Here is a 143876-nt window from a genome sequence, read left to right on the forward strand (position 1 = left end):
CCTCGAGTTCCAACTCTTCTGGCAGAACCCATCATGCAACCGATTATAGAACAATCATCTTCGAAAATTAAAATATAAATATTTTGTAACCAAGAGAAAAATACTTTAACAAGAGGAATCGGAATATCATTCAGAAGATTTTTTTTTTTTTTGGTAGAAGATTCAGAAGATATTTCAAACACTATTTTCTTGGAAAAGGGATTTCAGACACTGCTTAGTTGAAGAAGAAGAAGAAATGCAGGATTGCTCACCATCTCTGGCTTTGGAGGAAGAAAAAACTTCCATCTGTCTTATGCTTGTGGTTATGCGAAGGCTTACCCTTAGAAGGCTGAATCCAATCTGAAAATGGAATGACTTGTTGAGAGAGAGAGAGAGAGAGAGAGAGAGCAATGGTCGGTTGCGGTTATTGGAAGCTAACCGACGCCTCTCTTTCGAATGGTGGGGCGTGCTGGAAATATGGCTGGTTAAGTAGCCGAATTCCAGGCCCATGAGCCCTTTCTGGCCCTAATAAAGGATCTAGTTTTACAACAACGAGTAGGCTCAGCGACCACGTACCACTGTTCTGAAATTTAGCCCAAAATTGTTTACTGAAAAACAAATCGAGCCCAAAATGTGAAACATTTGAAGCCCCACAGGTTAGTCACCGGAAGGCTAGAGGTTTAATTGATGATTATAGAATGATGTGAGGACTTTCACCGTCAAGATGCTATTGCTAAAAAGTGGAATGACGGTAGATAGAGATTTTGCCAAAATTTAAAGAAATGAAGGTGCAAGCTTCATAAGGATTAAGCTATTATTTAGATAAAAGGAAAATTCGAGATTCTCATTTTCTTTTGTGCCAAGAAGTCCTTTTCTTCAATTGCCTTCCGATACTGATACTTATTACGTGGTCCCCCTTAACTATCGGGACCAGTCTCATCCTTCAGCTCCGGCTATTGTCCTCTCAGCAGTAGCTTATGCCGCATAGGCCACCGTCGCTGTGCATGACGATTATAATTCCTTTCAGTACTCCTATACTCCAGGTAGTGCTCATACACTCTTCCCACATTCTTAGTGGCGGTAGCTTCTAATTTCTTGCCCCTAGGCTAATAACTTCCGCCATCTCAATTTGTGCCTTGAAAGGCTCCTTTGAGGTCGACCTGCATATGAGATCTGCACAGTAACGCTCGGCCTGCACGTGTGATGCTGCGTTCTGTACCTAAGTCTCAACCTGCACTCTTGAGATTCTTTTCTGCACTTCTGCACTCAGCCTATACTTTAAAACATGATCTACATCTCTGGCATTTCGATCCACGCCTCAAGACTTTGGTCTGCACTCTGCTGTTCGGTCTGTACCTTGACCTTTAAACTGCATCATAATCTTCAGCTTGAGGTCTCTTTTTAGACTCCTCGGTCCATGCAAGAGAATCCGCTTGCATCCTTCCAGAGCTTGCCGCCGATTATTGACTTTGTAATGCTACAAATGGGAAAGAAGAAGAAGAAGAAGAAGAAAGAATTATGAAAACAGACTCGGCTCAGTTGGCAAGAAGAGGAAGAACGAAGACAAAACCACCAAACACGGCCTTCGCGGCAGCAATGCTTTTGCTCATCAATGTTTTTGCAAGAAAGAATTGTGAATACAGACTCCATTGAGTTGTCAAGTCATATCTGTCACAAAATGTGAAAGAAAATGTTATTTTCTGCATACATGTTCAACACTGCAATTTTGGACCTAGAGATTACCAAGTGTTGAGCGTATTAGCAAATACAACAAAGCCATAGTTGATACAACATGCATTCCTCATCACCTCCCCCACTGAAAGCAAATTATTGACCCTCCCTCTCTCTCTCTCTCTCTCTCTCTCTCTAGTTGTACAAGTGGGGAAGGACCGGCATCACGGGAATGCTGCAGTATGGGAATCAATCATTTAGGGGTCGTGCCGCACTCTGCAATGTCTGCAAAATCACATGGGGCACATTCCTTGCTGATGACAATGATGGAAAGAGGGAGGGGGGAAGATAACAGAAGTTGAATATTTGTCGACGGTTTCATTCTGCTGAAGGGCCAGACTCCAGCACTGGCACTACTGCAGATGACAGCTCGACATGTGACACGCGAACAGCACCAATAAGCCGTTCTGGAAGCTCGTCAAAAGTGTTTCCCTGCAAGCATAGTATTGTTACGGAAAAACAATTGATGTTAAAGCAAAATACAAGAACAGTATAGATATATGTGAAAATAGGTGCTAGCCATCAAACATTGAGAACATGACTGGCTCTCAACCTTTAAATTGGTTTCCGGGTGATGGCTTCGCAATTGTGGGAAACAATGAGGGTTTTGGCATGAGACCTAGAAGGCCAGCAGTCAAGCCGGAATCCTATTTTGTTGCTCATGCAGTTTATACTCATGTGAACAGGGAACAGCCTCCATGGCGGCTGTAGACGAAAAGAGTAAAAGGAAGATGGACAATTGGCAAGGACTGATATAGGAGATTGCATCTATCTCAAAGCAAAAATTACAAGATAAGAAGTGAAATTTAAATATGATTCCCCGAATCTATAGATTAAAATGCACGCCAGGCCATCATATGCAGGGTGGTTCTAGGATGGGCCATACTTCAAAAGCATCATCCTTTTGAAAACACTCCAGTACTCAAATTATTCTATGAATGTCTTGCCAAGTGCAAAGAAACTAGAAAATATTTCATACAATCACCACATAGTATGATCAATGAATTATTTCCCCTTAAATTTATATGCAAGTGCTTAACCTAAGCCTTTTGCGCAAAAATGTACCAAAAGGAATTAAACTTTGCTTCTCTCCTAATGCCAACAGGGTAAAGGCATTTATGTCATAATTTGAAGTAGACTGATAATGGCAGAAACAAGTACCTGTACAAGAAATGCCATATCAACTACCAGTGTTGTAATCACACCACACACAAGCCCTAAAACTCCATTAGCCACTGTAGAAGAACCAATATCAACATCTATCTGCACATATTAATAAACATAAGACGCCTTATATCTCCAGCAGCTTCAAATCGAAATTCATTTGCTAAACAGTTGGACACAAAATTCCACATAAGAGTAAGAATCTTATCGTAACAGAATTTTCTTACTTCCAAGTATTTGGGTCCACGAATGTAGGTGCAATCAACTGCTTTGCCTAATATACAAGGGGTGCTTCCAACACTCTGGCGTACAATCCAAGAGCCCTGCATTGCTGCACTAGTCAGTAAAGGAATGCAATGCTATGCCAACAACCATTACCGATGGGGTTAACATATATTATCACATGAAATTAAAAACATTTCTTTCCAAAAAAGAGAAGAAAAGACACTGCAGATGGGAAAAGGCAGAGTTTATATTGCATGCTTGGCTTTTATGACTTTATTTATAAAATATAACAAGGGAATTACAGGAACAAGGAGGAGATGATGACCTTAGGAACAGAAGGAATAAGCTTGAACCTACTATTACGGAACTCATCGTCACCATCAACAAAACGCTGCAATAGTGATCCAGGTACCAGCTGTTTTGTTACAAAATAAAAGACCATACTGTAATGAGTTGAGCCTGGAACCTGCAAGATTAGCAAGTTACCTCACTGGTTTTAGATACATGATAATAAATAAGATGTTTAAATGCATTGAGATTTGTGTGCAACTCAGTTTGGTGCCTATGCAGTTTGCATCAGTGAAGTATTGGGGAAAAAGTTTTAGTTCAACTATGCAGAGACTGAAATGCAGTAAGGCAAATTCTAAGAGTTGGGTACACTTTTCCAAAATAAGAATAACCTCAAAAGGCTAACTAGCATTGCCGCATAGGGATATAATCCATAGAGAAATTGTGTGGTTGGCCTTTGACTTATTGTCATGGGATAGAGATGCGGCTAAACTTCTTTGTTCAATGCACTCCTTGTCAAGGTTATATTAAATCTTTCCCAGAGGATTGGAACCTAACATGACTCTTATTAATAAAATAATAATAATTAAAAAAACTTGCATGACATGGTTACGCATAAATATAGAAATACATGTTCTGCTGAAATTTGTTCTGGTAAGGAACTTTCAAATTACCTGCATTCTTTAGTAAATCACAGATATTTTGACAGCATGAATTTAAGAAAGATTATTGTCTAATGTGCATTCGAACATAGTGGCAACTTGGTAGTACTACAGGATACCAGAAGGTACTGTTACTGTAAGTCTAAACTCAAGTAATAAATAAGATAATTCATATGCACAGAGGAACAAACACTGAGCAGTTAAAGAGGAGAAAACCACGCAAAATCTTACTTGCACATTTATTGCCAATGAGAATAGTCCTTTCTCTGATGCAACCTACATCATCAGAACAAATTCCAGTTAAACCCAATTTCTGGGGTGTACGAAGTAGTAATTACCTTGGGCCAGCAACAGATTTTCATGCTGGAAAGTGAAAGACATACAAATAAAACCAGATATAATAACTGTCATGCACATAAGAATGTAATCTGACAAGTGCGAGTCCAATCAGCCTTCAAAATCTTCCAGCATCTCGTTAGATGGTCTAGGATAATCTCCTTTTCACATAAATATTATTGCCTCATGCAATAGATATAGGGAAAAGAATTGATGCATCTCTTGATGTTCACCAGACATTAGAAAAAAAGGATCATTGATGTTCTAGTTCTTCAAATAACACCAAAACAACAAAATCAGAATCATTTGCCACTGCTATGAGACTAGCATTACATTCCCCATAGTAACTATAGATAGCTGCCTCCACTTCCATCATCCATTCAGGTCTGCATCGCTTTATGTTTATGTACTTGTCGTGCAAACGATGACCATATATCATCATTCAGATATTCGAAATACCTTCTAAGCAGTCATCTACTTAATATTCACCTTATATTTTCTAGAACATATATCACCTTCAGAAGATCATATGACTTCAAAAGATCATGCTAAATGAACAGGTCGAAAAATAATGGTAGTGTTTCAAGAATAATGGTTTCCCTTTTTAATACAAACATCATCGTTTAGAACAAAACCTGATTGAACTTTTTTTTTAATAAAATAACTCATGGAAAACAAAATGAAAACCTTAATGTGCCACTAATTAGTTTCATTAAACAACTTAAACACTTAGCTAAAAAATATCACAAGAATTCTTGTCCATTGTCCCAAAAAAACAAACAAACAAATCAGGCAATTGAACCATACAAAGCTCATGGAGTCACTGATAGTGATACAACTTACTTGGACTGCACAGCCTTTTCGCGTTGCCACATGGTCCATTCGTTTCACATCCTTAAACCAATCAACTGCTACAAGCTCCATAAGATGCTTTCCAGCAGGAATCTGCATGAGAATATTGAATCCATAAACAGCCTGAACTACAATACTATTAACCATTGCAACTCTACAATCTTCAAAAATGAAATATTTAGTACATAAAGAATCAGAAGACCTTGGTTTTGTCATATATAAAATGGTTACTACGAACTCTGAAGTTATTCCCATCAGATATTCTCCAGCAATCACGACTTTTCTCCTGGTCATCCCGGCGCAAATTGCCAGAAAAGCCAGACAAATCAATTTGATCAGAAGGCTCCTCATCTAGAAAAACAGTTTGTTAGGAATATAACAGTTAGCCATAACTCAATGTCAACAATAATGATCACACTATAGAGAGAAGAAAGCAAATTTCATCACAGACCTGCATGTCTGATAGCGTTTTCAAGTTTGACTGCATATGCCTGCAAATGTTGCAATGTTCATACTCAAAAGAAGGTTGCCAAGAAATAAATGACATTGGAAGCAGTCGACCAACCTCCTGTTCAGGCTCTGGAATTTGATAATCCTCATCCTCATCAGAGTCTTCATCCAACATAACAGAGTGTCTGCTATTAGAATGCATCTGATCCAGTGACAGATTAGGCTGAATGGAATTCTCCTGTGTTTTCTGTTCCTTTCTAGAAGAAGCAGAATTCGAAGTCATATTGACCATTACTGACATCCTTGGAACCGTGTGGCTTTCATCTGTCTGAGAAAACCATTCACGCAGCCCTGCCATTTATGCACAATAGATACGTTTAATCAATGAAAAGGCCAACAGCAGCAAGTTATTTTAGCATAAACTGCAAGGAGATCCTCTAAAACTGCTCACACAATCAGTAACAGAGCAAATGAAATGATTGTACTTGGACACAAATAAAATAAGAATGTCATAAACAATTGTTTCGGGCAGTAGGGATGCCGTGGTTTTTTGGTGATCTAGCATTAATAGCATGAGATCCTGCCAATTTCATTGGGTAATTTATTGTATGGCAGCATGTTTATAAGAATTCTAGAGGAAAAAAGACAGGGAGGCTCAAGGAAAGATATTTACTGCTGAAGCATTCTATTCTTTTTTTCAGAAGTTATAATCATCATGGAAACAATCATTTGACAGCTGCCATACTCAAAGAGAGAAAAATTGGAAGAAAAGGTGAAACACATCTTTACTTTTTCGGTAATGCACTGTGTCCTTTTGTTACGGTGTAAGCAGGATTCGACAGCTTCTAGCGACTTTACCAACTTTGACATTGATGCCTACACAACTTTGTGAATTTCATAACCCTCAAATCGACCATTCCCACTTAATCCTTTTGGCCATCTCAGCAACAATTTCTATAGCTTAAGTAAACAAAGAATATAAGTAAAGATTGCTTTGCCTTAGTTCCCTGCTATTGCCAAAACAAAAAACTTTAGGTAGTCATTCGCAATGGATACAACAATCCCAAGGTCGGCCACACACTATCCTAAACCATCCGGTTGAGGGCATACCAACCCAAACCAGCCGGTTACCGAGACGATTCAGTGGTTGGCTCGGTAAGAGGTCCGAACTGAGCCAAACCGAGAACTGCCCGGTTTTGCTCGGTCTAGAGCGGTTCATGCCTCTTACCCTTTTTTCTTTCAATTTTCCTTCTTTCCTTCCTCCCTTCCTTTCTTTTTCTTCTCCCTTTGTTTCCTTGTTTCCTTTTCCTTCTTCTTCCCCTTCCTTTCTTTCTTTCCTGTTTCTTCTTGGCAACCTGAATTTGGTGTTTAGCAGTCCAAAACAATCAGTATAGGAAAATAATAAGTTTGAGCTGTGCAAATGGACCTAGGCACCCTAGTTTTATCCTTTTGGCATAACTAGAAAATGTGGAAATGGTTACTAATCACACTCCTTGCTGCGAGGGAATAGAGCTAGATGTTCTGGACATCATAATGAAAGATGGAACATCAGGAGCATATTTGCGTTGGACCTTTCTTGGCACTATCAATTGTTCAAGGAAAGAAAATCTTACTTGTCTGGGAAAGAAGACAGTTTTGATGATATGGTGCTAAAGTCAAACTCAAAAGGATTATCACTAATGAATAAAGAAGAGACAAGAGATGAAAGCATTCTAAAAAACATTAGCTCCCAACCTGAAAAAAAATTAGTACAAAATATCTTCCTATTGTATCACTAGTTACATCAATTAAAACATCCAAAATTTCAAAAAGCTACTGCCAATACAAAAGAAAGGAACAAAAGGTAATTGTTCAAAATACTCTATAAGAATGATAGTACTAGTAAAAATCCAAGAGCAAAGGGAAATTATACATTGACTAACATTCTAGAGTTGCGTAGATGAGTGAACTGATAGCTCTAATCCATGAAATCATGATATCAATGATCGATAATAATAGCAAAAATCATTAATAGCAACTTGAACTGCCATGAAACATATATAAGAAAAGATGCTCTATTTATGGTGACAATTAGCTTCCACAGTTCAGGAAAAAGCTACCATTATTAATGGAAGAAGCAAAAAACTGAAAAGAGCATAGAGAGGAGCTACATGCCATGAATTAACTAAAATCTAAAATATATAAAAAAATATACCAAGCTCAATTTTCTCAATTTTCTGAAAATCATCAATAGATGCATGAAATATTTTTTAAAGAGGAAACTGGATATTAAATCAGTATAATCACCAAACCAATCTCAAACTAAAATACTAAGTATGCAAACTATAACACTAAGAACACCTTTCAAGTTTACATAAATTAAATTCAAAAAAAAAAATGATAATATACCAAAAGGCATCAGAACTTTTATTGCTAAAATCTTGTAATTCATGATCCGGATCTCGTGATCTGGATGAAAATAACCTTATGCATTCAGGTTCACATCTTAGGATCAGGATCTTTTAGGATCATAAGATCTTCCTTCCTTTATTTTTCCTTTTTCTTCTTCTTCTGTTTCTTTCTTTCCTTTTCTTCTCCCTTCCTTTTTTTCCTTTTCTTCTGTTTTTTCTTCTTCTTTCCTTTGAAACATCCATAAACCTTCAAATAATCCTCAAAACAAAAAAAAAAAAGAAAAAACAAAAAGTGCTACTTGTACCGAAGCCATATGCTATTGCTTGCCAAGTGTTGGTATGGTATGGCTCGGTCCCGTACCGTACCAGTCAAGTATTGATAAAATAACTAGTATTGAAACTGCAGACCTTGAACAATACTTTATCTATTATAGAGCCAACCCACTTACTAACAATCAACCCTCTCTCAAAAATTTGAACATCATAAATCTTCTATAAACCCATAACAGAAACGAAGTGGACCAAGCGGTGAACTATGTTACCCGGACTCTTCAATTTAGCCTAAGTATCGCACATCACATTTAATCATGGACATTGGTATGATAACTAGACATGGCTCCATTAGAAAAAGAACTTGGATATTCAAAGGATCTGATGCTTAGACACACATAAGCACTTTTATATGAACACAAGTACATGTAATATAGGCAATAAGCCAACCATAAGTAGTAAAATTTGTTAATTATAAATCATCCTCTAATAAAAGCATTGTAACTTGCTTTTGCAAATTGTCAAAATACTTTTTTAAAAATTTTAAGAATGATTACGAAAATTTAATATAATATGCCATAGTCTCAAACATAGAAGTTGTCTGATTTTGAAAATGCGATACATGAATGTGGCGTTTGAGCTTCCTAAGAAGTTCTTAACCACGACCTTGACTAGAAAGCCTTATTCTCTCATTGACCCAAGTGTAAAACATTACAATTTGAATATGCATCATGACTTGGTTTTCAACCTCTTGTCAATTCTCTTTTAGGCAGTAACCCAAATTTTCAAGGTTATTATGCAAGGGAAAGGCATTTCACAAAATCAAGTCAACTCAGTGTTTGGAAATATATATTTTCTTTTTTTTTTCTCGCTCTCATCTTTGTTTTGTTTTCGGGGGTAGTTTAGTCCATAGAATGATGCGACCAAACTAAGCAATTGGCCCACCTTCCACTCTATCCATAGGCAATCAAATGTAAACAATTTCACATCAAGCATGGCAGAATCGGTATCGACAAGCATGCTAGCCGGCGACTAGTATGTTTAAGGTACGCGGTACCGACTGTACCGACGTACCGGTGGGCATCGGTACCGGTACGGTACCGAACTAAACTGAGCCGAACCGGTACTGTACCGATGGGGCTAAAAGCCAAAAAAATTTGGAGCCGGTACGTACTGGCCGGTTCGGGCCGGTACGACTCGGTACGGGCTGGTACGACTCGGTACGGGCCGGTATGGGCCGGTACGACTCGGTACGGGCCGGTATGGGCCGGTACGGTTCGTTACCGAAATATATAGCTGTACCATACCGGTAGGGTCCGGTACCGGTATGTACAGGCCGGTACCAGCCCGTACCGACCGGTACGGCAGACCATGGGTATGTTACAATACTAGTCCGTACCGTACCGAACTGCAATGTATCGGAACCACAGTAAGGAGAGGAAGAGGGCCGGAGAGGAAGAAGGCAAAGGAGGGAGAGGGGGAGAGGAGAAGGAGGAGGGGAATGGAGAGAGAGGGGGGAGAGGGACTCACTTGGAGGCACAGATCAATCTGTAGTCGGAGAAGGATGGTCTCCTAGGTCTGATGCTGGGGAAGGACAAATCGCGGGAGAAAGGCTTGAAGGAGGAGGAGGGCATTGGCGACGTTGAGTGGAGGCGGGAGAGAGGCGAGGGTTTCGAAGGGTCTGCATGAGAGAAAGGGGAGAGAGGCCGGAGGAGGCGAAGGGGTTGGAGGGGGGGTCTTGAAGGGTTTCAAACCGAACGTGCACGAAGGGGGGGGGGGCTTCTCTCCAACTGGGTTGTTCTCGGATTGGGAGGGATACGGTTAGGCTTTTGGTGAGGGTTTAGCCTGTTTACCGAGCTGATAGAGTGAATCATTCCCTATCAGTTCGGTTTGATACACTCCGAACCAAAGGTTTGGGATGGTATGGGCAACGTTGCTTTGCACCATGTGTCAACTAGGATGCTCAAATTTCACAACCTCTCAACCTAATCAGAAAGGCTCAAAACCATCTAGGGAAGCATACCTTGGTTACATAATGTAAGCTAATGCAACAAGATGCGAAAAACCAATATTTCTCTAAACATTAGAAAAATTTGACAAGTAGGAAAAAAGAAAGATTTGATCCAAGGAATTATATAAAAAAATATTTTTCTTGAATATCCTAATTTCCATTGTAAGAATGTGCTAAAACCATAAAATACATAAAAATGGAATTCTAGAATACCAAAACATTCATTTCCAACAATGTAGCAATATCCAAATTAAAACTACGACAAATAGAGAAGATTGGTACCAGCAACGTTGTTCAACATCTGAAGCAAACAATGTTGCTGAAATGGTGGGAAATAACCAACACCCCATCCCTTCAGATCAATCTGCATAAGATGCTGTACCTGAGTTCGAGGTCTCCCATTTCGAGACTTTAGGGGAGAAATGTTGAATCCACCACCTGAGAACAAAGAAATGATGAACTTTTGTTGGGTATTAAAATATGATAATTGTATTTCGAAAATAATAGCATAATGTGAGATAATTCCTCAGCAAGCCAAAAAGCAAATGATGAACTGTACTCTCAATGTGGGCTCTCACGAATCCTGGTTGTGGACCACAGTTAGGATGCTCCCTGGACCGAAATAAAACAACTGCAAAATGGTAATGCACATCACGTGCCTTAAGATAATGATGGGAAAAATGATAGCAAAGGGGAAAAAACTAATATGCTCACCATAACTTCCATCATCATTACGCCGCCAATAACGCACATAACAAAGATCCCGGGGCCACACAAACCTGCACGGCCAAGAATATTTCTTTAAACACAAGATACAGATATGTCACATTTTAGCAACCACCAAGGTGACATGATGCATAATTTCCATGGCATAGCATAGCATACGAATAAATTATAAAGAACACGTCAAAACAATGTAATAAAAGATGTCTGCAATAGATCAACAACAAGAAATGTGTAGCATACGGTCAAACAAAATATAAAGTTAAATGTTGTATAAAATTTAATTTTTGTTAGATAATAGATGGTAGCGATATCATGATTTTTCTACTACACTACTTTTATTTATCATAATATATGTGGTCAATATCAAGTAATAAATCGAAGAGGTTAGATCATTGCTAATCACAGATCAAATCACAAATCTTAAGATTCTTTTCCAATTTCTTCGAGAAAATATAAACGAAAGGTGAAACAGAGATAAATGAGCCAAATATAAATTAGATGAAGAATAAAAAAATCATATATGTAGTAACAAAGTTCAGTCTTCACCATCGTAAACCCATATGTAGCATGTCTAATGACACAAATATCATGTAATCCATACGCAAACTAACAATAACCATCCTTTTGGGTAGGATATTTTAGGGGAGAAAATTGAAGTTTAACAAATGGTTATAAAATATGAAATTACCTTTTGCTTCCTGATCTAAATTCCATAAACCCCAAATTTTCTGTTTCTTTAGTTTCTAGAAGTCAAAAACCCTCCCAAGCTCGCCAAATCTATATGCTCAATCTTATTAGAGATGAGTAATTCTAAAAGCCATATAGACCAATAAATTATATAATTTGGAACATAATTCAATATGCAGCAATATGATAAACTTAGACCAAGGTTCGCCGTCTTAGTACCGGACCCCAAATCGGTACCATCGTATTACATTGTTGGTACACGGTTCGATATGGTACAACTCAGCATACTGACTGTCCGTACGGTATTGAACAACTTATCAATTTGGTACCAGTAAGGTACGGTATTGACCGGTATGACAAATCTTGACTTAGACCTTATGGCCTAAGGGATTGTATGAAGCATAAGCATATCTAATTCTTATCCTACGTAATCCTAATTCAAGGATGGATCTAGATCATTTAAGATCATTTTGATCTGAACCATAAGATCCAAATCGTGGATTGTCAGATTTCAACAACAAATATTTTCAAAGTTTAATATAAAATGGTTTGTTCAAGAGATACAACCCTAACTGACACAATATATCTCATTAGCCAACTTCAAGAACCTTATATCATTTTTTGATATAGGTAATCCATTGGATTCATGTCAACATCTCCATCAGTTAAACTAAGCTTTCAAACTTTTTCTTTGAATTTTCTATCCAGATGGGCTTAAATGTAAATAATCAATGCTCTACTTAATGGAGACCTCTTTTCTCTTTATATAGAACCTTACCACTTCATTGGCTTGTTCGTCCACATATTAATGCAACTTGGGCAGAGTAGGGTGGGGACCCTACACTTCTATAGAAGAAGGGATTCTAACATTGCTGGACTTTCATAATGATAAAAATAACAACAACAACAACAACTATTATATAAAAGTGGCTTCATTTTCTAATTTTTCATTTTCAAGATAACCCTAATTAGATCTCTCTCTTAAAAAGAGTTAAAACATGCTAGACTTCTATAAAAAAGAATTCCAATGCTGCTGGAATTTGAGAATAAGAAAAGGAGTCAAAGAGAATAGAGATTGTGTGTGGGAATAGAAGCACTCATGCTAATTGTCAAACAAACAAGAGAAAATCCAATTTTGCAAGAAAGAAAGAATTCTAAAAATTCTAAAAATGTTCTTAGTATATCTGGATTCTGGATTCTAACTTCTAGGAAAATTCAAGGGATCTAGGAGGAAAAGAGACACTTTTGTGCCAAGAGGCCTTCGTGAGTTTGATGCATTAGAAAAAATGTTTTCATGTCATTTTAGAATTTAGACTCTAAATAAATTATGTCAAATCCAAAATCTTTAGCAGCCATCTGCATCTGCACATGCATTATAACTACACACATGTATACATGCACACACACATTGCAAGCATGGACGTATCTATAAAGAGAGAGAGAGAGGGTACTACACTTGGCCACCTATGTCAATTGCCTCTGACATCTTGTAATTTATTGCAATTTTAAATTTTAAACAAGGAATTCAGGACAAAATAAACAGCTAAATATTATGTGGGGGGATTGCAATTTTCTATGAATTTCCCATTTTTCACTCAATGATGGACTTTGCCTTCTTTTTTTCTGAACAACTAATCAAATGAAAGTTTCCAATTTCTGCCGCTTTTTCTCCCTCTTAATCAAATCTTTTCTTGCCAATAAATAAATCCTCCCCCTCAATCAAAAAGGCAAATCCTCCCTCACCATTGAAATAATGAGATTGCTGCCAATACAGTACATTTATACACACACACACATATACATCAAAATTTCCTGCTTAGATGCAATCAATAAGGCTGAAAAAGCAAATATAAAACCTATAAAACAGTGTGCTAGTCCAATCAATCTTGTTGCACAATGGAAAGAGAAACTGGCTTATCTCTCTATTATATAAAATTAATCAAAGGTATGCATTCATGAGCCCATGCTTAACTTTCAAACGATTCCTGCCAATATCCCATGGCAGGAAATTAAGAACATAAATTTAAAACCCCCATCAAGATGTCCAAATAAGAAAATACTCACCAATATTAATAAACTATTCATACCAAAAGGGTTATATATATTGATAGGATGTGAAGAGTTTAACCATAGATAATTCCTTAACCATCCCATCAAATAAGAGGAAGGTTCATTACATTGTGAAATATTACCCCGCCAAAATGTGATATTTCTACTTGGAACATTCTATTTGGCAGTTTCTGTATGTTAAATACCATTTGATGGTTTATTTTCTATTGGCATTGGATCATCTGTGGGAAAACTATGTTTACAATAACAGTTGCTAAATTAATGCTTTCTGTTCACATTTTTCTTCTTTCTTCTCTATTCTAGCCACTAGTTACAAAAAGCAATCCCCTTTTATAGAATTACTTTATTATAAAATCAAGATCCTTTAGTAGTTAAACAAAATCTGAATCATTTTGTAACATAATAAATGGATGATTGGAGGGAGGGACGGAAAAAGACAGACTAGCAGGAGAAAGAGAAGGGAGTCAAAGTTAGCAGTTTCCCTACTTTCCATTTTGTATATACTTTCTTTTAGAGATCATTGTATTGTATAAAACACGAAATGAGAAAATTCTTCTTTCCTTACCATGACATAAAAGATAAATACTTCTATGTTTCAAGGAAATAATTAGGATGTAATCAACTACAAAAAAATTCCATTTAATAAGGGGGGGAATAAATGTATTTTTTGTCCACAAAGATTCCATATTTTTTTATTTTTTAAAAATATTTTATATGTATCAATACACTTATTCCCCCCCTTAATATGTTTTTTAGGTTTTTCCCTGGCATAACACCCTAAACCGCCTAGTTCGAAGCGTACCATACCGTACTGGGTCGAAACCAGTATGAAACTCATTCAATTTGGTACTACCACGTATCGAGGCGTACCGAGATGTGTATCGACTTGTATCGAGCATACCGAGATAAAATGTAATAAAAATAATTCGAGAACAGTTTCGTTATAGGGTACGTATTGTACCATACCAACCCATAATGTACCAAATCAGTAGCATACCAGTACGGTACCTAGTATCGAAATTATGAATCTTCGTTTCTAGTTTGTTGGGGTTGGCTGGGCTTGGAGTGCAACCCCTACATAATTTTTTGGCTAGCCACTAGGCTAAATAAAAATGATATTAACCTAGACCAAAACTAAAAAAAATCATTATATTACATAAAAATAAAACGTATACCCAATCGATGGAAACGATTTCTACTAAAAAATCATTAATAAATTTATTATTTATTTTATTATTTAGTTTAAATATTAAAATAAATAATTTATAAAGTAAGAATAATTTATAATAATAGTTTTGATAGAACAAATAATTACATAATCAACAACACTATTAATATATTTTTTATTATTTTATGATACTAAAAGTACTTTCTCAAATGATTACCAAACAGATGTTAAAGTTCCACAGCACTTCAAAAATATAGTTACCAAAACGGCTTTTTATTAAAGCTCTACTAGCGAAAGCTTTACCAACCAAAGCACTACAAACAAAAGCTCTACCACCTATAGTAATGCCAAATGGGCCTTCTTCATTCAAATTTCAGAATGAAGAGCTCAATACTAATTATCTACACACGATTATGTAGCTGTTAAGTACATCAGGTTTTGCGCCTTCCCCTAGATTCTTCTCAAAATAATTGTCATACTAAAAAATAAAAAGTGTCTTAAATGAAAAAGACTTCCAAATAAACTGCATAAACTTTAGAAATAAGCAACTTTGATAGACAATGGCCACCTTTAGTCCTCTCTATATTTCTCAAGCTCCTTTCAAGGAGTTAAAGATTCAACATCAACGATAGACCATCCAAATTCAAGATCCAAAATCTTGAATAATATAGACTACAAAAAGAATTCCTAGAAACCAAAATTCATGTGTTTTTTTGGCCTCTAACCAAATCATTAAGTGGTGTCAAAATGGACAATTTTAATAGCATGATACTACCTTTTATTACAATCTAATGCAAGGTCTGCAATCTCGGTACCGAGTACCATATCGGTACCTTATCGGTATCGTATAGTATACCTCTGTGTCGAAGTAGCTCTCTTATCAATTTTCTCAATTTTTATCTCAGTACGCCTCGGTACGGGCGGTACAAGGCTTGTACCGACTTGAATGTGTATTTTGTACCAGTTTTCACTTGGTACGATACGGTACGCCCCATACCGGATGATATAGGGCTGTATGGCAGACCTTGGTCTAATGATCAAAAAGTGGCGGATTTAAATCATGTATTTTACCACACTAATGCAATTAATACTATTCATTTTTGCACCAACTTGATGCATAAGTTAGAGGCCGCCAAATATATGACATTTGGTTTTGAGGCATTTGTTGAAGTGCAGATTATGTTCAACAATTCAAATCTTCAATCTGGATGGTGCATCATTCATTTTAAAATCATTAACTACTTTTACAAGAAGTTAAAGTGTGTAGTTTCAGCTCATATATATAGATGTATATATAAAGTCATTACTTACCTCTCCTTAGCTGTTTTACGACTGCCTTGCTGAACTTTATGACATTTGGTTTTGAGGCATTTGTTGAAGTGCAGATTATGTTCAACAATTCAAATCTTCAATCTGGATGGTGTATCATTCATTTTAAAGTCATTACTTACCTCTCCTTAGCTGTTTTACGACTGCCTTGCTGAACTTTATGACTGCTTTGGCACAATGTGACACACCAACGCCTAAATGTGCAACTTTACACATTTTTTTGGCTGCACCCTTTCGCTTTTTATATAAGTCCTTTTGTTATTTTCTTATAGTTAATTGGAATTTTCAAGCTCATTTCTTGTAGTTTTGCATTTCCGCCTTAACATGTTGCAACCCCCCCCCCCCCCCAAAAAAAAAAAAACAGTCCCTTGTAAATTCTATTAGAAAGTAATCTATTATGTCTCCCTTTTTGCATTGCAAATATGTGAGAACATGTTTACTTTGGGCCCTCCTTCAGTCAATACCTCTAAAGTAGAGTTTGCTCCTAGATACATTCTGCAGCACAGGAATTATCCATTAACACAAAATTGATTCCTTTGCAATTATATTTCTTTGTTCTTCTAAACGATCCTCCTTAATTCAAATCAGCATTCAATCAAATTCCAGTCTCATCAACTAACACTATGCATTTGCAACATAATATACACCACAAGACCTAAATCTTAACAATGAGTTCATGTATAAAATGAATAATGACGAACGAATCCCAAGATTACTATCAGCCCAAAGCATCTAGAAGCATTGACCATACACCGAGTTTGTGTAAACATACTTCATAATCACTTCCTCAAACATATTTCACTACTTCCAATATAGCACTATCAGTGCTTTTCATCTGGCTAATGAACAATGGCAGATACAATATAATTTCATATATTCATAAGTACTCCCTCCTAAGTGCCTCTTTTTTTCTCTCTCTCACCCACTTTCACTCTCTCTCATGTGTACCTCCTGAATGCCCACCAAATTAACACCCTCACAACACTACTTAATTTGCATTTAGTAAGTAGATAAAACCTCCACATATGCATTATTTTCCCCATAATCTTCAAATCAACTGCATTAGGAAAAGAAAAACAGTTTTGATGGTTGACCTTTGAAGTACTTCTTAGAATTTTTTCCACTAGTACGAATCAATCTTTTTTATACTTCAAAGGATCTAATACATATAATGTCTACTTAAAACCTTTTGGAAGTAGAACTCCCATGGGCCAGGCCAGGATGGTCTCGAGCTAGGCTTTGTCCAATGGTCAACACAATTTAATTAGGCCCAGGCCTAGCCCAGCGTCGCTTTCAGGCCCTACCCTTCCAGGCCCAACCTGCCTGTACTCAAGCTTTGGGCTTCAGGCCGGGCCTTGGGCTTCCTGATCTTTTTCTAATTATTTAGAAAATGCCTAAAAATGCTTTAAAATGTTAAATATAAATAATTAAATATTGCCAACAACCTACAATATGCCTATTATCCTATTAAGTTCACATGTCAATAATAATTGTCAATTAAGTCTACAAATACATCAAATATAAACAAACAACACAAGAAAAAAACAAAAAACCAGACATGATCGGGCCTAAGCTAGGCTTTAAGCGCCAACCACAAGCCTGGTCTATTTATTAAATGAGCCAATCCTGGCCCGTTGAGCCTAAAACCTTAGCCCAAGCCCACCAAAGGCTGCACGCTTGAGCGGGCTAGGCAGGCTGCCCGGTCCATGAACAAGTCTTTTTGGAGGTTGTCATGTCAAATTTTATTAGAGACCATGATAGGTGAGTAGTGGTACCCAGGCACTCCCAAACGTAGGTTTTTTTGACATGTTAGACACTGGGGGACACTTCATACCACCCCATGACACTTCATTAAATCAAAATGTCATCATCATTACTTATCTAATAGTAACCAAGTCCAACATATCAATTAGCAAATTATTTTATCAATTTGCGAACAAAAAGAGCAATAGTTCCAACTAATTAACTAATGCACACAACTCAATACATATTTACACAATCACATATAACATATAGACATGTCTCCATGTCTAATCTGTAAAAGAATCCTGTGTCAGAATTTTCTGGACACTCGGACACTTGAAACCCGGTTCACATGTCTAAGTAACATTGCAATTGAGATAGTTCCTAGTTATCATTGCATGAATACTATTACGAATAAATTGGCATGCACAAATTGAAAGTCTACTGCAAATTTACAATGTGATTTTTAATATTTCCTTCACGTGGCCAAGAATTTCAGATGCTTAATTCATTTTAACACATTTGAACTATGAGAGTTTATAGGAATTAGGTTTTGCAACCAGAAGCAAAAGTTACTTATGATAGATGGAAATGCAAGAGTAATAGAAAGGTTATCTTCTGTCAAGAATGTGGAAGATAGCTTCTATGAACCTGTATCATAGATTACTAGAGACTTAGCTCTCCAACCACTACTCTTACTAATGAAGCATCCAATGAAATAGTCACCAAACTCAATGCCAATGAAGAAAGATATACTGGCATGATCTCGGCATAGCATAATAAATATAAACACACATACGAAACTATTAAGGTTTGGCATATTTAGAGAAATAAATTAAAGCAACGTTCTTTGTTGGAAGTATATTTCATGTATACTGTAGCATTATGATCATATAACAAAGCTAGCCATTAATCCTAATCTAATGCTAAATGTTCTAATGAGCATATGATGTCTATTAAGTTGTATTTCTAATTATCAAGCAAGATAATTTTGTCCAACATGCAACAGAAATGAGATGATCAGCCACAAGTACTTCAACGCAATTCATGTTATATTCTTTTTCGGTGTAGAGGGCATTACATTGGGAACCAGCTCGGCTGTAGTCTATGATACAGTATTGCAGTGTGTCCATCCACCTCCTCAACTAAGCTGCCATATTGAAAGCTGCAATCCCACCTACAAAACAAGAGAACAGGGATAACTAGGGAGATCTACCAATCCAAAACAAAGGTTCTATAGACATAATAACTTACTCAAAACGTGTTCCATCCATGCTCATTACAAGCTCAAAGATTGCTTCGCATGTGGCCTCCACCACACCAACAGCCTTCATTGCTCTACTGCAGCTCCTTGGCTGCACATAATACAATTTACATGAATGAGAAAAGCTCACTTCCAGATTAAAGTTTCTACCATAATATTGCAAAATACAAACAGAAAAAGACATTCATTACATACGAGGTAATCTACTTCTAGAAGCTCTTCAAAAATGCGAAGCCCTGGAATTCAAGAGCATAAATTATTAGTAACATAAATCTAGGCGATGGGGTTGTGCCTCTTATGGCTATAACTCACTTGACTAGCAGAATGTTGCAATAAAGAATTGAAATATTGGATACAAAACTAAGTTGCTGAAAGGAAGATAAATAAAAAAAGAGAGAAATGAAACTTTCCATTCTGGCATCGGACGAGACGCCAATGTTTTCTGGAGAAAACTTGATCAGAGTTATTCTGATTTGACAACCCTGAATCAAGCTCTTGAGTCCAGTCAGGTACTGATTCAGGAGGACCTGCCAAAGGAAAGCTACAGTCATGGCCAGCTAAATATGTCACTGAACAACATAATAGAATATTTAACCCAGAAGTGACATTAGTGTCAGTTTTTGGACCATTTCCAATTGTCGTTCTTCGTAATAATGCGGGATGGTTCTCCTCTTCTTCTTCGGGGCTACACCTACAAGAAAATATTAAGACTTAAAATGATAAAGTTTTAACAGAGAATGCGGGTTAAGGTGACATAAGCAAACTTTGCTCAATATTCTTTTATAGATCATATTAAAAAAATTAAAAATAGAAGATAAAGTAAAGACTTCGAAGATATCCTAAGCAAAGGAGGTATAAAGAAGACCAAATATCTGCCCCTAAATATTAAAAATTGTGATAGATAAAGAAAGGCATTAAGAAACGGTTGAAATAAGTTATTGCCCCAAAGACAAGTAGGAAACTGCACATCACATTCCAAACAAATGGTAAAGAAGATAATCACTACTCAAGGGTCTGATGAATTAAAGAAAAATAGGAAACTGAGGTAATTCAGAGAGAGAGAGAATAGGGGGGACAAAGTTAAAGATGGTTCATGTTATAGAGAATATTATCTTAAACTTTGATTATAAGTGCATTCTTAGAAAATTCATTTATTTTCTTAAAGATCATAAATTCTTTTGAGAAAGGATGTGAATCATTCATTCTTTATAGAGTTTCAGATTTAGCTCATGCAAGGATTGTAAATAAAAGTATGAGCAAACATGTCCTATTACTGAGACATTATAATTTATCAAATGCAAGAGGCAAGGTTTGACACAAAATGTTGGAACTTGGAAGCATAGTCAGAAGTGCCCACAACTTACTCCATCAATTTTTTTTTCAGCTCAAAGTGATGATCAACATGGAGATTCTGGAAAAGTCGAAGAATATGACATCAACAACATGAGGTTGTAGCACCCAACATACTACATCTTACTTGTCAGCCTAGAATCTGGATAACTACAAAAACTATGTTGACTAGAAATTTCAACAGAGTTCAACTGGATAACTACAGAAGCTATATTGACTAGAAATTTCAACAGACTTCATAACTGCGGGTTGGCAGTTCAGATCAATCAGGTGCATGAAGACCAATGTAGGAATTACATTTTAATAGAAAAAGGTAAAATACAGAGTAAGAAGCTTGTGGGACTTATACTCCAATTGTATGAAGGATCAAAAAAAAAGAATTCAGGTTCATGAAGGACTTCAGCAGGACTTACAGGTACTAACAGTCACTTGATCAAAAGCCATCAAACCCTAGAGCATTACTTTAATCTTATGAATCTAGGCAATATCCAATATTCCAATTGATTAGATATTTAAGCAAGGGTCAGCCAACAGCTAGAAATCTTTATTTGAGTTCTAGATGAAGTGAAATGCTCCATAGATTTCTTTCTTCACGTAGTTGTCATTGGAGGGTGACAGTTGTTAATAATCTACTGTTATCAGTTATCTTAGAGGATACTAGGTCTTTTTTTCAATGCTCAGAGAGGATAGGTCAAGTTGTAGCAATAACTAACAATCTGAAAGAGGTTACTGTTGATAAAAGCAGCATATCTATAGTTATGGCTAAAACATACTTTAATTCATTATTAGCAAACATGGACTCTGAATTGTTTTTACTTTCTTGTGTAAAAATAGCTGCATCAATCTTATGTTTGCTGTGGTGGTGAAGCATTGAAAGAAACAAACAGATAGATGGCTGAGACTTAACTGGAGTTACTCCAGATCAGGCCTCAAATTATTATTAAGATATTTGTCAGATCTGTAAGTGCGCGTTTCACATACTAACCGGGTTTCTTGTTACTCAGTCCTAGGAGAAGTGAAACAGTGACTCCAATTCACAAGAGGAGCCCTTATTGAGTACTACAGCTAGAATATCTATTTCAGAAGATTAAAAGTGAAGTTGTTAAGCCTGATGTACATTGTTGACCCTTTCCTTATTAGCTTAAGCTTTTGGGTTTGGTGACTTCACTCAGAAAAGAACTATGTCAATCTCAAAAATCTGATTTTCAATATCAAAACATACAGAAAAATTGTCACCATTACTATCCCTAACTAAAAAAGTGTCATTAGAGATCAAACTCCAAATATTCCTGATATCAAATAAATTATCAACATTTCTAAAACTATAGCTGCCACTATCACTCTGATTAGGAATGTTTTTCTCTGTACCATTTAGAATGGGTTCTTTACTTCCATTGGTATGTCCAATAGCATCAAGACTATCCATTGATTTATTTAGTCCGCACCTATGTTCTAACTTATCATTAGACAACATCGAATTGAACCACCATTTTTCCATAGTCTTCTTGCCCCCTATTTGATGAAAATACAATAGATGAATAGTCATTCCATGAATAATCATTTTACTATTTTATTTCCTATCAGGAATTAAGCATATGAATCCAATAATTAGGATTGTTAACTGATAAGATAACAATAACGTAATAGGTGAGTATTAAGAGAAATGATTTTTTTTTTTTGGGGGGGGGGGGGGTTCCAAAGTATCACTTCAATATATTGATAGAATTTTTTTCTCAACTAAAAAATATAAAGACAAGTTTCTCTCATGTCATGTACTACAAATTCTCACTGAGAAGAAAAATAGTTGCTTCTTCCCACAAATAAAGAATTTGCTCTCGTATAATCTTGTATCATATAATCAAATAATAAGTTTCTATTCCGACATGGAAAGAAAAGACAATATACAGGATGGGTAGAAAGAGCCCTTCCTTTGGCTTGATCTATAGCCTGAAACTACGGTATATAAAATGATCCAACAATCCCAAGATCCATAGGATTAATTATGGATTCAACAATAAACAATATAAGTATTGAGTTATAGAAGTATTGAGTTGTTTAGTCTTCGATCTTATCTTGTATTTAGATCTTATGTATAGAAAAATAGGTAAGTAAATATGTAGGGTTTGTACATATGAGAGATAGATGCATATACATAGTATACGATACCTATTCTTTATTTTATTCGGTTCGGCTCAATCCTTTTTTTTAGGAAAAGATTGGGCCGAGTTTAATTGCAATCAATTAGAAGAACAAACAGGAATTACTGAATTATGCACGCTTATTTTATCTATTTATCCAGCTTATCCACTGGTTCGAATTCGAATTTGATCGCCTTCCATACTTCACAAGCGGCAGCTAGTTCAGGGCTCCATTTGCTAGCTTCACGGATAATTTCATTACCTTCACGGGCAAGATCACATCCCTCATTATGAGCTTGTACACATGCTTCTAAACCCACCCAATTAGCTACTACACCGGGTGCATTTTTCAAGGGTGTCCTAAAAGTTCATCCGCCAAACTGTAGTACGCAATCATCCTTAAAGATTTCGGTCAAGTAGGCATATGCCAAACATGAATACCCCCTGAAGCCACGGGCAAAACACCTGGCATAGAGACCCAATCTTGAGTAAAAAAGATACCGCGACTTCGGTCTTTTTCAATAAAATCATCACGTAATAAATCAACAAAGTTGAGGTTGTTGGAGATCATGAGTTGGAAGCACTCCAAGTTCAGTTATTTATTTGATTATCCCTAATTATCTCATAGTCCAGTTCTGGTCTTTCTTGACCCTATTATCCCTCTGCATGCATGGTTTGGGTTGCACATGAAGGTGGGTGTTAAGTACGATATGATTTGTTGACTCTTTCCCCATTCGCTTAAGCTTTTGATGTCTAGTGGTAAGTTAACTATTAAGTGTGCATTGAATTTCTTGATCCACCCTGCTCCATGATTCCATTTGAGATATTTGAAGAAGCATCGATTATGAGCATGCAAGGCATGGCACCAGCCATAGCCTTTGCTGGTTATGCATGTTGGCTGCACAGGACGTGAGACTAGAGTGCACGGGTTGCGGGACCGCGTGGGGCGCACATACCAACCGCACAGGTCGCAAGTCATGTGCGCATGGGTTTCGAGACCGAGATAGCTTTTGATGTGCCTATTTCTTGTCTCGTTAGAAAAGTTTGAGATTGGGGTATATTGGGATTAGGGTTTTATTGAGAGAACTTTATTCTTGTAGTCCATCTTTTTGATGATAGTGAAATCTCTTATCCATCCTTGCTCGTGGACATAGGCTTGTGGCCAATCCATGTAAATCTGTGCATGTTATATTTTTTTTCTATCTTCTCAAATCACTTTGTTCTTCGGTTTCATCGAGATCTGTCACAACAAACTAGTATCAGAGCCACAAGTTGTTCGATTGGATCCTAAGATGTCGATGGAATTCGAGATTGAGAAGTCCGATCCCTCCAACAACTTTGGTCTGTGGCAAATTAAGAAGAATGTTGTCTTGATGCAACAAGGGTTGTAGAAAGCACTACTAGGGAAGATGCCCAATACTTTGACAGATGAGCAAAAGGAGGATATGGATGAAAAAGCTCTTATTGTAATTCAGTTGTACTTGTGTGATGAGATTTTGTAGGAAATCTCCAATAAAAAAACGTATGCTAGGTTGTGGCTCAAGTTGAAGTCCTTGTATATGACATAATCCTTTACCAACAAGTTGTATTTGAAGTCACATTTGTTTATGCTATGTATAGCAGGAGATACACCTATTAAATCTCATCTTGCTGAGTTTAACTATATTATTATGGATCTGAAGAATATTGATGTCCAAATCAATGATGAAGACCAAGCTCTCCTATTATGATGTTCTTTACCTCCATATAAGCACTTTGGAGATACAAGTTGTTCGATTGGATCCTGAGATGTCGATGGAATTCGAGATTGAGAAGTTCAATCCCTCCAACAATTTTGGTTTGTGGCAAATTAAGAAGAATGCTGTCTTGATGCAACAAGGGTTGTAGAAGGCACTACTGGGGAAGAAGATGCCCAATACTTTGACAGATGAGCAAAAGGAGGATACGGATGAAAAAGATCTTATTGTAATTCAGTTGTACTTGTGTGATGAGGTTTTGTAGGAAGTCTCCAATAAAAAAACGGCTGCTAGGTTGTGGCTCAAGTTGGAGTCCTTGTATATGACATAATCCCTTACCAACAAGTTGTATTTGAAGTCACATTTGTTTATGCTATGTATAGCAGGAGGTACACCTATTAAATCTTATCTAGCTGAGTTTAACTGTATTATTATGGATCTGAAAAATATTGATGTCCAAATCGATGAGGAAGATCAAGCCCTCCTATTATTGTGTTCTTTACCTCCATATAAGCACTTTAGAGATACCTTCCTCTATGGTAGAGATACGATTTTTATAAAAGACATCAAAGTATTCTAACTTTCTAAAGAAATGATTGAAAAGCATATAACTGCAAATGTGAGTGAAGGTCAACCAGAAGGCTTGGTTGCCAAAGGGAGGTCTATTGAAAGGAATCAGATAATAGTAGATGAAATTCTAGATCCAAGTCTAAAAACAGAAGTTTGACTTGTCATTACTATCATAAGCAAGGGCATAATAAGACTAAGTGCTATAAGTTGCTAAACAAGCAATAGAAGGATCAGAAAAAGAAGGAAAAATCTGCAAAGGATGGTCTGAAGGTGCTGAAGATGTTCTCTCAGTGACCGATGGAATTAGATCCAAGGATTAATGGATTTTGGATTTGGGTTGTTCCTACCATATGTGTCCCAATAGAGATTGGTTCTCCACAAATGAACTAGTTGACGGTGGAGTAGTGTTGATGGGCAACAATGCCTCTTGTAAAATAGTTGGAAAAGGGATGGTCCAAATTAAAATGCATGATAGTGTGGTGAGAACCTTAACTAATGGTCGGCATGTTCCAGATTTGAAGAAAGATATCATCTTTTTAGGCACTCTTGATGTTAATGGGTGCAAGTATACAGCTGAAGGTGGAGTTATAAATGTTAGTGAAGGTGCTCTTATTGTAATGAAAGTTAAGGGGTCTAGAACCCTGTATGTACTTCAAGGTACTGCTATCATAGGTGGAACAGTTGTTTCTTCATCTTCCATGACTGATTCTGATATCACCAGAATATGGCATATGAGGTTAGGACATATGAGCGAAAGAGGGTTGGCTGCCTTGAGTAAAAGATGTCTTCTTTATGGCCAAAGTACAGAAAAGATGGAGTTCTATGAGCATTGTGCATTTGGCAAGCAGAAAAGAGTTAGTTTCAGTACTGCAGTTCACAAAACCAAGGGTTCCTTGGATTATATTCATTCAAATCTTCAGGGATCTCCTTGGATTATATTCATTCAAATCTTTAGGGATCTTCACGTGTTCTTTTTAAGAGTGGTATTTGGTATATGCTTAGCTTTATTAATGATTATTCTAGAAAGATTTGGATATTTATGTTAAAACACAAAGATGAAGTGTTTAAGCACTTTAAGGAGTGGAAGGCTATGATTGAGAAGCAATCTGGAAAGAAGATCACGAGGCTCGAAACAAATAATGGATTGGAGTTTTGTTCTTCCGAGTTTGATGAGTTCTGCAAAAATGAGGATATCGTCAAACACAGGACAATTAGACATACACCACATCAAAATGGAGTGGTTGAGCGCATGGACAGAATCCACTTAGAGAGAGCTTGTTGTATGCTCTCAAATGCTAGCTTGTCAAAGGATTTTTGGCCATAGGCTGTCTCTATAGCATGTTACTTAGTGAATCATTCTCCATCCACAGCTATTAAATGTAAGACTCTATAAGAGGTATGGCTTGGTAACCCTGCTGACTACACTATTTTAAGAGTATTTGGATGCTCTACATATGTTGTTGATGGAAAATTAGAACCTAAAGTTAAAAGTGCATATTTCTTGGCTATGCACCTAGGGTGAAGGGATATATGTTGTGGTGTCCAAATCCCAAGTCATCTAAATTCATGATTAGTAGTATTGTTACCTTTGATGAGTTTGCTATGCTTCACTTGAGAAAGAAGTCTTTTATTTTGTGTGATTCAGATAAGATGAAGAGTAACATCAAGCAGGTGGAGTTAGAAGTGATGGTTCAGTTTCCCTGCAGTATAGTTCTTCTTCTCAGCTTGGTTTAGAACAGGTGCCTGGTATTACTGAGATGAAAGAATTACCACAGGATAAAAAGTATAGTATTGCAAAAGGCAGACAGAGGAGAGCGATTAGACCATCTCAAAGATATGGTCATGCAGATTTAGTTGCTTATGCATTGTCAATGGCAGAAGTGACAATTGATATTAGCGAGCCTTCCTCATATTCAGAAGCTGTTTCTTGTATTGATTTTGCTAAATGGTTAGTTGTCATCCAAAAGAATATTAAGCTCCTCGTGGTAGCCAAGTTCAAGCATTGCTTGGACTTGGTGTATGCAATGCTTGACATTTGTCCTTCGGAATTCATGTGGAGAAGGTGGAGAAACATTTTACTATTTTGTGGTGTGGCTTGATGAAATTCAAGTCAAGATCGAGATTTGCTAAGTATGCCTTGAATTCCTTGATCGACCCTGCTCCATAATTCCATTCGAAAAATTTGAAGCATCGATAACGAGCGCGAGAGGTATGGTACCGGCCCTAGCCCTTGCTGATCACGCATGCTAGCTGCACAGGATGTGAGATTGGAGCGCACGGGTCATGGGTCTCGAGCCAGTTTTTGATGTGTACCTATCTCTTGTCTCGGTAGGAAAGTTTGAGACTGGTGCATAATGGGATTAGAGTTTTATTAAGAGGCGGCTTTATTCTTGCACTCTTATCTTTTTGATGATGGTAGAATCCCTTCTCCATCCTCATCCATGGACATAGGCTTGTGGCCAATCCACGTAATCTGTGCATGTTGTGTTTTCTTTCCTCTTCTCTCTATCTTCTTGAATCTATTTGTTCTTCTTCTGTTACATCGAGATCTGTCACAACATTAACATATATTTTCTATAAAAGTTTCTTGGAAGAATCAAGGTCACAAGCAGAATAAAGGAATAGACAGATATGTTTGACAACTACTAGAATATATAGAGATGAACCACTCATCTCGGGTGCAAATACAATAACATGATAATCATGGTTAAATTTTTAGTACTAAACTTTCCTTTTAGTTCATTGATATGAAGATATGATTATAGGAATGGTAATTTGTATAATGTTTTATATGGGAACCTCAAATATTTATAGGAACATACTAAATGGTGAAGGTGATTAATAGACATCGCTAAACTTGATGGAATTTGAGATATTAAGCTTGAAGTCTAAAACAACCACGGTTATTCTGGTGAGAGGCTTTGATGAGCATAAGTTGAAAGATCATAAATGCTCAGATTACATTTCTGAAATGTCTAAAACTTTTGTTCATTGACAAATAACAAAAACCAAAGCAAGCAATAACTGTAGTGAAAACAGAATAGGATATGCTTAGTATACTCCTAACAAAAGGTCATTGGAGAAATTAAAAATGGAATTTCATGAAAAATCACAGGAAGCAGAAACTAGCATGAAGACTTGAAACGACAAGTTTCCATCATTCTATGCCATCTCAACCAATACTACTACAGAGACTATAGAAATCTGTCACTTACTGACTTTCCTGATCAGAGGAGGAGGCATTCCTTCCATTATCCATGCTGGATTTATATTGAAATGGAGCACAGACTTTATTGCTGTTAGCGGTCTTTAGATCTTGTTGCTGCAATTAAAAAATATGCACAATCACCTGTTTCAGTATGACACTTTCCTTTTCAAAAGGTAACCACCAAACTTAGATGTATCATATATTGTGTAATGGCAAATTAACACTCATGAATAGGCACCAAATCATCGAATTGGCACTCAACAAAGTGGTTACCTGAACAAGCATCTGTTTAGTCAAAAAATAAAAATGTGAAAAAGCAACAAGAAATTTCATCATCTGTTAGTTAACTTGTTCCCACTCTTTGGAGATATATAAAGTTTCTGAAAAATAATAACATACTATGATATTTTATATCTGTTTTTTATCAGAATTATCAAATGGAGAAAAGTAATGTTACATGTTGTAATTAGTAACTGGTTTCTTAGCATGCCAAGAAGATGAGTTGAAATATGAATAAATTATTGAATTTACTTTACTTGATCAATGACTAGCTCAATCTTTTCCCTCCAAATCAGAGCCTCCTGGATGTTGAATGCTGCCATCTGTTCAATAACAAACCGAAACTATGAACTACTGTTTGCAAAAATAAATGTAATAGCAAATATCAATACTTACAACCTAAAGAAAAAAGCAGAAGGGCTTCATATGGGTATAACATAATAACGAAAAATACAGAGTAGCGTAGATATACTACTAATAATGCCGCAATCAACACATTTAACTATTCCTAAATAAACAAATGTACACAAGAGAATGCACTAAATTCAAAGAATTCTCCAATTCATCATTCAAATTCGAATATCTCTAACACTTGCAAATATAAATACTATAAAGCATGGTCTGCCGAATTATCCTAAATCGAGGGGTTCAGGGTGTACCAAACAGAACTGGCCTAGTATTAGGAAGGTTTGGCCAAAACAAGGCAAGATACGAACCTAGTCAAAACCAGACCAAACCAGTTCGCCCAGACCAAACTGCCTCTCCCATTTATTAAATAGTCCTAGTGCTCTCTTTCTCTCCCTCGATCATGAGATGACCCTTCGCCTCTCTATATCTCTTTTTCTGACCTCCGTCAATCCATCCCCTCGTCTGTTGATCCCAATCCCCTCGCTCGGACTCGGCTTGACCCCATCAAGCTCGTCCACCATGGCACTTGACTACCTCGGCCTCAATGCCGCCACCACGAACTCATCGAACTCATAATCACACTCGATGTCCTCTACTTCCATGGCTCATCCACCACATCCACCACCACCATCTTCTCTGCTAACATCAGCAATGCACTAGAACAACACAGGACCCACCATCACCCTCTTCCTCCTGCTCCCTCTCTCTTGATTATAGGGTAAGGCCTAGGGTTTTGGGTGAACTGACACCTGACTAACACCTAGTACATACCTTGTGTCCATACTCCATACAGTACCATATTGTACCGTACCAACCTGGTACCTAACAGATACAGTCACTAGTAGCAGTTTTGCGAACCTTGCTACAAAGAATTAGTTCTTAATGCTAATTTAGCACTAAAATACCACCAAGAGGGATTAAGTGGAACAAATAGAATTAGCCAGGTGGTAGAGCCGTGAGAACACTTGTTTATTCCATACTTTGGACCTTAGCTCCATATAACAATATGCTACTGCAACCGCTAACTCTAGTTCAACACTCTCCGACTAAAAAAGCAAAATTTAGCCTAACCTTCCACTTGATTTAGAAGACAAGCATAGGAATGTGTGGCGTAAACAAAATTTTCTAATATTAGATGATCAAAATGATGCAATAATATTAGATCAAAGATGAAGAAAAAATTTTCTAATATCCCAGCAGATCCTTATATCTAGAGCATTTCCAAACCACAAATGATCAAAATGGATAAGCATATGTCACCAGTGGCTGTTATAAAGGAGACATAAATGGTTGCCCCACATATCAATTCTTCTTGTAAGGTAAGCCTGATAAGGCAAAATAAGGTTAAGAAGAAAACTTGATATCAAATGAATGCATTCAAGGGCAAGGATTGGCAATGCATCATGTCAGAGAGCAAGAAACTAAAATGAGAAGGATTGGAACAAGTAGCGGACCTGGAAAAGGCAATATGAGAGTTGAACACCCACAAACATTAGTACCATGGAAAATGCAAGTACTAGTAAAGTTTACATATTTACAAACCAGAAGCAGTCATAATTCCAAGAAAGGAGCCTCTAACATGCTAATTTAGAGCAATCTTAATAGAAACCTCGACTAAAAAAGATTTAGAAGAAATTAAGGGCAATCGGAAAAAAGGAAAAGGAAACCTTAATAAAGAAGAACAAAAATGATTTAGAGGCAAATATGTGATGTAACAATGGAATAAGATCCACACCAAGCCAAAGGACAAGAACTTTGTAGCTTAGGAGGCTATGATGAATCAAAAACCAAGTAAAATCATTCAAATGTAAGGGTGAAGCCCAAGCAAATAGAACGCAACCATAACAATTACTAGCTGAAGAATAGATATGCAGCAACCACTACCAATGTAATAAGTTCATCATACGTAAAAATATAGGAATACAAAACCATATTTATAATCCTTACAATGCTTAGAGGTAGGATTGCAAACAAGGTAGGTCAAAACTGGGTCTAGAATGGCCTTGACTCAACTCATTTTCCTCAGCAATCATGATCCATGCAAGGTTGGGTCAAGCATGACCCAAATCCAACCAATGCATTTGTGCCCAGATCGGGTCTAGGCATGGTTCAAATGCAAGATAAAAGAGAATTGCACTATCAGTTCTATATCTAGATGAAAAATTAGTTATAATATAGTTCACAAGTTAAGAGAACTAAAGCGAGCGATAGAGGGGTTAGGGATTCCATAGTCATCGGAATGTGGGTTGGATTGGGTAGGACCAGGCTAGGTCAAGTCAAAGTCACATCAAATGTGGACCTATTTCAAAAATGGCTACACTGCAAGGAGGATCAGGCCTAGTCTAATAAGAAAAAAACATGACCCGGATACAACCTAGCTTTTTACAAAGGACATATTTCTGGCTCTGACCCAACTCATGAGTCCAAAAAATTGGGTTGAGGCTAGCCTAGCTTGGTTGAATGGAAAAATTTGCAGCCATATTTGGAGGATCTCAGGAGGACATCAAGACCAATTGACAAATGTTGAAGAGATTTCTGTGACCTTTTTTGATGTTTTAAGTTAAAAAGGATTATGAAGCTCGAGGGGGGTAAAAGAACACCATTGACACTACAACCAATGTTCAGAATAGGAGTTTGAAGTGCAGGATTCTAGAAAACTAATAGAATTCCAAAAATCGGGTTAGTACCTCTTCAAGGAAATGAGTCAAATCCCTTGATTCCAAGTCAAAACAATAAAACCTAAGGTCACCAATAGATGGACAATCACCCAGTTCTGAAGATGATTAGACAAAAAGAGCTGAAAGTGTGGCCAAGACCATGACGGTGAAACCAAACAATAGAGAATGGAACCAAAGTAATCGACATATACATTATAATTCTTAGAGTCTAATGTGATTGAGCTTAAGGAGATCAGCTTAAGGAGATCAATCTTCATACTGCATCACAATGTAAGCTTAAGAATTATATGCTGGAAGGCTCCAGTAAAATAATTTGCAGAAGAATAAGTAATCTAAAGTATGCAACTACAAATGCCATTGACTCATGGCCCTCACACATTATGCATTCACAACCCATGAATATGACTGTGAAACTGTGCAATTGAACAATGTACATTTGGCTTAGCAATATCTATATAAAGCCAATTGATTTCATAGCATTAACAACACAATAATGAAAGCTTTGTAGCATACCAGTAGTCCCTACACATTAAGGTACTAGATCAAGGAAAAGAAAAAGAAAGAAAAAAGAGCAAAACAAAAAAGAAGAGAAGCATTGACCACGTACCGTTATTCGATGATGCTTCTCCTTTTTGTTGTAAACACACAATACATAAACCATCTGTCAAGAAAATGGAAGGAAAGCACATCAAGATAGGAAATATATCAATCTATATGTCCGATCACCAAAAGCAAGATCTTAAAATGAGCAAACGTAACTTACTTATCATGACTCAAGTATAATTGGAAACTGAATCCATAATAACAATTCTGTAGTCAAAAGGAATGAAATAAAAAAAATGGTCCTATATCCCATGACATGCAAGTAAAATGTTTAAAACTTTGAGAAAAGCTAACACACCCGTGTAGGATTCAACAAAATGAACAAAAATGGTCCTGAGATGTGCTAAACTGTAGCCAAGAAATGGTCCCAAGACACATTAAAAATATGCTTTTGAAAGAAAGAACTCGATTCATGTTTAATGTATAAAAGTAGAGGCATGCTATGCAGCCATGCCCTAACATTCCACACCAATCTGCAATGCCCTCCATTTGGAAGTTAGCTGTACCCCATTTTGAAAGAGAAATAACATATAATTGTATGTATTTCAAAAACTATCCACCCCTCTCGAATCTCCACACCCCAACCTTCTCTTTGTGTTCACTCCTTTGATTACATCCAGTCATCATGCTATGTACGAGGAAAACCAAACAAATAATTCTGTGGGTAGGTTTTTGAGGCAAAATATCTATCTTAGAGAGTGAGGGAGAGCAGGTTAGATAGAGAGAAGGACCAGGAATGGAGTTCAAATCCTAAGCAAGCATCATCATGTAGGCTTCTTGGTCTAGCATGGTCAAGGGCAAGGTTAGCGGCTGGACCCGTATCGGTCGGTTGCCAGTTCGGTACGGTACTGATTCGGTATAGGATGAACCGGACGATTCACCCTAATTCGGCAGACCATGTTTTAAGCCTTTTGGAAAGATGGGGAAGGCGAACGGGTTCAAACGGTGCAAACCAAGTGGTTTGCACCGGTTCCGCTCCAAAGCGCCTGGTTCGGAGCAGTTCATGGCATTTTCCGAAAATTCCAGCCGAACCATGCCAATTCTGCACCGATTTGGTTCGGTACAGGGTGAATCGAACAGTTCAACCTAGTTCGATAGACCATGGTCAGGGGTGTTGCACCATGTGCCTCTCATGGGTTCCACCACAACAGCATCAAGTGCTAGTGGTAGTGGATGAGGTTGTGCAATCGGAGGGAGAACATGAAAGGACGTTGTAGTGGGGGAATATTCAAGGTTTTCAACATCTAAGATGGCTTATTTCTCAAACTCACTTGGTAGTCTTTTCGATGGATCATGTTGTCTAACAATTGAATGGACAAATACCAAAAGCTCATGTCTCTCTATGTTGACCTTAATCCGAGGTAAATATTGTGGTATTCTATTTGTCATAACATTGGAAGAGAGAGGTGGAACAAGGAGGTGGAGAGCTTCAAGAGCAGAATAGGCTGTTTGATTTAATAATTGTTGGTGCTTACTGCAGTGGATCATGTTTCTGTTTTTAGTTTTTGTAGTAATATGCCAAGCATTGGTTTTACTTTGTAGAAGTTCTGCTGCTGGCAACTTCTTGATTGTAGTCCAGCTCGAAACCTTTGTAATAACTTCTTGATTGGCGTGGTGACTTCCTTGGCCCCTTCTTCATTCAGGTCTTTAGCCTATATTTATTCTCATCAATGCTATGGGGGCAATTTCACCATTTTGCTTAGAAATAAAAAAGAAGAACAAATGGAAGAGAATAAACCAGGCATAGGTGTGAGGGAGGGAGAGATGGGTGACAGCAAGGTCCGCCAAAACGGTACTGAAACCTATAAAGGTCGGCGAATGGGTCGGTACGGTACCGGTTCGATACCATACTGACACACGGTACGCTTGGGCATACCGGTTCCATACTGACAAGCCCAGTTTTTTTGAGTTTTTCAAGTCCAATTAATTGATAATCAATCTTTTTCAACTTTTTCACTGATTTTAAGGCTAATTTGATATTTTTTTGATTTTTTTGATGTTTCTATGATCTCGGTTTAACCCAAATAATATATCTTGTAGTTTTAAAATGATACAAAACATAAAATGATTAGTGAGATCTTGCATTCTACAAGAAGCAACATAAAATTTTCTCAAATCAAGAAGTGGGTTAAAAAATATAAAATAATACAGTAAATTACATATATTTAAAGTACAACATATATACCGATATTTAAAATCTCGTCGAGTAGCGATGCCTCGCATAGATATCCGAATAATTAGCATAGTAAGGAGGCACATCAGCCCACCCCTCTAACCAAGCAATATTGTAATGTTGTATATAAGCACTCCGAGTTATAAGTACTCTCGGATCTCTCGCTAAAGCTCTATCTTCAAAAGATATCCTCTGGCTGATAAATTAGTTGATAAAACAATTTTGAAGGAGCCTATCCGAATAAGCTAGCAATAAAATCTGATCTGTAAGATGCTTCGGATTGTGTAGGCTAGTAGCCATCAGAAGATACCTCAGATGCACCATATCCATATCCGTATTCTTTGCCGCTTTAAAATCAGCAAAGTGCTTCTTCATCAGCTGTCGAACCTTTTGTGATCATTTCTGGCATATAGATACGTTGGGATAATCATCAGCTAAGTGTTGCTTCAACCTGGTTATTCCTCCTCTCTTAAACTTCATGTTGTACTAGTTGCATTTTCAATGGTGCCAACCCGAGAGTATTTGCCTATGATCCCGACTAATGTCACGCTCTGGCTCTTTTTTTTATGGTTCCATTTCTGCAGATTTATCAAGTATGTCATTTTATCAATTATTTAAAAATAGCAAAATTTCGTTACAATGAAGATAATTTTTTATCTTAGAAAATACATCTAATTTATCTAAAACATAATAGTAATTTTTTATATTTATTTGTTTATTTATTTTTAATAATTTTAAAATTTAAAAATATGTTTAGATATCATAAATTCAGAAAAATATATTTTCTACTTCAGAAAATACTTCTAAATTATGTAATATGTACTAGTAATCTTTCATAATTTTTGTATTAATTATATATTTTTAATAATTTTTAAATATAAATATTTTAAAAAATTAATTTCAGTTTAGATCTATGTAGAACCCAACAATGGATACTATATATATTTTTTAGACCTGTAGGCATTCATCAAAGGCAACTTATTTTTTATTTTTTTTAAATTTAGGCTTAAGCCACTGTACGTATGATCGCATCAAAACTTAAATAAATAGATATCAAATTTTGCTGCAAAGTAACTTGCATGTCCCTAAATATGCTTCTAATTTTATATTTTTAAATTTTATTTTTTATATTTTATATTTTTAAATTTAAATATATTTTTAATTTTTAAAAATTATATATAATCCAAAAATTAAAAATTTTATGTCATCGAGTAGATCATCTATTGATCTATAGCAGCATATCATAAAATCAAGCCCAAATCAAAAATTTTGGCATGATCTTTCTTTATTTTGCAAATTTCGAGCTATTTTTTCGAGCCAAAAAATAAAAAAAAAAAATGAGATAGAAAAAAGAAAGCACACCTTATTTAGGCTTGGATCTTCCTTCAATCATATTGAATCGGTGTGATTTTGCAAATTGAGGAAAAAGAAGAGCCGTTTAGGCCTCAAAACTCTAAATGAAACAGAGAAGAAGCCTTCCCAACACCTTTTAACAAAAGAAGGAAAGGAAAAGGGGGCCCGGTTCCGAACTGGGTCGACTCGGTACAAATCGAATGGTTCACACCGAGTTCGAACGGAACCGGCCTGTTCCAAACGGCTCTGGCCGGTTCGTGGCCAGTTCTGAATGGTTTAGGCCTTTTTCCGGCCGATTCTGGCAGGTTCGAAACTTGTTCTAACCGGTTCAGAGCCAGAACCGAATTTAGCGAACAAACCGAATTTAGTCGGCTCGGTATGAGCCGAACCAGGCCGTTCGGTCAGGTTTGGCCTACCTTGGGAGATAGGATGTCAGTCTTTGAATGGTGTTACCAATACTTGGTAGTATCAACAAGTATTGGCTTGTATTGCTCGATCAATGGGTAAAAACGATACCCTCCCAGTCACACCCCATTTATATGTCAAAACATATCGGTGTGTTTGAAGAGCCGATTTCTCACTGGTCTAAATCCAGTATGCGCAATATGAACCGGCTCTTAAACCCTTGGTGAAGATATTTCGTAGCCCCAAAGGAACTTTATAGCAAGGAAATGTCTAGAAATCGGGTGAGGATGAGATATGAATATATTTTGAAGCAGATGTAACACCCTAAAGAAAACATTTAAGCTATTAAGGGATCAAAGCTCCACCGCCACAAGTGCAGGAATGTCAATGGGACGGATTCGGTGCAGATAGTGAAAAAACTGAAACCGAAACCGAAAACCACTACTGCCCCTGAAAACAAAACAGAAACCGAACGGTTTTTGAAATAAAAAACTATAATCGCCACTGAAAAAAATCCGCAAAACTGAGACTGAAAACGAAAAACGAAAAACTGCCTCTCCTCGTGCTAGGGTTTGTGGCATGTGACTATGGACCGTCCAAATTAAGTTGAATAGGGGGCTAGGATTACTTGATGGTCATTCTCATGGAGTTAGTGATTTGGATTTACACTAAATATAAAGGGTATCAGGTATGTTCGGTTTTGGATTCGGTGTCAGGTTCCGTTTTGGGTTCAATTTCGGATTGGAGAATTACCAAAACTGTAACCGAAACCAAATCTGAAATTGAATGGTTTTAAATTTTTAAACCTATCACCGAAACCATCCCCATCTAATTTTGATTAAAACCATTCCATTCGGTTTGGGGACAGGTAAAATAATCAAGTGTCCATCCCTCTTGACATCTTTGCACAAGTGGCAACAAGAGCATGCATGCATAGTGGCAAGTGTAAGGTTCTATGAAGAATGGCTTTTCAGTAGTATAGCAATGATGGTCCTTTCTCACTAAAACCATTCATGCAACTCCATCATGTATATAGAATATTGATGATTCTCCATGAAATCCTCCTAACATGTTGCTATATAAAGATTTAAGCAATTGTCAAACATCACTTGGTTTTTTCATTCCTAGAATCCAACTTTTTGATCGACTAGTTTGGACTAGTAGAACATTATTCATGGATAATATGCAATTTAGATGCTTGCAGTCAACAATTTATGCTTCCCTAAAAGAAAAAAAGAGATGAAAAATGACCAATACCTCCACCATGACTTCACCATGGAAATTGCATTACCGTTTGAAGAAGGTAGCTATAGATGGTTATTGCTTAAAAGAATTAAGCTTTTGAATCTGCTTTTAATGAGGTATTTTAGGATTTTTTATGTTTTTATGTTTTAAAGTAGATGTTTTTGAAAGGATCAAGGTGGACAATAATCTTATATGAAGACCAAAATTCACCTCATAGTGGTGGCATGGATGCAAGAGTGCAAGTTTTTCAAATGTGGCTCTTCTGATAAGTAATGACCTCCTTTGCTATCAATGTAAAAACTACATAAATCCAAATCAGCGACCTTTATCCTAGATATTTGCGTTGGGAGACATGTTTTTGAAATCTAAGCACAGCAGTATCAGGCAGATTTAAGTGACAACTGAAAACTTTTCGTTATCTCACTTGTGGAAGGAGAAATTATGATTCCTGCACCCCACAAGATGACACTGGTAGCACTATTATAGAATTATTTGATTAAAAAATGATAAAAAAGGAGAAAGGGGCTCGCCAGGAGAAGTCATTAGATTAGATGATTTTAGGTCTGGCAGGAAGGAAACTCCCAATCGCTGGGATGCATGGTTGATCGAACAAATGAACTTAATATTAAGTACAAGATTCTATGTTAAATCTCGGATCAAGATGAAAGACTTACATGTCCATGATGCATTTTGAGCCCCCTATCCTCCACTCTGCAATTTCCATCTATAAGAAGAGTCTTGATCGGAACCTAAATATTCCCAAAGAGTGAGTCAAGACACTGAAACGTTTCATATGTAAAAAAAATAAGATGATAAAATTGAAAAATCAAATTTAAAGTAGAATTAGACGTTCAATAGCTCTCAATAGTAGGAGGTATAAACTCCAACTTAATCACTTCATATTTCTAGCACAACAAAAATCAAATGAAAAATTAGGAAGAAACAGAGAAAAATTTGAGAGATAAGCCAGTGGAGGTCTCGACGTACCATATTGTCCTGAGGTTTCCTCTTGTAGTAGGCGAGAACTCTGGTCTCGAGGACAAAGTAGCGCATGTGGATGAACGAGCGGCCGATCTTCCTCCGCCCATGCCGGACCATCCATCCCTCATAGACCACCTTTGACATTGTTCCTCTCTCCAGCCCTCTACCCCCGGAAACCTGCAACAGATTTCTACCTCATAATCCCAAACACCACACAAGCAGAGATAGAGATCGGGCCACCCTAACCCGAGCCAACCGCCAAAGTTTAATTCGATCCCTCGATCAACGCAATTCCAACCGTTCTTGGACTGGACGCAGACGAAACAAAAAGAAGGCGGAGAATTCAAAGAACCTTTAAATTCTAATCTTCGGATAAACCCATATTCACACGGACGGCTCCAGAACGAACAAGTCCTCCCGCAATCCGGCGACCACTCCAGAGTCCCGATCGGCCGCAGGCAAACCTCCAGCGAGGACTCGATCGGTTCCGGCCGATCCGCCGGCCAAAGAAAAACTCAGTCTCAGCTATCCACACAAACAAAATGCCCAAATATCCGCGAAAAAAGCAGCAGAACCCTCGATCAAGACAAACCAAACATTTCTTGGTCTCGATCCAAAGAAGAGAAAACGCGGAGAATTCAAAAACCTAGGGGCCCAGATTCGGAGAACACCAGACCGACCGAACACCGGAGAGGGAATCGATCAGCTCCGGCGGCGATCCGCCGGGCGGAGGAGAGCAACCTTCGGAAGGATCGCCGATCAAGAAAAGGGGGGAAGAGTTCGGAACTGACCAAGAAAAGAGAGGGACGGTGCGACTGGGGGAGGGGGGGATTTAATTTTAAAAGAAAGAAGGAAAGAAACGCTGTTTCGGTACTCGGGTTTTTTTTTTTTTTTTTTTTGCCGTTCCTTTCTTCCGTGTGGAAATAGGATTAGGGAATTATTATTGTCGCAAATAGACGGGTAGGGCCATGGGATGGGGTTTATAGCGGCGGATGTGGGAAGAAGGGGAACGGCGGCGGTGGAGCGGGGAGGAGAGAGGGCATCAATCGCCAGCTAAGCCGTTTGAAAGCGGCGACGCAAGACGAGCTGTAGCCGGACGCTGGAGGGAGGGGACCACGACGGGTGGTTCTATATACACCCCCCCTATTGCTAAGGACACCCCCCAAAAACCAAAAAAAAAATACCCAAACTAACATTTAGTGTAATTACCATATTGCCCTTGAAATTTTCTCATACACCCCCCTTCCTCCTCCTCCGTTTCGTTTTGAAAAGAAAAAAAAAACACCCCTCAAACCCCCCTTAAACCCCTCGATCCATTTACATCGTTTAGGCGATCTTTGAAGGAGATTTAAGCCCCATTCGAAGCATAGACAAGCAACTAGTGATTTGGGACGAAGAATCGGCCGCAAAGGTACGTGTTCCACCTTGTTTCGAAATTTTTTTTTTTTCACGGTTCGTGCTCCGTTCGGCACTGGATCGCCGAACAAAAGGCTTCTGTTCGGCTGAACAGTGCCGAACAGAAGCCTTCTGTTCGGCAACCCTCAACCGAACAGATCTGTTCGGCTGCACAGTGCCGAACAGAAGGCTTCTGTCCGGCACTGTTCAGCCGAACAGAAGCCTTTTGTTCGGCGATCCAGTGCCGAACGGAGCACGAACCGTGAAAAAAAAAAGTTTCGGGAGAAGCCGGCGAGGTGGTTCCGGGAGAAGCCGGCGAGGTGGTCGGAGATCGGGAGAATGCCGGCGACGAGAGGAAGAAGGGGGAACGGGGGGGTTTTGGGCGTTGGCGAGGTGTTTTGGAGGGGAAGAGCGGGGTGGGGGGGGTTTGGGGGGTGTAGAGAGCAATTTAGGTGAGGGGGTGGGGAGGGTGGGGGGTAATTTAGGAATTTTTAATTTTTTAGGGGTGTCCTTAGCAAATGGGGGGGTGTAGAGAGTATTTAATTTTTTTTAATTTTTGGGGGGTGTCCTGAGCAATAGGCGGGTGGTAATTTTTGGGGGTAATTTTTTTTTAATTTTTTTTAATTTTTTTTATACACCCCCCTATTGCTCAGGACACCCCCCAAAAATTAAAAAAAAATTAAATACTCTCTACACCCCCCCATTTGCTAAGGACACCCCTAAAAAATTAAAAATTCCTAAATTACCCCCCACCCTCCCCACCCCCTCACCTAAATTGCTCTCTACACCCCCCAAACCCCCCCCCACCCCGCTCTTCCCCTCCAAAACACCTCGCCAACGCCCAAACCCCCCCCCCCCCCCGTTCCCCCTTCTCCCTCTCGTCGCCGGCATTCTCCCGATCTCCGACCACCTCGCCGGCTTCTTCCGGAACCACCTCGCCGGCTTCTTCCGAAATTTTTTTTTTTTCACGGTTCGTGCTCCGTTCGGCACTGGATCGCCGAACAAAAGGCTTCTGTTCGGCTGAACAGTGCCGGACAGAAGCCTTCTGTTCGGCACTGTGCAGCCGAACAGATCTGTTCGGTTGAGGGTTGCCGAACAGAAGGCTTCTGTTCGGCACTGTTCAGCCGAACAGAAGCCTTTTGTTCGGCGATCCAGTGCCGAACGGAGCACGAACCATGAAAAAAAAAAATTTCGAAACAAGGTGGAACACGTACCTTTGCGGCCGATTCTTCGTCCCAAATCACTAGTTGCTTGTCCATGCTTCGAATGGGGCTTAAATCTCCTTCAAAGATCGCCTAAACGATGTAAATGGATCGAGGGGTTTAAGGGGGGTTTGAGGGGTGTTTTTTTTTTCTTTTCAAAACGAAATGGAGGAGGAGGAAGGGGGGGTGTATGAGAAAATTTCAAGGGCAATATGGTAATTACACTAAATGTTAGTTTGGGTATTTTTTTTTTGGTTTTTGGAGGGTGTCCTTAGCAATAGGGGGGGTGTATATAGAACCACCCGACGACGACGGGGAGTTCTAAATACACCCCCCCGATTGCTCAGGACACCCCCCAAAAACCAAAAAAAAAATATCCAAACTAACCTTTAGTGTAATTACCATATTGCCCTTGAAATTTTCTCAGTACACCCCCCTTCCTCCTCCTCCGTCTCCTCCTCCGTTTCGTTTTGAAAAGGAAAAAAAAAACCACCCCTCAAACCCCCCTTAAACCCCTCGATCCATTTACATCGTTTAGGCGATCTTTGAAGGAGATTTAAGCCCCATTCGAAGCATGGACAAGCAACTAGTGATTTGGGACGAAGAATCGGCCGCAAAGGTACGTGTTCCACCTTGTTTCGAAAGTTTTTTTTTTTCACGGTTCGTGCTCCGTTCGGCACTGGATCGCCGAACAAAAGGCTTCTGTTCGGCTGCATAGTGCCGAACAGAAGCCTTCTGTTCGGCAACGCTCTACCGAACAGAAGGCTTCTGTTCGGCTGCACAGTGCCGAACATAAGGCTTCTGTCCGGCACACTGCAGCCGAACAGAAGGCTTCTGTTCGGCACTCTGCAGCCGAACAGAAGCCTTCTCGTGCCAAATCGCGTGCCGTGCTGAATTTTGTGCCGAACAGATCCTCTGATTCATTAATTCTTGGTGATAAATTATTTTATATGTAGGGCTATGCTACAACCGAATCGAGTATAATTGGATCAGAATTTGTACTGGATTACACAAGCGAATTTACAACTTACGAGGTATTATAATATATTGTGCAATTTTGTATTAGTTTAGCGAGCTATTTTTACAACTGTGTACTTACATAAATTGTTTAATGTATAGATCTTCAAGAGTAGAGAGGACTTGTGTAATTGGTGTCGTGAAGCTGGGAGGCGAAATGGTTTTATTGCAAGAGTTGCAATGTCATTCGGACCACTATCGCACATTATATGGTGTGGAAGGGACGATTGCTGAGATCACTCATGCATTATCATATTATGATGATTGTCCACCATATGACAGATGGATGACTATGCCGGACATGGGTCATCTTATAGCATCCTGCTATAATGTTGTCCTATACCATCTCTCGTTGCAACAATGTCTGACCTTCCTACCTCTCCGTTCTGTGCCAGTACCTCTTCTATCCCGCAAAGATATCGCTATCGGATTCGTAAATGGAAATCATTTTGTTGAGGTACTACGTTCACAACACTTGCGAATATTTAATTTTGCTTATTTAATTTTGCTTATTTATAATTTTGTAGCTATTAATATTTTCTTATTTCTAATTTTGAAGGTGTTCTTGTTGCCGGGACATCCCGTTCCGCCAGTAGCGACCAACTGGCGAAAATATCATCTTCCTTGTGCTACCGGATGGGAAAATTCATATGAAGCACGGATTCAACAGTTCAAAGAGAGCATCTCACCTAATGTTATAATTAGCGAGACAGTAGAGTTAGATTGATTATTTATATATGTACAATTTTTGAAAGTTGTAAATTTTTTTGGCCTCTTAGAGTCATGTACTGTGAAACTCCATCATCAATATAAATCAAAAAATATCTGTCTTCGCATTGTTAGATTGATTGTTATGTGCACTGTTATATTTGTGTAAAATAGAACGGGCCAGGCTTTACAAAGATTACACGTAAATGTACCAAAAATATATATTTTTCATTAATATCAAAGGCTTTACAAAGATTACAATGGCTCCATCATCAATCCCTATGACGCTATCGTCGACGCGTGTACTGATGTACGTCCGAATGAGAGGGTCCTGGATCCGAATGAGAGGGTGCTGTACTCGGGCCAGGCTCATCACCCAGAAGTACCTGATGCATCTGAGAAATAGCATCATATAGGTGCCCGGCACCTAGTGACGTAGCCTCTGAGGGACCCATCCGTACAATGTCGGTACTGATACCGAGTGCAGCTGCATTACGCCGCCGGTGCATGTCAGCATCATCATGACCTCCCCTAGCTCCAGAATGAGTACTCGAGCGCAGATGAGGAGGCTGAACTGCAACGTGCGTGATACGGAGATACCACTCCATGTATCCCGGTACGCTGTCTGATGGCCGGGTAACTGGGTGGCTCCTGCTCGCCTGGCTCAGCACGTGGTCCTCCCACCGCTCCCAAAGCTGATCCATATAGGAGTAATGTATCCGGTACGAGCCTGCTGTGGAACCTCTGTTGGCTCGCGTAGGGGCTAGTGGCGCTCGAGGGATGGTCTGAATACGACCAAACTGTCTAAGAACCCTTTCTGGATGATAGGGTTCTACGATATCAAGGCACTTGATGGAGCCACTAAAAAATGCGACGGGTATATATGGGCGATCTCCCCGAAGCCGATGATGGGGATCCCAAATAACCTGTAAAACAAAAGGTCCATTTCAGTTTAATACTATATCGCATATTAAAAGTACTGACAAACACAAGCAAATGGTAATATGATACGTACCTCATCGATGCTCAAAAGGTCCAATGACTCACGTAGAACCACTAAATGGTCCATCGTGGTACGGGATGGAGTACCGGGCATCCAGCGGTGCACGCGGGGACTGGCATCAGTATACTCGAGCGACGGGTGAGGACTGAGTGCTGGAAAATGCTCATAAATCCATGCCCGCAGAAGCGTCATATAACCACTGATCTGTCTCACTGATGACCTCGACGCAATCCCCAACTGCCGATACAAATATGCTAAGGCAGCTGTACCCCAGGCATATGTGCTCACCCTATCCAGATCCCACAGTAAACACAGATACGCTATAGGCACCCTGGTCCCACTCTTATCAGCAAAGAGTGCGCAGCCTAACAAAAATAACAAATAGGCTCGTGCTGCACACTCTATCCTCTGCTGCCTGTCTCTATCAGATACAGAGTGAAACTGAGTCCTCAGCCACTCCATCCTCACAGACTGACCGCGCGATGACAGTACCTCCTGACGCGCGTCTCCAGCTGACACCCCCAACAACTCCACAAGTAGCTCCTCAGCATCCCGATCACTCATCCTCTCAGGAGAAACTGATACTGAGGAACCTGCGACAGGAATCCCTAAAATGGCGGATACATCATCCAACGTGATAGTGATCTCGCCAAATGGTATATGGAAGGTGTTCGTCTCGGGCTGCCATCTCTCTACGAAGCCCGAAATCAGAATCTTATCGATGAATCGATAAGAGCACTGTACTAACTCTACGAGGCCCGACTGCCTCAATAGTGCTCTGAACCTGGTATTTGGTTGGTTTGAAGACCACCACTTCCATTCACCAACCTTGGCAGTATGGTTCATGCACTTTAGTGGAGCTCGTTCCTGTAATATAAATGTATAATTACTACTACTTTATAAAACATCAATAAACAAAATATAATGCTATAACAAATAAACAATACCTGTTGCCTCCAGATGGAAGCTGCTATATGCGTCCTGAAACTGATCAGGACGGACTCATCCTCTGGACCTCCTGGACATGGTCCAACGGACTCATCGTCTTCGCCCCTAGCGGGCATATCATCATGCTCTGACTCAGGAGAGTCCGATGGCATATGAGCAGGCTCGGGAGAAGCAATCCTAGCACGACGTCTCCTAGCTGACGCCGTAGGTCTAACTCTGGCGGGACGGGGATCCATGTCTGAAAATATAGAAATTCAATGTTAGGCTATATCAAAGAAAATAATTCAATTGCATACATAAATGTTCGGCACAAAATTTAGCACGGCACGCGATTTGGCACCAGAACCCTTCTGTTCGGCTGCACAGTGCCGAACAGAAGGCTTCTGTTCGGCTGCACAGAGCCGAATTGCAGCCGAACAGAAGCCTTCTGTTCGGCTGCTCAGAGCCGAACAGAAGGCTTCTGTTCGGCTGCTCAGAGCCGGACAGAACCATTCTGTTCGGCACTGTGCAGCCGAACAGAAGGCTTCTGTTCGGCACCGTGCAGCCGAACAGAAGGCTTCTGTTCGGTTGAGTGTTGCCGAACAGAGGGCTTCTGTTCGGCACTGTTCAGCCGAACAGAAGGGTTCTGTTCGGCGATCCAGTGCCGAACGGAGCACTGGAGGCGGGGGGGCGGGGAGCTACCTCGACGTGGTCGTGGAGGCGCCGGCGAGGTGCTCGTTGCTCGGGAGATGGCCGGGGAGGTGGTTCCGGGAGAATGCCGGCGATGAGAGGGAGAAGGGGAGAATGCCGGCGACGAGAGGGAGAAGGGGGAACGGGGGGGTTTTGGGCGAGGGAGAAGGGGGAGACGGAGGGGGTTTGGCCGCCGACGAGGTGCTTGAGGTGCTTGAGGCGAAGTTTTTTGGGCGGAAGGGAGAAGCCGGCTGGAGTGGAGTTTTGGAGGGGAAGAGCGGGGTTGGGGGGGGGGAGTTTGGGGGGTGTAGAGAGCAATTTAGGTGAGGGGGTGGGGAGGGTGAAGGGTAATTTAGGATTTTTCAATTTTTTAGGGGTGTCCTTAGCAAATGGGGGGGTGTAGAGAGTATTTAATTTTTTTTTAATTTTTGGGGGGTGTCCTGAGCAATCGGGGGGGTGTATTTAGAACTACCCGACGACGACGGAGCGCTCTCTAAGGACTGCGGTCAAATGCCACTAACCTCTGTTATATCTACGGATTTGCCCTCATCCAATACGGAATGCTGAAAAATAGACGGTTAGATGAGATGGGAGTCCATCTATGGCGTGCTTTGAGATTCGCAAGACAAGATGATGGAGGGCGAGATCTCGGATTCGTATTATACTAGCGTTGGTTTGTCACGTGATAACAACGAGACTGGCCGTTTGAATGAGTAGACTAATTATAAGATGGCGCTCCACCTTGTCCCCCGGTGTTCATGGGTTCCCACTTGAAGTCCTAAGGGCTCCAATGGTGAGCCCCAAGCCAAAAAGCAAGGTTTCAATATTTTATCCAATCATGCACTGTTGTTTAAATGGCATGCATGTTCCCAAAATGAGAGGGCCCTATCATAACTGTTTGTTTCCCATTGTCATGGAATATTTGCCATGCACTTAGATCTAAATAGTAATAATAATAATTTATTAGTTTCTTTAAGAAAAAGAAAAATTGATCACAAGAACAAGAAGATATATTCAATTTGATAGGTATATTTAAATTTACGTATGAACGAAAAGGATAGTTGTCATTAAGCCTATTTTGTAACATGATGATAGCTTAGTTTTGACTTTTGTAAAAAAAGCTTGGTTTGCGTGTGTATCTATATACAATGCCGTACTTTTGAAATTATTATAGAAGCGACATTTTTTTCTTGGGTCAATTTAGAAGCACGAGTAAATGTTGGACCCAAAATTTTTCTCTCATATTGCATCAAAGGTTGAAGTTTCTCTCATATCCAAACAAATAAGCTGATGATTAGGGGTGCAAATAGGTCGGATCAACTCGGGTCATAAGTGACCCTAATTTTTAGCTAGCTCATTTATATGTGAAACAATATCATAAAATGTTAAAGATTAATCAGATTCTGGTCATACCTATTTTTAGCCTCAATGGATAATTCGAACCGCCCCAATTGAGCTCGGGCCGGGCCCAATGGAAAACAATCTATTTATAATAAACATAGCAATTACAAAGGCTTCGGCGCAATATTTTTGAGACACTTTACTTTTGGAACGTCATTGTCAAATCAATCTCACAAGTGTTGTGATGTTTACATTCAGACTTCTCTATTTTGTGCTTACGTGCGTGGGTAAGAATTTTGATGGACTATTCTAGATATTTGAAGTGATCAATAAAATCGGCTCTCATAAATTCTCCTCCACCGTCCAATTGAAATATTTTTATAGTTTTTCAAATTGTCATGCCATTTATTTTTCAGATGGAAGGAAACAGTAGAAATAGTCAGATCTTTACCTCAATGGAAATATCTCTGCAATTCAAGTCTTATCATCCACAAAGCAAAAATTTTGAACCGAGGTGATAGGACCATAAATCATAATGCAATTTCTTAGATGATTGATTACTATTAGAAATAGAGAGGGAAGGCAATCTACCAGACCTTTCCTAGTTGACCACTTTCATAAGTGGCCTTGCTTTGATCGTTTCCTTCTACTAGATTCATTCCTTTATCCTTGAGAAATCAAATTACCTTGAATTGTGGAAGTTGCAACTGCTCATGTCATACATCTTCATCAACGACCTTGAATCATGTAGAGAATAGTGCCTTTGATGATAAGGTGATGGCACATAAATCACCTTATCGAGTTCTTGGATGCTACCACCTTCTCTATTTTCCCGTCCTTAATGACAAAATCATCAGCGGAGACCTCGAAGTGATATGAACATGTGAAAAGCAGCACCGCCGACTATGAAACAATCTCAATCATGATTATTGGCTAAAGTTATACTAGCAAATGCTTTAGAAATATCTTCTTCTTGGAAAGAGTGATTAAATTGATACCTACATTAGATAGGTGAATGCCCAACTTTTTTTCTACAAATTTGACATATGGTAGGATTATCAGAAGTAGCTAATCTCTTTCTTCCATATTTGGATGCACTTGATTCCTGCCCATTATTAGACCCCCAAAAGCATTTTTATTTTTATTGTCTTTATTGAACAAAGCCTCTCCCTTTGGATGAGAATGGAGCTTGCCTAGATTTTCAATTTCCCCTTATTATTTTTGCAATTTTAACCAAGAAAGGCAATATGTTGTGAAGCTTCGGAACACCTGAAAAAAGAATCAAATATGGAGTTAGGCCAAAGGTTTGGATCTTGAATAGAGCAAAAGAATCTTACAAACTAGGTGGCTTAGAGAGCATGGAGGAGTCGACATATAATGAGAAGAGAGAAGAGAATAAAAGAATTGTCAATGTAATGCACTCATGGACCAAGGTCCGGAGTCATAGACTCTAACTGGGTTCTAAATCCTCTAAAGATTTGTTTGGATGATTGAAGCAAAAATTCTATAAAATTCGTAGATTGTACTACTGTAATTAGGACTGGGGCTATAGCAGGTTTAGAGTTGGGCGGCCTGAATCTTATGGGCTGCGAAAGCTTGATGGTTGAATGAGTGTAAGCAAAATATGAATCCAACATATTTAATAAATAAGTAAAAATAAATTAATCTATCTATGATTAAAAATTGATTTGGCTTATCTATCAAAAAGCACATAAGCCTCTTCAGAGACATCCGACAAAATTGGAACGATACAGAGAAGATTAGCATGCCCCTGCGCAAGGATGACATGCATAAATCGAGAAATGATCCAAATTTTTGTGTCGGGGTGAGATCGTCTCCTACTCCAATATATTTGGATCATGGATAGAGATAGAGACGCTTTTCTGACTAGACATGTTTATAGAGAGACTAATGGGATCGCTGATTGGGTGGCTTTTTATGTGGTCAGTCACTCATACAGGGAGGAAAGCTGCCCACTGCTTTCCATGATATATTGTCTCCTGATTTTATGGGAGGTCTCCGCACGCGCGTCTCACTCCGCCTAAGCAGCAAAAAAAAAGAAAAGAAAAAAAAGACATAAAGAAATCGAGAAAAAATGGTCAGATTCCCAAGATACTTCCCCTCTTCCTTCCCTCCTGTCGCTACCGAATTTTTAGTTTTTAAACCCTCCGTCCTTCTCGCCATCTCTCTTTCTCTCTCCCTACCAACTTCTGAGAGCTCCCTCTCTCCCTCCCCCCTCTGTGTATCTGAGCGTCTGTCTTCTCGCCGATGGGGCAGGTATTGGCCACTATTCAGGATAAAATCCATGGTATCTCCCTTTCCCTTATTCCCCGTTCTTCCTCCTCTCTTATCCATCTCAATATTATTCAAAAACTTAGTCCATGGAGAGAGATATATGGGCAGGGAGGCAGTGGAAGGAGAGGCAAATACGGAAGATAACCGATCACGTCTTCGACCATATCAGCGACGCCGACTCCAAATCGGAGGGCGGCCTCTCTTTCCCGGATCTTTACATCGCCGTCCTTCGCGTCTACAAGTAGTCTGATTTTTCTTAGGATTTGGTTTTTTTTTTTTTCCTGAGTTAATCTGTTAGGTTCTTTAATTCCTGCTCTGATTGTTTTCTGGATTACAGTGAGATCAACAAGCGCTTGCCTGGGCCTCATCACGACCCTCCCTCAAGGGAGAAGCTGAAAGATATGATACGGGTATGCTTCGATTTGGTTGTGGTGCGGCCTAACTTTGATTCGTACGATTTTAGCGAATGCAGTCCATTAGGATTGCTGGATTTCGTTAAAAATATTCTTTAATTTGTTTTGATTAGGGTTTAGTTAGCTGGTTGGTGTGTATGATGGAATAGTTTGATAAGAGTCCGTTAGCTTTGTTTTGTTCTAACGTTGATTGTTGTTGATCTTTTCGGTCTGGAATCATATGTTTGCTGTGGTTTATAGAGATGATTCAGTTTGGGAGTAGAATATTCATTTCCTTAGATTTGAGTCTCCTATGAAATAAAATTTTGGTGTTGTTTGATCAGATACTCACCTGATTATCAATCAAGTGTTTATTTCTTGATTTCTTACCAAAGATATAATCTTGAGACGATTTGGTGTAAAGCTATGAAAGCAAGAACAAACATATTTTAAGTAAAAAAAAAGTAATTTTCGAAAATAATTCATCTATTCTTCATTGTCCCACATGTACCCTTTGCTTGCAGAAGCAGAAGCATGGTTCCGGAGCTAGTTTGATTTAGGCAAGGTTCACCATTTCTATATCAAACCATGTACTGGTGCCACACAAACACAATGTAGATACTACGGAATTTTTTTAGTGTACCAAGCGCCGGTACGCCACCTATACCGGATTTCGGTACCGAACTAGTACAGTACGGTACGTTTCGTACCGTTCGATTCAGGCCAGTATGATATATTATGGGTTTAGGTATGAAAATAAAATACTTTTTCCTACTTTGTAAGTTCACATTTGTTTGGCATGCATTATGTCCCTTGCCCTCTCTTTCTAATAATTTTTTGGTTTGTTTATTCATGAATGTGCCTCTATAGTTGTTCCATTGATAATTTCTGTACTTTATCCGTGCGTTCAGAACAATAGAAAGCAGATAAGGTCAAGTATGATCCACCTCATCCCGCTCATTCTTTAGGTCATATCTCACCTATTTAACTCATGAGTACTTTTAGCAGTAACTATGAAGTTTTTGGCAGACTGTTTGGGTGGATTTATTTGGAATTTGAAAAGTATGTTCCATTGTAATTTCTGTACTTTCCTTAGATTTGAGTCTCTTATAAAATATTTTTTTTTTTTGTAGTTTGATTAGATTCTCACTTGATTATCAATCAAGTGTTTATTTCTCGATTTCTTACCAAAGATATAATCTTGAGACGATTTGGTGTAAAGCTATGAAAACAAGAAGAAACATATTTGAAGTTAAAAAAAAAGTAATTTTCGAAAATAATTCATCTATTCTTCATTGTCCCTCATGTACCCTTTGCTTACAGAAGCATGGTACCAGAACTAGTTTGGTTTAGGTATGAAAATAAAATACTCTTTCCTACTTTGTAAGTTCACATTTGTTTGGCATACATTATGTCCCTTGCCCTCTCTTTCTAATATTTTTTTTGTTTATTCATGAATTGTGCCTCGATAGTTGTTCCTTTGATAATTTCTGTACTTTATTCGTGCATTCAGAACATTAGAACATTCAAGGTACTCTATCTATGACCAAGAGGTGAAATAGAAGAAAACTTGTGAGTTAAAAAGACTTTTTTCTTTTTCCTGATGTAAATGACAGCAAGTCATGATGGTTCATTAAGGTCATGAACAAAGTGTATCAAAAGATGTCTTATAATTCACCATCTCAATCATGACATAGAAGATGTCTTCTATGTCCATGATGATAGAGGATGTCTTATATTCACCATCTCAATCATGGCATCTAAGTGCTCTTGCATTCCTAATAAAATGACATTGAAGTATCAGAGACATGGTCGCATGCTTGTAATTCTGTGCATGAAGAATTACACTTCTAGATGCAGTGTAGTTCAAATTGAAAGCACTATATTTCTGCAAGTGCGTGATCCATGCTAGGATGCTAGTGATAAATTAATGTAAAACGTTGTATGTGTTCTTTTAGATCAAAATTATTGGGTAGAAATAGAGCAACCCAATTAGATAGAAGTTATCTGAATATGGTTTTGAATGGGTGACAAACAAAGGTTTATCAAGGAAATCTGGTATGTAAATGTTTCTATTAAATTTGTGGTCTTTCTATAGAAAGTGAAGATAAACAGTTAGCACACTTGAAGGCTAAGATTTGTTAATTGGGTTCATTTGATTCTGCAAAATTGACTTCTTTAACCTAAGAAATAGTATTAGGAGTGAATCCTTAAACCATCTGAAGTCTGCTGGATAATAATGGAAAAATCGTGAATACACGGTGGCAGCATGACAATCAAATAATTTGTCATACAGAGTATTCCAGTGGCATGCGGGTATCAGCAGATGCACAAGCGTAACTTTGTGTAGCACTGCTGTTATATATTTTTATCTTGCAATACCTTCCAAGGAAAACATAAAGTCTGGGAATTGAAGGTGAATCCTAGATGGCTTAGATGTGCTTGTGAATTGAGAAGATTGGATGAGCCCATTGTTTCTTTATCAGTCCAAATGGCTTCATTCTTTCACAAGACAAGTATCACAATCCAAAGCTATAACCTACCTCAAGTTACCATATATTTGAATTGGTCATTTTTCACATGACACGAATAACATGCATATTGGCTAAACTCAAGGCTCAAGATGTTATTGTTTAAACATTCATTTGTAAACGAGAGACCGTGTCCCACACATTTGGGGGAATGGATACTAACTTTTCCCTGGTTGTCGAAGCCAAGCCCTTCAGAATGGAAATTATTTTAAGATTTTTGTGTTGCTTCCATGAAAGAGTGATTGATGCTTTGTGCCAAGGCACCTAGGTTCTTGACGGAGCTGCCAATGCTGGAAATGTGTTGAAGCTCATATGGGTTCCTATACTTGCGGGATATTTTCTTTGATTTTTACCAATGAAAACCTTTTTATAGGAAAGAATATTGCAGTTGTTAATAGGAAAGAATATTGCAGTTGTTATGATTTATTGCTGAAACATGAATTGTATTTTTTAGGAAAACTGTAACATAGTTTTGGGACATCGATTTGCTTAATTTACTGTATGTAAGGATTTAAATTTTATGAATTAGTTTTATATATGGGACATGCTTCTTTTGTTAGTTACCCCATAATCAACTATGGGTTTTTTTCATAGATAGGTTAATCTATTTTTTCTTGATTATAACTATTTTGTAGGTAATACGTCTTCATTTAATATGCTTCAATTTCTTGGTTCAAATTTTTAATGTGCTTATATGTCATCAGAATATTTCAATATAGTCAGCAGATTGTCAAATTGTCATCTCTCTCTCTCACTCACTGAGTTACAAAGAAACCAACTCATGCCACTGTCCAGCCCGAACATCCATATTATTGTGTGAGCAATCTTAGTTGCCAAATCAAGAGCATGTGCAGGTGCAGGGAAGTGGATATTTTAAACAAATATGCGAATAAAAGAAATGGTCAGGAAGAGAATGCAAGTTTGAGTTTCCAAAGTGGGTATCTCACCCTGGATCGAAGTTTCCTGCTACTAAATGAGCAATGTAGCTCTGACTTGGTTTTAGGACCGTATTCCTGCAACCCCCCTCCCCAATCAGGGCGGTTCAATGTACCCCATTCTTACTAGTCCCACACGTGGATATACCTAATAATCTATTCTCCTTTTATCTTCTGCTGCTGATTCTTTTAAGCTTTCTATAGTCCTCTCCTTTTTTATTCATCCTTTTTCATATACATCTCAGATCCTCATCTTTTCTCTGGACATCTTATCCTTGTCCATAATTTAGTGCTGGTCATATAACTGCTTCTCTGAAGTCCCACTGGTAGTTATGCATCTTCATTTACAAATCCTTTTTTTTTTAACTTCTTAGTTCTCACATCTCTTGCTTTTGACCCAATTGGTAGTATCTTATGAGGTCATGTTTTAATTTCTTCATAGGACTCATTACTAAAAAATATCATGGATTTTCACACTAGCTACTTCAGAAGTCACAAAAAGAGGAGCACAAAGATATGCTAGCATTTGAATGGAATCAACCTTCCACCATGCAAATAATCTTTTCCATAATTGCTTCGTTCTATCATCAAATATCCAATGACGATTAAGTTGACTAAAGAAGAATTTGCATGGTCACACTTTTTTGATAGAATATTAGGGTGACTATAATATGTAATTTGATTAATCTGCAAAACATAATCATTTTCTGTTTCCTTCATGCAGGAATATGATATTAACCTTGATGGGCTTCTTGACCGTGAAGAGTTTGCAGAATTCATCCATGAATTGACAGCTGATACCATAACTACAGTCAGTCGGAATCTGATACTTGCATTGGTGGTGACTCCAACAGTGGCGCTGATGACAAAGAGAGCCACTGAAGGGGTGCCTGGTGTGGGCAAAGTAGTGCAGAGGTTGCCAAATTCCATGTATGCCTTAATTGTTGCTCTTGGGGTTGTGTTGGCCCAAAAATCTGGTGAATGTTGTGAATAACCAAGCCGGGAATTGCATAAAGAATGTTTCTAAAAGCTGATTTGGTGCTTTTCTCTTTCTTTGTAAAGGATAAGTCATATCTACTCATGTCGATTGTCATCATATACTACAACATTCGAAGATATTGGTTGTTCTTCACAGCTATTTTTAGGTGATCAAAGGATTTAAATATTAAATATATCTTGTCATATGCTAGGCTGCCGTAACAAGTTTACAGTTTGGTCGATGTTTTTGTCATGCTATGATTTTATCCATTTGTGCTGTATTTCTAATCTTTATTTTTCTTGAACTGCCTTCTATTGTAAACTTTCAACCATTCCAGCACTGAAATAAGGAGGAAATTGAGCTTTCCTTTTCATTTTTCAGAGTGGTTGAAAAGAGTCTATGTATTTGGTTGGCAGTTGGAAGGTCTTTGTTGTTTCTTGGAAGAAAAAGTGTGGCAGGGGAGGATTTTCTATTGTTATGTGTCATGCCTGATTTCTTTGGAGCAATTTGTTACGCAAGTCTCTTTGCATTCCTATGAAGTGGTATTTGAGTGGTATTTTTATGGCATCAATCTTGACAAGGGTCTTTGCTGCCCATACTTCAAATTTTACTCTCTGTTACAGTATCAATATCTAAACTTCAGATCTACATGAATGGGGTTTCTGGAGTAAGTTGCACAGTAAAAATTTTGTTGTAAAAAATCATAGAAAACTTGGTGTCAATTATAATCTAACATCACCACAGGAAAAATATAACAAAAAATGGAGCTTACGTATAAAAGATTTAATTATAGGTGTCAAAATCATAAGATAGAACAGGAATGCAGCCCATAAATACCTGTTCACACTTCTCAATGCCTCTCTAATATGAGTCCCTGTCCATGCAACCTTTTTTTTCTCTTGATGTTATTTGGCTATCAACATTTTGGATGCAATTTCAGCAAGCGGGCTTGAAAAGCACCTCTTGCTTTGTCATGGACCAAATTTTAGTGCCACCAGGGAACATTATATCATAGAAATACAAATGAACATTTAAGCAAGTACAATGTGCTGCATCTAAGAAAAAACCATTACAACAATTTATAAGCACACGCAGGAATGGCCGTTGGGCACAAAGATTGAGTTCGGCAAGACTAACTCACCCACTAAATGAAGGCTTGACCTCAGAGAACACCAGAAGGGAGACGAAATAGGGGGGCAAAAGATAACATGCTTTGTGAGTCATATGGGGGTAAACGATTTATAAGTCTCATTTCATGGACTGGGAAAAGATTCAACGATGTGAAACAGAGAGAGAAATTTTGAGCAGCATATCTTTGTGAAAAAGAGTAGTTCTTTTTGGAGGGCCCCACTATGTTCTGCCCAACCGTTGATATGGTTCATTGGTTGGCCCTTCACCCACCTATTTATTTGAGTAATCATGGAGGTAGAAAGGTTGCAATCAATGGCCTAATTCATCATTGCAAAAATATCACCTATTTTAGCACCTTAGTTCATTCTCTCTCACTCTTCTTCCTTTTTGTTGTAAATTAAAAAAAAAAAAAGGTGGGAAACACCACCAAACATTTCATTGATGTCATGATGTTGTTAAAAAGGCTCCACACAAAGGAGGAAGAAATATTCCCCACCCTGCTCATTCCCTTGCATCATTATTCTTCTTTCCAAGTGTCTGGCTTCTGCTGCCCAAAGATGTTAGTGTGGCATCCATCTGTTGGGACCAAGACAATTTGTCCTCCTTCTTAGAAGAAGATGGGGCAACTTTCAGCAATAATTCATTGATTATGAACTAAAGGCTGGACTTGAATCCCGGCTCTTGCATTCATACTAAGATATTTTATTCAATTATTTAGCTGGGACCCCATGAATATATATGAACAACAATCTCACTCTTTTTTTTTTCTTAAAAAAACAATCACACAAATCTTGATTTAGATATTATAATTTAGAATTAGCCTGACCTAATAATACAAGTTTAACTTTATAAGCAACCATATGAATCTACATCTCAACGATGTACTCGTCGTTTACAAGCGTCTTAGCGAATTTAAATTCAGGACTTTCTCCAAGGAAGAGGAGCATGCTGACAATTTTCCCCAAGATGAACACTGCTTCCATTCATTGATGGATGTAAAATTATCTAAACCAATTAAACCCAATAGTGAGGAAATTCCATCTCCAACCTTTTGACCAACTTATAGCTGATGCTTTGGGCTGCTTTATGAGTATAATTTTAACATTCTTATATGTGCATGTCCACATGTATTTATATGTATGTATGCATGTATGTACACATATATGTATTTATGTAAGTATTTATGCATGTATAGGTTAGTTGATCGACATATTCAAGCACTTGATTGGAAATGAAAAATATGCTTTTAATTGTTCAAGCTCATGATTGCACAATTTATCAATGTAGTATGAAAAGATTCATGAATTGCAAATCTGAGACACTTCAATTTTTTTTCAATTTTTAAAAATCTTATAATGAAATCACATTAGCCTTTAGATAATTCATACGAGCAATTAAGGGCTGCATGTTCTTTCCAAACCATCGTAAGATTGCTAAGAGGAACGAAAGACATAAAACTTACCTATGCAATAATGTGTTGCAGTATGGTGAATGTGAATTGAAGCATTTACCCTATTTTTTGCCTTAATTATATATAAATATACTTTAATTTATTTTATTCTTTATTTTCTAAATCCAAGGTTAAGCATCGTTGCATCTCTGGCAATAAGTTGTAATTAACAAATTCTGTCCAACAAAATTATGAATAATTATTTGGTTTATCATCAATAAGAATTAAAAGTAATCTTAATAATAATGGCTCATTGAAAAATAATTTTTCTTCTTTATTAGCATTGTATCTTGTTACACCATCAGGTTCTTTTATCATTTGTACTATTATTTTATAGAAAAATATAGAATTTTTAAGTACAACTTTCTCTATCAGCTAAATTAATAAATTGCAACAAGTAATAACAACATATTATGCACTACTAGAAAATAAATAAAAATCATTATAACACTTCGTATCTGATCTTCAAACAAATCTAAGCAAATACAAAGTTTCCAATCTATAGTACTGGAAAAATAATGATTGTTACTACATATTTATAACATAAAGCAGTTTGAAGGATGGTGAGGATTATAATCTTCAAGACATTGATTGGAAGTGGAAAATATGCTTTTAATTACTTAATGCTCACACCTGCAAAATTTGTCAATGCTAACATGAAAAGAACCATAGATCCCTATGATCTTGCAGATCTCACACAATTGAAAGATTTGTGATATTTAGAAGTCTTATAATGAATCACATTAGCATCTTGATAATTCATATTAGCAACCAAGGCTCTATATTGAAAGGTAGGTTGTTATTTAAAGAAAAAAAAAAACTCTTTTGGAAAACATAAAACAAAACTATGCAACTATAAGTTGCGGTATATAGAATGACAAGCTATCCGGAGTAGATCGGACTCTTAGCCCAAGATCCCGAACAAACACCAAACATAAAAATACAATTTGTAAAAAATTGCAAAAAAAAATAATAGTGAAAAAATGGAAGAGAAAAATAAATTTATTTAGAAAAAATAAAAGCCAAAATAAAGATATTGGCTTCTTCTCATAAAGAAGCCTCATGCCTGCAAGAGCTCTCTCAACTATCAAAGAGAATTTCCTTCTACTTTTCACGTTACTTTCTCCCCCTATTTATAAAACCATACTCTCTCCCTCCCACTAAAAGATAAAAACATCAATAAATCACTACAATTATTATAATACAATATTTTATTTGTAAACATATTTTGTTTAAAAAAACTAAACATGATTTGTACCAGCGCTTCTTGAATCAAAAGAAGTTCCTCTATCACTTTCATAGCTATATAGGCATCTTTCTGATGAATAAAGTTGATGCAGGTAGCCAATTTAGTCATGCGACTATCCCTATCCGGCGTAGGCACTCAGAGAGGAACCCGCTTCATTGATGCATCCGCAGCCGCGCAATCCTCAGGGTCAAGGGGTGCGACTCCAATTAGAGGAAGAGGCCACGGTAGAGGGAGGAACAACCCCAGGGCTGCCCAAAGAGGCAAAGGGAAGACCGGCGCCTAAAGTTCATAAAACTTGATAAATAGTGGTTACTGGCAAAGGTGAAAATTGATGCCTCCAATACTACCTCACTAGGGCTGAAAATTGATAAGATATTGATATATCTATATTTGTATCCATATTTTTTAATGAATATGAATATGGATATGGATATCAAAAAGATACCTAAATTAATAACAATACTTGTTCTAAATAGATATGGATATGAATCGAATATTAAGTATATCCATAATTGTTATAAATGGATAAACATATGAATCGGATATTAAATCCACACACACACACACACACACATATATATATATTATTTGAATACAGCAATAAATCGGATACCTTTAGGATATTAATCAACTTTGAACAAAATTCAATGATGGAAACTATCGATAAAACATGATTATAAAAAAAATTATAATTTTAATAAATATTTATCAATTATAAAACCTAACAATTTCATAAAGAATATGCCGTTTAAGATTGCTCATTACCGAAGTAAACAGAATCTATGATGCCTCCAAGGCATCTCACAGTTATTACCAGTTACAATCGCTGAGAGGAAACTAGAAAATGGACGGAACGTTCGAAACTCTAGTTGTTTAAAAACGACGAAGAGAAAAGAAGGATGAAATGAACGAAGGAGAGGTTTGAGTCTTTCAAACATACTAGATGACTCAAAGGATTTTTTTCGAACCGGTTATTCCGTATTCGGGTTACCATTTTAATGGACTGTTATTTGATATCTAGCTTTTTTTTTTTAGTTTAGATTTGATTAATTATTTAATAGGTTTTTTTGATTTAGCTTAACTTAAATTTTTTTTTTTACTTATCCTTGTTTTATGGATATCCGAATCTTTAAAAAAAAAAAATATCTTCATCCATATCAGTATTTAAAAAAAATTTGAATTAATTATTCGAATTCCTATTTGGATCTGGTTGGACCAAAAATAGCATCTGAATCCGATATAATCAGACCCGCTTACAGCGGAACCAATTAAAAAAAAATGGTCTACGTCCCGAAAAGCACGTCATCAACGCGTCGCGCGCCCTTGCGGGCTTCGCAGCGGGCTCCTATTTGGATTAATTAAAAGATCATTCCCAGAATAAAGAAAAGTAAAAGAAAAGGCCAAAGCCGTCGCCCCGAGGAGTCGCCATCTCTTCCCTCAATATTTTTCCCTTCTCCCTGCGAGCTCCCGTCTCGGTGCTGGAGATCGGAAGGAGAAGAAGAAAGAAAAAAGAAGCGAAGAAGCGCGAGGAAAAAGAGAGAGAGATAAAACCCTCGAGATCTCTAACCCTTTTCCCCTCCTGCTCTCGCTCTCGCTCTCTCCCTCGCTCTCTCTCGAGTCTCGGCGGTAGAGAAAAAGAGAAAGAGACCGCGTTGGTTTGCTTTGCTCTCTCTTCTCTCTGCTCATCTCTTTTCCCGGCCCTCTCGTTTCGCAATCATTTCGTCGAGGCGGCGAACCCCACGCTCTCCCCAATCCAATCCCTTCCTCCCTCAGCAAGGTACGTCCATGTCCCCCCCTAAAAAGTCCCTGATTGAACAATAGAATAATATAATATTTATATATATTGGAATTATTACTATTTCCACTACTAAAAGACTGCCTCTGTCCATCAGATCTGCTTCCTTCGTCACTAGATCTTTCCCTTCGCTGAGCCAATTTGTGGGGAATGAATTTTTTTTTGATCAATTTTGGGTTAATTTCTATTTAATTTTATCAGTTTTGAGAGAGGAAGCTTGTGGAGCAAGAAGAAAATTTTATTCTTCCAATTTTTCTCAAAGAATGTTTTTCTTGGATTAAAAAGCTAGTTAAATTGGACCAAAATATTCCAAGTCCCGCTAGTTTTGTCGATTTGTATCAATTCGTTTCGTGCTTGTCGGCAGAGAGAGAGAGAGAGAGAGGAAGTTGATCGATCGGATAAAGCTTAGTGCTGTCCAAAAACGGTTATTTTTGGTAAAAAGGAAAAAAAGTTAAATTAATGAAAAACTCCGGATTTTAGCTTTTTTTTCCATTTTGATCAGTTTCTCTTCCATATTCCAGTACCAAGATTGATAAAAACCGCTAAGCATTCAAATCGTACCAAAAAATTCTCCGATTTCAGATAAATTTCTCGTTTTTGATCTATTTTTATTTCTTTTATATAGATATATAGTTTAAAAGCAAGAAGAGAGGAAGAGGAGGCAATCCATCGTCGGTCAACGCTCTCGGGGCCCTTGTCGTAATTTCTGGAAGATCCGAGGGCGAGATTCAGTTAAAAAAAAGAGAATGGGATCGTTCAGGGGTCACGTGCTGCCCGGGAGCCTATTCCTGGCGGTGGGATTGTGGCACATCTGGAGCGCGGCGGTCCGGTACGTGTCGGACCCGGTGGCGTTTCGGGTCCGGGTGTGGAATCCGGCGGAGCGGTGGTTCGGCGGGAAGGCGCGGCACCTGGAGCTCTACGTGGTCGCCGGCGGCGCCTTCGTCGACATGTGCGTCGAGTTATTGTATTCGCCTCACTTCCACTACTTCGTAGGACCCGAGAAGATACTGAATCCGGCGCACATGAACGACTTCGAGCATGGTGGAATGCTCCTCATGTTCTTCCTCTTCGGCGCCATCGCCCTCCTCTCCGAGAAAACCAGGTCAGACTCTCTCTCTCTCTCTCTCGTACATAACTAGTCAGAGGATACATTATGAGTTGGAGAGGGAAAGTTGTCTAAAACGCTCCGAAATTAACTAGGTTTCTTTGGAGAATGGGAATTTGAGCGCGGGGAAACGAGGGGGAAACTGGAGTTTAGCAGTCTGAAAGGGGAAACATTAGTTTAGTGGTCCGAACTGGGTTCCCCAAAGGTTCGGTAGGAGGAGAGAGGGATTTTGTCCGGGCCGCCCTCGGTCTCCGTTGGATATTGGTCGTTGAAATAGATGCTATCTTGTTGGGGACAACTGTCGGAACCAGGAGAGGGTGACGATTACAACGGCACATGGTTTTAGAAAAAGCATAGATCGTTAAAAAAAAAAAGCAACGTATGCCGTCCATGACCGTTTTATTCCAAGTTCAGCTTTAGACTTGGTTTACGTGGGAACAAAATCATAGCTGCTGGCCGTATTGTTTGAAACGAAGAATATTTTTCAAGCTAACATGAATTTTAGAAACTAGAAAAACAATATTTATGAATATGATATCTGATCCTTTGCAATGCATTTTAAGGTTAGTTAACTATTTTATTAGTAGTGTCTTTATCTATGTTGTTCCATGTCTGGAGGCATCTCCAAGGTGATGGAATAATTTCAGGTGGCGTCTGGTTGAACTAGGAATCTCTGAGTAACTTTTTAAACTTGCATAGCGTATGAGTGAGTTCTTGTGACCCACAGAAATTGATACAGTATGTGAGGCTAATCGAGCTGTGACATGCCACACCAGCATGCATTGCATGGCTCGAGAAAATTCTTAGATTATTGACTGTCATCCAGAGCATGATTCAGTTTTTATTGAAAAGGCCACTATAACGACATAATAGCATCTTCTTTTTCCTGTTTTTATGGAATAAGAAAGTTGGTAATAACCATTGTGGTGATCATTATTTTATTTCACCATAAAAAAAGGCCTCCATAATTATTCACAATATAACCATAAATTATCATTTTTCCAAGTAGAAAAAAAAATAGTGGCAACATTGCTGCAACCTATTTCCAAAATTTTCACTTATTGCAAATATTGGCATGATGGAAACCTTAATTCCACCATCTTTTTGATGTTGTTTGATTAATTCAGGGTAATGTAGTCAATAATCCTACCTTGCAGTAGCAGGCAGAGACGACGGCCAAGTAGCTTTCTGTTGTTTCTTTGCATCCATTCTCTTTTCCAAGCTAATAAGAGCAATCTACTAAGCTCACACTCACTGACTTCAGCTTCCTACCCATGCCGCATGGAGCGCTTTGCCTGATAGCCGCATCAGCCTTCAGCGCGGAGTATCTACTGTTCTCCTTCCACTCCACCACCCACAAGGGACTGGAAGGCTACTATCACCTCATCCTTGTCATCCTCGTCGCCCTTTGCATTGCCACCACGATCGCTGGCGCTCTCTTCCCCACCAGTCTCGCTGTGGACCTTGGTAGCGGGGTTTCCATCACTCTCCAGGGCCTGTGGTTCTACCAGACTGCTTTCACCCTCTACGGCCCCATGATGCCCCGGGGTTGCCTCCTCGACGACAACGGAATCAAGTGCCACTCGCATGACAGCCAGGTCCGCGCGGAGCTGCTTGCCAACTTCCACCTCTTCTCCCTTGTCTTTCTGAGCTTCCTCTATGTTCTTGGATGCTATGCCATCGCGGCGGCATGGTATGGCCACCCAGATTTGAGGAAATTGCATGCCTCTGCTCTGGCGAGCCAAGAAGGTGATGGGAATGGTGAGGTAGAGGCTGCCGGTCAGTTCTTTCCAGGGATGATGGCTGCTCAGTGACAAGGAAAAGGTTCGTTGATACTTCCTCGTGCTTTTGTTTTTCTCTAGTTCCATCCTCCGATCCTGCAAGGAAAAAGGAATTTTAGTAGCTCCAAACGCACTGAGGACTTTGAGATTCGTGCGAGAAGTATGATGCAGTATGGCTGATTTGGCCCATGATCTGTATCTTCACGCAAATCTCAAATTTTGAGTGTGGATCTTGCCAAACCTGGGCTGTTCTTTTGGAAATAGATGGGCTAGCGGTGTAGGAAAAATTCTATTTCATGGATAGGATGCGAGAGCAGGTCGGCATCATCACCATTCTGCTTTTACCTTGTGTTATTGCTATGACCAATATGTAAATGAGCGAGCCGCAGCGATGACATAAGAGAAAAGTAGAATTTGATGGTGTAATCAGAAATGACAATTAGAAAAAATTCTAGGTCGTGGATGGGCTGGAGTGGATGTCATCAGCCATTCTCATTTTACCTAATGTTATAGCTATCACCTACTTAATTGATGGTGCGTATGACATGGCTCCAACAACATTCTTGGTTAATGCATCTCACAGATATAGTTTGAAATTTACATTAATGAAACATTGTCGCCAATGCATAGGATTGATGCATAAAAGATTATGAAACTGATGGACGGGATATGCTTGAGGGACAAAGGCAATCTTAACGTTCATATGATGTTGCCTGTACAAGCATATGGAAAGCGTCATGGATCACATTCTTGTTGCAGGACATCACACGTTTATCACGATCTATGGGTTTTGCTTGGAGGGTTAGCATCAGTGTAGTTACATGGTAGGAAAAATTAGTTGATAGATGGATATTTGCCGTGTGCAATCAAAACTGACCCCATATAGAGAGTATGCTTGTTGGACTCCAGGGTCAAATAACTTATTCTGGTAGTAGTTTTCTATTGGTGAGGGCCCAACAGATGAGCCAACTGATGTAGTCATCTGTTACATGAGCCCAATATCGAGCATACATATCTCTAATCTGGGAGTTTATTTATCAATTACCTTTGCTCTTTAATAGCTGGTGCATTGTGAGGTTGCCTTATTTTGCGTTGAATGTGTCATGTATCCATCAACGGAATAGCATACCATTTGGAGGGTGGGTTGCCTATAACTTTGGCAAATAAAAGCTGAGTTATCCTATCTTAGATGGTCCATGAGTATTGGATCCAAGGCTAGGATTATTCTTTGAAACTTAAATCTGAGCCTCAAAGAGTACCAAGAGCAAATGGGTAGAACCGTGGAACCAAATTTGGCTAGATTCCACCTAGCTTTTAGCAAGATCTATTCAAGCTAAAGTCAGATGATTCCTATACCAATTGCTGCGAAGTTTGTGTAAGCGACGTTCATGCGAAAACCTTTTAGTTGTTTAAAGTCAGTGCAGGAAAGAACACGAGTTTGATTTTGTTGATTTGGCTCTTTTGGCTTGCATCCTCAGGCTTAAGAGCCCATTTGATTGGAGGACGGCAAAATCTCGAAGAGCTATTGTCTTTCTGAATGTTAACTTTTATCCCTAAATCTATCTGGTTGCCTTGGGATGAAACATATATGAATTGAAAGGTCAAAAGAAATTCCACTGTTTCAGGAATAGCTGATTTCACCTGTCCCGCAGAGTGCTTTTATTGTGATTTTTGCAGAGAAAAGCCCTATGACTAGAATAAGCGATCCTTGATTATTCCAAGATTAACAGATGATGTTTGGCTGGGGCAGGATAAGCGAATTCTCCAATCCCCTGAAATGGTCTTGTTTGGCTGTTACGGACTGGATGTGCGTTGATTAAATATAATGCAGGATGCAAAGTCTCCTCCAAATTCGAGCGCTCTATTTAGCTTGTTTTCTTTTAAGCAGTTGTTTTATCCTTCTAACATTACATGAATTGATCTTTGGTATCTGTTGCTTGGATCAGGATCTGGAGTTCTTGAAGGCTTGCGTTGCGAAAAGAAGCAAACTGCACTTGAATGATATTTGGAAGGATTCAGCTGTGATGGCAGTAGGATGTTCATCATCATAAAGATTGCTGAGACATGGTTTGTTTGAGTAATTAGGTCAAGCCAGGTCGTGTTAGATGCTACTAGGAAGGATAAGAGAAGCCCATCTTTTGAGATACAAAAGAAATGAGGAACGAAAAGAAAAAGAATCAAAAACCAGGATGGTTTCAAATAAACTCTGATATTTTAATGCTCGAGGTTCCTTTTTTGTTGAGTTGATGCAATTGCAATGGAACCATGATTATTGAGAGAGAGATGAAGAGAATGACAGCAAGCAACTGAATTTTGAAGAGAAAGTTTTACGATTCAGACGGTGTGATCTTCTTGGCTTTGAAAAATATAATATAATTACTAATAGCACAGATTTGAGAACAGTGCTCGTTGAACGGTGACAGGAAAAGGTTCATCTACCCTCTTCTAAGCTTGTTTTCTTGACAGTTCAAATATTTGAAAAGCTATATTTTGGCAGCCCAAATGCCAGGAAGACTTGGTGATTCGTGTGAGAAGCGCGATGAGATCTTTGTTTAACACGAATCTCGAAGTCTGGATCAGCATAGGATAATTCTGATTTATGGAAAATTCTATTTCATGGATGGCATGCAAGAAGTTGCTGCTGCAGTGCTACCTACCTGTGAGCAGGGGAAGATGGTGGATGGTGCATGACCTTAGGTGTTACGATTCCTGAGGTAACATCGTTGACGCAATCTCATAGGCATAAACTTTCATGCAGGATGTAGGCTTGAAATTTACATTGTTCATGTACAGAGGCGGCTCAATACATTCTGGGGCCCAAGACGAATCTAATGAATGTGGCCTCTTTTTTTTAATAATAATTTTTTTAATAAATATAAAATATTTAAAAATATATATAAAAATAGATAGCTATCAAGTATATTATTTGAACAAAGATACATGAATCTAACAAAGGTAGACAAAAAGCCTTTTAAATTTAATATTATTCTTGAATGGAAGCACATAAAAGTAATTACTCTAAATGAAGAGCCATGAAACTGATTAAATAATCGAGATAATGCTTGGCAATACTGTTTACCATGTCAAGCAAGAGCCGAATAGGAACCATGGCACTTCATGGTCAAGGTAAATAAAAGAATTTGTTCATAAAGGAACCTCTCTATAAGAGAAAGTAGGGTCATTATGGAAAATTCACTCCATCTAATTAATAAAAATCCCATCCCACCATCTCCCCTTCAAGTGAGTACCCAAGCGGCAACTGCAACATCACAGCACAGCAGCCATTTAACCCCCTCTCTCCTTTTCTCTCTCTACCACCCAAGAGGGGAGAAGAAACCGAGAGGAGAAAACTAAAAGAATCTCCACCCTCCAAGAAGTCCATCTCCAATCCCCCTATCTTTCTTCCCGATGGCCCAGCTGGATCAGGAGTAATGTGAGGGAAGGAAAACCAAGACCAAAACCAAAAAAGAGAAGGGATGAAAAATAAGAGTTGCTTCAGGCGTCTATCAAGCCAACCAAATCCCTCCTCTCTCTCTCTCTCTCTCTCTCTCTCTCCCCACCCAAAACAAAACTACTGTCCCCAACTTTCCAAATTGCCCCTCTGCAGGCCAGGAAACTCTCCACCCCCCTTCCATTAAGGGGGAAGACTCGTAGCCAGCTCCAGATCCCGTTTTATATGGGGCCTTTGCTTCCTTTTGGTCAGCCTCCCGGGGCCTTCCCTTGGCCCGGGGCCTTAGACGACCGCCTCGATCGCCTAGGGCTCGGGCCGGCCCTGTTCATGTACCATCATCTACTCAAGCATAGGATTCGGCTAATAAAAAAATTATGACACTATTGGGTGAATAGGCTTTTGTAAGACAAAGTTGACCATTCAAAGGCTTCAGGTTATGATTGAAATTTTTTATGTGTCTTCACCGGACTAAGTATTCAAATCCAATTACAAATATCACGATCAGCTCATGATTAGCTCAAATATATTTGTACAGTAGTGTTTTATATTCTACATAGGTCATGAGTCGAATTCGCTCTAATATTATTTATCGTAATTCAGAATCTCGTTCCAAAAAGCTAGGTAGAATGTATTATTTGGATTATTTGATCCTATACAAGTAGCTAAAATCTATCCAGCGAATAACCGATGTGGAATTAAATATATGATCGTACGAGTTATTATAATTATATTGTATATTATAATTATATTTTCACACCTATTATTTTGATCTTGATAATTGTTGCTTACATCTCCCTACTACTACGCTTTAACCGCTCATAGATTCCCTAAATGAGGTCATTACATGCACATGACCAGCAAATGAGGCCATTGCATGCTTTAGCCGATTTTGGCCGTACTACAAATTCTACAACATAACAGAGTGGCTCATCTCCTACCAATCCACCCAACCCACAAAAATGTTCAATCATACCCAACCATCCTTAAATAGTGCTTGTAAATTGCACCCAACCATCATGAATCAGCTTAAATCAGGCCTTGAACTCATGACCTCTAATGGAAAGGATGACAACAACTGCAGGAACAAGCATTTTTTTTTTTTTTTGGTAAATAAGGAACAAGCCTTAGCTACTCATCACCACATCTATGATCCATGTGTACGTAGCAGTGATATCACACACAGCCACTGTTGTATACTGTAGCTCTAATGGTAAATATTTATTACTCGTAAGTGCCCCCTAATTATTTCATTAGGAATATTATCAAATATAAAGCATGGTTAATGCATGCGTGACGTCTTCCAGCGCCCAAAGAAGGGAGAGGAAGAGACGCTCAGCCCCAACTACTGAGACCTTCTTCCGCCTCCCGCGCTTCTACTTGCCGAGATCCATTTATATCCCACCCCCTCCCACGGCGGCGGAGAAAGCCAAGACCCTGCCTCCCTCGATCTCAGATCTCTTTAACCCATCCCCGTCCCCGACCGCCGGAACCCTCCGCCTCCCTCCTCCGGCGATGATTCGCCGGATTCGCCTCCATTCACGCCCTCCGCGCGTGCCCTAGAGGTCTTTGACTTCTTGGATCCGGTAATTACCACAGATCGACTCTCGCATTGCCGAATCTGAGGGTGTCGAGATCTTGGCCAATGGCGACGAGGAATCGGACTCCGGTGTACAGGAAGTACCGGGACGCGCTTCGGAGCGTTCGGTTGCCGGCGGTCTCTCCTCCTCCGGCTCATGCCGGGCCTTCCTCGTCTTCGGCTGGTGGCCCCATGATCGAATTGGTGAGCACTTCGCTTCTCCATACGAATCGGGCATATACTCCTCTCAGCACCGAAGACCGCAGCAAGTCCAGGTTCGAATGGCTTCCCTTTGATGCAAATCCTTTCTTCTGTTCTGAATGCTGTTTTGCTTTCCATATTTAAATCAGCAAGAAGTCTTCTTGGGCTTAGCTATCTTCTTTTCAGATCTTGCTGTAATGAGGCGTGAAAACATTCTTACAAGAATAAAATAATTAATATGAGAATTTTAAAATGTTGGCCTTCTTGTATTAACGGCATTCTCGGACTGTTCACAGAAATTGATGGGAAAATCATAGAAATCATAGAATGTAGCCAATGCTATGATTGACAACTCATGATCCCAAGGATGCATGGATGAAGCTGGTGAGTCAAAGCATTAAAGGTGCCACACATGAGGAATAGGTGAGTTCAGATGGTAAAAATAGGAAACAACATGAAGCTAAATTGATAACAACCAAAGCAATATGATAAATTGACACCAAGCAAATGGACTGAGAATTGATTATAATAATTAGAGTTCTACCCAAAAATAAATAGATAAATATCTAAATAATTGGGAAGACCCAAGTTGCAACTCTAGGGCTAACGATCGAGGGAATAGATGATTCGACAAAATGCAAGTTCTATGAGAGATGCTTTGGTTGACTCTTAAGTTAATAGCAAGAAAGTTGGCTGAGTCATGAAGACAGCTAAATTTATGTAAAATGACATTGAATGATAATTCGACAGGGCATCCAAATGATTTCAGAGATCTGCAAGCTGGCACTTCGTAAAACAATCAACATCAAATATGAGAGGTGATAACAGTATTGAAGGAAAGCAAGCCAAGAATGAACCTTGAGCACAATAAGGAGGTTAATTAAGCATCAAGACTCAAGATAATTATGCATGCTTGGAGATTGCAATTATAGGAAGCAAATATGCATGTAAAAATATATCTATTCTTGATTTTACATGGGCGCAGAAATTGTTGGTGCAGACAATCAATACTGCAAAGAGGGGCAAGCCAACCTATGATAAACAATGTATGAAAATTGAAGCAACGACCAGAGGCTTCATGATATAGATTAAAAGAGTAAGATAACGAGATGACAATCCCAAAAGTTTAGCTAAGATACATCTCAAATTGGCCCAAATTGAAATAAATAGGTATACATGATTGATGGCAGTCATGATATTATGAGTTGCAGGCAAGTGGAAATTATTTAAGCAAGGAAACTCTAAAAATATAGCGGCAAAGTTATGATGGCAGTCATGATATTATGAGTTGCAGGCAAGTGGAAATTATTTAAACAAGGAAACTCTAAAAATATAGCGGCAAAGTTATGTATGGGGCAGATAAAGTGGCTAAAAATTGATTGACGAATGAGAAGACAAGGAATATGAAGAACTAGAAGGAAGCCTCTGACCAAATGGAAAAGGTCCATAGCAAAAAAGTTGGTCTTCCAAGCATTTGACAAGGATTATCAAAATACAACATACAGCAAAATAATAGCAAGTTGTATGTAGACTAGAAGGTATAGTAGGGGACTGGCTGGAAGGGATGATAATGACCCAAAATATCGCAAAGAAGTTAGTCCACAAAAGAATTTGGGGCCAGATGAATCAACAGCTTAAGGAAATTAAGTGGCTGATCTGGTCTGACAACATAAGAGGGCAGTAACCGCTTCTAATGGGTGACATAAGAAAGGAAGAGAGAAATATTCTTTCCCTTCCATATTATGTGGGATGCTGAGAATTTGAAATGATGGGGGTGCATAGGGATGGGGAACTTTTGGAATTCTATTATGGTTGGGCCCGACTTCACATTTTGGGGCTGGCTGCATGACTTCAGCTTTGGTCTCTTCAGAGTATAGTAGAGATCTTGATGCATGGTCAAGGGCATAGCCATCAGAAAATTTGGTAGTGTTTGTTCCCTACTACTCATGCATCAGTTTGTCAGCTTTGATCTTCAAGATCTTCATATGGAATGTCTGCTTCAAATTTGGGATGGCAGAATTGCAGTGTTCTGATATTATCTGAAATTTTCATTCTCATGCTACTGCCTGCAATGTAATATGTCATTTGCCTGCTGCAGTAAAGGCCCCCTTGCAGTTGGTTTACCTCCAGCTTGGGTGGATGTTCTGAAGAAATATCGGCAAACATACAACGTGCTCGGACAAAAATGCCGGAGTTAAGTCAAGGCTCATGATGCCAAGGCTTTAATTCCTTCTTTTGGAGATGGAAAAGAGGAGCAACATGCAATTGAAGTTTTTACTCAGGAGATCACAGACCTGTTGAAGAGATCGGAGAAGAGATTAAAGAATATAATAGATATTTTATATAAATTTTTTAAAATTAGAGGCTCAGCCAAATAAAAAATATTCTCAAATGTATAATTTTTATAGTCAATCTAATATATAAAAATTATTTTCTAAAGCATTATATACTTAAGTAATAGTTTCCAAACGTATCCTCAAATTTATATTTATATATATATATATATATATATATATATATATATATATATATATATATATATATATATATATACATATAAACTTTACTAAAGTTGGTTATGAGTCGGATTTGAACATAAAAAAATATTAATAAAGTTTAATTAAAAATAAATAGTGTTTAAATGTGAGATTTGGTCCACGATCAACTCTAATATATATATATATATATATATATATATATATATATATATATATATATATATATATATATATATATATATATATATATATATGGTGCGGTGGTTGAGGCGCTCTGTCGCAGCTGAGTGGCCGGGGCCGGCTAACAACGATTCCTTTCCGCCCTCCTGTCACATGAAAATGGCCTCTCCCTCTCTCTCTCTCTCTCTCGTCCCTACTTTTGCTTCCCTCTCTCACGAGATTTCTCATCTGAAGAAATGATGGATGATGGGTAAAGGTGGAACCGGAACATCCCTCCAATATGTCGCCTGTTTTCCCGGCACCAGCTCTTCTCCCGAGAAGTAGTTAAACACTTGGCCGTCAGCAGAAATGTAGCTGTCCAAAGTAGAACAGGAGACAGGCCTTCTTTCCTCGTAGAAGTAAGCTAATCTTTTCATTCTAGATTTACTTGCGTCATAATTGCGAAATATCTTATGCTTCTAAATAAACCCCAACACTTAACTTTGCCTCTACCTTTAAACCTTTGCATATGGGACCCGTAAGTTTTTTTTTGGAATTGACCAAAAAAAGCTGCTGGCTGTTCGCTACAAGATGCTAAACAATTCTGTCGCTGCGTGTGCTGTGCCGCCGTCACCCCAGCTGTCAGCGGACCAACCGTCACCCTCTCCTCTCTCCGGTCGGAAATCGGCAAAGACCTGTCATCATCGCCGAATCCTCCGAAGCTGGCCCCCGTCCCGTCCCGAAATTGGCAGCGGCTGAATCAGGACCGTCAGATCCCGAACAGACGGCCGAGTCGAAAGGACGGTCATCCAGGTGTCGGCGTGGGACCCACCTGAGCGCCTATATAATTCCTTGGACGCGACACCTCCACCAAATCTTTGAGCTCCGCATGTCCTTTGAAGCGTGATTCCCGTGATTTCATCTGACGTGGCGGGTACTTCGGCTTTATACTGTGGGCCCGAAACCATTTGTGGGGCCGTACCTACCTAGAACTGGGCTGGGCCTACCAGCCGTCCACTGTCACGTCAGTTCGGTCATCCATCCGGTGCCGAGCCACTCAAGCGGAGAATTATTGCCGACGCTGCATGCATCCCGTGACCTACATAAAGCCAATACCGCCCGCTGATTCCTTCGAACTCCATTCAATTAAATACGTATCTGGATGCATCATCATAGAAACTAACGGTCATGATTGACTGCGTGCATCAATGTAGGCAATAATATCCTCGCTCAAGCTGCTGCCAGGTCCAGCTGACGGCCGTTATGACATTGTAACGGCTGATATAATAATGATTTAGGAAACTCACCTACTGCATTGTTTATGTTCAAAAAATAATTAAATAAATAAACAACACCCGCCTGATAAAAATAAATGAAAAAAAAAAAGACAACTTATTTGGGGCATGTTTGAATAATATGATATTACGTTGCATGTTAACCGAAGCATGTATATCGAAAGGCCAACAGAACAGCAGACTAGGTAGCCTCTTATGTGGCTAACTATTTGTAAGACTTTCTAGCTGGAAGAAGAGAATTTATTCGGAGCACTCCGAAACTTGTTATTTTTTGACTTTTTTAGATGTATTCATACTCACTATATATATATATATATATATATATATATATATATATATATATATATATATATATATATATATATATATATATATATATATATATATATATATGATGCATCCGCTTTAGCAAAAAATAAATAAATAAATAATGAGCTTTGTTATCCCACATTAAGATATGATTTGAGGGCTTATCGGATGTCGGCTTATATTATCCAGCAATCATACAAGTACCCTAAGAAAGAAATGATCGGTCAAAAGGATTTCTTAAGGAAGAAAAGACTTTAAGATTGTTGGGAGCCGAGGAATGTATAATCTCCAAATCTAGGAATAAGATAAAATAATTTTTTATTCAAATGCGATATCTAGAATGAAAAAAATGTGATATCTGGAACAAATAAGATGTGGGTCGCTTCAGACATTGATTAACCTCCATTATGCTATATTTTCACTCAAGAATTCTCGAAAGTAGGGGACACAAGCAGACCTTCCCGCAATATAGTATAATTGAGCATCCAAATAAATCGTAAGGGGATAAATGGAAGAAAGGTAACAATATTAGCAATTTAGAAGGTTTGGCAGATTTCGTTATCCCAGACAAATCATGTTTCCATCCAAATAAATAATCCATATTCATCAAAATCAACAATCTCCTTGGTGCTATGGTTTTTTTTCTCTCTCGCGATGCTCACTTTTTTCTAAATCTAATTCAATTGAGAAGAAAAAAAATTTTCTTTACCCCGCTCAACTTGAATCTCTCGAAAAATAACTAAAAGAAGATGGTAGAATCTCGAAAATAAGACTTCTAGTCTTCTTTTCTTTTATTAATCATTAAAAAAATAAAGTCTATAGCCTTTATTTATAATGTAAGATCATCACTAATACAATATAGATCGAATTTCTCTTACCAACCCTTGTATGGTTCTTTTTTAAAAAAATAGATATCTCTAGTAGAAATCCTTTAGAAAAAGCCAAAAATTTCGAAGAGATAGATCTTGACTTCTATATCAACTCTATCTTTGATCGCTCCACCTGATTTTTCTTGGATAGAAAGTTACACATGATCAAAGTCTTATCCGAAAAGGAAACTTTTGGTTTGACCAAGCCATTTCAGATCCCAAACGAAAGAATTTGGGCTCGATCCCCTACAGTCACTGCTCGAAGTCTTGTCGTAGATCTCGAAAAATTGTCCGATTAAAAAAAAAAAAGTCATCTAAATCGAACGTCATATAACTAAGTTATAGCCTTCGAAAATTTGACCTATGATTCGGTTTTTCGATATGACGTATCTTGCTCTTGGACCCTATATAACCTTACTCGTAGTGGCCAAAGTGGTCACATCGAGTCTAATGATCCTGCTAAATCCTAGTTCTCAATTGATATACAAGTTAGTGCTTAAACATTCCGTAATCTTATCGTTATTCTATTATAACAACCATCCTCCATGATACTTTCTCTTTTCTTCAAAAAAATAATTTTAAAAGAAATTATTTTTTCACAAGGGAGAAAAGTTACAACAGCTCCTATTATAACATTTACATGTGCTTTAGTTACCATCCATTATTTTCTTTCATCACAGTAAGTAACTTATTCCTAAATAAATCCAATATATGATGGAATTGCATATATCAATTATTAGTTGTATATTCCACTGCTCAAGTAAAATAAAATAACAATTTTCTAGGATACAACAAAATAATACTTTTAACTCAAAGCCAACATCTTGGCTTAACTATTATATTTTCCAACAAGTTATGTCCTAAATTAGTAACATTTTCCTTACTTAAAATCATGACAGCATATGGCAACAGTTAAAATGCTTTTTTTTTTTTGTCCCCAAATAAACCTAGTAGATTATGGCTGTTGATTTGTTATGAAGATAAATATAAAGCTTGATCTAGCCTAGGAAAACAAATAGATAATATAAATATTGAAACCTTGGATCACCCAGCTGTCTCCTCTCAAGTCAACCGGGCTCGCTCCTAAAATTTGGATCATCAGAGCTGAGCCCACAAAGCATGAGCCCACAGTAGTAAGATGCCCTCCCACTAGTAAAAGTCTTGTTTGCTTCCGTTCGGGGGCACGACAACACCATCAATGATCTCGCTGTGTTGGGGTGGGGGGACCAATCATGGACCCCAAAAATCTCTAGACCGTGCCGAACCGAATCCCAACCCGAGATCCTTCTACATTATTGGTTTCTCTTAGCCACTGGTAGCCGGTGGTCCCGGCCCGAACCGGCCGCCAAAATAAAATAAAAAGAGTGGGGCGGTTTATTGGGTTGTCTCCGTCCTGCCCGTCACATTGGCTGGCTGTCAAGTAAAAAAAAGGTAGTTGGATATCGGGCCCTAGGGTTAGGGTTAGAGTTTTTCTTTTTTCCATCACCTTGTTTTGTTTTTTCGCTACCTCCCGAGCCCGAACCTTCTACGTTCGTTTCTTTTGGCCACCGCCAGCGAGCAGTTTCGACTTGGACCGACCGAGAAAATGAAAAAGTCGGGGGTAGTTTATTAGGTTGTTTCCATCTTGCCCGTCATGTAGGCTAGTTGTCAGGTAAAGAAGAGGCAACTGGGTGTGGGGCCCTAGGGTTAGGGTTAGGATTAGGGTTTCTCTCGACTTGCATTGTTTTTCTACTATCTGAAAAGATGGAACTAGCTAGAAAAAAAAAAAAGGGCTGTAAGCGGGCAGAGTTGAATGCTGTAAGGGCTGTAAGCTAGGGCTTTAGAAAAGAAGTCTTGACCCCCTTGGGGGAGGGGCTACACAAATGATTGCTCTTATCCCAATCCCAACACCCCTCCATCCTTGGAAGAGAGAGAGAGAGAGAGAGATGGTTGACTTGAGGTTTAAACTTTAAAATAACAACAATTGTAACAACCTTGCAATGGTTTGAACTGCTCCCCTATTATGCTATACTACTGTCAGGTGCGATTCAAGGGAAGATAGATCAAGATATTGGAACTTGGGAGGAGGAGATGTTTTAGTTTAAAGAATATATATTTTTTTAATCAAGTGAATAGTAGTTTGACCAAATAGCATTATTATTTTCTACATCATCTGATAGGAGGAGAAAGAGAGTGATAGAGAGAGAAATCTTTTTCTTTTGTTTATATACTTTCCAGCTTACTTGTTACCCAAAATGAGATGGAGAACAGTGGGTACACAAACTAGGAAGCTTCCCACTGGGCTATAGTACTAAAAAGCAAGAGAGATAGGAGTCCTTGGAGTGATGACCACCCCTTGTTTGCCTATAGAAAGAAGTTGGACATCAATTTCAAGAGAAGAGGGGGTTCACCACTGGCATCCACTCGAACTGTAGCCTTGGAGAGTGCGTCTCTGGCATCCACTTGGCTTAACCTTTTATGGTTGTTTCTCTACATAGGATCCTAGCTTCTGATGGACTGCTACTTAATCTTGGTATATAGATCCTAGCTACAAGGATCATTCGATAAACTTAATGAAATGAAATTTTCAGACCTCACATTCGATAAACTTAATATGAGATGTAACATTTGTGCAATCTATATATAGATGATCGGAATTGCCTTATATGAAAGGGAATACTCGAAACTTTTTTTGTGGATGCATTTTGTAGGGTTGTAATCAAATCTTATTTAGCTATTTCTTCTTGAGTTTCAATATCTAGCCACATTCTTACCCAATAAATTTTAGATTGCAAGGTTCATTTTACAACATAATGAATATGTGGACCTCGCTGTTCATTTTTAAAATAAAAAGACTGAGATATAACATATATTAGTTCGTAAATTGACAATGCGATAATGCGATTAAGTAACCTCCAGACATGCCATCCAAATTTATCAAGATTCTTGTTCAATTCAAAACTATTAACAAATTTCATCTTATTTTATTGCATAGTGGCAGGAAGAAAAATATTTTTTTGACTTGTTGATCAAAAGAATATTTCTTTCCAGCATATTCCTCGTATCATGCATGGAATTTCAACATTTTGCTTTTTCTTATCCATTCTAGTGTGAACGAGATAACAGACTGAGATCTTATCCATTCTAGTGTGAACGAGATCCCGTACCTTCTGAAGATACTTCTGCATGGTCGGGTCTCTGGCTTCGAAGTCGCCCACAATTTGGTTGACGACGAGCTGAGAATCACTGAAGGCCTTCAAGTCCTTCACTCCTAGCTCTTTGGCTAGCTTGAGCCCGGCGACGAGCGCTTCGTACTCCGCCATATTATTGGAAGCAGGGAATTCGAGGCGCAAGGCTTGCTCGGCGACCACCCCTTCTGGGCTGGTGAGGATGAGCCCTGCTCCGCTACCCCCCGAGTTTGAAGAGCCATCGACATGCAGAGTCCATGTCAAACTCGGGGTCTGCTCCACTGGTGGTTCAGGTTCGGGCTCGATCTCATCCAGTATAGTGCACTCGACAATAAAGTCTGCGAGCGCTTGTGCTTTGATCGCCGGTCTGGGTCGGTACTCGATGTCGAATTCTCCGAGCTCGATGGCCCATTTGGCGATCCGTCCCGCGCGATCTGATTTCTGCAGGATCTGCTTGACCGGCTGGTCGGTCAGCACAGCCACTGTGTGGGCTTGGAAGTAGGGTCGGAACCTCCGAGCTGAGATGACCAGGGCATAGGCAGTCTTCTCAAGCTTGGTGTATCGGGTCTCGGCGTCCCTCAAGACCCGGCTGGTGTAATATACTGGCTTCTGAAGTTTGCCCTCCTCTCGGACCAGGACCGAGCTTACTGCCACAGGGGAGACGGCCAGATACAGGTAGAGAAGCTCGCCCTGGTGAGGCTTTGTGAGCAGGGGAGGGGAAGCCAGGAGGTGCTTGAGCTTTTCAAAAGATTGCTGGCACTTGTCCGACCACAAAAAATTCTTCGGCTTCTTGAGGGCTGCGAAGAATGGAAGGCAGCGCTCAGCCGAGCGGGAGATGAATCTCCCGAGAGCTGCAACTCGGCCTGTGAGCCGTTGTACCTCCTTGACCGTCCTGGGAGGCGTCATCTCTTGGAGAGCCCGGATCTTCTCTGGATTGGCCTCAATTTCTCGTTGTGTAATGATGAAGCCGAGGAATTTGCCGGAGGTGACCCCGAATGCACATTTGGTTGGATTGAGCTTCATCTGGTATTTTCGGAGCGTGGAGAATGCTTCATTGAGGTCGGCTACATGATCTTGTGCCACCTTGCTTTTTACCAGCATATCGTCCACATAGACCTCCATATTCCGGCCTATCTGGTCTTTGAAGATCTGGCTGACCAGCCTTTGATAAGTTGCCCCGGCATTTTTCAAGCCGAATGGCATCACCTTGTAGCAGTAAGTTCCTCCGTCGGTGATGAAGGCGGTCTTTTCCTCGTCTTCCGGCGCCATGCGGATCTGGTTGTATCCGGAGAAGGCGTCCATGAATGCCAGCAGCTCGTGACCCGAGGTGGAGTCTACGAGCTGATCGATGCTGGGGAGTGGGAAGCTGTCCTTTGGGCAGGCTTTATTCAGGTCGGTGTAGTCCACACACATACGCCACTTCCCGTTGGCCTTCTTGACGAGGACCACATTGGCGAGCCACTCCGGGTAGGCTATCTCCCGGATGAAGCCAGCTCCAAGGAGCTTATTGACCTCCTCGGCTGCTGCTTGCTGGCGCTCAGGGGCGGCGCCTCGCTTCTTCTGCCGCACAGGCTTGCTGGTTGGCTTTACTTGGAGCCGGTGGACCATGACCTCTGGATCTATCCCCGGCATGTCTGCAGGCGACCATGCGAAGACATCCATGTTGTCTCGCAGGAAATTGACGAGACGACTCCTCTCGTGCTCATCGAGGCCAGAGCCGACCTGCACGGTTAGCTCAGGAAAGCTCTCTCGTAAGGGAACTTGGATTAGTAACTCACCAGGCTGTACCCGCTCTTTCTGAGGGTCGACCCGTGCCTCCATGACCTCAGTTGAGGGCTGGTCAGTCACTGGGGCAGGCACCTCGGCGGGTCGCTTTGCCTCGTGGGTCGCCAGGTAGCATCTCCTTGCCACCATTTGGTCCCCTCGGACTTCGCCGACCCCCTGGCTGGTGGGGAATCGCATGAGCAGGTGATGAGTGGAGACCACCGCTCGGAGGGCGTTGAGGCCTGGCCTTCCGAGGATGGCATTATAGACCGAGGGAATGCGTATCACGAGAAAGTTCATCCCCACGGTACTTTCACGGGGGGCGAGCCCGACTGTGACCAAAAGGTCGATCTCGCCCTCTACTGGGACTGAATCCCCAGTGAACCCAACCAACGGAGCATTCATCCTCCGCAGCTGTTCTTTGGTCATCCCCATTTTACAATATGCATCAAAGTACAAAACATTCGCCGAGCTTCCATTATCAACTAAGATGCGTTTTACATCAAATCTATTTATGATCATGGAGATGACCACGGCATCATCACCCCCTCTAGATCATCGTCTGAAAAGGAGATAGCTTCGGAGGCGCGCAGGCGTTTCGGGGAGGTTTCTTCCCCTGAAGCTCCTCCTGCCGAGGCTCCGCCTCGGATGGTGTTGATGATGCCAGCGATGGGCCTGTTGGCATTTGAACCTTCAGGCTGCGCGGCTCTTTCGGCTGGCTGCTTTTCTTCACACCGGCCTTGCACAAACCGATCGAGCACCCCTCGGCGGATGAGTGCTTCGATCTCATTTCGGAGCTGGTAACACTCCTCGGTATCATGGCCTTTATCCCGATGGAAACGGCAATACTTCCGGTTGTCACGCCGGGTTCGGGTGTCTGGCTTCGGAGGTGGGAGCCGGATACGATCCCGACTCTCGATCTCCATGAGGATTTCAGCCCGAGGAGCGTTGAGGGGAGTATATCTTTCATACCTCCCTTCGGGTGCAGGGGCTTGCAGTGGGAACCTCGGGCGGAGTGGTGACCTCTGCTGTGGCGGTCCCCTCAGCCGGGGTGGACTCTTCGGGCGGGGCGGATTCTTGGCTCGTCGCGGAGACGGGCCTCTGGGCTGGCCACGCTCCTCGCGGCGTCTTTTCTTGAGGTTCTGCTCGGTCCCGCCCCGCCTGACGGCCACGGCTTCTTCGGCCTTGGCGTACTTCCGCGCCCGAGCGAACATCTCGGTGAGGTCCGCGGGAAAATTCTTCTCAATTGAGAAGAGAAATCTGTAGGACCGGGCTCCAGTCTTCAGCGCCGACATGGCGATTGACTGGTCAAGCTCCCGGACCTCCCATGTTGCGGCGGTGAACCGGTCCAAATACTCCTTGAGGGATTCTCCCTCCTTTTGTTTGATATCAAGGAGGGAGTCGGATGTCCGCCGCTGGGGCTGGCTGGCGGCGAAATTGCCAGCAAACTGTCTGCCGAGCTGCTCAAAGGAGGAGACAGTACTCGGCTTTAGCCCGGTAAACCACAGCCGGGCTGGTCCTCGGAGTGTCGCCGGGAAAGCTTTGCACATCATGGCCTCCGAGGCTCCTTGTAGGGCCATTAAGACCCGGTAGCTTTCCAGGTGGTCCAGGGGATCAGCCTTGCCGTTGTAGGGCTCCACCTGGGGCATCTTGAACCGTAACGGGACCGGTTCATCTTCAATTTCCTGGGAGAAGGGCGACTTCGTATTGAACTCGAAGTCGCCGTTATGTCCTGACTTCCTCCCGTGGAGTGCCTGGATTTGACGTTCCAACCTCTCGACCTTCCGGTCGAGTTCATCGTTCTGGAGGATCGCTGCAGCGGTTCGTTCGAGCGCAGGTTGCCCTGGAACCGATTCAGCTTCTGAAGGCTGTGGCCAGCCTCCGTGGCCTCCGGCTGGGTGCTCTCTCCAAAGGGAGGCCTGGACTTGGGAGTCCTGACCTCGAAGGTGAAGTCCGCTTGTGGGAGGCTCCGGTTGAACTGGAGCCGGAGGAGGCGGTGCCGTTGGGATGCCCCTGGGCTGCAGGCTTTTGACAGCGGTAGCCAGGGCCTGCACCTGTTGTACCAGGGCATCGAACTGCTCCGGCCGAACTTGATGAACTGACTCGGTCGGAGGTGATGGGTTTCGGACGGAACGCTCCGGGCTAGGTGGAGGACGTCGAGAGGCATTGGAAGCCCCTTTGCTTCTTAGCTTCATGGCAGCGAACTCGGTCCCTTCCTCTAGCGCCAACTGTTGCTGGAAATTGGACCCGGGGGCCGCCGCGAAGCCGGGGAAGGAGGGGCTTCCGGCGCAGGGGCGGCGATCGATGGCGTGCCGACTGGTGGCGTCCTCCTGGAGGGGCTGAGCTCCGCCGCTGGGAGGGTGGTCGACGGTGCGCCGGCTGGTGGCGTCCTCCTGGAGGGGCAGAGCTCCGCCGCCGGGAGGGTGGTCGACGGTGCGCCGGCTGGTGGCGTCCTCCTGGAGGGGCAGAGCTCCGCCGCCGGGAGGGTGGTCGACGGTGCGCCGGCTGGTGGCGTCCTCCACTGTGGGGTGCGAGTCCTGCAGGAAGAACCGGTGGCCGGGCTCCCCGGCGCCGGCCCTCCGATGCCTAAGTCAGAGGGGGCGAATATGTGGGGAGAGCGGAGAAGAGAGTATGTGGAGAAGACAGAGAGAATATTTGGATAAAATCAAGAGGATCAGTTTCCTCAATTGTCTGTGTTGTTTACTTCTTTCCACCCGGTCTAGGAGGGTTCTCTCCGGCTTCGGGTTTTTCCTCCCGTTTTGGTCCCCCCTTCCTCTTCCCCCCAGATTCCCTTTTATAGGAGGATTCGGTTACCTGGGAGGTGACAGTAGGTTTGTCCTGTTCTGTAATAATTGGGCACGATTTGGCCCATTAATGGCGTGATGGAGAACGGGACCGGATCAGACCGGAATCAGGGAGTTGTCACGGTCGATCGGACCTGTTGAAGTGGTTGAACCGCCGGCCGTGGTGGGCCTGGGGTCCGTGGATGGTAAGTGCATTTATTACCGAATGAACTGGCGGTCAGGGAGAGCCATACGCTCTGATGGTTCAGTGATCCGGAGATCGTCTTGGGCCGTATTCATTAAATGACTGAGTGCATCGGAGACTTGAGGGAGCCTCGTGCATTAATGGCAGGTCGTGCTGAATACCTGCGGAGATCTTATGCCTTGATGGCTTGAAGATAGCGGCAGGTTATAGTGGAGTTGTCAGGTCCCTTAGAGGGTCAAGCGAGAATTGAATTATTTGGTAAAGGCATCGGCTCGGCAAGGGTGCCGAGCCGAGCTGGTCGCCCAATGGGGCACCCTGTGGCGGGGTTGCTTGAGTACACCTGGTCGGCGCCTTCTGGGCGAGCACCTCCTAGCCGAGCGCCTCTACTTGGCGCTGTCTCTGGTCGGCTCTTTCTAGCCGAGCATCCCTACTTGGTTATTTCGGTTGGGCGCCTCTTGGCGCTTTCTCTGGTCGGCGCTCTTTGGCCGAGCGCCTTTCCGGTCGGCGCTTCCTAGCCGAGCGCCTCCGTGGTGATGACTTGGGGTTTTTCCCCCCAACAAGTAACATAATCAAATATTATTATTTCATTTCAATTTTTAATTTCATCATTATAATAATTATTTTGCTATCCAAATAACTAATTCAGTGGACAAGAAATAAAAACGAAACACAGGAATCCCAACTCAGAAATTTGCCCATCTTTACAGAATGCATAATATGCACGCCGTCGCCCAACCTAATTAGCTTTCTTTCTTTTTTTCTTTTTGTCGTCATATTGTATAACGGGAAGCTTCTCCTCACAACAAACTTTATGCAACTATCATCGCATACCAACGGTCTTTATCCAATAGCAACATAATAAAATAAAATTATTTTTTTATTAATTTTATTTTTATTCTAATGTTTAATAATTGTCATTACAACCATAATTTTATAATGGTATGTATTTAAGAAAAAATTCTTAGACCCCATTTGACAAGCTTTTGGTGAGTCAGAAAGTACTTTCACATCTTCTAAAAATATTTTTGGATGAAATACGAGTGTTTGGTAAAAAAAATCGAAAAAAACTAAAACAACTTTTTGAAAAAAAAATTCTGTTTTTTTAAAAACACTTTTAGCATCTATCGGAAATAAGCTGTTTTGATTTATTAATTTTTTTTAAGAACCAAAATATCCATAATAAAATATTATAATTCTTATTACTATATATTATTATTTATAATTATAATATTTATATTTTTTATTATATTATATAATAAATATTATAATATAATATAATATAATATATTGATATGTTATATTATATAAAATTAAATTAAATTATATTATTATACTATAGTATATAAATATTATATTATAACAGTTACGTCCAATGGGGCCTCAGAGTATCTGGGTGGTGACGGCGTTAGAGAAAGAGGAGGGATAAAGTTGCATTAAATGCAGTGGTAATGTGGTATCACCATCGGGAGAGAGAATTAAAAACAAGGACAAGGAAAAAAAAAGAGAGAAAGAAGGAAAGAAAGAAAGAAACTGTCCCCAAGGGAGGAGCGGCTGAGCTTCCATAAAAGGCACACCTCGGTCCCTGCGACAGAGAGGGCTGTCCGTTTCTCGCTCTCTCTGTCATCTCTATTCTGCTTCCCTTCTTTCCGCTATCTCAAAATGGCGGAACCCTTCACCTCACCCTCTGGCGATGCGACCGCCCCCTCCCCAGCCCATTTCTGGCGCCCCCTGGGGTATGTCTCTCCTCTGGGAGCCTCTCTCTCTCTCCCCACCGTCTCTTTTTTTACTTTTTTTTGCCTTTTTTTTTGCTACTGCAGTGGAGAGAGGGTGGAGCGGGGGATTAGGATTGGGACAGGAGAGGGAGGAGCTGTGGACTGGGGGCAGATGAACAGTACGACGGCGGCGGTGGCACGGCCGCTCTTCACGATGTCGCAGTGGCAGGAGCTGGAACTCCAGGCGCTTATCTATAAGTACCTGGCAATGGGGAATGTCGTGCCGGACACTCTCGTCCGCCACTTCCGCAACAGCGTCGAGTCCGTGGCGTCCCGTTACTACCACCACCCCTCTGCTTCTGCTTGTGAGCGCGATGCTCAGACCCTTTTGTTCTCGTGTTCTTTGATCTCTTTTCGCTCTGTTTTGTGAAGCTGGTTCGCAAAGTTCCGGTCTTTTTGTCTCTTTCGTTTCTCTTCGGTGTTTTCCTTTTAGGAGTTCAGTTGGAGAATGGTGCTGCATTGGCTTTTGCAATGTTTTCAGGGTTTATTGGAGGGGGCTTTGGCTTGTCTTGTGGTAAAAACGTGATGTTGCTATTGGTTTTTCTTTGCTCTGCTCTCCGCCATCTTTGCAACTTTTTCGTTGATTCGTATTGTATTGATTGTTCGTTGTGATTGGATTTCTTTTCGGTGAAATCGCAATCGCATCTCTATGATTTCCGATCCATATCAAAGCAAAATGGGATGCCATCCCTACATATGTTTGCTTTATTAATGGTTCAAAGAGGAGTTTTTTATGTGGTTTCCACTAAGAAGTCTTCTACTTTTATTGCGACTAAAGCTTTCTATTACTGCTGCCGGAGTATATCGAGCCTACCTCTTTCCTTGTTTGCCCGGGGTCACGGTAGTTTGTTTTGGGGGCTGTTCTGTTAGCAGGAGCGACAGCTTATCGCCATTTTATGTGCATTTTTCGAAGATTTTTTTGGGGTTTGTTTCGTATTGATGAATCGTTCTTTTATTGACGGAGAAGTGCCGGCGGCCTGTCGAAGTCCCATTCTTATTTCTTTACCTTCTTTTTGATCAAGAAGCGAGGTTTTCAATCTAATTTTTGGGTCGCATTTATTGATTTGTGTTTTGATCACCTTCAGTGGGTTATTCTCCCTACTTTGGAAAGGACCTGGACCCGGAGCCCTGGCGTTGCCGGCGGACGGATGGGAAGAAGTGGCGGTGCTCCAAGGGAGCTTGCCCTGACTCTAAGTACTGCGATCGCCACATGCATCGCGGGCCGCAACCGTTCAAGAAAGCCTGTGGAAGCACCTCCACAGGCTCAATCCCCTTGTGCATCAACCGTGACATCGCTTGCCCGGAGCGGTGGGAGCGGTGGTGGTAGCTCCCGGAGCATTCCCCTGAACTCTCTTGCGGGTTCTTTCCCCAGTGGCGCCGGCTCCTCTCAGCTATCAATCTATCCTGGTTCCTATGGAATTGCTGGAAAAGAGTTCAGGTGTCCTGCTTTCCCTGTTCCCCCTTTGTGGATATCTCCTCTAATAGTTTATGCTCTGAAATTAACAATCTTAATCGAGGAGAACCTTAGAAAGGTTCGAGTCCATGTGATTTGCACTGTTATTGGTATAAGGTTCTAATCTTGGGTGTTCGACAGAATTAATCTGATCTTCCTGTTTAGAAGTGGAACACATCAGATGCCAAGCTTTAATCTGATCTTCCTGTTCCCCCGTGAGCTGACAAGCTTTTCTGCCACCTTATATTCTTGATGGGTTTAGATGCTATAAATCTAGAAGACTTGACTAAAATTTCTGCTCTGGCTTCTGGGTGACAAGAGCAGGTTGCTTGCCAACTTTGACATGCTTTCCATCAATGATGGAAGGATTTTAGAGTTCAGATCTGCCACTTACTGTCTTAGAAAGATGCCTGTCCTCCATCTACAAAATGCTTATATTATACTGTACTTGTTTTCCAGTTTGGTGCTTTGGTTTTCTGTTTTCTGCAGCTTTAGTTAATTAGTTTTTTTAAGTCTTTAGAGACATTCTTGCAGAAAGCTAGATTAGTATTGATTAAGATCCAAAATATAATTGTTATGGGGCAAGCTCCGAGTTTGAATAGGCTTAGCTTTTCAAGCTTTAAGGTTTTTCTTCTTCCCATGCATATCCAAGAACTAAAGATATATAGGTAACTCTTGTGGAAATGATTACAGAATGTAATGAATGCATATGTATTTGCCCGAGGATTCTTAGTCATTTCAAACTACCTGGGGGAATACCTAACTTAGATAGAATCATTGTAATCATGGCACAATTGGCTTTACTAAGTGGAGAAGCTAAGAAGTAGTCCACATTGGTAATGATTCTTATTTTAACTGAAATCATCTTTTCCATATACGTTGTGCTATAAGTTGCTAGAAATGATCATGCTTAAGCTTTCTTTGTTATTATTTCATCTCAGGTTTCATTTGCTCAGGCAACTTTAAGCTTTCTCGTCCTCAACAGTGTAATTATGTGTTATGTGAACACAAATCCTTAGTGCTTGCATGTGAAATCTTGTTATAAGATAGCATCATATAGCCTATTAAGCTAGTTCTGCATACTATGATGAGCATACAGACAGAAACTGGGATGCTTTGGTATTTTGCAATGTAGTGTTACTTTTAAAGAAGGGACCTTTTACATTGTTTAACTTTCCGGTAGTGGTCTACTGTCCCTTGTATGTTTCTATTTGCAGCCGCCTGGCAAGGGTGAGTAACAACCATTCAATCATTTTGCAGTAAAGCAGCCTCATGTGATTCATTTGTGATTAATCTTTGGCACTCCTTTTTGGTGTTTTATATTATATTTTGCAAATTTATCAGTTTCTTTCTAGGTTCGGTTTTTATGTAAGATCATCTCGTCTACTCTTTCATGAATCTTTGGATTCTCAATTTAATTGGAAAGTTGCTCTTTATTGATATTTTCCCTCCTATACTAGGTAATAATAAATTGCATTAGGTTCCATTTGTAAGTTGAAAGTGTCTTATCTTTTATTGATATCATATTGTGGTCGGTTAATTGTTACAAGTTCATCCAAGAAGCTTTTATTGTTTTGTCGATAATATGTTTCTGCAACTAATGTCTTGTCTAAATATTTATGTTGGCTAAGCATATTCATCGAAGATGTCTATTATCTATTATTTGTATCGCTATCTTTAAGCATGGATGGTTTTAGTTATTGAGGATTTCATGGGAGCTGCATATGAATTTATGAAAGACATAATTTTGCATGAGGAAACGACCCCTCTTAGTTTCGTAACCTGAACTAATCCATGATATTCTTTCCAAGCTTGCAGCATCCAGTGCATGGTTACATTACATATATTTAAGTGTCTCTCAGATCATCAAATTTCTATCGGTCTTTTTAACAGCAAGAGAAGCTTGGTTTAGTTCAACTAGAATCATGCTTGAGTTACTCTGTTGAAATTAGGGCGGCAGGCAACCTTGAATAACAAGTGAAGGATTTCTGTCTGATAATTGTAAATGCAATCCCGAATATTGTCTAGGAAATGCTTAGGTTGGTAATGGACATATGACGTATATATATCATCACAGTGCACTCTGCTGCAGCACTCTTTAGACTTGAATTTCTGAATTTGAATTCCTAATGCCTTTTCATTTAAACATTTTTACAAGTTTAATGGTTGAGAGGCTTGTATGAAAGAAATGCGGTCTGCGACCGACCCTTTTTCATCTGCTTCTTTAATTCAGGTACCCATATGGAACGAAAGGCGACTTGGACGAGCATAGTCTCTTTTCTGAAGCTTCTGAAAGTACAGGGGGCCTTGGAGTTGACTCTTCCCTGGACAATTCATGGCGTCTCATGCCATCTCCGATGTCATCGCTTCCTCTTTTCGAAGCAAGGAACAACTCTTCTCTGCAGAGCAGTAATCTTCAGTTTCCAGCACTGCAAGATCCGCGGCAGGCTTCCATTAGCTCTCTGTCAAAGCCAGAGCAGCAGCAGCAGCAGCAGCAGCATGCTTTCTTCAGTAGTGAGTTTGGGTCAGAACCTGCGAAGCATGAAAGCCGATCGCTCCGACCCTTCTTCGATGAGTGGCCTAGGACACGGGATATGTGGTCTGACCTTGAAGATGAGAGGACCAACCAGAATTCTTTCTCCACAACCCAACTCTCAATCTCTATGCCGATGACATCCTCTGGCTTCTCCACCACCAATTCCAGATCCCCTAATGGTATGTCTCAATACTAAAGGCTGCATCCCTTGTTCTGCACTCATTTAGCAAGCTTACCGATTCATTCTACTTTTTTTGTCATTCCAGATGACTGAAAGTCTTGTGGTGGGCATGCATGTGCAGCTGCGAAGTTGGTCGGGAGACTTGCTTGATGGCCAGGGATCCTCTTCTGGTTTAATAGCCAGTATTTTGAGATCCTCTTTATGCTTTTGATTTTTTGCTGTCGAGACATTGATTTTTTTTTTTTTGGGATTGAAACTCGTGTGATCTTTTAATATATATAGCTTGTAATGCTTATGAAAACTTAATGCAAGTTAGTTTTGGAATCCAGTTGCCTGGAGATATTAAAGCTACTGGAATGTGGTTTTCTAGTCTGAACATGTGAAACCTGGGCAGCAGTCAAATTGCTCTGCGTCAGTGCGCGGTTGCACTGGAAGTTTTCCCAAGTTCTGTTCCTCAAATTCAGGCAATAGTACCAATATGATCTTTAGTACCATGTTGTTTTGTCTCGGCTACAGGGGTTGTTCTGTGTCTTCAGCTTTTGTTGCTATCCTGCCTCTCTATTCCCTTCCACTGAAATATGTGGGGCCAAAGTGCAGCTACTTCCACAAACTTTCTGGAAAAAAAAGGGTGTCTATGGTCTAGGCCTGACTGCTTTCAATATGATCTGTGTTGGGTGGGATTAAAGGCCTTTGCCATGCCGGTTGGTCTTTATCGCCATGGAACTTTGGGAAGTTTGAATTGGAACAACAGAAGTTACAGTGATGAAACTAGAGATTTTAGGAAAAGGAAAGATGATGGAGATCTGCCAAAGCTTACAAGGCTGGAAGGGACACCTCTAATTGCTGCTCCCCTCCTCATTGCTTCTCCAATCGCTGGCATGCATGCTCCTTCTTTATGGTGTCACGTTTAGGCTTTTGAGGGTCCATCAGACTCTGGTGTACTTCACTAATGCATACCGGCAGGTAGAATGCAATGTTACAATCTAGGACCTTATTCAAAAAGATTAATCGAAAAAGTATTTTTTGAGTTTCTTAGTTCTATATAAGTACCTAAAATTTCTTCAGCAAATAATCGGTGTGGGATTAAACACACGTTCGCAAAGTCCTTACGATGGGGTTTGCTTTACCTAAAAGTCTCTGACGGGGGCATGCATGATGGACATATGATCATAGACTGTTGCAACCAATATGCCATTGGAGAGCCTGATCATGTGATGAGAATTCCTTTTTCATTGTTGAAAGTGCAATGGTTGGCATGAGCAAATTATTGATAATTAAGATTCTAGATCCCCTGCGGTACATGTAGATAGCTGCCGTCTACATCATTCAATCATAGAGACGAATGGCTATCAAATAGGACGGGTGCTGTCTATTGTTCACGGTGCATTTTATGTAGTGTACGCTATACTATATTTAATAACTATTTATCTTCATGATCGAATGATACGATGGCCATTTAGGGTTGTGAGCTCTCTACGGTACAAAACGTGCATCGCAGAGGATCCTAGGTTAATAATAAATGAATCAATAGATAACTTAGTGCTAGGCTTTCCATGATGGAGAGATATCTTGGATGTGCATTTATCCTAAAATATATTTATATACGTGCATCTGTGTCGTATTCCACGATGATAGTTTCTGGGTGTCTTTATTCAATCGTATTTCCAAAACTATTAAGTCTCTGAAAAGTTGGCACACTCTCCTTCCCCCCTTATATACATGGGATCGAAAGTCTTGTAATCTAGCCCTCAGATCACGTCGTATTGGACTCTGAGGTATCATGCATACCTGCTGCGTCTCTTTTAAGTTAGTCTACGTACTCGTGTTTCACTTCTTCTAACCACTGTGCCCAAATACAAAGTGCGGCCATATTCTCATCTTAAAGTGGTTTCTTTGCACATACATCGCATGCTAGTACTTTGAAAAGAGTGAAAAGAGCTATAAGCTTTCATCTACTCCATAAAATTGGTTCTCTCTTAAATCTAATAAGGACATGGTCCTCAAAATTTCTCTCTCAAGAATTGAACCTAGTGTAGAAGGGAAGTTATAGAAGGGAGCGCCGTCAAAAAAGAACACCAGAATAGGAAAAATATTTTTAGGAATAACAAGTCGGGAGAAATAAGTAAGTTAGTCACTATTTTTTGTATTTTGATGACTTTATAAGAGTCCAGATATATCATACATAAGAAATAATGCAACTCTACAGAGTTCAAAAATTGTATATGAATATTTTAAGAAATAATGCAACTCTCCATATTTTTTTTTATATTGTAGAAGTTTCTAACGGCTAGTAACTACTTAAGAATTTATTTTTTTAAAAACAAACTTCAGGTAATTATCGTTTGGAGTTCCTATTAGATATAACCTTTAAATGGGTCTGGGTTTGTGTTCGCCGGAACCCGGACCCGACCCGATAGCATCCCGCGGCAAGCACATGCACTCTTTATCACCGAGGCCGGCCGGGCCGCCGACTCATCACCGGTCTCACCTCCTGAAAGGCATGGCAAACCGAATAGAGGAAGCTGCTTAAAATGCCCAGAGACAAGGTGGAAACAAACTAAAAAACCTCCTCACGGGTCAGCGGTGGAGATCAGTAGATCCAGGAGAGAAGAGAGTGTGTGGGGGAGAGAAAGAGAGAGAGAGTGAGGGGGGTGGCGGGCGGCGGCCGCGGCGGAGATGGGGTGGGGTAGGACGATCTACGAGGGGACGGTGGTGGTGGGATCGCTAGGCCTGCTCGGGTGGGCCGGGCTGTGGTTCCTCAACCGAAGGCTATACAAGGAGTACGAGGAGAAGCGGGCCCTTGTCCAGATCCTCTTCAGCCTCGTCTTCGCCTTCTCCTGCAACCTCTTCCAGCTCGTCCTCTTCGAGATCCTCCCGGTCCTCTCCAAAGAGTACGCTCTTGATTGCTCCCCCCCGTCTTCCTTTCGATCCAATTAAAAATGCTAGGGTTTTCATCTCTAGTATTGGAGCTGCGGGGCTTCATTCCTTCTTTCTAGGGTTTGTGATTTGGTCAAATTTGGGGAGATCTTGGAGTTCGATTGTTCAATATTTGGTCTTGGGTTCCATTTTCATAGTATTTCTTCCAGGGATTCTCCTTTGAATTGGGAATCGTGCTTGTGAGGAGTGACAGTTTGCTGCCTTGTTGGAACTCTCTATCTAGAAGACTAGTTGATCTATTTTAGACTGAGGGGTTTGGAAATGTGTTTTATTTGGGTTGATCTGGGCTTGTACTAGTGATATAAATTTTGCTATTTGAGCTTTTGGCTTTGATGGGTTGCATTTTTGATTGATATTTATAGTTTTTATGGGTTGAGTTGTGACTTTGAAGTGTAACGCTTTGGGATAACGAATTTCTGGACTTGAAGCAAGTGACTTTAGATTGAAGGTGCTAAATCCAGTGATTAAGAAAAAGGTTGGTGTTTTTTGTTGCAGGGCTAGATGGCTCAACTGGAAGATTGACCTGTTCTGTTTGATAATGTTGTTGGTGTTCATATTGCCATATTACCATTGCTTTTTGATGCTTGGTAACAGCGGTATGTTTTTCTCTGGCACTTCTTAATCCCCAAATCACCTTTTTTTTCCTATTAATGATTTTTTAAAGTTAAAATCATCTTTAACTTTTACTTAGCTGTTCATGCTTGCTTCTTGGAATGATAAACCTTAGCAGCTATTTTTTTGCAAACACTATGAGTTTGTATCTATTATCTTAATTGTCTGTATGTATCTCTCCGAATGATAGATCTTCTTAGTTGTCTTTTGAGGGCTTAGTGACTGGACACTCCCGGTGTTGTAATAGAAGTGAAATGATAGATGATTGTGGAGAGGCCATTGTTATCTAATTGATTTGGAGATCCATAAGCACAATCTTATTAATTTGCCAGAAGCCGATGTTAAACCTGCCATGATCTCAGTAATAACAAACTTCTAAACTGCTAGTTGCCTAGTTCCATTACGACATTGGCATAAATGGCTAGCATTAAATTTAACAAGGAAGACGGTTGGTTTCTTCAACCTCCACACCTTTTGAGATAATAAAAATTATTGTCTGCATTATAAATGCCTAAACGTAGATGGAGAGGATGGCAAATGATACTTACAAAGTGCTAAAGCAATGCAAACCAATTAATCATGAGAAGTCCTACAGGAGAAGGCGATAATTAAAGTTGATCTCCAAGAAGTCCTACAGAAATCTCTCATCATAAGTTGCTTGGTGGATTTCATGTTGAACGAAGTGAGAAACTTGCAAATGCCAAAAGAGTTAATAAACTGTTTTGCCACATAGGTGTTGTGCTTGTTTCATATAAAGTTAAACTTGTTATCCTACTAACTTAAGGGTTGTATGTTTTGATTTAATCATTATTGTAATTTTGATGTGCTTAGTACTGTATTTTGCCATGCATGCCTTTCAAGTGCAAGGCTATGTTTTCAGTGGGTCGAAAGAATAAAGTGGGTCTTCAAATCTTTCTTGACTGCTCATGTTATTTCGTTATCAAGTGGATGAAGTAATTTACCTTTCTGGTTGCAGGAGTGAGGAAAGAACGAGCTGCACTTGGAGCATTCTTATTCTTACTGGCATTTCTTTATGGTTTTTGGCGACTGGGAATTCACTTTCCGATGCCTTCTCCAGAAAAAGGTTTGACAGAAATCTTTTTTTCATCACATATGTGAGGCTATCTGATTAAAACCTACTCTCTTTGTTATGGCTTTCAGTTTATTGGCCTAGTTACTGAGCTTTCTACTAGGAGTAATGGGGCTGATAACATAGCCCACTGGACTTGGTCATGACATTGGCTGTAGCTTGCATCCCTGGATTCCTGACACTCCAACCTCCATAAATATCCTTTGCACCATCATTACAATAACAATCTAGGTGTTTTACAATAAATATTTGATGTACAAGGTTTTAACATTGTTTAGCCTGTTGAGCTTAAAACTTTATTTCAACCTTTTAACAGGGTTGTGCTTTGATGGGCTAATCTGGCTGTTTGCCCTCTACATTTGAGCATCTCCATGCAAGCTTACATGATTTCATATCTACATCTTTATCATAAGGAATTCTAGATGAAGGTATTTAGAATGCATGCTTGGTTCCATAAGCTGGGATATGCTAATACAATTGTTCCCTCTGGATTCTAAACATTGCCGCAGAAACCATGGCAGCATCTAACTGTAGCATGCATGTTGTCAGCTTTGCTAGCTGTAACTGATTCCTCTTCTTGATATGTTTAACCTTACATTTTCTGGATCCTCCAGTATTTCCTTTTGAAGCATCTTTTTTGTACGTACAGTATCTTGTTATCAGTCGTAACTTTATCTACGTAATATTCACATGCATATATCAAGAAAGAAATTCAGTTGCAACATTTTATTGCTCTAGATGTCTCATGTAATTCACACTCTATGTTAATCTTGATAATGCATTTAGTTTTACATGAATTCATGCAGTCCGACTTAATTCTCTTTCTAGGGTTCTTCACAATGCCTCAGTTAGTTAGCAGAATTGGTGTAATAGGCGTGACCGTCATGGCTGTGTTATCTGGCTTTGGTGCTGTCAATCTGCCTTACAGTTATCTATCCCTATTCATCAGGTGACTATATATTATTTGTGGTTGTATTTCTCACTATTCGTGAAAAAAGCTTCTTGGGGAACTTTTTTTTTTTTTTTTTTGGGAACAAGTTCCTTCTTCCATTCTTAAAATTAAGATTACATGCAATAATCTTTTATAAATTTATTAAAGTTTGGATAATTGGTTGACTATTTTAGTACTTTAATATGGCTCTAAGCTTTCTCTGATTCTTTATCTTGGACTTTGGATAATCAAACTATCTATAGTAGTAGGTACTATAATTCTCTTCTTATGCTTGTTAGATGTTCACCATGAGTGGTGTCCTCGGACAGGAAGAACATACTTCATTTTCTAGTGCTTTTATTGATTCATTCTAATCATTCTAAAACTCTGCATTCGCTGATTCAATAAGTACATTTTTTTCTGTATGAAGTGTCTTTGCTCTCCCATGATTCAGTGTTCTTGTTAAAATTATAACAAGTACCTGTTATGCCCCTGAAAAATTGAAAAAATTGTAGGAAATTATATGCACTTTAAGAAGGGATGTGCAAGTTTTTGAGAAACAGTATCGTGTGCAACATTCTGATATAATGATGGACCACTGCTTCTTATTGTTATTTATGCCATTTATTAAAAAAATCAATTTATTCCAGATATTTTTCATCAACATTTCTTTTTATAAAGAACAATATCAACACTTATTTCCTGACTTTAGTTTTGACATTCTGATGTAAATGAAAAGAATTAGAGATTGATAATATCTTTGACATTCTGATGTCATGATGAACACTTGCACTCATTGTTATTTATGTGATTTATAAAAAATTAGGCTATTCCAGATATTTTCATCTATTTTTTAAAAAAAAGTTAATGACAAAATACGTTCTCTGAATTTATGTGACATTTAAGGAAAACTTATTTGTACTGGAAGTAATTTGTGAATCATTTCATGTTATCTATGGTTCTATTAAATGGTATTCTCTTATTGGCATGCTTTTAATTAACCTTTCTAATTTTCCATATAACTTTGTCCATTTCTTATGCTTGTGGTCGAAATTTGAATATTGTAATGCTGGATCCAAACTTAAACGGCAAATTTGGAGGTTTGATTGGTGGTAAAAGATGAAGTTCAATATGAAATTGTCTTGATGCTATTTCCATAATTTCTTGGTAGTGTGATATTATGTAGGGTCTGTTTGGGCTTCCCCAATAAGTGAGATACCACAACTTAGCCAATTTAGGTCAGAAATGGGCCAGGTTGGCGAGGATGCCCCTTTTAAGTTTCACAACACAACCTAATATTTTGTTGAAAAGTGTGATATTGTTTGCTAGTGTGACTTCCACAAGAAAAAGCTACAATGGCATCGAGTTGCAATGGAGCAAGTTGTTTGAAAAAGCTAGCCAACAAAGATTCAGTGTGTCTTTAGGAATTCTTACAAGTACTGAAATTATCTTGATGCTCTGGTGAACTGATGGATTCTATGATGGGATGGAATATGAATCATGGATCTTTTAAGAAGCCGGAGAGAAAGGTGTAAGATCTAAGTAGATGTAAAAGGGCAATAGTTAATGGATTTCATACAGTGGAAGTTGAGAGCATTGAAAATGCAAAAAAGCACCAGTCTAATTTTGTTAACTGGCCCATGTTATTAGTTTTATGAAAATAAGGGCATTCATAGGTAATTAAGTTTTGTGGCACGTATTTGTAAGAGCCTATGTGATGTATGTTCAATCATCATGGATTGAAATTTTTGAGACAAACTATAAATCATGGGAGAGGAGTAATAGAATAAAGATCAAGAAATTGAAAGTATTCTCAAAGTGTTGATTTATGTTTATGCCAAGAACATTAATCATAGAGACTATTTTCTTGCTTTGGCAGTTATTGGAAATATATACAAAAAGAAAATAGTCTTCACATATTTATTTTATGTCAACTTGTAGAAGACTGATGTTAGAGCACCATAAAAGGCTGGTTGGTAGGTTTTGGAAAGAAAGGTGTACTTAGGTGCTAGATTGATTTTGGTTAACAAAGAATGGAACAATGACTGATGCTAGAAGATGTGGCTTGAGAAGTTTCTGAGTCATGAGGGTTTACACAAATCGTCAGCTCAAAGCTCATTTTCATTATCGCATCATAGATGATGGTTAGGTGTTCTATGATTTAATGAGAATAGAGTTGATTGAGAAATTGGAGCTATGAAGGAAAGCTTGGAGAGCTAAATGGTCTAGAAATTAGGAAAACTAAAATGCAGTATATAGAACACAATTTTTTGGAATTAGAAAAAGACTCTTGTTAGAATTGCATACAAAAGATTCTTAGTGTTATTGAATATTGATTTCATTAACGATCTATTATTTGAAAGAATATCAACGTTAAGCTCACAACCTTAATATGGATGTAGTTGTGAGGAAGGATATAGAGAAACTCGGAATAACATCAGAGGTGGCCTTAGATAGGAATACTTGGCTAATGAGGATCCATAAAGCTAACCCCAAATAATTGAAAAAAGGATAGATGATTATGGTTATGATGGATTTATTATATGAAAGAATGGATAACATATATGAATATTCCATTGAGCAAGGTTGACAATGCAAAGAGTTGTTCTGGGAGATATTGTGATGGACACATGCATTTAGATGTGAAAGTAAATTGATAGTAATTATGGACCATTAATAAAAAAAGGGTCCCATACTCCCATGAGATTGTATGGTTCATAAAATGCTTGGTAGCAAAGTGAGTAAAGAATATCCTGATGGTGAGATGGTATATGGTACGGCTATGAACGATAGCCTGATGAATTATATTTGAAGGATGCATAAAACACAAAACAAATTTAAGAGAATTAATAAAGAACTTATTGAGGTGGTTTGAGTGTATGCAACAAAGATTTGGTATAGTATTAAGGAAGGGGAATTTGGTTCTGTGCCAAACAGCAACCAGAGGATGGACTTGTAAGGATTAGTATTCTATATTTTGCTCATACAGGTTAACGACAGACATATTATGCATACACTAGTATATCATTATAACACTCAGCATTGGTTTATGATATTAAAGGAAGGGGAATTTGGTTCTGTGCCAAAGGGCAACAAAAGGATGGACTTGTAAGGATTAGTATTCTATATTTTGCTCATACAGGTTAAGGACAGATATTATGCTGATAGTCAGCACACAATGACACAGACAGCTATGTGGTATTATCGAAAGAAATGCCAGTAGGGCCAGTAAGATATTCAAGGAATTTTTTTTCTCAGGCATCTAGGCTATTTTTTATTGCATTCGAGTGGAAAAAACAAGCTTACATTGACGCATAAATTTTGATTCTTCGAGCACAATGCAGACACCTAAATTTACACTTAGTTGAGGTGTTGAACTTACTAGGTTTTGCCCCATACAATTAGTTCTGGAGGGAAAAAATCAGCAATTAATCTTTTTTACAGAAAATTTCAATATCTGAGAGATGTTTAAATGATCTATTAATGTAACTTATGTTTGACAAGGCAGCAACATCTGCTGACTTATATCATAGTAAATCCCTTGCTATATTGTGACCGGGCTGGTATATACTAATATCCTCTAATTTAGGCTGACAGAAGATATCAACCCATCAATTGATCTGGTAACCCTGTGAAATGGTGCATTTTGTTTGATGCCATAAGATATGCATCAGCTTACAAAATTCATAGATGGACTTGATATAAGTTGTGAGAAAATGTTCGGAGAACATATTTGTCTTGTCAATATGTATTTGTCCAAAGAATGAGAAAATTTGTCCAGACATGATGAACTACCATGAAGAGTTCATATTGTGTTTATCCAAAGAATTACTTAATAAGAAACAGGAAAAGGAGATCAGTCTGGTTTTTTCCTTCCATGCTGTGACTCCATGCATGAGTATGATGATGCCTCTGGGCCGGGTAAAGACCCCTTGGACTTCATATGGTTGTGATGATGCAATAATGCAACTGCAATAGGCCATGACTGGCTTTTGAAACTTGTATGCTGCATGGAACTCAGATTTACACGCAAACAAAAATTTAAAGTACACAGGCTAGAAATTATATACAAAATGAAACTGATTTATCAAGGATATCTTTATAGGTGTATTGTTTAATAGAGGTATAGAGCATCTTAATACTCAAAGATTTTCAGGTTATTGGTATATAGTTTCACATACTTTGCATTTTAAACTCCTATGTCGTAATACATGGTCAAAAAGAATAGAGTTTAGTGGCATCAAATATAGAGATCACATTTCTTGATCTCTTAAATGCAGTTGTGGTGCAAAGTTAGAATTTGGTAATTTTCTGTTTCTAAAAATGATTATTCAATTTTAGCTTTTTTACCTGATTTTTTTTAGGGAGATTGAGGAATCAGATATTAAAGCCCTGGAGAGGCAATTGATGCAATCAATGGAGACATGTATAGCGAAGAAAAAGAAAATCATTCTGTCCCAGATGGAGATGGAGAGGCTTCGAGGATCAGAAGAGGTGCTTTTCCTCTAAGTTGTTTCTTCCTTCTGTTGTTTTCTAACAACTAACATGTTGCTTAGCTAGCTGGAGTTGAACTTCATCAACTTGACAAATGCAGTTGGTATATTCATATGGTTTTAAGATAATTAGCTGGAATCTTTGAACTTGGCTCTTACAGTCGATTAATAATCTCTAATATCTCACTCTTGCACCCACATCCTAAGTATCCTGTACTCTTAAGTTCTTTTGAGAGGTCTGCTTCTCTTCTCAAAACCACTGCTATTTGGGCAATGAAGAAGTTTTTGATATTTCATACATATTTTTCTGCACCACGGCGTAGATGCTCCAACTTAACATTTTAAAATCAGAAAATCATTTTACAGTCCCCAGACTGCAGATTCCACGCATCATATAATATCACCAATCTCTGATGCTGATGAAATCTCATTGTTAAAGCATCATGCTTTCCTAATTTCTAAGTCATCAACTTTTACTGTAAATTCTACCAAAAGTGAGATTCTTTATATAAAAAGGGAAAAATGATGACATTTTGTTTGTTAGGTTCATTCTCTCATTTATAATTTGTTGGTCTAGATTATGTAATTCCCTTTTGTTATATTTATGCATAGGTCCTGTAGGTTGCTTGCCACTTGTATAGCTGCTAAAATTATGTAACTTTTGTTTCGTTAAAAGGCCTCCTCTCTCCTTGTATGTACATCGTGCTTGATCCGTGCCTCCTTGCAAGCCATGTGGATGCATTTGATGGCCAAGGCTATCAATCTGATGCTGAACTATCCACATTTAAAAGATGAAGAAGTATTCTTCGGACTATTTTCAGTTGTGGAAAAAGGTGTTATTTCCATACCGTACCGTACTGACATTATGCTAGTGTGGCACCGGTACGGGGTCCGATACCGAGACGGCGAACCTTGGTCAAGACATCCATTGAATTATCTAATTATATCTCATATTTCTTTTCTTTTCTTTTTCCTTTTTGGTTTTATTTAGTAAGAAGCCATTGTTTTTCTCTATTCTATAGTTACATCGTGCATTAAATGAATATATTCTACTTATTCTAGTGGAAGTTACGAAGGAAGATGTTTGAATGCTTATCAGTGCTAAATGGCTTGAGATTTAAATCAGTTGCAGAATATTACAGATACAATATTCCATATTTGTCCGTTCTTCATGAAGATTACTTGTTGCAGAATTTGAAGGCCAGATCTTTTATAAAGCGTATAGTTGGGACAGTTGTGCGGTCTGTAGCCGAAGACCAGAAGGAGCAAGGTATGCTTTTCTTTTTTGGCGTCCTTCTAATGAATGCTTTTTCATTTTCTTTTTTCTCTTAGGCTTTGTGTAATTTGTTGGAAATGTAAGAAAAGTAAAAGAAAAACTCCAAGGTTCTCGTTGGAAACAGATAAGATAAAAATATGGATTAAGTTTTGATATAAAAAAGTGGAAAAATGATACAAGCATCTATTGAGAGCTTATTCATGAGCGAAAAAAAGGAAGAGGGTAGTTGGTGGATTAATGCACAAAAAGTGGAACAATTATTGTAGGAGAGGATGAATCAGAGGAATAGTTAAATGACAAAAATGCCTTTGTATCAAGGAAAGCTAATCAATGCACCAGGGTTAAAATTGCCATTTTTTGGTAGAATCATTTCTGGCCATAGAACATACAGACGTATACATGCGCATACCTAAAGGATTATAAAGCATTAGAATGGGGGATGACTTGTGATGTTTTCTTTATTGTGCATTTTCTATATTTGAAATGTATATCTTATGTAAAATATTTGCCCTGTATGTAATGTTGCCCTATATGTCGTATAAAGTAAAAAATGTGCTAAATGACCTTATGCATTTATGACTACAAAATATTTTGGGTAAAGGTAGCTACTTGGGCACCTCGAGTGTCTCGCCAAGGCGCCTATGTCATAAGCGGGTCTTGGGCTAGTGCTTGGTGCTTAACTACTAGGTAAGCTTCTACATGATCAGCATTGCATGGCGCTCGGGCTATTGCCTTTTTATAAGCACAAAATTCAATTACATGAGCCTAATTCTTATGGTACAGTATCATCATTTATGCTCTAAGTTGAAGAAAACTACAAATGTACTTCGTGGTCTAATATATGCACTTTTAATGTGTCTTCCACTCAATATATTGGAAAACACATCCATTAAGAGAGCGGTTAAATTAAAAACAAGGTTCTAAATCTCAATCTCAACCCGATACTGGTTAGCAATTGGGTTGAGTTGGTACCGTGATGGTACCATCTTGATGCATAGGATGGACAGATGTTGTGGTATTTCATTGGAATTCCTTTTTTTTTTAATTGTTCATTTTTAATGGTTGCTTAGAGGCTTGTTGGGGGTTTGTTAATATCATAACTTGGGATTAAGGGAGGTTTTTGAGGTAATTGGTGGGTTTATGGTACCAATATTGCTTTCGGTACTGGCACCATATTTCACTTGGCTATTTGATTCGCATACAAGAGGAAAGAGAGAAGGGAGAGAGGAAGAAGGTGAAAGGGAAGGTAGATCCATCTTGTATTGCTTAGATCCAGCCTCCTTCATGCCTCCTTTCCTTGCTAAATAGTGTTGAATATAAAGAAAAAAAATACATATAATAGCTATTTGAAATTAATTAAAATAAATAACTAAATACAAAATATAAAATTTTAAATTTTAAATAAAGATTAAAACATGTAAAAAATAAAAGTAAAAAGTACAAAAATATAAATAATTAAGATTAAAATAAAATTTTAAGTTAAGAAATACAATATAAGTAAACTAAAAATTTAGTTAATAACAATATAAGTAGTAGGCAAATGATGTATTGGAAAATTAATATAAAATGATTACATATCTAATATGTAGCTAGCAAAGCTAAATATTGGATTCAACTGCTATTCCTTTTTTATGCATTCCTTCGTTCGCATCCAAATAATAGAAAGGGAATTTTTGATTCCAGTTTCTGGTCTTCTTTTTCCATTTGATTCCGATTCCCCTGATTCTTTTTCATTATTGGGAACTAAACATAACATTGGTGTTTATTAAAAAGAATTCTGTGCTGCTTGTTCATGAGATACATTTGTCTTCAATTGTTCATGAGATACCTTTATCTTCGATTGTTTTGGATGCTAGGTCAATTTCTCATTGTGATGGGCCTTGATATTCCACACAGCATTAAATTTTGGAAACGCCAACCTTTGCAACAATCTAGATTACTTTTCTTGAAGTTGCTTGATTGAATGAATATGCTTTGTCTTGCATTAAAATGCATTTATCACAATTTATATATTCCTACATGTTCACATGAATATCTGCTTGTACATGTGAATGAGGTTGAATATTAGATGCTTAAGTTCAATTCTTACATTCTGGGCACATAAAGTTGCTTACATTCGTTTGAAAGCTGCCTATATCTGAAGTTCTTGAACATAATTTTTTGCTTTTAGTAGAAAAAATCTGAATCTTCTTTGGATGTTTTGAAGATATCAAAAGCTGGGAAGCAGAGGTACAGGCTTTAGAAGAGCTCTCGAAGCAGTTATTCCTCGAGATATATGAACTTCGTCAAGCTAAGGTCTATATATATTTTCTTTATATAATAACAAATGTCAATAGCATGTGGAAATGTAATGCATTTAATCTGCTTGTTATTCCTTTCATTTTGTTAGAACACTTTGTTTCATTTGGTTGCATTGCCTTGAATAATCCTTGAAATAATTTCCTGGTAAATTAGGAAATATCAAAAGAAACATCCCATGCAGTCCTTGCTGGTAATTATGGGCAGTGAAAGACGTCTTACAATAAATAAGTATATCAAACAAGTCTGAAGCTTTAAGCAAAAAGTTGACTGATTTTCTTAATTTGTACTAGGTATTCCAACCTTGACTTCTTATAACAAAAATTATCCAGGTTGCATAAATTTCATGCCACAGACTTCCAACATATCAAAGTCATGTTTTCTCTTTAGCGCATGTTATCATATTGAGAAACAGGCAAGAAACAGTATGAGGAAGCAGAGGAGGGAGGTTACAGTTGTCAGACCCAGAAAAGAAAATGACCCGGCTAAGGGGTCGGGTCTTTGGTTCCACAGTTCAACCTCTGGTTCAACTGTTCAGAACTATGGAAGGTGGCGTTGGTGACCAAGAGCTTAAGTAAAAACCTCGTCACAATGCTCCCCAGATTCTTCAAACAACATAAATCCTTCCAACATAAAGAAAATCATGAGAACAAGGAGCAATAGTCAGGCTTGATTAGAAGATGCCATTCTCCAAGGTAAATTTGTTTTGTAGAGCTTCCCTAGCTAGATGGCTTCTTCCTTGGGGAGGAATGATGTGGGTTCTCTCTCTCTCTCTCTCTCTCTCTCTCTCTCTACACACACGCATACACATATCCATCTATCTATCCCTCCTCCCTCCCTCTCCTTGATTAGGGCTTAGCCCATGAAAACACTAACTCTAGTGATGGAAACCGAAACGGAAACCCTGGATCTCAAGACAAAAGATGATGGTGTTGGGTTTAGGAATGTTAGTCAAAGATTGGATGAGAAAATGTAGGTTTTGAGAAGGAGATAGAGCAGATCATATCTGAAAGAGAACGTGTTGTGTAGGGAGTGGAGAAGAGTGAGGCCACAAGAAGTGCCATGCTTCTCTTTCCAAACTTCTCATAAGAGGGGAGTTTATGAAATGGGTGGCCTTTTTATTTCGGAATCAACCAGAGTCAGAATGGTTTTAAAAAAATCTGTCCAGTTTGAGTCAGGCCAAGTTAAACAAACAGGCAATCTCTTATCTTAATGAGACTGGACAGAGGGCTGGTTTCCTGGTTCTGTGTTCTGTCTGGTTTGGTCCTGTTCTAAAAACAATGACGTAAGCATCTGATATGATGTTTGATGAAAATATAAGTAAATTAATCAGGACATACGCAAATGCTTACCCTGAAGAAGCATTAAAAGTTTAGATTGGTATGTCTGCAAACTGCCAGACCAGTACCAATTCCTGTAGTGGTCGTCATTATCTAAGGCTCCCCATCTTTCACCAAACCCTCCCCATACTCACACCCCCACCCTTTGGCATAAAATGCATTGCTGGACTGAGGGAAGAGATTAAACTTGGGTCTAAGCCAATAAAGGTCTTGGTTGTCCTCTCTCAGGAAAGGGGAGAGAGGTGATTTTGAATATTGTAAAATTGAAGAAGTCCAAAGGTTTCCTGTTTTAGGTTTTCAGATGAGGTATAAATTCAAAGAACAAGTTTCTATAGAAAACTTGTCAATGGTTGTGGTCCTAAGTAGTCCAATAACAGATATTCAGATCACCAATTTTATTTTTGGGCAAAAAACAAAAATGAGTGAGGTTTAGAAGAGGAAAGACAGATAAGAGATAACAAAAGAGTAATCATGAAGAGAGAAGAGAAAGAGGGGGAGGGGGAGAGAGAGAGGAAAGGCCAAACCTGGCCTAAAGATTTCTTTTCTTTATTCAAAACAGATCTGGCACCATCTCACTAGTGCCTATTCAAAAGGCCCTTTTTATATTTTTTTTACTTGACTTCCAACTAGGATTTGTAATAACTAAGAAACTAATCATGAAAAATCTTTTCTAAAATGGAAAATTTTGGAATCCCATGATATTCTATGTAGAAAGATACCTAAAACAGCTATAAATCAAACAGCTACAACCTTTTCACTTCCTTAACCCAACGTATGCCTAAAGTAGGACTCTTTTTTCACTTAGAATAGGCCTTTAAAATCTATTTTAAAAATTGTCCAATTAAAAGTTCCAAAAATACAAAAAGTTCTGAACTGAAGTCTTTTATACCCCATAAGTCAATACTTTCAAGTTCCTCATTTCTAATTCTACTTAATTAAGATGGATTGTCTCTTGCAACAAATTTGGTGTTGAGAGATCAGCTGAGCTCCTTCAGTTTGTTTATTTGGCTTCTGCTGAAAACAGGAAAATAGGCTGCCTATTATTCAGTATGGTCCAGTGTATAAAAATATATGGAATTGATTTTCGCTCTAGATCCTGAAGATAATAATTTGAAGCCGACTATAGTCGCCCGATTCTGTACTCACAAGTACATAAAATGGATTACAGAGTTTCCCATATTATATCCATTCTGAAGAAGCTTATTGTTTGTTGCTTATCTGCTTATGTGCTTTCTTTTCTCATCTAATGTTCGATTTCTATATGGTAAGAATATTGGAATATGACCCCATAAATTGCATATATTTGTATCTAAAAATATTTTTTTTTGGTTAACATTGCCTTGTAACTTCTTTCCATTAATTGCCTTCATCCTGCATAGTGATAGCTCTATGACTCTTTAACTATTACTATTAAATGCATACCAGTGTCACTGCAAATTTTTGTTTTCAGTCCTTTTCTTACAGTATACTGGTCCAGAAATCAAAAAAAGGACAGTTGTTGCTGCATGGTTCTACTACATGTTTCAATTGTTTCGCCATATTAGTTGTTATTCGAACTATCTGATAGATGATTGCATATATTGCTTTCTGATTTTTATGCTTTTTGACCTTATTCAGGTAGCTGCTGCATATTCTCGGACATGGAGAGGGCACCTACAGAATTTATTAGGCTATGCTTTGTCAGTCTACTGTGTGTACAAAATGATAAAGGTATCATCTGATAGATTTGTGTGCGCTTTATCATTGTGTAGTGAGGGTCGGAATTGCTCCAAGAAAATCAAAATTATTTCCCATCACAGCAATCAAATCTGTTATTCATGATCCATTTCTTACTATTTAATTGAACTTAATCGATTACAGTAAGAGTTTTTCTCACATCCACACATATGCAAGTGGCATGTCTCCAACTTTTTTGCTATATGAATTTAACTCTGCTGTTCATTTATAAGCAATATGAAGTCCTCGAAATGACATCTCAAAATTTTAAATTCACAGTCCTGGAATCATCAAAATATGTAGTTCATGTTTTTTCCTCATGATGTGAAGGAGATTATTCTAACGCAGCCTTTTTTCTTTGGATTTTCCTTTGCAGTCTCTACAAAGTGTGGTATTCAAGGAGGTATGGTTTTCATCGAGGAGCTTTTAAATAAATACTTAGCTTTCTTATGTGAAAAAATCTGAAAAGGTTTCTTGTAAGCAATGATGGTTTATATGGTTTGATATTTGTACTTCTTAATTCTATGCATCTTTTAATAACTTCTAATAATTGACACTAGTGTCTGATCTATATGACTGTTCTCATCTTCTCCATTGTTTTGGCAGTCAGGTTCTGTTGATCCAGTGACAATGACAATCAGCATATTCTTTCAGTTCTTTGACATAGGCATTGATGCTGCTCTTCTATCACAGGTATTTTACTGTTGCAATAACCATACTGCAAGATACTGCATAATAAAATTTAGTTGGTAATATGCAATTGTACTTTCTAAATAGGGGTCCTGTTTGTCCTATGCCCATTTTGGGGTCTTTTGTCAGTGCGGATTTTATGAGGTCCAAATAAGTCACTCTCTGGTGGTTGTAAAACGTCCATCTTATCATTTTTGTTTTTAGGCAGATCATAGAATATTTGAGTTAATAGACCATTATATGAATTTATATTCATTGGGTAATTGAATAACAACGTATATGAAATTGCATACAACATATCTTGCCATCATTATTATTTGCCTCACTAGGTAACTGTCATTCCATGCACCTATCATGCAATCAATTTTAAGACTCCTTGAGCTAAATCTTCTCATGTGTTCATTATAATTCATTTTATCTTTCAACAACTTTATATTATTTATACAACTTCTAAGAATAGTTTTTGCCTTGCAAATTAATCAAAGAAGTGCATGGTTTATAAAACAAACATTTTACAGCTATAGCTTTATATTTTTTTTATGATTTTTTCCTCCGATAATTTTATGTGAATGGGCTACTTATTCATTTCCTTTTGTTTTGTGCTCTTTCTGCAGTATGTATCTTTGCTATTCATTGGAATGTTGGTTGTCATATCTGTTCGAGGCTTCTTAACAAATCTCATGAAGGTAATTAGTTATTTCTTTTGTCATGTCCATTCTTTTGCAAGCCACATATACCAACCTGCACCATTGTCCTTGTACAAGATATGTTCCTTCTGTTAATGTTAAATTTATTCTCCTTGTTGATTACATTCTTCATTCATTAACCTTTTCTATAATAACCAATTAAAAATTTGAATTGTCAACATTTCTAGCAGTATAAGAATGTAATACGCTTAAACCAAGTTCAAAACTTGAATTTCATTTAGCATGAGAAGGAAGAATATATAACAGTGTTGTCTTCAATGTTATGGGCATGTTGTTGTCGTTCAATCTAAATGGTACCTCACATCATTTTTCTGCATACAGTTCTTCTTTGCAGTTTCTAGAGTTGGTAGTGGATCATCTACAAATGTCGTCCTTTTCCTATCAGAGATCATGGGAATGTACTTTGTATCATCCATCCTCCTAATAAGAAAAAGTCTAGCAACTGAATACAGGTATATTCTGCATTTCTTGAAGAGAGTGTCTACATATGAGCATAACTATGCTAATTCACTTTTTTCTATATTCTTTTTTCTTACACATGAAACTTGGACAATATGATGCTAGTACAGAGTTCATACTTTTACATACTCTGTTCCGTTACTACTGTTATCTGATAACTTGCTCTACTCAATCTTCCCATACGCATATAAGATGATATACCTCTCCATGGAGTTGTTATAATCATGCATATCAGTACTGTTTAATTAGCCAAGACCAAATAAGCTGATTAAGGGATTCAGCAACCGTTTTGTGACAATGCTATGGTCAACAGTTATGTGGCTGAGGTCAGAATAAATGTTCACAGTATGAGTACAAGCTTCTTTGCTGGATTTTGATATCATTGTTTGATTGAGCTTTGATGATCTGAAACTCCAGATTCAACTCCAGTCATCTAGTTCATGGATATGGATTTTGAACTTTCACTTTTTGCTATTATAGAAATGTTAACCTAGTTTCAAGTTGTGATGACATGGCTTCTGAATTCCGTAACAAGGTCATCATTACAATTTTTTCAGCTTTTAATTACTTCAAAATTCAATACTTTTGAGTGTGATCCTGAGGTTGCTGATGGCATTTGCGACCATAACCGTTTCTGCTACTTTCGAGCTCTGGAATTTCATTTTCACCATAGAATATAGTAATTGCATTGTCCTGCTGTAGAACTAATAGTCTTTTTGTCTTCTGATTGTTTTGTTTAGCCCATGTGAATTAGATAGAACAGCCTTGAATTTTCGCAGATCCTTAATTAGCTTGCATTAATTGTTTGCTTTTTTTTCATAACTGGTATAGCATCCTTCAACTGTTGAGATAGATGCAATACAAGGTTTAACTGCAAATAAAGGTTGACACATTATTACCTTTTGCAGCAGGAGCACCCCCTCCGCATCATTAACCTCTGTAATACAAGTGCAAGTGCTTTATAACATCGCAGACCAGATATCTAGGACCTTAATTATTTGACCCACTAAGTTCTTTCGTTACTCATAGTCTTGCCTTTCCTGGCCAAAGGGAAGAGATTGAGAGAGGGATCCTAAAGGTGAAAGTCAAAGGTCTTTGATTTCAATCGAAAGTTGCCTTTTCTATGATGCTTGTATCAAGAAAAGCATTATCAGCTGAATTTACTGTTCCTCCTGCAAGACCAAATTGTGGGGATATGGAAAATGACTATCAAAATTAAGAGTGATTCTTCCAAGTGAATAATTCCAAACTAGGGCTTGCATGTTCAACTCTGATTGTGATGATAAGAATTTCTTACAGGTGTGATTGCAATTTACTGATCCTAGCCTCCTTGTGTCCAGTTTAGTATCAGAGGTTCTTTTAGAACTATTAATGATGGTGCAAACATGAGCTCCCCTACTTCGAATTTAAGTTTTCCTCCTCTTAAAGTCATACAGCACAGAATGGAGCATAAGAAGCTGAAAGAAGTGATTCCGGTCATGCCTCACCCTCTTCTCAATGCACATTATTCTGATCAGTGCTTTCGCTGTTTAATATTTTCCCCTTTTCCAATTTCTTTGGCTTGAATTTTAATCCACATGCACCTTCAGCAAAATTGCATGCCAAAGTCCATTATGGGCGTCTCCCTTTTTTCACTTTCTTTGGTTTGAATTTAATCCACATGCCCTTTCAACAATATCACATGCCAAAACTCCATTATGGGCATCTCTTATTGGCTGGTTCATGTCCATTCATCTCGAATGGACGTGACCCAGCTTACTTGCAGAAAGAGCATCTGTGTACAACTTGACATGGTACTATCTTCTCATCTTTAACTCCATGGAATCTAGAAAGTGGGTTGGTTGGTGCAGTACTGGTTAGTTGGTGTTTTGCGGGAATTGGAGACGCTGGTTCATGAAGATTACAGTTGGTAGAAACCGTCAATATTAGTTAAAGCATGTACTTGACTATATGACTTTGTTTTTCCTAATACGAATAAAATCTTTTACTAAGTCGTTTTCTGTTGACTTGGGTGGCAGGCTGATCATTACAGATGTTTTGGGTGGCGAAATACAATTTGATTTCTATCATCGTTGGTTTGATGCAATTTTTGTGGCGAGTGCATTCCTTTCTTTGCTTCTGCTTTCTGCACACTATACCTCCCGGCAAGCCGACAAGCACCCTATTGACTGATAGCTTGATGTATATATGTAAATCATTATTCCATATTCATATTAATTGTGGCAAATTTCTTGCCCCTCGTATATCTGTTGTTTCATTTTAACCTCGATAAATATCATGTTGATCGGCAAGTTTATAGTGATTTGTTTGCTATTATATGATTGGCTGGTCTTCACTTTGATGTTTTCTATCGCAACATTCGTTAATACAGATGGTTGATATAATACTAGAGTTACTCTAGTGGATAAGTGGACACTCATAGTAAATCATCTTTTATTTTCTTTTCTTTTTTTTGGTAAAATGAGGACTCAAGATGCATCTCAAGTCATCCCAGAATTTTGTAGATTCTTATACAAATTTTACCATATCTGGCATGGAGCCTGCTTTCGTCGGTCCCTGCTGCCTCTTACCATTGTGCTTTCTCATGTTAATGGTTCTTGGGTATGATGGTGCTATTCTATTTCTCCAGTTTTTGGAGAAACCTATTTTTTCATTCCAGATTGCAACCAAGAGGTCTTTTGGCATGCCTTGCTTGGTGATTCAGAAAGATGAGGGTCTAGGACCTAAATAAAGATTCTTGAAATAAGAAGAGAGAACTTGTCGTTAACGCTAATGGATGCTCCTCCTTTTTATTTGCAATTTGGCAATGTTGGTTGGGATCCGGAGTGGTAGATTCAAGTGCAGGGGGGAAGATCTTATTGCATATAATCTGGCTGGTTTGTTACTCTCTATGATTGTAGGGATTTTTAGATATAGTAGTCTGCTTTCTTGGATATCTGGATTCAAACTCAAAAAGCTACTCTGTTTTGCACAAAAACAGGTTCGGCTGCTCAACTTCGATCAAACAGTAAGAAATCCTTGAAGATGCTTGGAGCCTAGGTTGTGCATGCCCAACTCATCTTGTGCCCAACTCATTTATAATCTGGTCGAAAAATGGTAACTCATATTCCGTTCATCTATTTCATATGGACCCTTGCCAACCCAGCTAGCATTTCACTTGTTAATTATATCTTAGTAAATCATAATAAATTATGGTAATAGAGAATTTAGGGTTGTATCCAATTGGAGTACATGAACAAGAAGAAAAAAAATTAAAACTGATAAAAAAACATGATAATTAAAATTTAAAGTCTACAGTTTCCCCCACTTTTATTTTCAGTATTTTTTAAATTCTTTTAACCATTAACTAATCAATTTCCATAATCGCACTAACCCATCTTTGTCGGGCTGGAACTCATGTATGATTACCTAATCTAAGGGTTTTGGGAATGGATTTAAACTCATGGTGACTTTTAGTTGGAAGAGCAAAATCTATGCCCGACCAATTTGTAATCAAGTTCATTTTTGGCTAACCCAATCTAGACAATTATAAAGAACTCTAACCCAAACCACATTTTTGTAGGGGTGGTTTTGGACAGGTTGGCAGGCACTCCTAGTTGTTTACATGCACACTAGGGAGTTTCCTAGACTGACTTGGTGCTGGCCTGGGAATTTTACCTTCAACCACCCTCATGTATATTGTGTAACATTAAATCCCATGAGCTGCACTAATCCTCTCCTGCCATGGGATAGGAGGATGGTAGCTGCATGGATTTATTTTCAACATAATTAATTTCAATAACATGTATTAGACATTAAAAACATTAAATGGTAACCTAGTCATTAGACATGAAGTAATACATAGGGTTGCATGTGATATTAGAAGATGTCTTCCGTCATTGCGATGGCTGTGATGATATTATGCTGTGATCTAAATTTTTCATCATGCAATTTATGCCTTTGCCTGCTAAATTGAATAAGAAAAAATGCTAACAAAATTGATAGAATGATTTCATCAAAGCAACAATGGTGTCTGGGTGATCATGGACTGATTGATGAAGTCAGTGCACTTCTTGCTTATCGGGGTTAGTTTTTTTCCTTCGAAAGGCTAGGCAAGCTGTACATTAATGAGATTGTAAGACTCCATGATGGTCCCAGATTTATTATATCTAATAAGGACACAAGACATATCTCTCAGTTTTCGATGAGTTTGCATGGAATCATGAGAACCAACTTCGAATTCATTACAACCTTTTGTCTTCAAATAGACAGCTGGTCATAGAGAACAATCTAGATTCTAGAACATATGCTAAGGGCCTATGTACTGAATTTGAAAGGTTCTTAAGATGAGTGTTTGCTCTTAGTGGAGTTTGCTTACAACTAGCTACTAGTCTAGAATCTAAATGACTTCCTTTGAAGCTCTGTATGGAAGATGTAGGTCTTCTATAAATTGGGACGATATAGGTGAAAGAATATTTTTGGGACCAGAAATTATGGTAGTGGAGAAAATTTAACTTATCAAGAAATAGCTTCTTGTAGCTCAAAGCAGATAGAAAAGTTATGTTGATAATGGAAGAAAAAATCTGGAGTTCCGAATGGGAGATCATATGTTCGTTAATATATCACCACCAAGGATATGATGAGATTTAGAGTATAGGGCAAGTTGAGTTACATATATGTGGGGCCTTTCAAGATCTTGGATAGAGTCAGAGAAATAGGCTATTGCTTGGCTCTATTGCTTGCTCTTGTTAGGATTCACGATATATTCCATATCTCAACACTAAAAAGTATATCTCCGACCCCTAGCTATATGGTAAGGTTCGAATCTCTGTGGCTTAGAAAAGGTATCTCTTATGACAAATAGCCCGTGAAAATTATGGATAGAAATTAAGGAGCATATTCTAAAGTGTGTACTATTCCACATGTTAAAATCCAGCGGAGCAATCACTCAAAGCAGGATGCTACTTGGAAACTTGTAGAGGAAATCAAGAAGAAGAATCCTAATTTTTTTAAAAAACTAATTATTGTTAAATTTCAAAGATGAATTCTTTTTAAAGAGGGTAGGATGAAACGTCCGAACGCCTCCGCCCTGCTTTGGAATCTTCTCTCTGATTCTTTTCTTCACCTCATCCCTTTCTCTTATTCTTCCTTGCACTGAGCCAATTTTCTTCCCCTATTTCCTTTCTTTCCTCCTCCCTGCTAGCCTAACCAACCCATTGATTCCCTCCTTTCTTGCCTTTCTCTACTTCTTCCCAACCGAGCAACGGGCCCTCTTCTTTTCTTTATTTTTTCTACTTTCCTTCTTCCCTTTCTCCTTTCTCTTCTTCTCCTCCTTTCCTTCTTTTCTCCCTGCCAGCTCGCCAACCTTGCATGGATGATCCTTCGTTTCCCCCCCTCTCTCTATACTCTTTTTCTCTTCTTCGCCTTCTTTCCTATGCACCAATTGAGCAGTAGGCCAAGATTGCGAGTGTTTCCTCTTCCTCTTCCTTATTTCTTCTTCCACATGCAACCTCTCTGGAATTCCTCACGTCCCTTCTTCTTTAATTTTCTCTTTCTTTTTTATTATTTTTTCTAATGTGGATGAAATGGCCATGATGACCCCACCCTCTTTTCCGCATGCTAGCACCTCACTTTTCTTCTTTTTTGCACTGCACACCTCACCGCATCTCCATTTTCTTTTTCTCGATCTTTCTCACCATCCCGTGCTACCCTAACTCCTTGTTCTCTCCTTATCCTCTCTGTCGTTTCTTTTGGATGCGAGCATTTTTGTGTATCTTCTTGATGATGCCATGCCATCGAGGGTCTTCCTTGTGACACCATTGGGAATTCTTCTTGTGACATTGTCGAGGCATCTTTCTTATGATGCTGATGAAATATAAGAAAAGAGAATTGTATTTCTGTCTATGAATTATAATGTACAAGAGCAGTCTTTATATAAAACTAGAAGCCTGACAAATTTGGTAAGGCCGACTAAGTTTGGCATAATCAATCACAAATCAATCAAGATGAAGTTGGTAAGGTCGACTAAGTTTGGCACAGTTAATCTTTATGGAGACCGACCATATTTGGCACAATCAATGGTTCTACAATAATTCTAACAGATGCTATTAAACATTTCTCTTGTGACACCACCAAGTATTTTCCTAGCACCATTGCTAGCTATCTTCTCTTCCATTGCTGGCCACTATCAATTTGCCTGCTCCTCTCTCTCTCTCTCTCTTGCCCCCAACAATCTTCATCTCTCTCTCACTGGCCCTACCTCCTCCATCATTTTCTCTCTCCTCTTTTTCTCTCTCTTCTTCTTTTGATCTATTCCCTCCCATCTCTTCATTTGTGCATGCTTGGTCTGACCTCTCTCTCTCTCTCATAGATACAAGGCTAGGGCTTATTACCTCTGAGAAGCATCTATCTTGTGGGTCAAATCTTTCACCTTAGATAATCTCTAAATTCTTTATGACTTAATATTTATTTTATAGAATAGATTAATTGATTAATGTTTGCACTAAGATTTTTGCTTGTTAAGGGGACGTACATTTCCATAGAGAGTTTCATCAACTATGTTTTCAGTCTATCTTGCATTGGTTGGCTCCAATAGTAAGGATCGCATACACATCCAGAGTATTTATCTAGGCACAAATAAAGCAGCAATCTATACTCTCCTGATGAGTATTTATCGTACTGGTACTTTGGGAGACTGATCCATTCCTTGAAGAGGGAATTGCATGTAGAATATTGGGGGTGCGGGGGCAAGCACAAATTCAAAGAGTATGAGGGGGCTTGGTGCAAAACCATCAAGTACACAATTATATGCATTGTAGACACAAATTCATGTGTATGATTTAATTTTTATTGAAACTTTAAGAAAATTAAGAGTTGGCGTAGGTTACGGAGAAAGGACCTTTGCGTTTCAAGAGGAGGAGAGCTCATATAGGTCCGAGTCGGACATCAAATTGCTTCAATTTGAATTATCCGGGGGATACCTTATATATATCAAAAAGATGTACAATCAAACTTATTTTTCGTCGGGATTCGGTAAATAAGCCACTGATTGGCATCCAAGCTTTACTAAAAAAAATAGGGGTGAGGGGCCGGAATCGCCCAATAGAGTAAAATACACTGCTAGCTGCGGCTTAGGCTTCAAAACCATATGCGGAGCTTCCACCTTATATAGAACTTGATAGTAAAAACATGAGTTGCATACAATCTGGAAATCAATTATGATGGATTAGAACAGAATAAAGGAAAGAAATTTCAACCCACAAATGAGCTTGTTATGGCGACACATTCCATAGTTACCTTTCCCTTTCTTATGTACGCATCATGATCGATCATTTTTCAGTCATGATCAGATGATTAATAAAATTGAAAGAGTGAAAGAAGTTATTGTATTCTTTGATATTGTGGTTCATTAAGTATCTGGGATAAAAGCCAGGATTCTTCTGCACAAGAATCCAGAAGAATCCCACAGGCATTTACAGCTGCTGCTGCTGTTGTCATATTTGGCACCAAAGGATCTATCAAGTAGATCCAGCATAGCAATGTCCGAAGTTTGAAGGATTGGAATATTTGCACGCTATCCTTTCTCGTTTTACGGCGTGTGAGTTGATTCTTTTACCATCAACAATTGGTGCTGAATTCAATTTAGTTTTTACGAAGAGCCATCCCATCACAAATACCAGGTAATATAACATCGCATAAACGACGGTCATTTCCTACATAACGTTTAACTATCATTGGGGTGGCAATTTACTCTACTTCATTAGCTATCCGGCTGAACCTAATTCTAAATAGAGCAGATTTCATCCATTGAAAGGATTTGGAATGGATGCGGATAATAATAAAACCTATTTCAGATCTGATCCGAATACATATAACAAAATTGATTTATATGAAAAAAAATTAAGTTTTGTTGCTTTATCCAATCCAACGTACTCTATCTAATTTTACTTGACCCGTCCGGCCTCTAGATTCTATCTGCCCTGTTTTGTTCTAGAGCAAGTACAGGGTAGGTGCGGGTAGTGGCCTATTCGGCCGGTCGCCGTCCCCACAGGCAGATGAGTATTTAGATTCATCGTTAGAATCATGTAAATGATGCTTTGCCTGGGAGCAAAAAAGAAAAGTGAACAGGAAATTATGCTGCTACTCATTGTCCCTTTGCTTTAAAAATTGTGGCGGTGAGCTCAGATGCAAAGTAGCCTGTGTGGTGGCCCACACACGACTCTACTAATTTATATATTTTACGAAGTAAGCTGAGCTTAATGCACCGATTGGAATCATGATCTGAACGAGCTGTTTATTTTTCAGGATGTCATACCTGGACTGCACTGCAGGAAGGCGATTTTTTTTTTTTATATGCGGTGATGCGCAGAGTGAAGATGGAGACCCTCTGTTTTGTCGTATCCGATAAATAGTGGAGGATTGTAGTATCTTTCGGACTACACATGTGTACTGAAAGATGAAAGATGAACAGGGCTGCCGACTGGGTTGCTACTTATGCTGCCCAGCACTTCGGAGAGGTTCTCTGGCCGCACTAGAGGGTCACCCCTTCTTTGCTTTGTTAATTTCTCTCTTTTTATTCGAGAGTAATGTGAATATAGCCATACGTTGTATCAAAAAAAAAATATGTTGTGATATTCTTAATTACAAGGGGCTCTCTTGCATATAGGTTTCTGATGGAAGCTTACTCTCACGGCCGACAATTTAGATGCCCACATCTAACCACCCCTTGTTCCTCATGGAACCGGCCGACACTTAAATTAAGTCGTACAAAGGAAGTGGGATGGCTTTGGTTCTTCGTCTCCATCCTTCCATTATTGTCCTCCTCGTACTTGGCTACATGCTCGATGGTCCAGAGATTGCAGCAGTAGAGGAGGAGTGGTGTAGCACGTCTAGGCTCTCCTTCAGTAGAAGAGAGGAAGCTTGGGAGATGATGAAGAAGGCAGAGAAAGGAGAGAAGAAGTGGGTGTTGGAGGTGAATAAGGGGGCATGGACTGCTGAGGAGGATCAGAAGCTGGTTGAGTATGTTAGAGCTCATGGTGATAAGAAGTGGAGAACTCTGGCTGCCAAAGCTGGTCTGATCTCTCCCCCTCTCCCTCTCCCCCTCTCTCTCTCTCTCTCTCTCTCTCTCTCTCCCCCCTCTCCTTTTGAGGCTCAGCTACATCCTTCTTTCTGCATTTCTTCATACAAGTTCAGATGGAGAGCAGTTATCCATCTACCCTTCTAGTGACTCAAGCATGCAGGTCTGAAGAAGAATGGAGAATTAGCTTTTGTAGCTCTCCTTTCTCGTATTCTCCTATTTTTTATGTCTGGTTTGGTTATTGAGAAGAGAATTAGGATTTTAACTGGGTTGTGGAGTATATCATAGAGAATTAAGCAACTTATGAGCTGTTACCTGAATCAAGGGAAACCAAGAAGTTCATAATTAATAACACTCGAGCTCGCCATCTCGCCTAGCTTTTCACCTCTATGGTGCTTTCGTCTACGAGCATTACCAGTACATTTGTAATCCAATTTCCAAACTCAAATTGGCACCTATAGTACTAGAAGAATGTTAGAATAATTATTTTTTTTAAGAAATAATTATTTTTCTTTATCGATTCTGTATCAACTTATATTAGTTTTCTTTGTTAGCATAATTTTATTACGGTGATTTTAGGAATCACATGATAACCTGTATCACCTATATTATTTTTCATGTTTGGAGTCTATACATGAGTATATATAACTCCTTAGTTGCACTGAATATGAGTAAAGCAATAGAGAAATAAAACCACTTTTCTCTCTCTCCTTTTTCTTTTGTTTTTTCTCTTCTTCTCCAAATATTTCAACATTAGTGAAGATGTTGGCTGTCAAAATAGTGTATTCCAATGATAATTTGGTAGCCCTTCTTTTCTTTCGGCAGGGCTGAATAGGTGTGGGAAGAGCTGCAGGCTAAGATGGCTTAATTATCTCAGGCCTGGGATAAAAAGAGGAAATATATCCCAAGATGAAGAGGATCTCATTATTCGACTCCACAACCTCTTGGGCAATAGGTAACCCTTGGCTCATTGTGCTTGTCGCTTTTCATCACATGAATTTTAGGACCTGCCACCCGTCTAAAATAGATTGAAAGGCCGTTACCGGGCCCACATGTTCCCGACACTGGGCCTGGGCCGCTGTATCACGGGTCGGGACTGGATCACAAAGATAATATAATAACATATAGTATCAAAAAATTAAATAAATAACATGATATCAAATTCATGTAGACTAGTGCATAAGAATATAAATATAAAAATATCTAATGATAAATATGCATATTTTAGTATGGATAATAGAGATAGAAAAAAATTCAAAGAACGAATGTCGAAACTCGACGAAATTGGATCGATGAGCTAATGACCTAAGTTACTGAGTTGGACTGTTTGTTTCGAGTTAGGTGTCCTTCCAAATTATTTATGAAGATAAACCATAGGATTTGCCCGCATCTAGAGGATTTCTGCTATTGTTAACTTGAATAGCTAGAAAGTTTTGGCAAGACAATTTAGAGTAACCCTTCATCTTTAGAGTTGATTTTTTTATGTAAGTTAAATTTCCTAATTTTATGTAGAACCGGTCAATATACTAGTCCTAGTTAAGAGTCCATGGGTAGTTTTCAACTTAGGTTTTATCAATAATGCTTGCTCGCGATGGCTGCCTGACTTTGTAGCTATTGATAAAAATATTGCACCCTTGGAAAGTTAATTGGAATCATGTGCATTAGGTTCGAGCTCGGGTTGGAGTATAACTGAGCTAAATTGACTCAAACCTTAGTCCGAGAATTAGCCTAAATGAAGCCACGCAAAATTCCCAAGCTCACCAAATCAACGTCCCCACAATAAAAAAAGGCCGTTAAATCATGTGAATGAATACTCTCGAAATATTTGAGCATCAAAATATGTAAAGCAAGACTGTGAGGACCTGTGCGGACGTCTGTTTAGTTCTACATCGGCTATGCACTAAGTAGATGTTGGATACTTATACAGAGCTAATTAAGAAGCTCAAATAATATATTTCGACTAGTCTTTACATTTGAAAATGGGGCATGCGTGCATGCTAAACATCTTCCCAGCTTATACTCATGTTTGAGCTGTAGATGGTCATTAATCGCTGGAAGATTGCCTGGCCGGACGGATAACGAGATAAAGAACCACTGGAACACTCACTTGAGCAGAAGGCCATTAACAATCGATGATCTAAACCTTCAGCAGCATAGGAAACATGAGGATGGTTATGGCCACTCTCACCCATCAAAAACTCCTATTGAACCAAGCCTGGGGTTCAACTCTGGGGTCTCGGAGGAGGACCGGTTTGAAGCTTGGCTCCCATATCACGATGCCGAGTTGTTCGACGCATGGGCTGACTTGTCTGGGTCTGACTTTGATGTCGAACATCTCTTCGACTTCATGTCGATGCCGGGATGAGGATGGAAGCAGTGGCAGCGAGCCGGGAGCCGAAGATTATGGCATCATGCATGGGTCAAGATAGTTACATCGACCAAGAGCTCATTAAGGATGAGCTCCACAAAGTCACCAATCAGGGATATTTGGATTTCACAGGCTGTGCGTAATCCATCAGAGTTTGTTGATTTGTACCAGTTCATTGGTTGTGAGGACTATGCATTCCATTTTCCTCATTGATGTGCATATTTCCTTTCAGTTATTTTGTCTCACAATGACTTGGTTTGAGTACTTAAAGCTGCCGTATATCATTGTGGTAATAAATTTCCAAAAAGTTGGATTGATGGCACATTTTGTTTTCTTTTGATGGTACATTAATTATGTTCATTCAAGATTTGTTCTTGTTCTCATTAAAAAAGAAAAGAAATCTGGCCCATCCTTGTTCTCTGAAAAGAAAATTCAAGTATTTCCTCTCTTTCCTTTCCAAATTAATTTTAATCTTGTACATTAGCACCTGAACTTCTAATGGCTCCCGGACTTGCATGATCTAGATACACAGTTATCTATCAGAGCAATGAGAAAGAAGTGCCTACCCCTCTACGGCCGCCGCCGCCGCCACCGCCAGTAGTATATATAGACGTACCATACACATAAACATATAAAGACATATGTGCACGCGTATGTACATGCATACATATATGCATGTGTATATATGTATATACAAGCAAGAGAGTGGCCATGGACTGACATTTCTATTCGGTGATCTAAACCTGCCTAGTTAGTCAAGAAGCATAATTTGTTAGGCTGTGAAAAGTACTAATGCGCCGAATATGCTTTCGGATTTGCGCAAACTGTTCATATCAACAACAGAAAACAAAGTTCAGATCAGAGTGAGTGATTCTATCAGGACGAGTTGCAACAATCAAGTCTAAAATCATGACACAATGTATGTCATCATGCAACTATTCAGCTGCTCATAAGCAGCAAATTAAATATCGTATATGAAATCATATTAGCAAGTCACTCTAGTCTCAGTATAAGAAAAAGAGAGTGCGAAATGCGAATCAAATCAACTCCACATATAGTCTCATATATAGACTGGGTGCACGAGAGCTAAATCTAAATTCTTGTTTGCCTGGCTTCGGGCTTAAAGAATCTGAAGTCTGCCCAAGTTTTCTCGTCCATCTCCATCAGAGCAATAAAGGATAGGCTGCGAGGCCTTATCTCTACAAATATTTTAACAGTTCATAGACATATTGGGCCTCCTAAGTGTTTAGGTCCCTATGCCCAGATGGTACTTTAACTCTTTATTCTGATTGCTCGAAGCATGGACCCAGAGGTCTGACTGGCAGAAGAAGCGTGCAACTCATTGCAGCAGAGGGTCCCCCACCATCTATCAAAGTAAGACTCTCGATCGCTGCCTCTTCTGAGGCATCAGCCAGACCTCTGCGTTTCTTGTGCCAGGCCTGGAACAGTAGCCAGCATCGAAAAGCTACGTATCGAGGGGCCACACCCAAGGTTTTCATGGCATATGGGACCATGCCTCCGATTGCCTGAGGGCCCAGTCTAATATCCGAGCATCAAAGACCTCATCGTTGGATGATTTCGTTGCCTTCTCCATGCTGCTTCTTCTCCTTGGTTCCTTCGCTGCCTCTTCTCAGCCGATCAGGCCGGAAATCTCCATGCATGCATGCATGCATGCATTAGTTTGGCCTGCATGAAGAGTTTCTGCATTGTTTTGATGCTGATGAATCTCTCAAGACGAGTTCGCCCAGAGAAGAATGTTTAACATACACAGTTCTGGACTCTCTTCAGTTGGTCATGGACTTGAGAAGGTGATTTAACTATGATATGCACAAATATGTCTTTAGAATATATATGATGGAGAAGGCCAAAACTATGACATGTTAGACCATAGCATAATAAAGTTTTAGGTGAAAAAATAGTATTAGTATCCTTCTTTTCTCTACAGAATCTGCCCTATCTATTAATTGCCTCCTTAACTTTTCATATCCACTGTCACGAGCTTCCATGGATACACCATATATAATAAATGATAAACTTTTTATTGTTGTTATTATTATGATCCGAAAATGTCAATGTAAATGCTCATCTTTCTGTAGAGTAATAACTGTTATGCTTCATACGTAAAGCATTCATGACAAGCATACCAGCATTATAAAAACTTTGCCGCCTGGCATTCTTGGATGTCTTGAAATTGGTGCAAGTGACCGTTAGTATTATAATGAGTGCAATTTAAACAATGGCCCACTGGCTCTTCTTCCCTCAGCATTGCTCTTAAGCCCATAGAAATGTGTAAAAATTTGGCTCGCTCGGATCAAGTAAAAACAAATCCAGATGAGTAACATTTAGTCAAACTAATCATGCTTCACTTTCAAAAGCTCATGTCATGTCCCAAATTTTTTTACGCCAATAGTAACAGTAAAAGAAAAATAACAGAGAGGGGAACAGAATTTTTTTTTTTTGTTTGTTTTTTTGTTATGGGGTTGTGGACTATCCCTTTCTTGGATGAGAAGTTGGGGACGTCCTTTCTTTAGGGAAAGGCTGAGCCCTCCTGATCTCGCCACGTGGCAAAGTGATCGGGAGGGATCGCACTTTCGACGACGCTTTCTCAACAAAACTTCGATTTGTCCCACCGTTCAAAGCCTCGCCTGCCACCCGATAAAGCGAAAGAACCGCCGCCACCGGCCACTACCGGTAAACTCCGTCGTGCCCCACTGTCGATCGCCGGTTGCGTGCCGTGAAAGCCTGCCGTCCGTACGGCATCTTGACGTCCCTCGCTGACCGTTCCATCTGTAACGGGATGTGTGTTAAATTATAAAACATATGTTTATAACAAGAAATATTAACTTTTGTACTAAAATTATATATAATATGGATAGTTATTGTTTTACGTATTAAAACAAAAAAAAAAGAGGGAAAGGAGACGTTGGTTTCGAATCTCTCTGATCCACGTCGGGATTGCGAATAATATAACAATTCATCATCCAGTTCGAGGAATAGCTTTTTTTCTATTGATTAATTCCCATCAGTGGAGGGTCCTGTGGGATAAGACTTTGAATCATAGAAAACCAGAGGCACTAAAATAGTGAATGTTAATTTGCTATTGTTATGATAATAATTCTTGTTTTACTTTTACATAACTTTAAATAGATGTGGGCAATAATTCTTGTAATTCAAAAATAATTTTGATAGTGGCATTATACGGAACTTTTACAAATGTTATCGGATCGAATCTAGCTTACGAATCTATTAGAGTTGATCACGAACACCAAAGTTTAAACAAAAAAATATGTGAGGATCTATGTAAATGTGTGTTTAAGTTTATTATATTAATAAGCTTCATGTCCTCTTTGACCATAAAAAATGCACTAAAATATGTCATGCATGATGTAAAAGTAAAAATAAATTATCCGAATCAATAATAATGAAGGAGGAAGAATTTGAACTTTTGGATTGTTGTTAACAATGAAAAAACTCTAGTTATCGAGGTTTGATCAGATGGGAGAGACATAAAGAAGTAAAATGTGAGATGGAAAAGGTAACATTGAAAACATATACAGTTAGGGCACTCCTTCATAAAAACATTTAGAAAGCTCATGTTATATATTAGAATGGATGAGTTCTCATACCTCTTTAGCTATACAACCATAAAAAATATTTAGATGACTTAGCAAAAGTTACTCAATCATAATAAGTTATCATATGCTCATTTTGCAGATGGACAAGTTTCAATTATAAGAACTGCAACGATTTTTTTAGAAACACCTAGAAAGGCAAACACACATCATCATATCTATACGAGAATAGAGGATTTAGAACCATGGACTAAGACATAAAGTAATGCGCACTATAGCAAGCAAATCAAAGAATTCAAGAATGTTTGAAGCTTTTCTAGATATGGGGGCTATAATATAACAAGAGGTATGATGTTTGTTTGACATCATTTCTTGCTCTAAAAGTACCGCTCGAGGAGCCAAGAAGCTAATTCCTATGATTGTCTATTTATCGGCTGCCACAACGAAACATCAATAAAGTACCTATTAAGAGGTTGCACACAGTATTCATATTGAAAATTACGTTGAAGGATGACCCTCCTTCGAAAATACCTTCTGAATTATTTTTTGAAGAAAAGAGCTCAGTATTTCATCATGAATTAGTGAATCTGTATGCATGCATGTATTTATATAACTTTTTATATACAACCTAATAGTTGCAACCGAGCCCCCATTAAAAAGAAAAAAAAAAACTCGGGGCAACCAATGAAGGCTTATAGTAGTTTTAGTTGTTTATCTTATCTTACTACTATCACTTAAACTGCAGGATAGAACTATGTCGTCTTGATTTGGATTATAGTTTTGCAGCCTTTCACTTGCATTACAGCTGATAAAGTCTAGTTACAGCAAAATTATTTAGATACAATTATTCGGTCCGTGAATCCGGTTGCTTTATTCCATTAGACATGTATCCATACATTTATTTATATAAAACGGTGTGGTAACCATGATAACTTGGAAGACCGTTCCCGTATCGCACCAATCAGGTCCTGTCACGTCAGATGGTGAAGCACAGCGTACTTTCGCTCGATCGAGGAGTTCAGGAAAAAAAAAAGGAGCGAATTTATTACTAGAATATATAGCGGATCAGAACCGTCCAAGATCTGGGGATTAGACAATTCAGGGTCAAAAGAAACCAATGTCAAATCCCATTTGCTTTTCCTTAAGCTATTTAATGCCGTCCAGACAATAAATCGCAGCCGTCCAAACGTTTTGTCTTCTCTCGTCAATCCCCGCCGATTGATTTAAATCGAGCACGTACACACCGCCGTACTGCTGCTTACTGCTGCACGCCCCTTGCAGAATCCACCGATCAAACGGCCGGAATCCACCGACGGCCGTCTTGGGCACGTGCACGCCCCATTCCGTTAGCGTACCGGAAGGATGGACGATATGGAGATGGAATGGCATTCCGGTCATTAATTCGAATGTGGTGGGTGATTTGGAGGAAGGTTTTCGGGCTTTTAGGGCGGATGCCAGTTGGCGGTAAGGATAACGGCCGTTAACGGGGCCTATTAATAGGGGTCGGGAGGGGGGAGCAGCTGGGGTGAGGGCTGGGGTGATTTATTTGGCCTTCAGGGAAAACGGGGGCCGGATTGTTACCGTTTCTGGACTTAAAAAATCTCGGTAACCCGCCGAATTATCGCCGCCGTATCGCCGGCATTCTGATTCTCCGGCCCGAGCCGCCGATATCTTCGCGTCTCGAGCTCGCTTTCTACTGCAAGTTTTAGGTATAAATAGAAAGAGAGGGAGAGACAGAAAGAGAGAGAGAGAGAGAGAGCTGTGCGCGTGGGTGAGGGTTTCTTCTTTTGTCTCTTGGCGTCCCTTGAAGCGGAGGGAGGGAGGGAGGGAGAGATCGCCGGTAACATCTCCTTGGGGGTTTCTGCTGGCGATTCGAGCAGTTGAGGTCGAAGAAGGTGAGAAAAATTTGAATTCGACCGCTTTTTTTCGATTATGTTTCGGTAATTTCTGGGTTTCTTGAGTAAATTTTGATCGCATTTCTTTCTTCGAAAAAAGAAATTATCTCGTGTTTGTTTGCATGCGATGAGTTCGTTTTGTTTCGAATTTTGTGTTCTCCGTTCAGATTAATTCTCTCTTTATCTTTTTTTTTTCCCTCAGCAGCGATCACGAGATCTTCAAACAAGAATCCATCAGAGGACAAAGAATCGGGCAATCGATTCCATCACATAGAAAAGAAATCGAGCAAGAAAAGCCCATCGAAGTCATTCGAAACATCATCCAAGGCCTCGGTATGAACATTTGCTTTCCGTTTACCTTTTTTTTTTAAAAAATAAATAAATATTCTTTGCCTTCCTCTCGTTCTCAAAAAGGAGGAGAGAGAAAAGAACGGAGCAGAGCCTGTGCTCCTCTGCATTAAAATTCTTTCTCCTGCTATAAAATTCCCTTTCTCTCCACCTCTCTCTCTTTCCTCTGCGAGGCTCTGCCGTCTGCCATTGGCCCATTTCATCAAACAGGCTCGCTGCAGAGCAGACAGGCAGCTCTTCGTAGCTGAGGGAGCCTCACCCCCGTCCTATCCCAAAGGAGAGATTCCAATCCACCCTCTCCTCTCCTCTCCTCTCTCTCTCTCTCTCTCTCTCTATGTACCACAGTTGACGGAGAAGGCTCGCCTCACATCACCTCGAGGTTCGTGTAAGAATTACTACTAGTCTCTTACTAATCCTATCAGAAGCTTCCCCCCCCCCCCCTTCGGCCGATTTCTACTCGTTTTTTATTTGCATTTACGACGGGGACTGATTTTAAAGTAGCTGTGTCGCATTTTTCATTGAATGCCTTCTGATATGTTGTGAATAAAGAATTCGCGCGCTCCGAAAGTAGCGAATTCTGGAAAGGATGGATTGTTTGCATCTCGGGATGGGGAGCCAATCGCTGCTGCGGTCGCGCGCTTCGGAGTTTGATTTGCTTGTTTTTTCTTTCCCGTTTCCCCGTGCTCGTCGCCACCGCGTCCTTGCTTCCCTCGGTACGCGTGCGTTCCGTTTCCGGGTTCTCCTCTCGTTTCCCCATGTGGGAACTGGAGACGGGCGTTATACCTAGTTGTACCGGTAAGCTGCTATTGTTCTCGTTATCCATTCTCCCCTGTACGTGTTATCCGGAAGTCGGATTACCGATGGCCGAATGTCTTGGCACCAGAATGACCAAATTGCCCTCTCCTCTTTCTTCTTTTTTTTTTTCCTGTGTATTTTTTTTTCCGTCGACTTTTATTTTTTCAGTATATTATCTGTGCCTAATTTTAGCCATGACTGAAATGATGCTTTTAAATTAAAATTTTATGTACTGGTTGATTTTTATATAATCTATATAATTCATATTAGTTTTTGTATTTGTTTACCATAAAAAAATGGAAATGGCAAAAGTTGTATCTATTTATTGGGGGTTATTCTGATAGCTTTGTGCTAGAAATAACTTTTTATAGAGTGACCATGAAATAGTTGCATCGCATGCAAACAAGTTTGACTGACTGCTACAACTATTCCATGCATCCTTGTACATGTTTTCTAGAATCTGTTCAGGGTGTGAGAGGCTCCTATTCCAAACCTTACACCTGCTCTATTTCCCAACCACATATGGCCTCATTTCTTTGTGGATCAAGCTCTTGGATTGGGAAATAATAGCGTCTGCTTTTATTAAAATGATAAATGAATTATGATTTCGGAATGCTTCTGCTGGGTGGTGTGGTGGTGGGGGTTGTAATGACGAATAACACCACATCAGTTGCAGCCAAGCAATCCCTTTTCTAAGATAGCCTAGCCTTTTAAGAAGGGCAATATATAAAGTGAATCAATTTGACATGCAGGGGTAGAATCGGAAGAGCATTGTTGCTGCCGGAGAGATGCTGGCCTGCATCGCTTGTTCGAAGCACGAGCTCGAAGATGGCGCTGAAGACACTGCGCGTGCTGGGACCCCAAGTACCAAAGACGCCGTCAAAAGCCTGACCTCCCAGGTAACTCGCCACCCACTGCTCTCTCTCTCTCTCCTGCTCTTCTTTTCTTTGTATCCATACGTACGCAGCTACCATTTAGCGGTCTTTGTGGCTACTAGATTATACGTAGAGAAAGAAACGTTTTCTGGGACTTTGGATTCAAAGTGGCGTGATGGGAGAGGGTAAACCCGAAGGTGGTGTAAAAGACCCACCTGACTATTTTTACTGCGCCACCCCCAAAGCTGCCCCATAGCTAGTCCGGTGTTAAAAAAAACAAAGAAAACATCTAAAAGGAGATTGCCAGCGGTAACTATTTTGCTTTATTTTTTCTTTTCCTTTTTTGGGTCCAACCCGCTGAATAGCGAGTGGTGACTCAAAGCTGCCCCGCCACCAGACCAATGGTTAAAAAACGTCCCCAGAAAGAGATAGACAGTAGTAATTATACTGCTTTCTTTTAAGCCACTGACTGAGCTGCCCGTTTTACTGCACCCCAGAGCTGCCAAAAAGATAGCAGTAGGCCAGTGGTAATTTAATTGTTTTTCCCCCCGCTTTCTTTTTCTTTTCCTTTTTTTTTCGCCCCCCCCACCCACTGGTGATACGGAAATTACGAAGAGGTCCTTCGGTCTAACATTGGATAAAGTTGGTCAAGGAGGGAGGACGAGGGGTGGTCTCTTTCTGTCATTCCCTGGGGGGTTGTGGAGGGATTGGCTTCATCCGAAAAGAGTGGGGTTGGGGGGTTTAATTCGGGCTGGCTTTTGGTTTTCTATTTCTTTTTTCTTAAAGAAGCTAAGGTTCGGGTCTTTTTAAAAAGCCGTGCTCTGTTGGAAAGAGATGCGTTGGATGTAGCCAGGACGAGATTTTGGCCAAGTGTTTTTGCACCACAAAAAAGAATAAAGGGGGGGAGCATGGGTGGTCCTGGACTCGTTTTTTGAGTTCGCTGGGTTCGGTCCGGACCGGACCGGTCTTGTCTTAGAGCCTACGGGCGGTAGCAGCTTGAAAACCAAGCGAGCATCCTCCTAGTTACCCCATGGCAAAGACCAGCGTACCTCATGACATGACAAAATTCTTGCCCAAATTCTGGGTCTCACTTTTTACTTGGAACTAGTCGACCTCGACCGATTATCAGTAATTATATTTCGAAGCATATCTTAGTGCAAAGTCCAACTAATTGGAAACTTGGTTCAGGATGTCTGAACTCATTAATCAATTACTAAATGATGGGTATTTGGTTACATGTTCTTGTTGCTTGTTTAGCTCAACCAATTGTGCTTGCAATTTCCAAAGGATAAGCTGGTGCGTTTCACTTTTTATGCTTATTTCGATTGCAACAGCTAGGGCGCCTAGCATTCTAGACAGGCATGGTTGCATGTCTGTTTCACACGGACGCTGAAGCTAGGACGCCTACCTTATTTGACGTTCTAGACGGACATGGCTCTAATATTATCGACACCTAGGTCCCTTAGGCTGTCTCGACCTCGGACATGACTTCAGTCACTCTCCACCCCCCAAATTCGCCGGTCGGATTCTCGCTCCCTATCTACTTCTTAGGTGCCTGTTGGTTTAATTTGTACTCTTTTCTGATGCAGTAGTTTGGTTTATTAGTTGAATGAGGGTACCGATGTCTTATACTTGTTGCTTGGCTGACAAGGAGAGTTGTTAACGTTCGATAAGCAGCACTAAAGTTCAACGCGAACAAATAGACCGACCAAAGAAAATGAGAAGAAAGAAATATGAATAAATGGATAGTGGAGATACTGGTCGCTATAAATATAAAAAGAGTGCAATGATTCTGTCTCATCTGCCCCATTTGGTGGCAAGCATTGAGAAGCTTCTTTGACCCCCCAAAAAAAATAAAGAGCTTCAAACAAGTACTCGAACTGCAATGCCAACATAGTACATGTGTCTACACAAATCAGCGCTTGAATCAGCTGCTTGTTTGTCCGGTTACGGTGTTCCGTAGGAGGGGATGCCGCAACCGGTGCGCCTTTTTGTTTTCGCAAATGCCGGAACACTTTCATTAACGTGCACCCATGAACGCTTCCTGGCAGATCAAGGACATGGTGTTGAAGTTCTCCGGCTCGTACCGGCAGTGCAAGGGAGGCAGCTCGTCTTACCGGAGCAAGAGCTTCCGCCAACCCCGTTACCACCGCGGCGGCGGCGGCGGCGGCAGCAGCTCCTACCCGGCCATCGACGACGATGATGCAGCTTCCGACGGTGGAGGCGGTGGCCACTACGCCTTCCTGCGGGCGGGGAGCTCGAGCTCGACCCCGGCGTGGGACTTCACGAGCATCACCAGCGGTGGCAGGGATGACGACAGGTTCAAGGGGAACAAGTGGATCCCGGGAGTCGGGGTGGTGGCTGCGGCGGAGCAGGAGGTGGTGCTGGAGGAGGACGAGGAGCCCAAGGAATGGATGGCTCAGGTGGAGCCCGGCGTCCACATCACCTTTGTTTCTCTCCCCGGCGGTGCCGGCAACGACCTCAAGCGCATCCGTTTCAGGTTCTCAATTCTACCACCCAGTATGTACGTACGTACTACGTAGCTGCTGATCGGTCGAGACTTGCTGCTGATGTTTTCTTTTTTCCTTGGTTTTGGTCTCTCGCATGCATGCAGTCGGGAGATGTTTAACAAGTGGCAAGCACAGAGGTGGTGGGGGGAGAACTACGATAGGATCATGGAGCTTTACAACGTCCAGAGGTTTAGCCGCCAGGCGCTGCCGACTCCACCGAGGTCCGACGACGGCGAGGTTTGTTCTTACTCCTTGCGGCCACTTCTCATTAATTTGCTGCTGACTAACTAACTATCGATCGACAAGAACCGCAAGCTTTCTTGCTTGAAGGTTTTAAATGAGAAACGGCCATCACGATCGTTTCGAAGACGACATCCTGGTACGTTATGGTATTATTACACGTAACCGAGTTATCCGTGACAGTGACGGTAAAGGCCGTTGTTATATGCATTATATAAACAGTGATTATACATATGAAGGAATTGTCTTATTTCCTGAAGGTTTTATTTTCTTTATTTTATTTTTTTTTTTTTGAGAGAGAGAGTGTGTGTGTGTGCGCGCTCTCTCTCTCTCTGGCCTCTGGTCCATTCCTTATCCGTATTGGGTCCTCCGACCACGGACTTTAATTACCAGAGACAAGTATAAATATCTTCTGGGCCCCTTGACTGGGGGACCCTTTGTTCCTGGTCCTCGTCGATCGGGGATCATTTTTCTGTACAAGTTATGTGATGAGATGGAGTTGAACATGCTGCTAGCTCTGCAACCGACCGATGATATATATTGTGTCTTATTTGGTCATTGATGGATTCTTTTCTTGCAGAGAGAATCATTGTATTCGCGTGTGGGGTCGACAAGGGAGAGCCCTGTCACACCTCCTCTCGGCAAGGAGCGGCTCTCTCGGAACGCATGCAGGTCAAATTCGGCTGCCACTGGCAAAGGAACGTGCTACCCGACGGTGCCCGACCCTTCGGAGCATATTTTCCCTCATCACCTCAATCCTTCTGCTGCTGCTGCTGGTGGATCTGGAGCTGTGGGGTCTTCGGGTGTCAAGGGGGAGGCCTCTTCGGTGGAGGCATCGAGGACGACTACATCCTCCAGGGACGAGGCCTCCGTCTCCGTCAGCAATGCCAGCGATCTGGAGGTGACAGAGTGGGTGGAGCAGGATGAGCCTGGGGTTTACATCACCATCCGAGAGCTGGCCGATGGGACCCGAGAGCTTCGTCGGGTTCGATTCAGGTGACCACCCACAGTTTAAACTAACAGCCTTTTATAAGTAAAGCTCTATGGCAGTTTTAATGGTCCCACATCATGCTATATATATTTACATACATACATACATACATAAGCAATCGCGGTTATGCTTAGGCAGCCATGGTTGTTTAATGTTCACTAATTTACCTTTTCGCTGTTAATTAAAATAACAGACTTCGAACATTTAGATATCTAGAGGAGCACGTAATATATAATTATTATTTCTCCTGCTCTTTTGTACCCTTTATAAATGTAAAATAATGACCATTAAACAACCATCATTTATCCAAAAGGAAACCTACAAACTGCCACAAATAACAGCTTTATTTTCATATAAAGGGAAAATATTACTTTGAGACTGCTATTGGGGCATATCACTTCCCCCCACCATTTTTTAAAATCTGTATCGACTCCTTTTATCTCCTTAAGTTTCAATACTTGTGGGCAGCAGCCCACGAATGCGTAATATCGACCAATGTTTGCTTTTTGACCCTTTGTGCGCACCATCCTTGCTGCAGCCGAGAAAGGTTTGGGGAGGTGCACGCCAAGCTGTGGTGGGAGGAGAACAGAGAGAGGATACAGGCTCAGTACCTTTAAAAGACGTCCTGGAGTCTCTCGGGTTTGAGTTCGTTCCCAAGAATACAACAGGCACAATAGAAGAAGAGATAGGAAGAAGATAGGATAAAAGAAAAGCGAGAAAGAAATGTGGGGATTTGTCTTACCCTTTTGCCTCCCAGGAGCATGGTTGCTCGTTACTGATCTTCTTTGTAACAGTCCGCGAGATTTTTCCACTTGTTTCTATATATATTAAGGCTGTATTTGGTTTGTTATCGTGTGCTTAATTTCTTTGCACTTGACGTAACCTCAAGCATTCTATGCGCCGAGGGTTATCATGAAGAACCCCGCTCCATCCTGTGAATGCTTGAGGGGGTTATCATGGAGAACCCCGCTCCATCCTGTGAATGCTTGAGGGGGTTATCATGGAGAACCCCGTTCCATCTTGTGCCCGACGAACACGCATCGACCCTTAAGGCCGCAGAATGCAAAAACTTATATGGTGTGTGCCCCCTTTTATTTGGGACGTTGAAGCTTGGATTCCTCGGATCTCTAAGAGGGCAAACATGGCAAGCTTCCCAATCATATGCACAGCTAACAGGAATAACCCTCAAGTCATTCTAGTTTCACTGATCCAAGCATACCCTGTTTGGGCTAGGATTGTTTTTAGGTGGATACTTCAGGTGAAATCTGGTCAAATTCTATTCCTGTTTTGAACAGGTGGGATGCACGCGAAGGCATTCTCACTTTTCACAAAACATGAATAGGATAAAAAAACGGCCTAATTTCTAAATCCGTTTCTCAAGTTTGGCCACGAGCTCATTCGAATCCCTGAGGTGCAAATCGAGCAACAATTAGTCGAGTCAAAACCAGACGACTACAAATCAAGCTAAATCAAGCCGACTCCGAGGGCAAATCAGGACTCTAGCACTAGTATCATCCCACGCCATGATTCAAATGCTAAGCATCATAAGATGAAATGGAAGAGTATGGGAAATGGTTAATTCAGTAAACCAAATTGTAGAAACAGCAGTTCATCACCCCAAACCAGCACTCAGAAAATACCAGACACCACGCGCAGCAACCCCTACAAGGACTTCCTTTTGGCCGACAAGGATATCATCTAGAAGGGGGTTAGTTCATGTGAGCGAAGCCCAGCCTTCATCGACACGGGGGTGGTCGCTTCCCATTATGCCACAGACCAGAGCTCAGTGACACCTTTTCCAGCTTCTCAGCCACATTTGAAACCCTAGTAGAGGTCGCTACCCCAAGTGCCGTCTTTCCAGCCATGTCAGCTACCCTGTGAGAGTTTCTTCCCAAAACTCCTGCTCAAGATAAAAGAGAAATGAGCAGCCCGTTGGAATAAACAGCAAGAGAATAATCCTCATCAGGTTAAATATTTAATCGCATCAGCTCCCAATATTCTCCTAGCAAAAGCTCGACTTTCATCAAAAATGAAAAATAGGAGTAAAACAATAAGTTCAACAATGAGAATTTGTTGGAAACAGCCACTAGCTAAAGCCTCACACTTGCCTGGGTTGTTTCTTGCTGGTGGTCTATATCGAGATTGTTTAAGGTTGTTCTTCATGGATTTTTCATTTTTCTCATGCTCCTGTAACTCGAAAAACTTAGAAGGAGAATACCAAGTAATCGCATTCAAGTCAACAAAAAATTGAGAGCCAAGTACCTGATGTTCCATCTCCAGCTTTCTTTGTACACCTGCAACAATCAGTTTATACGTCAACTATAAACTGCAGTATAACGATATTTAAGAAACGAGTCAAAGCTTGCAGAAAATTTACCTGTCCTCAGAGAAGCATTTGACTTCACTGATAAGATGTTATTAGCAGGCTTTGTTGTGGATAGAGCTCCTGTCGAATATCTTCTAGCACTTTTCTGCTCTGAAGCTCCTCTCGCCCCAGCTAAAGATATAAATAGCAATAAACATGACCGATGCCTAATTCAAAAATCAAAATATTATCAAATGAAAGTTTGCAAGTGTAGGAGTGCTAACAAACCAGATGGAGGAGTATTCAGCTTTCCTGCCACTTTAGGACGAAGAGATGGTGCGACATAGAAGCAGGACTGCCAGATCAAGGGGATGCAATAGTGATAAGCATCACAGAATAAAAGAAAAGACCATAAATGATTGCATTGTGTTTTGACTCAGTCTATGCATCAAAATGGCAGAAAAGATTAAGAACATTACCTGGAAGAAAGAATGTTGAAGGGCCTCTTCAGCTTTAGGCCTTCTGCAGGGATCCCAGGAACACAGCAACTGCATCCAGACCAAGCATTTCAATATATTCCTCAAGAGTCCCCCAAAATACCGACAAAGAATCATTATCATCTAACTCATCCGAATAGAAGGCATCCTCCAAAGCAGGACTTACCGATATAAGGTCAGTTGCTTCCTTGCTAGCTGATGGAATAAGCACAGAAAGATGGATGCTGGAAAACTGCAGAGAGGAAAAGAAAATCATTCCATACCGAGAGGAATTTATAAGGTTTATAGGTTACTGTAATGCAGAATCAGTAGCAACAAATGTTTCCTAATTGCTACCAAAAAAATAAAATGCGAAGTAGGCAACAAATATAGCGATCGGGAAACCTTAAAAACAATGAGCACATGGATGTTTTTAGTTATATCCAATACTAAGATACATATACATATTAGAGATGTATTAATGCCATAGTGGCATGCATAACATATTCAGAGAACTATTGATCCAATTGAAGGGAGCTATTGAGGACTAAATGATGGAGAACAATAAGCTGATATTGAGCACGTATATCAAAGATCTGGGAGACTCTTTTTTGATTGGTAAGATCTGAGAGACTTCAGTAGGCAGCGATATACTAGTTTGTGTTGAAGGATTCAAGAAGGGGTCAACCTAATCAGGAATGGATTTGATCTGAATTTATGCTTATCTACAATGCTCTCTTTTGGGTCATAAGAAATTAAAGAAAGTTTTAAGATTATTTCATCTGCAATAAACCAGGCATTTTGATGAAAAAATACGTAAAATTTACTTTTTGCTCACCAATAAATGGCATCAACATCTAACACATAACAAATAATAACTGATAATAGCATTTAATTTTTGATATTTTAAATATTTTAATCTGCACTTAGCCAGATCAGTCTACCCAATGGACGAACCAGTGACCCAATCCCCTTGGCCAGGTGGATAACTATTGTTGGAACTAAATTCTGCATATTTTGTCAACGTTGAGAAGTGGCGTGTACAAAAAAAAATCTTACGATAATAAAAATGATATTCCAAAAAAAAGGACTCAAAAAGAAACCCTACAGCCACAGTGTTGAAGCATATTGTCCACATGTTGTCCTTTACTGTTAGTGTGTTTCTCATCCTTGGACACTACTTTTCACAAGGGTGTGATGACATAAGCAGACAAGATGGCTTCACAAGGGCAATCTGAATGGCTGAACTATGATCGCATATGAAATTTGCATGCACAAATTTGGAAGAAAGTTTTGCCTCAGTGAAACATGCAGCATGCCATAAGATAGCGACTGTGAAGTAGGATACAGACAGCAATGACCAGATCTCCAAATTGGATGCCGAAATGGCAAAAAAAAAAAGCTTCCACCTGGGGCCTTGTCAAACTAAGATACAGAGTTTGATTTGAAAGCAGCATTGCATATGGAAAGGGGCACTGGAGACACGTTAGGTAGATAATTCTGCATCTCAAGGTTCACCATGCATGGCAGACAGGCCTGAAGTGGAAACTTGGTTTACTTTGTAAGGGCCTAAATAATGTCACTCCTATTTGTTTTGATAATAAGACAGGCATAAGGCACAGAATTCAGATTTACGTAGACCTAGTAACGCAAGCCTTCAGGTATATAGTGCATGATGGTATTAATGTATAACCTGTGGAAACTGAAACTTCATGAGACCTGCAAGTTGTAATCCTTCAGCCCAAGAATATTCGTTGGGACTACCAATAACCTTGCAAATTCTGTATATCTCATCCGCTTCACTGCATGATGAATAAACAAATCAAAACATCATTATGGAGCATACAAAAAAAGGGGGGAACATATAATGATAAAGGAGAACATATATATATATATATAAGATTTTTTTAGAAAAAAAGGAAAAAGTATATATCACGTCCGAATTCAGAAGTTCATGCATTTTCATATGTTTGATAATATAACCCCAGAAAGCAACCTATTCAGTAGATTCTCTTCCAATGTAACTTCCTATCTTTCTTCTGGTAATTTTTTTCTTTTTCCCATCTCTTTCTTTTGTTTTCTGTTTTGGTTTATTTTATTTTATTTTATTTTTGTTGTTGGGAGAGAGGGGGGGGGGGGGGGGGTGCGGTGCGGGGGGCAGGGACGTGGGACCTGTTCTGGGCTCATCATATTTTACAGATAATTCACAAGCATATTTTCGATGAGAAAGACTTGGAGCTGGAATTAGAATAATGAAAGTACATATTCAGTAAAAGGAATACCAAACCCCTTGAGTTGCAACTTTTAGGACCAAAATCCTTTTTATACTACAGCAAATCCTCTAAAAATTGATAAATTTTCCCAAAAAATAGGGTGACAAAACATTTCAGAAACCTGGAAAATCACAGGCCAAACATAGCATCAAGTAATGAGTACCTTAAGCCAGGGAAAAGAGGACGAAGTGTGAACAGCTCAGCCATGATAGCACCCATTGCCCAAATATCTACAGGTAGCATAGAAGGTAACAACATCAACGTTGATTAGCATACTTCTTTAATCATGCAGCTAATTTTATATTTATTAACCACTCACCAACTGCAGAATCATATACCGATGACTGGAGCAACACTTCAGGTGCTCGATACCTTAGATATCAATTGATATAGGATGGTTATGATAAGCATGAACAAAATCAGGATAAATGTATGAAAACATTAAAAAATACCAGCGAGTAGAGACATATTCTGTATATGGTGGCTGTGAACAAACTTCCCGAGCAAGGCCAAAATCAGCTATTTTTATGATATCCTTTGTAACTAACAAGTTTTCTGCATAAAATTTCAAGAGTTGCTTACAGATAACATAGAAATATAATAAACCACAAACAGTGAGTCTAATAGTTGACTATCAGAAGTATATTATATACTAACCACTTAGTCATACAGATCGAAAAGATGAGTTTAATAATTGCCTGCAACTTTTAAATTCAGAATATAGTCAATATGCTATATTGATACAAAGATACAAAGCGGCTATAATATGTAGCCCAGCAGACATTACAAGAGAACTTGTAACAAAGGACGGGACTCTACATATAACACAGAACTGGATCCCAGGAAAATTTAGGCCAACTTCATCCACATTTGCCTAAAACATGCTCATCCCTTCCATCCTGGCATGCCACCTTGCTTCCTGGCACAGTCATGACTCTACCCCATTTTTCCATTCCAATATCCTACACCATTCACAACAACTCTACTCATATTCCTATGATCCAGGCTTCGAGATATTTACTGTCTGTTTGGCATCACTTCGGTTTCATTTTTTAGTTTTTAAAAAAGAAAACAAAAATTAGGACTGAAAACTTGTTTGGAAACAATATTTTGATTTTTAATTTATAAAATCTGGACCTGAAGATTTTCGAAAAAGTGAAATGGAAAAACTGGCATTCACTTTTTCTGAAAAGAGAAACCAGCAGACTGGGGGCTTTCTTTTCCCATGAAGCTCCAGCGACAAATGAAGCTCTATATGTCCCTTTCATCTGGCCAGATCTGTATCTCCAATGAGATCTAAAGCCCCTCCCTACCGAAATAGGGGCTTTCTACATTCTGTTCAACAACACTGTATCTGCAACTGTAGCAAGATCCAAAACCCCTCCCCAGCAATATATTTTTACCTTTCCTGCGTTCCCTTTCTTCTGGAATTTCTCCCAATTTCTCCTATCCTTCTACTTCTGCTATGAAAAAACAAAAAGCAGCAGCGCCTACCAAATAACTTTCTGTTGCTAGAAATTTAGAGGGATTAGTACAAAAAGAAAGAAATTTAGAGGGGAAAACGAAAGGAAACAGAGTTTCTTTTTTTCAGGTCTTCAAAAATGCATCCTTAAGAATCGCCACTTTAACCAAGAGTTCATTTTCAGTGTGAATTCAAGAACCACCAAGGGATATCCAAGATTCAAGTCCAACGATACTGCTTGATAGTTATGTTGCTGAAACATGATAATATATGTCAAACAAGAATTTTGCATGGAAGCTATCAAAAGCATTGCTTCAGTACAGATTGTAAAGTTCATGCAGAAGCATTTGTACACCTTGACAGCTAATACCTTTGGCATGTGCACAATCAAAGTTCCATTAGATTTACAGTTCCAAGGTGTTCCCAAATGCCCATCCTTAAAACTACAAATCTTTGTCCTATATATAAAGCAACCAAAAAGACAACCTGCAGGCTTCTCAAAGATAGATCTAAAGAACTTCAGCACAACAGATTTACCCAAGACTTTTTATGCATACATTAGATTCGTATGGCAGAAAGCCAACATTACTAATTCAAGTTTCCAATGAAGCAATAAGATAATTAAACTAAGAAAACATTAGCCAAAAATTGTTTTCTCAATATTCACAAGAAAAAAGATCTACTGATTTTCTCTGCCACATTTTGATTTCTTTTGGAAAGATAGCATTATAGCAATGTAGATAATATGGTCTAAAGCACCATATCAATCCATCATCGCACACAAGCAGATGCCCTCATCTCTTAACCTATCCTATGACTGAAGGACTAAGAAAAACATACTCAAATTAGTTAAGCAGAAGCCTTCATCTCTTCAATCTTCTCAGGAGAGAGGTGTAATCAGCACAAAAAAAAAACAGCAAAGACAAAAAGCAAGCTTGCAATTAAATGTCAGAATAGCTAGAAGATTAATCACATTCTTGATGCTCAACCCTGCTTTGATTCATTTCATCCATTGGTCTTTGCCTGATCCAGCTAGAACTTGGTTTCTACCATCCTCATAAGGTAAGTGGTCAACAAATTGCATCAGCAACTGTTTCATGACCATGACCCCATCTTTTTCCAATTAGGGTCCTGATGTTCATCTGGATGGGTCCTAAGAAATGCTTTAACACTAACTTTTAAGGAAAAGAAATCCTAGTATCATCTAAAACAATCTTGTGAAGTGATAATCGTCATGACATAAGCACATTTCCTGCTCATCCTTCTAGCTCACTCCATTGGCCAACAATATTTTCAAGCATGTCTTTAATCCTATCCACCATATTTGATTGTAACCTCAGTCCATATTTGAAACTTCTAATTCTACCCACCACTTTCCAACCTCTTGGCACTAAAACTCCACTAAAACATAAAAATAATTAAAAGAACAAATTTCATTAAAAATTCTGTGGCTATTTTAGGTCTCAACAAGAAATGATGAAGTATAGATATGACAGAAAAAGAATAACTCTAAACCCGGAGCAGATCATGGACTGATAAAATTCAAAACATTCAATTACCCTATTGCACAACTTAAAACTAATCAAACTGACTAAGTCAGGTCACAAACACGAATTTGAAGATTAACATACCCAGCAGTTACTTTGAATTTTTTTAGATATATAAAAAAAGAGCTTAGTTCTGATAGACATGCAAAGTATAAAATCTAGACATGAACTAAGCAGATCTGATTGAAAAGGCTAACAGATTTTGAGCTAATGTGGACGAGTTTTGTCCTATTTTTGATCTTCATCATGACTGACCAATACATATATTTTAGCATGGCAAGTGAAAGAAGAAAAACAAACAGTTAAAAACACGGCCTATCAACCAATAACTAAAATGCAAGCCTTACTCAAATCAGAACTAAGACAAGATCAGAATGGTAAAATCAAAACATTTCAGCACAAAACAAGAGTAATACCAGGCTTAAGGTCACGGTGAAAATAGCCATGCTGGTGCATATAAGCAAGCGCTTGAAATATTTGAAAGCACCAATTCCGAATTTCAGTCTCTGAAAAAATCTTGCCCCTATCTTTCATAAGCTGGTAAAGATTGCATTCCTGAAAATGTTATAGAAACTATGAGTTTTCAAAATCACAATTCCTATATTGGAACAACCTTTTCATTGAATCTCTCATACCATGTATTCAAACACGAAGTATAGAATGTCATTTTCTCTTATGACTTCCTTAAGCTTCACAATGCTCGGATGGTTCATCCGCCGAAGAGACTTCAAAAATATACAAACCTTTGTCAGAAAGGGAAAAAAGTTCAAGTTAAGAAACATTGCCAATTTGAAGTACCTTCACTTCCCGAAGATTCATGCACTCCTCCCAAGAATAATATTTCCTCTTCATTTTCTTAATTGCAACCTATATCAATCACATACAATTTCACAATGTTAACACAAGACATTTAGTTTCCCTGGCAGCAAGGAATAACATGCAACTTAGATGAATATTGATGACATACAACTTCTCCAGTCTGTTTATTTATAGCACGCCATACACTCCCAAATGTTCCATCACCAACTTTCTTTATTAACTTGTACCTGCAACAGGTTACCAACCTTTTCAGATAATGATAGTGAGTGCTCAAGCGGTTGTAAGCAGTTGTCAAATAAAAAAACCCACCGTTCCATCCTCTTCGTCAGCTGAAGCCAAGTACACTCCTGTTGATTCTTGTTCAAGCTAACCAACACCTATTTACGAGAAGAACATAGAATCTCACGAGAGTTTATGCTTGACAGGGAAAACGTCTGTGTTTGTTATAAAACTTGGACAAATTGAAAGACAAATCCACCATCAATTTTGGCTTGCAATATATGTCACCATAAAATCTTTCTGGTGGACATGCCCAAAGCCTCTAACTTCCACTAACATGTACAATAAAGCTCTGAGACCTCATTCCACTTCAGAAAAGTAGCAGCCAAGATATTGCAGTTCATCCTGGCCGGAGAAAATTACACTTGACAGCACCGAACATCTCAAGGAATGAGTTTCAAAGAAGCTCTGCACTCTCCATATAACTTGTACACATGTTTTTAAAGCTCAAGATGAGTAGTCAACTTGCATTACATAGTTGAAGAAATTGATGCAGAATAACACACCAAACATGCAGTCAGATCTGAATGGAATTGAAGCAAAGCATATGCCTACTAGCTAGGACCAAAAAAGGAGGAAAGAGAGAGAACAGTCGTTAAGGCTTGAAGACTTAACCCTGGAGAAAAGAAGGCCAAAAGTTAAATTCCTGGAAAACAGAGAAAAAAAAATGTTTCATGCAATTTTACCAATGTCATCAACTTGTCATAAGTAAATAACCTAAGTCATACCCCAGATATTAATTCTTCAATATCATGCACCTGAGACCTCAGATTTACACCAAGCAGAAGCTGTGTTGTGAATACACTACAAGGAAAAAAAAGTCAAGAGTCCATCAACATGAAAATGCTTACTTCAATGGAAAACATAAGAAATTGGCTTACTTGTAAGAGTGCAACATAGATCCAACACCAACTTCAGAAAAAAGTTTCATCAGGCTGCCCTTGTTGGACATAGAAAAGCAGCTGGCCACTAAGTATGACTGACAAAAGATATGAGCAGAAAGTCTCCAAAAGAAAGAAACCGCTGGTCAAGAGCTTCTTGGAATAAAGAGACTCTGCCCCAGTAGCAACTTGAGCAAAGGCGTGCGCACTCCATAACTCAAGTAATATATTAAGTCTGCAACTACGCAATGGTGCAAAGCCTATCCAAATTGGGGGGGGGGGGGGGGGGGGGGGGGGGGGGGGGGGGGGGGGCAGAAAAGCAAAGAAATAAAAATGTTACAAAAGCAATAAAATTGCCATGAAAACCAACTAACATTCATTTCATGTTGCTGGACTAATTGAACATGTATAACTGACAGCAATCTCTATGAACTAGTAAATAATTCTCCCAATTACTTTTAATTATCAACATTAGTCAAGATTTGGCAAAATAGGATCCACATAGCTGCTCAATACCAGCTCTAACTATAATCATCCCCATGTTACTGCAATCAATATAAGAACATACAGAATCATACAAAATGCTTACAGCACAAGTACTGAGTAATCAACATTCTAGACAACCAATTCACTAGCTAAATCAGCAAAAGCTTATAAGACAAATGGGAAAAACATATGTTCCCCCCAGTGGGCGAGTACTTGCAAAATGACAATACATGCACGATTTTGTTAGTAGAACATAAAAAAACAAAACAATCAATACAAAAGTCTGCAAGAATGTGACGAAATAAGCAAGTGTGGTTGATTATATTCCGAATATAAGGATTGTAAGTTGAGCAGTCATCCAAAACCACTAGTCAATTCTATGATAGTTAAGACTTCAAAACAAGTTTTGTCATCTCGGTACCGAACCCCGTACAGGTGTCACACTAGCATAGTGTGGGTACAATACGGAATCTTTTTGGTGTACCGAGTATCGGTACGCCGCCCATACTAGGTACCGGTACCGAACCGGTATAGTACGGTACATCCCGTACCGTCCGGTTCGGACTGGTACGGCATACCTTGCTTCAGAAGCATATTTATCAAGAATCAAGAAATATAAATGTTGGATAGAAATTACCATAGCCATTAACATCAATCCATATACAACCAACAGCTTCACTTGATACATTCCTTAGTCAGTCCTAATTATTGTCTACTCATAGTGTCATCCAATGTTTCAAATAATTTTTCTCAAACTTTCATCCATGTTATTTTAGGTCATCCCCCTTGTCAAGAACCAAAACCATGGCCATAACATCCAGCCTTCTCCCAACTATTTAGGTTGGCTTCATGGATCCTCATTCACCAAGTATTCCTATTTAAGGGCCACTCTAATGTTATTCCAAACTTCTCAATATCCTTCCTAGTAACATCCATCCGTATTACATTAAATCTTCACCTCCCTTTCTTACAACCTTCAAAACAAACTAAACTACCGCTCCTTAGTAGAACATCCTTATATCTTCATTATACATGTCCATATCATCTCAATTGATTTTCATCGCTTTATCTTTTTAATTTGTGCAACTCCTACAACTTCTCTAATAAATTCATTTCTCAATCCTCATTTCTAGTTTTACCATACATCCATATTAATTTATTTATTTCTCAATCCATCCTTTCTAGTTTTACCATACATCCATCATCTATTTTTATTTATGCAATACTCAACTTATGTTTGTGAAATTTCTTTATTGCCCAGTACTTTGAGTTATACAACATTACGGTCATTATTGTAGTTATGATGAATTTTTTCTTAAGTCTCCAACACATGTGTCGATCATGTAATACTCTAGCAATCAATAATCAAATTAGCAAGACAACCTTCCATATCTCAATAGCATCCTAATGGGTAAAAGCAATCTGGCACAATGATCACTTAAAGAAATATTAAGCAATTGTTTCTGTAATTTAACTCATGTAACATCATGCAACCTAGCAAAAATTTGTATGTGTAATTTACTTGAGGCATACAAGTGGATAGAGAAAAAGAGAAGAGAAGGAAGATGGTCCATAAGTTGTGATATATTGATTTTGTGATATACTGATTACATTATCTAGTGCTTTTGGCTATTAGTACCACAACCACGCCTATCTATTAGAGGTCATCCCATCAGATTTGCATACTACATGAATGACATAGCTATTCATCCTAATCAAATTCATATCCTTGACGATAGAGGGGCACCACCATGCTCTCAAGTAAAATCAAAGCCCTCCAACATTTCAAGGCATCCTGTTTTTTATGCACATACAAAACCATACCCTCTCACATTGATTCTACATAAAATAATCCAGCCAAAAACATTCCTAGGATCCATCATAGGTACACAAACTTGGGAGGATGACATTTCACAATTGTAATGATATAGGTATTAAGAAGCATATAGAGTTGCACGCCAAGAAATTGTACATCTTACTATATGGGAGACAATGTATGAGAATTCAAATCCACGCAGTCAATGATGTGAATCATTTTATTACGAGTACATTCAACCATCTAACTATGAGAAAAAAAACACATTCAATGGGGGAACATGATGTTCTAGATCACTCAAGAGGTGTGGTTACATACACCATTCATTAATTTCATTCTTTCTATTGATCTCTTGTTGAATCTAGGTCTCATTAAAGAATTCGGCTAAAGTCAGAAAACTCTGGTAATGGAACTAGGCATGTATATAACTTTTATATAGTTTTAAAAGTGCTTGAGGCATTTTCCTAGGAATTCATATAATTTGCTTAGAATTTTTTTATTTCGGTAGGTAAAAAAAAAGACATAATTAGTGTTGTTGCTCAAGATCATGTTTTGGGGTCCTTCAGGTGTCAATATATAAGGCTTTGATCCTTGTTTCCTGTGTTCTGAGGATCATCAAAGAATTCAAAGTCCTCTTTTATTGAAGACAGATGCCACAATTTTTTCTTCTTTTCATGAAAACATCCAATTCACTGGTATCAGGACCAACAATCCATTAACATCACTGCATTGCTTCTTACCCCTCTTGAATGCAAGCAATCTGATCTCTAACTTAACGTCCAAAGAAACCGAGTTCAAAATCAAAATCACCAGAACAAAATCCATCGATCTCTAAAATTAATGCCAAGTACGGAACCACAATAATTCACAGAACCCGCATCCATTAATGACGATTAATCCATTAACTCGAACACCCAATACAAAGAAACCGCCCGCCCGCCAGCCAGACATCCATCAACTCATCAACAGAAAAAGCGCACCCATCATCATCCATAAATCGAAACATCAAAACGAATCCACAAATTCAAACACGGAAACATATCACAAGCCTAGATCGTAGAATCCAAAAAAGAAACAAGAAAAAGGGAAACACAAACCCTAGACAGATCCGTGGATCGGCGAGGCCCTACCGCTCCGCCTTCGATCGAAATCCAAGCCCTAGGATCCGCAGAGCCTTCCAGGAGGCCGGAACTGGAACCCTGGAAGCACCATCGACCAAGCCCTGGAATTCTAGGGCTTGCGCTTGCGATCGAAAGATGAGAGAGAGAGAGAGAGAGATGAGAGAATTAGACGATGGGTACCTATACGCCTCCCAGCTTCACCCCCTTCGCCTCCCACCGCAGGCAAAGGCCGTTCGCACCATCCAACCACAACCGCTTTTATAGAGAGAGAGCGAGAGAGCGCGCAAACCAATATATATATATATATATATATATATATAACAAAATAAAGGAGGAAAGATAAAGAGGGAGGAAAAGAACCAAGGCTGGAGCTTAATTGGACGGGAAGCGAGTAAATTATACCCTCGGATTCTTTGTTCCTTTATTGGAATCTAATCCGCAATAGAATTTTGTCTTTATAGGGATCTTATTGTCAGCGTAAGCAGTAATGGCATCCATGGCTTTGTCGCAGCAAGCCGATATAACGGGCTTCATCCGAAACTGTTTTTTTACACCGATACAGATAGCGCCACTATTTGCCAATTCCGATTTGTACCCCATGACAGCTCACAAGTAGACTTATATATATATATATATATATTATTCATTTAAAAAAAATTACATAAATATTTCTAATACAACCATTCTTCTAACACCATTAAATAAAAACCATATTTGTTTTAAGTAAAATTAAAATAAAATTTGAAATTATTTTTTTGCTCTCCATCGCGATTGCCTTATAAATATTTCTTTCTGTATATTTACCTATTAAGAATATTTCAGTTATTTTAATTTAAAATTGTTAATTTTTAAACGACGTTAGATGGCGTGGATATATATGCAAAAATAAGAATAAAAAGAAAGTAGAATAGCAAAATCAATGTTTTACGAGGGTATACATATAAATATCAATTTTGTAAAGATATTTATGTAAAATTTATTATTTGGAAGGATATTCCTAAAAAAATTCTTATTACTATTATAATAGTAATAAAATAACAGTAAGACAAGTAAAAAGTAGTTGTATAAATTAAGTAGTCGCAAGGCATCCAAACTATCGCAATGGATTTATTTAAATCTGGTTACTTGAATATAACGCAACGTAGAAATCGTCCTCACGGTCATTATTTCGGATCGTGATTAAGATCCGATTTCAGTTCCTCTGTTCCAATGCAACAGTTTTGCTTGAATGAAACCAAGAACACGGAAGGGTACTGTATGACGTCAGTTGGAATCTTATGTGCCGGAAAATTTTGTCTTTGTTAACATTTCTTAGTAGTTTCCGAATAGCGCCAAGGACATTTCTCTGTAGCCTCTCAGGCAGAGCAAAATTTGTATTTTGCCACGTATCCTTGATGCCTATCTTTAAAAAAATCCAAAAGTTAGAGACTTTTCGTACTGCTAATAGGGACATCAATTCTATAATTTTTAGAAAAACAACAAAAAAAAATTATATATTGCATCCCTTTTTTTTCTCCCTCATTTCTAAAATATGTTTTTCACCCGTATCCAATATATATATGGCCAGATATACACACTAAGCAAATTATTCATCTAACAAACTAATATACACTTATAGGTAAATCCATATACAGTTTCTAGAATATGATATTTACCGATACATAGTATACCGCCCGATGAAATACATTTAGCAAATTAGTCATTTAGCACCCGGTACATACCTCCAAATAAATTGATATGCAGTTTTTAGAACATCATATTTATCAGTACGCATTATATGGCTAGGTATTACATACTCATTGAATTTTTGATACATACCGTAAGTTTCTTTGGTATACAACTAGCAATAATCTAATACATGCATTCAAATAAATTGATGCATATTTTTCAAAACATATTTTTTTACTAATACACGCTATATGGCTAGACGATACATATCAAGCAAATTAGTCATCTAGCAAGCCAATACATATCTCTAGGTAAATAGATAAACAGTTTTCAGAACATGTTATTTATCAGTACTAGTACATAATATGCAATTTCTAGCTTTGTCTAACTTAATTAATTCTATACATAGCATTCTTTAGACCCTATAAACTTTTAGATACAAAGATTTTCGGAAAAAATAGAATGTGGATGAGGAGAACGAGACTTTAGGGGGAAAAAAATAGGAGCCCTGTCTCCTTCTCTTGGTGCACGCCCCATATGCGTTTTTTTTTTTTCCGGACTACCATACATCTAGATGGGGCCTGGCGATGAGGTGGCGCCACGACTCCCGGGGCCAGCCGCGGTCAGCGGAGCGGTGACTGGAACCCATTCCCAGCTAGATTTGCATCTCACTGTGGAACACCCTATTATGGCAAAATCTTCCTCATATTATCTCACTTCATATCAATTGATAAACAAATTGGCCAATAATTTTTCATCGACTTTTGCCAATCTCAGATTTATAATATTGAAATTAATAGCTAAATATAGTAAATAACTTTGGATTTCATCACATTGAGCGAGATTTCGGTATTTAGTCCAGCATATCGTTTAAGACTTGATAGACTATATGGGAAAATCTTGGTTCTTTCTTCTTCTTTTTTTTTTT

General features: G+C 39.2%; 7 protein-coding genes, 1 non-coding gene and 1 pseudogene across 14 annotated transcripts; 7 read left to right on the forward strand and 2 right to left on the reverse strand.

Moving 5' to 3' along the window:
- Window positions 1–1567: 1567 nt before the first annotated feature.
- Window positions 1568–39577, reverse strand: LOC103724215 (protein ENHANCED DISEASE RESISTANCE 2-like). 2 transcript variants are annotated; one of them, XM_008815408.4, is made up of 23 exons: window positions 38825–39577; window positions 38479–38649; window positions 38166–38240; window positions 32320–32373; window positions 28884–28949; window positions 28355–28461; window positions 19972–20036; window positions 19756–19872; window positions 19541–19581; window positions 19336–19436; window positions 19163–19258; window positions 11073–11137; window positions 10918–10989; window positions 10641–10796; window positions 5803–6038; window positions 5689–5728; window positions 5440–5588; window positions 5229–5330; window positions 4281–4325; window positions 3425–3565; window positions 3102–3197; window positions 2872–2973; window positions 1568–2142 (listed from the first exon to the last, which is right to left on the reverse strand). In XM_008815408.4, the coding sequence occupies exons 2-23, from the start codon at window positions 38614–38616 to the stop codon at window positions 2029–2031; spliced, it is 2178 nt and encodes a 725-aa protein (XP_008813630.1). In that variant the 5' UTR covers window positions 38617–38649; window positions 38825–39577; the 3' UTR covers window positions 1568–2028. The 2 variants fall into 2 exon arrangements, with proteins under 2 accessions (XP_008813630.1, XP_017702399.1); XM_017846910.3 differs by having other exon boundaries at window positions 38479–39577.
- An 8893-nt stretch (window positions 39578–48470) lies between these two features.
- On the forward strand, window positions 48471–48572 carry LOC120110030. The gene has a single exon (XR_005510804.1). It is a non-coding gene; the product is annotated as a U6 spliceosomal RNA (small nuclear RNA).
- Window positions 48573–48835: 263 nt separating this feature from the next.
- On the forward strand, window positions 48836–54260 carry LOC103724214. 2 transcript variants are annotated; one of them, XM_008815407.4, is made up of 4 exons: window positions 48874–49063; window positions 49159–49291; window positions 49388–49460; window positions 53633–54260. In XM_008815407.4, exons 1-4 carry the CDS (start codon window positions 49024–49026, stop codon window positions 53900–53902), a joined length of 516 nt encoding a protein of 171 aa, XP_008813629.1. In that variant the 5' UTR covers window positions 48874–49023; the 3' UTR covers window positions 53903–54260. The 2 variants fall into 2 exon arrangements, with proteins under 2 accessions (XP_038979726.1, XP_008813629.1); XM_039123798.1 differs by lacking the exons at window positions 49159–49291; window positions 49388–49460 and having other exon boundaries at window positions 48836–49063.
- A 4841-nt stretch (window positions 54261–59101) lies between these two features.
- Window positions 59102–64798, forward strand: LOC120109948 (transmembrane protein 45A-like). Its single transcript, XM_039123799.1, has 4 exons — window positions 59102–59494; window positions 60138–60614; window positions 61882–62441; window positions 64345–64798. The coding sequence occupies exons 2-3, from the start codon at window positions 60259–60261 to the stop codon at window positions 62429–62431; spliced, it is 906 nt and encodes a 301-aa protein (XP_038979727.1). The 5' UTR covers window positions 59102–59494; window positions 60138–60258; the 3' UTR covers window positions 62432–62441; window positions 64345–64798.
- A 17405-nt stretch (window positions 64799–82203) lies between these two features.
- Window positions 82204–86964, forward strand: LOC103724212 (annotated as a pseudogene).
- A 2116-nt stretch (window positions 86965–89080) lies between these two features.
- Window positions 89081–107550, forward strand: LOC103724211 (GPCR-type G protein COLD1). Of its 2 annotated transcripts, none has more exons than XM_026800415.2 (13): window positions 89081–89508; window positions 90050–90150; window positions 91143–91250; window positions 92085–92205; window positions 96552–96681; window positions 97872–97950; window positions 100163–100251; window positions 103212–103304; window positions 103687–103713; window positions 103917–104003; window positions 104615–104686; window positions 105029–105159; window positions 106075–107178. In XM_026800415.2, the coding sequence occupies exons 1-13, from the start codon at window positions 89294–89296 to the stop codon at window positions 106166–106168; spliced, it is 1347 nt and encodes a 448-aa protein (XP_026656216.2). In that variant the 5' UTR covers window positions 89081–89293; the 3' UTR covers window positions 106169–107178. The 2 variants fall into 2 exon arrangements, with proteins under 2 accessions (XP_026656216.2, XP_008813625.1); XM_008815403.4 differs by lacking the exon at window positions 106075–107178 and adding an exon at window positions 107185–107550 and having other exon boundaries at window positions 89084–89508.
- A 6269-nt stretch (window positions 107551–113819) lies between these two features.
- LOC103714507 (transcription factor MYB4-like) lies at window positions 113820–116913 on the forward strand. Its single transcript, XM_039123801.1, has 3 exons — window positions 113820–114216; window positions 115047–115176; window positions 116259–116913. The coding sequence occupies exons 1-3, from the start codon at window positions 113925–113927 to the stop codon at window positions 116584–116586; spliced, it is 750 nt and encodes a 249-aa protein (XP_038979729.1). The 5' UTR covers window positions 113820–113924; the 3' UTR covers window positions 116587–116913.
- A 4776-nt stretch (window positions 116914–121689) lies between these two features.
- LOC103714509 (protein BREVIS RADIX) lies at window positions 121690–128677 on the forward strand. 2 transcript variants are annotated; one of them, XM_026807439.2, is made up of 7 exons: window positions 121690–122056; window positions 122259–122389; window positions 123952–124098; window positions 126126–126574; window positions 126689–126821; window positions 127405–127820; window positions 128354–128677. In XM_026807439.2, exons 3-7 carry the CDS (start codon window positions 123988–123990, stop codon window positions 128430–128432), a joined length of 1188 nt encoding a protein of 395 aa, XP_026663240.2. In that variant the 5' UTR covers window positions 121690–122056; window positions 122259–122389; window positions 123952–123987; the 3' UTR covers window positions 128433–128677. The 2 variants fall into 2 exon arrangements, with proteins under 2 accessions (XP_026663240.2, XP_008799997.2); XM_008801775.4 differs by having other exon boundaries at window positions 122262–122389.
- A 641-nt stretch (window positions 128678–129318) lies between these two features.
- On the reverse strand, window positions 129319–141595 carry LOC103714508 (cyclin-dependent kinase F-4). Of its 3 annotated transcripts, none has more exons than XM_039123802.1 (19): window positions 141461–141595; window positions 137858–138117; window positions 137705–137780; window positions 137007–137592; window positions 136846–136924; window positions 136677–136745; window positions 136514–136603; window positions 136295–136433; window positions 133322–133424; window positions 133189–133241; window positions 133033–133099; window positions 132290–132398; window positions 130784–130849; window positions 130600–130668; window positions 130409–130475; window positions 130193–130312; window positions 130078–130109; window positions 129924–130002; window positions 129319–129715 (listed from the first exon to the last, which is right to left on the reverse strand). In XM_039123802.1, the coding sequence occupies exons 4-19, from the start codon at window positions 137012–137014 to the stop codon at window positions 129552–129554; spliced, it is 1314 nt and encodes a 437-aa protein (XP_038979730.1). In that variant the 5' UTR covers window positions 137015–137592; window positions 137705–137780; window positions 137858–138117; window positions 141461–141595; the 3' UTR covers window positions 129319–129551. The 3 variants fall into 3 exon arrangements, with proteins under 3 accessions (XP_038979730.1, XP_038979731.1, XP_017700094.1); XM_039123803.1 differs by having other exon boundaries at window positions 137007–137622; XM_017844605.2 differs by having other exon boundaries at window positions 141257–141507.
- Window positions 141596–143876: the final 2281 nt, after the last annotated feature.

Source organism: Phoenix dactylifera, chromosome 2 (assembly GCF_009389715.1).
Source record: "Phoenix dactylifera cultivar Barhee BC4 chromosome 2, palm_55x_up_171113_PBpolish2nd_filt_p, whole genome shotgun sequence".
Lineage (NCBI taxonomy): Eukaryota > Viridiplantae > Streptophyta > Magnoliopsida > Arecales > Arecaceae > Phoenix > Phoenix dactylifera.

Bases quoted from the DNA above. Each gene is read 5' to 3' on its own strand.
- LOC103724215 (XM_008815408.4), bottom strand. From the start codon at position 38,616: ATGTCAAAGGTGGTCTATGAGGGATGGATGGTCCGGCATGGGCGGAGG. The intron at 28,462-28,883 runs GTAAAGTAAATT...TTTTAATTGCAG, and splicing joins TTGAGCTAGTCATTGATCAA to CAACAAGATCTAAAGACCGC. The intron at 10,797-10,917 runs GTACAGTTCATC...CTTTGTTCTCAG, and splicing joins CGTGAGAGCCCACATTGAGA to GTGGTGGATTCAACATTTCT.
- LOC103714508 (XM_039123802.1), bottom strand. The intron at 136,746-136,845 runs GTATGTCATCAA...TGATTGATATAG, and splicing joins ATAAACAGACTGGAGAAGTT to GTTGCAATTAAGAAAATGAA. The intron at 130,110-130,192 runs GTAAATTTTCTG...TGATTGTTGCAG, and splicing joins AAATGCTTCTCTGAGGACAG to GTGTACAAAGAAAGCTGGAG.
- LOC103714509 (XM_026807439.2), top strand. From the start codon at position 123,988: ATGCTGGCCTGCATCGCTTGTTCGAAGCACGAGCTCGAAGATGGCGCT. The intron at 124,099-126,125 runs GTAACTCGCCAC...GCTTCCTGGCAG, and splicing joins TCAAAAGCCTGACCTCCCAG to ATCAAGGACATGGTGTTGAA. The intron at 126,575-126,688 runs GTTCTCAATTCT...GCATGCATGCAG, and splicing joins CTCAAGCGCATCCGTTTCAG to TCGGGAGATGTTTAACAAGT.
- LOC103724214 (XM_008815407.4), top strand. From the start codon at position 49,024: ATGGGGCAGGTATTGGCCACTATTCAGGATAAAATCCATG. The intron at 49,064-49,158 runs GTATCTCCCTTT...ATATATGGGCAG, and splicing joins TATTCAGGATAAAATCCATG to GGAGGCAGTGGAAGGAGAGG. The intron at 49,461-53,632 runs GTATGCTTCGAT...TCCTTCATGCAG, and splicing joins AGCTGAAAGATATGATACGG to GAATATGATATTAACCTTGA.
- LOC120109948 (XM_039123799.1), top strand. From the start codon at position 60,259: ATGGGATCGTTCAGGGGTCACGTGCTGCCCGGGAGCCTATTCCTGGCG. The intron at 60,615-61,881 runs GTCAGACTCTCT...CACTGACTTCAG, and splicing joins CTCCTCTCCGAGAAAACCAG to CTTCCTACCCATGCCGCATG.
- LOC103724211 (XM_008815403.4), top strand. From the start codon at position 89,294: ATGGGGTGGGGTAGGACGATCTACGAGGGGACGGTGGTGGTGGGATCG. The intron at 100,252-103,211 runs GTCTATATATAT...GACCTTATTCAG, and splicing joins ATGAACTTCGTCAAGCTAAG to GTAGCTGCTGCATATTCTCG. The intron at 103,305-103,686 runs GTATCATCTGAT...TTTCCTTTGCAG, and splicing joins GTGTGTACAAAATGATAAAG to TCTCTACAAAGTGTGGTATT.
- LOC103714507 (XM_039123801.1), top strand. From the start codon at position 113,925: ATGGCTTTGGTTCTTCGTCTCCATCCTTCCATTATTGTCCTCCTCGTA. The intron at 114,217-115,046 runs GTCTGATCTCTC...TTCTTTCGGCAG, and splicing joins AACTCTGGCTGCCAAAGCTG to GGCTGAATAGGTGTGGGAAG. The intron at 115,177-116,258 runs GTAACCCTTGGC...TTTGAGCTGTAG, and splicing joins CACAACCTCTTGGGCAATAG to ATGGTCATTAATCGCTGGAA.